General features: G+C 41.3%; 2 protein-coding genes, 2 non-coding genes and 1 pseudogene across 5 annotated transcripts; 2 read left to right on the plus strand and 3 right to left on the minus strand.

Annotated features, from left to right (window-relative positions):
* Positions 1-15467: 15467 nt before the first annotated feature.
* Positions 15468-15539, minus strand: TRNAE-UUC (transfer RNA glutamic acid (anticodon UUC)). The gene has a single exon. It is a non-coding gene; the product is annotated as a tRNA-Glu (tRNA).
* Positions 15540-37876: 22337 nt separating this feature from the next.
* NUFIP1 (nuclear FMR1 interacting protein 1) lies at positions 37877-82033 on the minus strand. 2 transcript variants are annotated; one of them, XM_044381824.3, is made up of 10 exons: positions 81574-82033; positions 79410-79492; positions 77025-77123; positions 76279-76341; positions 75418-75494; positions 63971-64063; positions 56456-56628; positions 48002-48118; positions 41042-41256; positions 37877-39650 (listed from the first exon to the last, which is right to left on the minus strand). In XM_044381824.3, the coding sequence occupies exons 1-10, from the start codon at positions 81980-81982 to the stop codon at positions 39534-39536; spliced, it is 1446 nt and encodes a 481-aa protein (XP_044237759.3). In that variant the 5' UTR covers positions 81983-82033; the 3' UTR covers positions 37877-39533. The 2 variants fall into 2 exon arrangements, with proteins under 2 accessions (XP_044237759.3, XP_026349089.3); XM_026493304.4 differs by having other exon boundaries at positions 39358-39650; positions 41042-41259; positions 81574-82032.
* Positions 82034-82083: 50 nt separating this feature from the next.
* On the plus strand, positions 82084-117692 carry GPALPP1 (GPALPP motifs containing 1). Its single transcript, XM_026493306.4, has 9 exons — positions 82084-82290; positions 92943-93075; positions 93870-93968; positions 96116-96224; positions 100502-100633; positions 101033-101197; positions 106004-106102; positions 113616-113834; positions 114600-117692. Exons 1-8 carry the CDS (start codon positions 82203-82205, stop codon positions 113832-113834), a joined length of 1044 nt encoding a protein of 347 aa, XP_026349091.1. The 5' UTR covers positions 82084-82202; the 3' UTR covers positions 114600-117692.
* On the minus strand, positions 104983-105055 carry TRNAE-CUC (transfer RNA glutamic acid (anticodon CUC)). Its single transcript has one exon. It is a non-coding gene; the product is annotated as a tRNA-Glu (tRNA).
* LOC130543012 (peptidyl-prolyl cis-trans isomerase A-like) lies at positions 106109-108548 on the plus strand (annotated as a pseudogene).
* Positions 117693-144179: the final 26487 nt, after the last annotated feature.

A 144179-nucleotide genomic window follows, 5' to 3' on the forward strand; every position in this document is an offset into this window, starting at 1 on the left:
GTCCCGGGGGAAGGAACAGCAGGTGCCAAGGCTCTGGGGTGGGGACAGCTGGATGTGTTGAGCGGTAAATGCAAGGACTCCTCCCCGCGCCCCCCCCGCCACCGTGACTACCATAAAATGAATGAGGAGGATAAGGCATGAGATGGACTCAGCTCAAGGTCCTTCCAGGCCCACGGAAGTTCACGCACGGAGATGGAAAGGTGTGGCTGGAGGTCAGGAAAAGAGATGAGAAGCTTAATCTTAACTTGTCCTTCCTGAGAAGAGAGGAGCTTAAGAAATCTCTGGAAATCTAGGGGCGCCTGGGTGGCACAGCGTTTAAGCGTCTGCCTTCGGCTCAGGGCGTGATCCTGGCGTTGTGGGATCGAGCCCCACATCGGGCTCCTCCGCTATGAGCCTGCTTCTTCCTCTCCCACTCCCCCTGCTTGTGTTCCCTCTCTCGCTGGCTGTCTCTATCTCTGTTGAATAAATAAATAAAATCTTAAAAAAAAAAAAAAAGAAATCTCTGGAAATCTAGCTTCAGTTGAGCCCAGTCAATGTCCTCCAGAGAGCATTCTCCCTGTGTTCACACCCGCATGAGTGGTGTCTATGGTCATGATGGGAAGTACTGATAACCGACAGTGTCGCTCAGCCTTGGTGTTAAACGTCTCCTCTCCCGCCTTCTCTGCACAAGCAGAAAGTAAAGCTTCTCTACTAAGCCAGAATACTTCATAGAACAACTCATTCTAAAAACAGAGCCTCGAGTCTAAAATAAAATATTCTTGCCTTGAAACCCTTTCTTTCCTGCATTTATGACATTGCAGCCCCCATGGCCTAACCTCAGCCTTGACTGACCCAAAACAGGTTTTGATCAGGCCTCTGGGATGACTGCGATGAGCTCATATGACTCACTTTATATATTTGGGTTTCAGTTTTATCATTGAAATGAACATAAATACTTTAGAGACTAATGTCATCTCATTGGCAAGTAGACTCTAGAATCTACCTTTCCTCTTTTTTGGTAAATCATTAGGTCTTCTGCCTCTGTTTGTGGCATACCTCCCATTCTCCATAATTTCACAGAAACGACTGCTGGTGGGTCTGTGGCTAGTTATTTATTCATTGTCTGGGCAGCCTGAGGGGAAACTATGATGGACAGGATGGCCATAGGCCCCGCCTTTAAGACACTAAGTCTGGTGGGGAACACAGCTACCGAGCCAGTGATTTCCAGAGTAAGCGCCATACTAGAGAGACTCGGGTCCCTGTGGAAACAGCCATCTACAATGGCCAGGCCTGGGCTTGGAGAAATCGACTCTCATACGTCTTAAGAAATTTATTCTATCCTTTGAAGATTGTGTTGCTTCATGATGAATTGAAAAACCTATAGAAGCAATAGTTCTGCTTCCCATCACCTGCCTGCCGCCCGCGATCTCCTGAATCACGCCCCCCCCCCCCATCTGCCCTGAATCTACTTCAGAGCAGTGTGACAGAAAGTGAGGTGGTGTGGTGGAAAGACCCAGCATTTGGCCCAAGATGATCTGGGCTCATATCCCAGCTTTGCCTCTGAGAAGTCCCCACACACTCCGAGGATAATAACCCCACCCCCCCACCCCCCCACCCCCACCCCGCAGGATTATTGTGAGGATGCATGTGATCATTTACATGAAAATGCTTTGCAAACTACAGAGCATTATTCTCCTGTCAGCTGCTATTTCACAAGTCTTAGCATATTCTGGACTTCAGTTTTCCTGACACTAATATACAGATTCCTGCTATTCTTTCGTGACACCCTTCATTACGTGCCCCTCCTTCCATCTTTTGTTTGTGTTCATTTAAAATCCGAGCTATGGCGGCTTTCCCTCTGCACCACGTTTGTGGGCTGCTTCCGCCTTTTCTTTCTTGTGATTTTTTTGTAATGGTACCGATAGGATGTCATTTAAAGGTTCATAACCTTCCCGGGTCCTGTTAGTCACCCTCAAACCCAAACTCCCCAGACATCCCCCCATTCCATTCTACCAACTTAGAAAATCAGAAAACTCCTTTTAAACCAGATCAAAATTGTCTCTCTCAGCCTGATACCAAGGCAGGATCAGCAGACCCCTCAGCTTTTCCGTGAAATCTATCCCATTTGGTCGTGGCCCTAGAAGAACTACGTGAAAGCCTCGGGGACAAGAATTTCGTTGAGAGTCTGACAGGGCAGCTATTTATCGGGGCCTTCTCCTCCCATCCCAAAGTGGTCTTGGGCCTCCCAGACACACCTCCCATAGACCTCATCCAACCCGAGCTGGGCCTCTGTTTGCTGGCCTGCCTCTCTAGACCGCTGCCTCGGCCTCCCAGGCACGTCGAGGCAGGGTGGGAGCCAGGTGGAAGCCAGTTCACCCCAGGTGTAGGAGGCAGGCCATTTTTCCCAGCACCCCCCAAAGGCAGCTCAAGCATCAGCTTCCCTTCTTTGTCCAGGCAGGCCAACCCTGACCCTGGTGTCAACAGCCAGCAGCGGTATCATCCTCTCTGTTTCTGACAATCACAGGGGGGCTTTGCACCGGGTCACTTGGAGTCAAAGCAGGGGAGTCATAATCCTTCCCTCGGGAAGTCCCAGCGATTGCCCGGTAACACGGTGGGCAGAGGCTGGGGCGAGCTGAGGAAGGCAAGCAAGGAGAGGCTGTGGATTAACCCAGAGTTTCAGTTAAACACGTGAAAACTCAAGTCCACAGAGAGGAAATTAACATCACTTACTCCCCCTTCAGTGGAAGAGGTCACCGGGTAACGGCAGCTCTGACTCAACTTCTTCATTGGAAGTGTCTTGCTGCCAACGCCAGTGACCGGGGAAGCCGGTGGGATGGATGAGCAAACTGCAGGCTGTTACCGTGAGCAAAGGGGGCAGCTCGGCGATGCCAGCACGCACACTGCAAAGGACGCAGCTCCTTCCACGCCGTGGGCACCTCAGCCGCGGTCCTCCTCCCGGCGTCCACAGCCTGCCTCTCTGGCCGAGGCAGTGTGGTCCCTGGAAACACACACAAAGAGACAGACGCAAAGGGCATCCCGTTAAAAAGGACACAGCCCTTGAGCACAGAACCGAAGCTGGAGGGGCTGTGGCCGCACCCCAGCTCTCAGCCTCTGACCTCTGCTTTACTAGGCGACAGTACCTTTCTCTGGAGTGACTTACGAGCAATCCCGGGAGAGTGTGCGTGTGTTTTCAAACAAAGACACTGGAGCCCTTCAGTTCCTGCACAGGACCCAGTCTTCTTTCCTTTTTTAGCCTTCTTCAATCAATGTACTCATCTTCCATAGTCCTTCCCAAGTGTCACCGAATCCTCCATGTCAGAAACAACTACTGTTTGCTTGAAACACAGGTTCGTTTATAGGCAGGAATAGGACACATCTTAGAAACGGCAGATCGAGAAGCATTCCAAAAACTAAGCACTGGCAAGAAAACAAAATGTAGCTTTGTATTGTCCAAAACACTCAACCGGGAAATACCATCATTGGCACTTGCTGCAATCAGAGCCATTAATTGATGGACCTCATCTTTCTAATTCTGAGTACTGTTTAAAAATGCGTGCCCTTTAAGTCCCGGCAATTAAAGCCTGGGGTTTCTGTTGTTGTTTTGGTGATGACTGCAGAACTGTTGAAGGATTTCTTGGAGTTGTTTAAGGGTGGCCTTATTTTCTTTTTTCTTTCTCTCTCTCTCTCTCTTTTTTCTTGGGGGGTAGGGGGCCGGCAGTGAGGTGGGGTGGGGTATGGAAATATTGACCCACAAGGATTTACTTAAATCCTCCTTGGTTATAGGCCTCCAAAGACAAAGCCATATCCATGGCAACCACAGGCGACCCAGCAGAAGAGAGAGCGCATGAGACACAGCATAATAGCTCTGTTTACTGATGACTAAGGTCTTGAAAGCACTACTGTACATTCCAACTCCCGGCTCAGGGCAGGACTCCAGGCTGTCCTCATCCTCCAGACCCAGCAATCTATAATCAGAGACACAGAGAGGAAAAGAAGCCCTTTCCCCAGCCCTCAAATATTCCTCCTCTCTGAGAGGGAGGACCGTGCCCCTTCTCACGAGCCTCCAGATAGAAGATCCTGCGGGAAAGGAAATGGCAACCAACCCGAGAAGGAAGCAGAGGTAGGGCAAGTCATGGAGGTGGGGTGGGGGCGCAGCAGTCAGAGCCCTCATGGCCCTGGGGCTTCCCTGCCCAGCGGGGCACGCTCGGAGGCAGTCCCTGTAGGAACAGCCTCGTGCAGAGGCTACCTACAGAGGCAGAGGCACACACAGCAGGCGTGGGCCCTAAAACAGGCCAGTTCACACTGGCTCTTAGTTCACAGCCAAGCATCTTGTGATTTACCCTTTGACCCTCTTCTTGCACCAGCATGCCTAATTCATGTGCCGAGAAAAATCTGGTAAGCACACCAACCCAAGTTAAAGGGCGGTGGGCCCCAAGCACTTCCCCCCATGTCTGACAATGAGCACAAAACAAGAAATCACACAGCTCTCACCGAACTCCTGCACCAGAACAGTCACGCCCGGGGCTAGGCAAGAGCTCTCGGGCCGTAGTCCCACTATCCCTCCGAAAACTGAGTTCGTCAGAGAAAACACCAGCATAGAAAGAACTCTGAGCCAAAGTGCTTTCATTTAAACCCAAGACGCACCGGAACCCTCCACGGGAAGATCCCAGTTGCCCGGATCTGGGAGGAGTGGGAGCAGTGGAAGGCGGGGAGCAGATAGGGAGCAGCAATCCACGGGGCCCCTATTCCCCAGGGCCTCCCAGCAAATGAGAAAGGCCAGCCCGATGGCACTTGAAACTGTAGGAAGCTTCCACCAAGGACAAGAAGAGGGAACAAAGCAGGGCCTTCCTTGGCAGCCACTTGGGGTCTTTATCTGTTTTCTATATTGGGCTTCTACCTACACATTTATTTGATATTTTTTTTTAAGTTTCAGCAGTTAGAGATGGCTGGGTGGCTCAGTTGGTTAGGCATCTGCCTTCAGCTCGGGTCATGATCCCAGGGTCCTGGGATGGAGTTCTGCATCAGGCCCCTTGCTCAGCGGGGAGCCTGCTTCTCCCTCCGCTCTTGCCCCCCACCCCCCGCTTGTGCTCTCTCTATATATAAATAAATAAAATACATAAATAAATAATATATAAGTAATATATATATATAATCTTTAAAAAAATAAAAACAAAATAAAGTTCCAGTAGTTAAAATAGCTTGAAAATCATAGCTCTAGAGACAGGAGAAGGGGGTGGAGAGCAGGAGGAGAGAGAGGCGGCTAAGAATCGGGGAGTGCCTCGTGGGCACCTCATGTGCTTACTCAGCCGTCCTCACGCTGACCTTACCACGTAGGCACTGCGTTTTCTATTGCTTTTCAGAGGAAGAACTAGGATTGAAAGAAAGCACAGAATTTGCCCCTAAGGTCACATATGGGCAGAATCGATTCCCGGTCTGTCGAAGGTGAGGCTCTGCTCCCAGGGCTACTTGATTCCCCCCCCCCCCAGCTTTATTTCTCTGTAAACCTAGTAGCTGTTTGCCTCTGCTTCCAGATGACAAAGGTTACACGGTCTGGGACAGCTTTGCCAAGAAATTCGAAATATTCGGGGTCCCAGTAAAGTCCCAGCAGGCCCCGAGTTGAAGCAGTCACTGGGAGCGAACCTTGGAGGCCAGATTTATTCTAAATTCCGAAAGCTCGAGGCTGTTTCTTGTCAGAGTGCCCCAGGGACTCTTTGTTTTAGATCCCAGGGATCTGAAGATGTTTAGGCTGCTCCATTTTTATCATCACAGAGAGAGAACTTCGTAGAATTGCTAGGAAATAGAGCCAGCTCTCTATGTCCGGGGAATTTTCCACAGTGTCCTTGCCAGAAAGGGAGCCTGAGCTCGAGTTACGGGGTGAAGCGAAAGGGATTTGCCAAGCACTCCATTCAGAGCTGTGTGCCGGGCAACCACTCGCCATGGGGGACCAGCTTTTGTGCTTCCAAAAGGCTCGTGGAAGTAGCCAAGGTCCCCTGACCAGAAATGCTGGCTTTTGCAAAATTTTGGCCGATCGAGAGTCTTGCCGGAAAAGGTCTGGTCTAGCTTCAGCGTCCAGGGCAAGCAGAACCAGTGAAGCAACATTGCCCCGCGGGCAAGGCCTTCTGCTCGGCATCTGGTCGCTGAGGTCATTTCACTCGTCAGCGGCTGGTGGCCCTGGCAGAGGCTGGCACGCGAATCCATGACATGAACTTCAGAAAGAATCCTCCGTTGGCTGCACACTTGATCCCTCAGAACGTCCCCAAGAGTTGCTGCACTTGTTTGACCCAACTCAGCCCCGGGCATTGGGCAAGTCAGTGGTGAGGAAAGGACCTCGAGTGTCTACACTGGAATTCCGCTACAACGCCAGGGACAGACATCTACACCGAGTTATCTAAAAGTCAACAACAACAACAAAACAAAAATAACCCCACACAACCAACACTAGTGTGGCCCCTCCCCCCATCCCACTCCAAATGTGTTCAAGGAAAATACAATGGCTGCTTCCTCAGTCTGGTGGTGGAAAGGCAGAACCCAAGTTTTTCTCTTCCCGGGTCTCTGCACGCGCTCTACCCTCTACTTCCAAGCCCATTACCCTCCACTCACCAACGTCTACCTTTACCTCAGGGTCACGCACCAAGGGATGGTAGCAAACTTGCCATCAGTGCCTTGAATCTACATAATCCCCTGGCTCCTTCTGTTTATCCTTCTTGCTTAACTTCTTTTACCTTTTTTTAAAAACATTTTTTATTTATTTATTTGAGAGAGAGAGCACGAGCAGGGGGAGGGGCACAGGGAGAAGCAGACTCCCCGCTGAGCAGGGAGCGGGACAGGAGACTCCATCAGAGGACCCCAGGATCATGACCTGAGCCGAAGGCAGACGCTTCCCCGACTGAGCCACCCAGGCGCCCTTCTTTTAACTTTTTATTTTGAAATAGTTATAGACTCACCGGAAGTTGTAAAACATTTAGATTTGAATCGTAATTTACCGGAGGGAAGAGCTGTTGCCTTACTTGCTACGTCTCCCTTTCCTAGAAGTCTCTTGACCCTGTGGTGGACACCACCTGGGCAAAGGAGTAATTGGATGGGAGACTGGAAATTTATGAACCCTTGGGGTCTAACTTCCTTGGAAGCAGAATGACTTTCTATGTAGATATGCATATGCATAGACGTGTATTTATATCACGTCCTCAGAAGATCAAGTTTAAAAGGTAGAGAGCTCTTTCTAAATATCCAAGTTTTTCATTATGTTTTTATCATTGCTGAGCCTCATATGGAATGAATCCTGTTTTCCCTTTTTTTTTTTTTTTGTCGTATTTGTAATACCTGACATTGGCCTCTTTACAGCTTGTGAAAGTACCAGCTGTTTCTGCTAACCCTCAAGTAAGAACTCAAACAGAAATTCATTTAGATAAATCTCCCTAGGGCCTTCCACATCCAGCAAAGGAGTAATGGATCAAAACTCAACCTGAAAATCATTTTAAAAGGAAAAAACGACATTGATTTTCATTTGCGACAGAGCAGTAAGGCAAGGCAGCGCCCTGTCAAGAGGAAGTTACCAGAGGAAGAAAATCTAATGAGATCCAAGTTGGGCGCTTAAATAGTCTCTAAACTCTAGAGAAGAGCCGCTCGTGAAGGGTTACCAGATGACTGGTTTACTCAAAGAACCTCACGTACAACTAACCTGGCATTTTCCGTGCAAGGCCTAGGGCACCCAGGTTTTGTTTCTGGTTGAGAAGACAGACTGCCTGCCCCACCCTGGGGGGGGGCATGAGGGGCTGGTATAGCCAGGCCTGGAGCCTTGTCCCTTCGCTGCTGCCGGCTCTGCCCACTGTAGGCATCAGCCCGAGCCCCATGTCTGGAGGGTAAGAACAGCAAGTAAAGGCTGACAGAAGGTTGGACAACTCTGAAATCTCCTTGTGCTGGGGGTGCTGAGAGCCCGAGAAAGGGCCTCTCCTCACACTCCACATAGACTCCCGAGATATATGGATTTATTTCAGGGAAAAAGTTTGTGACTGTAAAAGCAATTATAGACTCATTTCAAAGAAGTGGGAAAGTGTAAAGGGACGAAATCACTTGTAATTCTACCATCCAGAAATAACCGCTGTTAACTTTTTAGTATATTTCTTTGCAGTTTTTATGTATGTGTGTTTACTTCTATAAACATATTAATATGGGATACAAAGTTGGACCCACACTACACATACAGTTTGGGATCCTGCTTTCTTCTGTTTCCTAAAATAATCTTGACTGTAAATAACACCAGCTGTACAATATTCCATCATATGGACATACCATTTGTTCATTCATTCTCCTATTTTTATCATTTTATTGCTTCCCATATTTTTAATGATAGATGAAGCTGTAAAGAAAAATATCCTTGCTCATAAATCTCTCCTCGTTCATAAATCTGTTTCTTTGCTCTTCTCTGATCCTTCCCTCGAAGTTGATTTCTGGAAGTAGAATCACCAGGTGAAAGGAAGAACCATGTTTTGGGCTCTTGCTGTGTCTCGTATGCTAAGCGGCATTGCATGAAATTTGTACAACTCACCTTTCCAGCGTGTCCCACAATCACACACAAAGCGTGTGTAAGAAGCTATTTGCCAACACGAACGTGTCCAACTTACGAAGTAATCAGTGGCACGGGGGTTTTGACGGATGCCTCGCGTAATGTAGCGAGATCAGAGGGGACGGGAACATCTGCAAGTACCCCAGCGCCTCCGCCAGCACAGCTAGTACCTTTGCACAAATTAGGAAAAGTCACACCTTCCTCGAGACACTTTGCTGCCATCTGCCAGGAAGGAAATCATCACCCGAAACATCAAATGTCTGCCGGCTGCCACGGGACCAGAGGCCCGTGGAGCTGCACCGAGCCCGGGTGGTGCTCCTGAGACGTCTGTCACCGGCAGGGTCTCAGCCACGTTCCCCATGCGCACACTCCTGCCTGTCCGCCCTTCCTACCACCCGCCGCCTGCAACAGCCGGGCACCGTTCCGGGAGAAAACCCCGCAGTCTCCTATTCACCTGAAAAATGACAATTGCCCCCTAGGTGTCTGCTAGGTGTCTGGAACACCTGCGATTTCCTGCGCTCTCAGGTTGCTCCATTTCGATGTCCCGGCAGTGCCTCAAATTTGTCAGAGGAGACAAATCTCATTCTCTCTGCCCCACTTCTCTGTCTCACTGGGGATGCTTATCATCTTGGGGTTGTCAACAAATCATTCCTTCCCTTCACACCCCACCGCTGAGCTGTTGCCAGCTTCTGATTATGCCTCCTCTCCTTCCCTCTGCGCGCCACTCTCTCTGCCTCCCTTGAATCCATTAACCCCAATCAGGACATTAACAGGCACAGGTTATGGAAAATTACTCCAGCTTCTGATAACTGTCAGGTTCCCCGTTTCCACCTCCACTCAATGAACACATTTGACACTTAGAAAATCTCCTGCCTTCCTCTCCACTCCCCCACCTCCAGTTGTCTCTATTAGAGCTTTGAATGGAAAACAGCACTAGACCAGGAAGCACCCAGAGGCAAGAAATAAATGGCAGGGGTCACTGCCTTTGGCAAATACAATCGCTAAAGTTATACACAGTGAGAAGGTCAGGGTAGAAGGGGATGCACGCAGACTCCTGCAGATGTTGGCCAACATAGCCAAGATCCACTGGGGGTGGGGGTGCGGGGCTGGGCGAGCTCCCCGAGTCCACTTTCAAATGCTGCCAGATCTGGACACATTCTTTATAAGGCCTCCATTTTCCATATGTAATTCTGCAACTTTGGCTTTTGAGCTTCCAGTGGCATGATAATGCAGGTGATGGTCCTCAAACTAACCTGGGGCTCTGATGAAGCATCAGACACACCCCAAGGGCCCACTGTTTCCATTTTAAAATCAGAGCATGGGGCTATGAGGCAGCCAGCCAAAGAGCATGGGCCTCAGAGAAAATCTGCTATTCCCCACAGCCCTTCCAAACCCCTCTTTTTGGAACTTCCGCTTGGGAAGTCTGGAGAGAAGCTGGGAGGGTGGCCAGAGCCAGCCTGAACTGCTGTCCTGAGCACTTAACCATGTTTTGGCAGTTTGTGGCAATAACCAATCCTCTCTCCTCTGTATCTAGTGAGGAGAAAATTAGAGAGGAAAAAATGATGCATAGTAAAGAATTTGAACTTGCCTGAGAAGAGGTCTGCCCTTTGCCCTCAGCCTCTAGGAAATAGTTTATGTCATACCTGATAGGAGTATCTTTCCTTAGGATAGGTGTTGGACACACCCGATAGTTTTAGGGGGGAGCTGGCCATGTCAGAAAGACCATGTGACTTAGGGTCAGGACTCTGGGTCACTTGTTATCAGTCAACCTAGAGACTGAGTTCAACCACGTGGGTGATCAATCAATCATGCTTACATAATAAAGCCCCAATAAGAACTAAGCTGAGCTTCTCTGGTTGGTAATATTCAGTGCATATTGTCACACACCAATACTGGGAAGGTAATGCATCCTGATTCCATGGAGAGAGAAGGCAATGGAAGTTTGGCATTTGGAATACTCCCAGACTCTGCCCGATGTGTCTCTTCCTTCGAACAATTTCATTCTGTACCCTTACCCTGTAATTAACCATAACCACGAGTACTACAGCTTTCAGTGAGTTCTGTGGGTCCTTCTAACACAGCATCAAACCTGAGGGTGGTTTTGGCAAGCCCCCCAAACTTGCAGTTGGTGTCCAAAGTGAGGGCAGTCTTGGGGACTGTGTCCTCAAACTTTGCAGTTTGGCTAACTCCGGGCAAATGGGCTGAAAGCAAAGTATAATGTGAGTAGGTTAGCCCAAAGGGAAACTTTATTTTATGACGAAGTTGCCACATTCTGAAAATGAGGTTATGAAGCTATCTAGAGAGACCTGTCAAAACATTCTTCTCTTCTTACGAAAGTGTGGTTAGTGCTGACCATGAGCAGAGGACCAGGTCAGAAGATTCTCAAAGGCCCTCAAATCCAGGAGCCTCATCCTGGGGTCGAACTCTTTCCATGCTTAACTGTCCAGAGGTTCCCCATCACATTAAGAATGAAACGCAAGCTTCATACCTGCTGTGTGTGTGCGTGTGTGTGTATGTGTGTGTGCACGTGCGTGTGATTCCACTAAATTGTCAATCTACATCCGGGCTGGCACATAACAGGCACACTATAAATGTTGGCTGAATAAATGAATGGCTCGAATAAAAGGAATATAAAAATGTTTACTTTGCCAGCAAGATTTTATTTCTGGCTTGTCTTTTCATTATTTTTTTTAGTGAGATATAACTCACATACCATAAAATTCAAAACTTTCACAACTGAGAGGTTTTCATACATTCACAAAATGGTGCGACCATCACCGCTATTTAATTTATCTGGCTTACTTTGAATCCCTACTCCTCCTTCCTCTCCACCATGGGATTCTACTGAAGGCTGCCAACCACAATACCCCACGTGCATCAACCATCAGGAGGGCATGGGGCCCAGGCGAGGCCGAATTCCTCCCCAGCACTTTCCAACGGAAACTGAGAAAGGCCTTGCGTCTCAGTTGGGAAGCTGTCCAGAATGAACATGGAAGAACATGGAGCTGGCAGGGCCCAGATCCCTTGCCATGTGGAAGCAGCTGGCTTGTAAGAGATGAGAATATATCTTTCACAGAGAGAGAGAGAAAACACTGGTTCTGGTTGTTCCTGAGGTCAGTCACACTACCCCACTTCCCACAGTTCGGTTACATAAGCCAATGATTCCCTTGGGCCCTAGCTAGTTCCAGTGGCTTTCTGTAACTTGGAGCCTAAGGTGTTCCTCAGGACAATGCAGTCCTTGTCCGGCTCACACCTTCCCTCACACATGTTTATTAAGTATTTACTGTGTGCAGGGTACTGGCCTTGGAGCACATGACCTAGGGACACCATGGCTGGTGTGGGGAGCGCAATGAGAGAGAAACGCGCAGAGCCAAGCATGTCACCTGTCAGTGGGGCGAGGCAGACCTTTGGAGGAAATGACATCTAAGTCAAGACCCGAAGTTAGAGAGGAATAAGTATCAGAAGGCAGGTACACCAGACACTAAGGGGAATCAGAAGAGGTTCCCGGTGGCAAGGAAGGTAGGGGAAGCCCCGAAAAGGACCTGACATTTGAAGTAAGCCTTAAAGGATGGGTAGGACGCAGATATTTAGAGAAAGGGCACAAGAGCATTTCACCGAGGAAGCACGGAGTAAAGACGGATGCAGGACCCAGGAAGAAAGTAACAGGCATCCGGGATGCACGGAGGGAAGAGGAGGACTTCGGCTGCAAAGGTGGACTGGGAGCTCACGGCAGGCGAAGCCCCGCGGGGGTAGGCGCAGGGCTGCGGTGCGTTCAACTGTGAGCTATGACAAGCAAAAGAACCTGCGATGAAGCGATGGGTGAGTTGGGGACAGAGAAACCAGCTTTGCACCTATTCCGACAGTCCACGGAGCAAGACGATCTGACCCAGCAGCAGGGGAAATCGATGCCAACATATGAGGGCACCATTGAAAAGGTGGAAATGATCAGATTTAACGTCGTGATGGGAAGGAGAGGAGAAAGAGGAACCAAACGTGGTAACAATGGGGACGTTCGTGCTAACGGTGGGGGCACCAGCAGCCACTGGCCCCGCCCTGGGCCAAGTCCTTTGCGTGCACGTTCTGATCTCATCTTCACAGTGCCATGGGGCGGGTCCTATTATTACCCCCATTCTAGAATCCAGGAAACTCAGGAACGGATGAAGTCATTTGCGTCAACGCCACCTGAATGACACTTTAAGGAATTGAGCAGAGGCTTGGGAAGGGATGAGGTCATTTTTGCACAGACTGAGTTTAAGTTGCCCATCTGGGGGAAGCCCGGCCTTGAACTTTGGTTTGATGGGTTCTTGCTAGACGGCAACAGCCTACGTTTTCTTCATGAGTACACAACATAGGGCAAAATCCCAGAGTTTCTTAAACCGAGATACATTATCTTGATCGCACCCCCATCCATCGTCCCTGTGACTCTGTGACAGAAGGAAATTAGATTTACCCGATAAGCTTTGTTTTTCACAAAGCTATGTGCGATGATTACCCAGGACCCTGTGGTCTTCGAGGTGTTTGCAAATTGATTTGTTGATGATTTGTTCCAGTGATTTTCCAAGTATTCAGTGTTTTTCCAAGTTATTCAGCTTTACCATGTGGGTGAGTTAAATTTTGTGCTTGCCTTCCCTTTCCTGTATTAATATGAAGTTTTAATGTTGTGATTATTCAAGGTATTTTTTGCATGCAGCATATATCTCTGAGGGGACATACATACAAATCTCTAGGACTATAAATACACGTGTGGATAGGCATACGGCGATCCTCACGCACACTCCCTCAGACTTTATGACCATATGCAAAAATGGAAGCATACTGAGAACCTGTGACTAGTTCAAATACCCCAAATAAAGATCCTCACTGTCTATAAATGTTTATAGGGTACAAAAAAAAACCCCTCAAAATTTGTTATGACTATGTCCATGTAGCTATTCTGTGAACACTGACCAAAAGCCAGATACAACAAAATTTAAAAATTCATCTTTTCTGCCCCCAACCCCTTTCCCTGAAGCCAGGATTTGGAGAGAGTGGTGTCTGGCCAGGACACCGTGCAGAGACTCCATTTTTTTATGGATAAATCGAAACTCTAATACCAAGAATCAGAGGAATAAAATCCCAGACCCATTGATGCATGACTAAAATGAGGGGCCCAATTAAATAACTGCTAAGAACCTTTGCAGCTCAAATAGTCATTGAATATAAAGACTGATTATGAGAATGATTAATGAAAATTATGGCAAAATGTTTTGCAAAAATGCAAGGCTATAAGCATGCCGAATATGACTCAACCATTTCCCCCACAAAGTTAAACTCCTTTATTTTATTAAGCACGTCTTTAGAAGTATCTACTATGCTCTGAGTCTCAAGTATCATAGGCACCTAAAGAAAGCTTTTGTCAAATCTGTGACCCCAAAATCTATTTCATGAAAATGAATTATTCATAGGCCGAGTACGTCTGACAGCCTTCATGAGAATAGAACTCACCTGCTAGATAAAAGCAAATTTTGAACCAAACAAACAAAAAAACACAACTCCTCACCGGCAGCCCTCTCCATCAGCAACACTCCCTCCCCTTACTCATTTCAACCCAGAAGCCCCCGGACTGACTGCATTATCCTTTGTTTCCCTAAACTCTAAATAAACCTGCATTAAATTCTTTATTAAATTCTCTGCTAAGAATTTGTCATCAGTTTCCTATTGGGCCCCTGGCTGGTAGAGGCATAATAATATTATCTAATAACAAAACAAGGATTAAATTGAAAAAGGTACGTAAAGCATTTAGCCTGGTTCATAGCAAGTGCTCAATAAATATTACGTAGTATAATTATGACTGGGCTCTTTATTTTCCTATCAGTTCTGTCCTACTTGAGTCCATAAATGCAGATTACCAGCAAGCCCTTTATTAGGAATTTTGAATAAATGTATATTTTCGCCTAGTAATTTTCTCATGAAGGATGACATTTGGTTTTGCGTCCCTTAGAGTCCCAAAGGACTTTTTATTAAAGGAGAGCAAATTTCAAAGTCACATGGACACCAAGTCTTTTTCACAGTCATTTCTCAGTATTGGTGGCAGTCTGGGAACAGCCGGGGAAGCTTCCAAAAATTCAACACCAGTGGGAAAGGAGTGTGGCTTCTGAACGCCTTGAGGATTTTCCTAATGGCAAATGTTCAGCGTGGTAAGCGAGATAAGATTATAGCAGAGGAAACACTTCTTTGGGTAGCTAACAGTTGGAAGCCGTCTTGTGCCACATCGATGCTAAGATTCCTAATTCTAGTTCAGCATATCATGAGTTCTAGAAGTTTTAAAAACAGAATGTGTCAAATAAATGTTAGGGCTGGAGAAGGAAGTGGTGTTTTTGCCGTTGCCTCGCTCCTCAATCCATAGTTAAAATAACCGAAGTTCCCCCCCCCTCCCCCCCACACAACTGTTCAGGGAGCTCTTCCGACGGCTACCGCCACAGAGCGAACGCTGAGCTACTCTGCCCTTACTAACACGTCTTTTCTGGCAATCTTGCTGTCCTCAATAGAATGGCTTTAAGCAACTTAAAGCCTTATAATGTCCCCAAATGCGTCTTTATTTTTCTTTCAGAGAAGAGCACTTTTTGGTCGTCTGCTCCATATCCGCAGAACAGGGGGCAGCCACATCAGTAGTACTGGCTGGAATATGTGTTCTAGCACCAGACCCATCTTCTTCGCTCGGATTTAATCCCCTCTTTCAAAAGCTAACGTCCTCACTGTCGGAGATACTGCCTCTTCTCCTGCTTCCGCCAGCGGCGCGGGGTTTGGGGAGGGAGGCCCTCATTCCCTTCAGGCCCAAGCTTCCCTGCTGCTCTGAAATTGGGTTATAGGTTTTTCTAAAAACACCAGCCTTCTTCTGGTTGAGAAGGGCCTAAATTGGGTTTATTTTTTCCTAAAAGGTTTGGCGTTCCCACACCGGGAGTCGAACCCGGGCCGCCTGGGTGAAAACCAGGAATCCTAACCGCTAGACCATGTGGGAGACGACGAGCGTGCTTTCAAGCCTAGGTAAATTGAGTCGTTCGCAGCGGCTTCCGCCCGCCACCCCCCCCCCCCCCCCGCCTCCCCGCCTCCCCGCCTCCCCGCCTCCCCGCCTCCCCGGGCCTCTGGCGTCAGACTTGCTTCTGCGCCTGCGGAGATCCTAAGGCGCCCTTAACCCCTTCCGGCCTCCGCTCCGCTCCTTGCCGAGGGTCGCGGTCTTTCCGCCCTCGCGTCCTTTGTGATCTCATCCAGTCTCCTGGTTCTAGACACCACGTCTACACCCGAGTAGACCCCTCGACTGGATGAGTCATTGTTCTTAATTCCGCACAGGAAATCCCGCAGAGTGCAAAGGACTGGTGTTTGAGGGTTAGACTCGGGAACGAGAAAGCGGTGCCGAGTGGAGTCGTCACACCGCCACAGCGAAGGCCAGACGGGAGCGGGCGTCCCAGCCGCGGGGCGGCCGCTCGGAGCCCGCCTCGCCGGGTCTCCGCCCTACGGGGCCTCCGCGTCGGGACTCGCTGCGCGCCGGCGCCCCTGAGGCCGGGCTGTGGCCGCCGGCCGCCCCGCCTCGCTGCTCGCGGGGGGCCCGGCCCCCGTCCGGCCCCGGCAAGTTTCTTTTTCCTCTCCAGAAACAGAAACGGGGGCTGCCTGGAAGCCCGCAGCATTCCAGGTTCTGTTGATTCAACGGCAAACGGCAGGATTTGTGTCCCCCAAAGTAGGCGAGGGTGGTTTGTAAATGTAGCTTATAAACCTGGAGAAAGCCCCCTCCTGCAAGCAGTCTTGGTTGATGGAAATTCTTTGTGGTTTCCAAACTCGTCCTGGGGTTGAAGGAGCATTTCACTGGGACCCGTCTATGCGTTAGCGACCTACTGTTTGGATTAGGCAAGTACAAAGAGTCAGTTATTCGGGATAGCCGGGGTGGGAGAGCTATGGTTCTGCTGTCCTCGTTGTGGCTTAGGCTACACAGAAGTTGTTTTGCTAGCGGCGGACACTTTGGAGCCCAGTGAAAAGTCCACTCCCCACCTGCCAAAGGAACGGTGCAGGTCCCGGCTCCCCCCGCCCCCCGAACTAACGGAGGCTCTCTAAGGCTTCAATTGTGACATTCAGCAGCGAGAGGGAGGAGCGACAAGAGACCCGAACTAGAAACTATTCGGCCTAGCGTTTATTAACAGAGATGAAGCTCCCTCACAGGGAGTGAACAGAACCCAACATCGCTGAAACTTCACGAAGCTCCAGGGAAAAACTAGAACCTACTGACTGCAAACCTACTATGGGTATTAGACACATTCAAATATGTCTGCTCACTTAATCCTCGCATTATACCTATGAGATAGGTCTTATCCCAGTCTTTGGTCGTTCTTCCTGTACTATCTTTGCATCTTTGGACAGTTTCAGTGATTTGTTTTTTAATCAGTGAGAGTGGTCTTCCTTTTGGAGACATCTGGGAGCACTCAAGAAAAGTCTCCAAAACAAACCTCATCAATTACAGAATACCTTACATCCTGTGGTTCTCAATTAAGGACCATGATTTCTCATGTCCCTTTCTGTTCTGTTTTTCCCATTTGATGATAATCTTTTTAAAAAGTATCTTGCAAGTTGTTAAGATAAAAGTTCCCAGTGTAACCGATACATTGAGCAAGCGCCGTCTTTAGGATATAATCGAAATGCAATTTTATTTTTGTCTCTTACTGTCCCAAACTGAAATCTGTTCAGTTTTCCCCTTGCCACTGGGTGAAAGCTTGGGCAGTAATGGAGAGCCCTAGGGGCACTTCAAATAATAAAGCGCAGTGCAGGACAATATGCTTTTCAACAAGTCAGTCTTCGTTTCTAGATAGTTCTGCCCCTCCATCCCAGCTTGAGCATGATTTCAGGCTAGGAAGGCTGGTGTGAGCTGGCTCAGGCTCCCGTCAGCTCACAGGATCCCACCGTGGGCTGCTTCGGTGCCATCACACTGGTAGCCTGTAGCCTGAGATGGCCATGCTGGGAGGGTTACACCACAGAAATAGGCAAATCCTCCAAGGCAGGGCTTTTCACCTCGGGAGCTGGTGTGCCGCTTAGAAAACAGTGGTGCACTGGTTAAATATTTATCCACACAACACCGGGCCAAGGTTTACTGTCAAGGGAACAGGGTGTGATTCACTTCTTACTTCACTTTCTTTGGCCTTCTTTTTGAGACTCCAAGGCCCTCCAAGGTTGGAGTGTAGGGAGGGCAAGAGAATGGGGAAGTGGAAGTTCCTACTGGACTGGTACTGTCAAAAGTTGGCTCGCTGCTTTCTGGGTCTGAATGTGTTCTCAAGCTGACCCTCTTTTTCAGTCATTCTCTGTGGCTTCACCGGAGGCGTCCATGCCGGGGGTCCTTAGACAGTGTCCCAACCAGGAGGCCAGCCGTGTTCTCCCAGCGTGGGTCTTTCACCAGTGGTACCAGGAGCACCAGTGGCCGAGTTTAACTGCCGATTCCCAACCCCACCATGAACTTCCACATGAGAACTTCTGGGAGCTGGGGCCTGGGAGACTGAATTTTAACAAGCACTGGCCCCTGCGATGATTCTGATGCCGGTGGAGTTTGAGAAACACTGAATGACATAACTATAAGTTCCCTAAAACTGTAAGTCTCTAAAAGACCATGATTCCTAAAGCACAGTGTCCATCACTTTCCTTTCCTCCTCAAAAACCTGAAAAACGAATGGCTTGTAGTTGCCTATTGAGTATGTGAAAGGTGAAATGAAATGGGGTCACTTATGCCAAGGGGTTTTAAAATGGAGCCAGGAGGCCATTGAGGAGACGGGCCTGATGCATGTCCTCACTAGTGGAACCACACGCTTTTGAACTGGGCCAAACTGCAAATAGTCGAATGACTGAGCCCCAGCACCCAAAACTTGCTACCATAAAGGAGTTCGCTTAGTGATAGACTTAGCAACCAATTATATTCAGAAAGACTAGCTTCCTGCCACCAGCACCAACCAAAAATTCTTTATAAACAGTACATACAAGCATTCCGTTTTTGCTTTAAAAATCCCCAACTTATGCTCCCTAGTGAGACACGATTTGGGTTGCTACCCAAGTCGGTGTACCCTGAATTGCAATTCTTTGATCCCAAATGAAACACTCTTGCTTAATTATTGCCTCCTGACAATTTTTGGATGAAAGGTAAAAATCTAAATTCCCTGGCCAAGGCTTCCACGCTTTCCATGATCCAGCCGCCCCATACCCTGCTTCATATTATCCTCCAGTGCCCCTCCTCAGAGACCACATTCCAAATCACCCTCTGTGCTCCAGCCCACTGGTCCCACGTGCTTTCCTGCCCTGACCCCTGCCTGTGTACCGCCCTCTCCACTCTTCTTTCCACATCTGACCCCAACTCCAAGGCCAGCTCACCCCCATGAAGCCGCCTTGGGTCCTCCTGGTCACAAGTCACTCCCGTTTCCTCTGAATCCCAAAGAGCAAGCCTTTAAAAAGTGGTAACGTAGGCTAAAATGCCTTGCCACCCTTATTACTTGAGTTATTTAATAGGAAAGTCCATGAATAAAAATTGGCCTCCATAATCCCCCTGGGAACCCAGTCCTGCACTCAATCATTCTACCAAATAGTCGTTCCTTTTAACCAACTTAAATACTTCCCGCTGTACTTCTATGTGAAAGCTGCCCCCTTTTAACCACCAGCATGAACAAAATGTTCCTGGGAGGAGGAGGAAAAAAAACACACATTTTTGAAGTTTAGCCAGACCAGTAAGTGAGCTGCATTTCTTTAGTTCCGCGCACACACACAAGAAAAGCCTCCTTGTTGACACAAGCAACAGCCACTCCTGTTCCCATGCATCTAAGGCCGCCTCATTCGATACTGGGAAAAAGCCCCAAACACATTGTACTTGCTGGGCATCCATATTAGCCAAAGTGCTGGGTGCGATTCAGGCCCCTGCCTGCCAGGCATTTAGGAGTTAGGATGGTTTCTATTTCAGTGGGCCCAGGAGTCACCCTTTCTAAGGGCACTGAAAATAAGCACCAATTAAATTCCCTTCTCCCAGGGAGAGCTCTGGCCAGCACAGACCCAGCCCTCCGCACCAAGTTAACCTCAAAGCTCTTTTGGGTAACAGCACCTGCCCCTGCTGACCAGTTGGGGGAAGTTCATCTTCATGGCGGTCGCTAGGTTCAGGTTCTAAAATTAGATCTGAGCTCAGGAGGCCACTGGGCTGACAGGGTTTCCTCGGGGCTAGTTTAGATTATGTAACTGTGCCCTTCACCTCTACCCCAGATCAAGCAACTCCTATTCAGCCTATGACTCGGGGAAAATACCCTCGAGCTCCTGAAAATGGGTTCGGCACTGTTCTGTGCACACACCCCGTGAAATCAGGAGGCTGGCCCAACTCCCTGCTTCCCTCTCTGTGGTGGTCTGCAAACTCCTGATGGCAGAGTCTGGTTCTTATTTTGTTGTATTCCCAGCTTCTAGCACAGTGCTTGGCACACACAACCATTTACTGAATGAATCAGTCTCCTAAAATATCTTTGTTTCTTTGGGGACCCTCGTATGAAGGTTACTTTTTTCCTTAAATCAACAAATTACAGGAAGAAACTATTCTTCAGTCAGGTAAAAATAATCTGCACGGCATGGTATCTTTCCTGACATATCAGCAGCACTTAGTCAGTGTTGGAGTGGTTGCTTACTTGATTCAGTTATTCATTCGGGAATCAGTTAGTCAATGAGTCCCAGAGGAAGAGTCCTGCTTTTCACGTAGCACGTTAAGTGGCAAGGCAACTAAGGGTCTCAGGGGGCCATAATTTCAATATCTGAGCAACTACAGCGTAGAACGAGAAACCACATCGCCGTCTGCTAATATCCTTCCCCACCTCGCAGATACTCTCTTTTTCCTAATACCTTCCTTTCATCTGCTGCTCACAGAAGACGGGGAGAGCTTTGGCAGACCGTCCTCATACTCACCTGTACGTGTGCTCCTACCAGGGACTAGCCCTGGGGCAGAGAGCGAGCTTTTCTCATTTTTCTGGAGAACCACACTCCAGAGTGGTAATGAATCCAGGTACTCCCTGGCCTGGCATCTAGAAAACGTGCCCAGCATTGTAGTTTCCGGTTCCGCGTGGCAATTGCTCAAATATTGAAATTATGGCCCTCTGAGACCTTCATTAGTTTACTTTGCCACTTAAGTGCTAGGTGGAAATCAGGTTGGACGGGAGGTTAAAACTATTTCTGGTTCATCTCTGAACTTCCCATCAGCAGTTCTGAGTTGAGTGAGCTTTCTAAACTCATTTTCTTCTTTCCCTGTGAGATAATCTGTCTCAATTACCATCAGTAGATCCACAGCCAGGAATTATGTCAAGTTCAATGTTCGTCGTGGCTCCCAGTATATATCTGACAGTGCTTGATATAAAAATAATAGCTATCACATGTAGGATTCACTATGTGCCAGATCGTTCTAAACACTTTAATATATTAACAATTTAATTCTCACAGCGACTTGCTGAGATAGGTACTAATATTACTTCCATTTTATAGATTAGAAAACTGAAACACGGGAAGGTTAAGTAACTTGCTAAAAGTTTTACAACTCATAAACAGTAGAAGAGGAATTCAAGAATTCCAGAATCTGAACTCTTTTTTTTTTTTAAAGATTTTATTTTTTTATTCATGAGAGAGAGAGAGAGAGAGGCAGAGGAAGAAGCAGGCTCCCCGTGGAGCAAGGAGCCCAGTGTGGAACTCAATCCTAGGACCCCAGGATCATGACCTGAGCAGAAGGCAGACACTTAACCAACTGAGCCACCCACACGCCCCAGAATCTGAACTCTTATTATCAGACTGACTCTCAATTATACATAGTGCATGGAATAGGGGGCTGCCATTGGCAATAATAATAATGGTGACAGTGGCTTCAGCAACAATGACAACACATCCTGAGGCCTGACGGCATCTTCGGGGAAGAGTAAAGATATTATGGGCTCTTCTTAAACCAATGGAAATAAACATTTCATGATCTAAGCTTCATAGATGCTGACATTGGCACAGAGACAACACCCCTGGTCCCTTCTCTCTCATCATCTTCCCATTTTCAGACACACTACCTTCACAATTATCCAAAAACAAATTCACAGTCCAGGATGAGAAATCTCATAACTTTTCCCCTAACCTCTATTCAGAATTCTTGTTGATTAATTCGTTGATTCACGCAATCAACAACCCAGACACAAAGACTCATGAGGCATGAGACATTCTGCCCTTCCGAAGCCATGACCTACTTGACATCTGCACGTGGATGACTAAGGAGCACCTCAAACTGAACATGTTTGAAACTGAGCTCGTGAGCATCCGTCCCCCCATCCCCTCAACCTTCTACCATCTTCCCTGTTTCCGTTAATGGCAGTTGCTCCAGCCAAAAATCCTGGAATCACCCTTGATTACATTCTCTCTTTCTCTCTTTTTCTCCATCCGATTCCTCGAGAAATCCTATTGGCTCTATCATGAAAATACATCCCGAATCTGATCACCACTCCCCATTCCCCTGGCCCAAATCCCCACCATCTCTCACCTAGAGCTCTGTAATAGTCTCCCTCCTGCTTCAGCCCACGGGCTCCCCAACCCTTCAGCCTACTGTCAACACTGCAGCCTGAGGGCTTCTGTTAAAGATTTATTTAAGAGAGAGACAGCACAATGGAGGTGGAGGGGATCTCCAGCACACTCTCCATTGAGCACAGAACCTGATGCAGGGCTCGATCTCACAACCCTGAGATCATGACCCTGAAAAATCAAGAGTCAGACGCTTAACTGACTGAGCCACCCAGGCAACCCTGAGTGCTTCTTTTAAAACAAATCAGATCATGTCACTTCTCTCTCTACAACCCTCCAGTGGCTTCCCATCTCAGAGTAGAAGTCGAAATCCCAACAATGACCTACAAGGCTCTACGTAGCAACCACCCCTTCCCGTTAATTAACGCCTCCCCTGGGCCAAGTGCGTTTGGCTCCAGCGACTACTCACCTGTCATCTTCACATCCTCTAGATATGCTGCCACCTCAGGACCTTTGCACTTGTGTGGGGAGGAAAGGGATTTCCGTAGCAGGGGAACACCTTCATAACTTACTCCCTGACCCCCTCAAATCTGTTAGAAATTATCTTCTCAGATCTTCTCTGTCCACCCTATCACGAATTTCAGTAACTTGCCTTTTCCTGCTTTACATTTTCTCATGAGCACCTACTCACACTTGATATACTATGTATTTTATGTGTTTATTTATCTTGCTCATTGTCTGCCTTTCCTACCAGAGTGCAAACACTTCTGCTGTTTTGAGCACTGATAGATCCCCCGCCTTGAGTAAAACTTAGAATTTAGTGGGCATTCAGTAAAAACGTATTGAGCAAATGAACGAATGATGACAGTTACACAGAAGAGTGCACTGAATGGCACTCTGAGTGGTTCGGACAACAAGAAACACCAAGACAATTAAAAGGGAAAAGATCACTTCTTGTAAGGAAGGGCAATCACAGAAATGTCAGAAAGTACGTGGTACCTGAGCTGGGCTTTTAAAAACAAGGAACCTTTGGCCAGGTGCAGGTGGTGGGGAGAGTACAGTGGGGAAGAATGTAACAGGAGCAAAACCCTGGAAGCAAATACACGCAAGACATACTTGCGTGCAGGTGGTGCGCCTGGAACGGACGTTCCCCAGGAAGATAATGCCAAAAAGTTAAGCTGAGGCGGTTGAGGAACCTTCGAATGCAAGCCAAGGAGCTAGGGCTTCCACATGGCGCCTTACTTCCCCCTTGATTTGTCCACACCACAATCGTAGTTGGCTCGGCAACCACGGCGTGTCAAATACGTGATGTGACGATAGGGCGTAAGGAACGTGGCTGTCAGGATTTCTTCTCAGATAGCCGTTATTTATTGCACTCTTCATGGAACCTGTGTTACCTATTAACTGACTGTCAGAAAAGCAGCGCCAGCCCAAACATCTAGGGGTTTTAGCAATGCACATATTAGAGTTATAAAAAGAAAACTCAAGAACAAACTGGAATTCTTCTTCCAGTCGATAGATTATGATTTTCCTGTACTACCATTAGGCATATATGGCTGAGACTCAGCAAATTAGAAAGCAGGCTCAGTAAGTATTGCCCCAAATCTCGAAGCAAATGTGATTTTCAGAGGAAGGCATTCAGTAGAACATATAATTAACTCCCACGCAGCAGATAGACAGTTCCCAACTATTAGCCATGTTGAACCCACAGTATCTTTCTTTGGAGCCACTCTTAGCATAGTAAAACTTTTATAAAGAGGACTGGGATGTGCTGCTAAGTGCAGGGTAAGTCAACTACGGATTACTGGTCCAAGAGGAGTTGAATTTCCCCTTAGCAGTCCTTGAAAATTAAAAAGCTACTCAGACCACATCAGAACGGCACCGTCCTCCCATTCGGTTCCGTTAGAGCCCGTATTCTTGCCGCCCTACGTAAGAGGAGACACTCAACAGCCTTCCCCAGTGACCCTCAAAACGCAGACTCCCATCGGCGTGGCTGTTAATCTGTTTCTATTATTTCTCTGGGCAAAATGCCGCGCAAAGGACGAACGATCTGGTGAAAGTAGAAACCGAAGCGCCAAGCGGGAAGCTAAGCAGCACATGCGTCCGAACCAGCGGCAGCCGACCTCCTGCGGAAATAGAGGCAGACCGACCCGATGAGAAAAGCAAAGGCTCAGCCTCCGTCGCTTGCATTTTGACAGAGATTCAAAGGCAGGCAGAGGATGGGGAAAGTTGTACAGTGAAGCAGAGGGAAGGCTGCAGGGCTGCCCTCGTTGGTGGCTGCTGGCGCGGGGAAGCTGGAGTCAGGCTCCCTAGAAGCGGGTCCGTGTGACTGGGTGGGGCAGTGCCTATTTCGCTTTCTCTGATGGGTCCTTAGCTGGAAGTGGAGATGAAATAGGGAAGCTGTCAGTTATTAATCAAATCCTGGCCACTTGGGGCTGATGGTGACGGAGGTTAGTGTTTAGCTTCCTGGGTTGTTACTAGAGCTAGCAGTCGGACTTCCTCCGAGCCTGACCTGCGGCAGGCTGCCTGCCTGGGGGTCTTACTGCAGAGCGTGCGTGGTTTTCCCCCGCGGGCTGCTGCACGGTGTGGGTCAGCGATCGGTCTGTACACTAGGTCTCTGATTTCCAAGAGGCTTAGTAGCTCCAGCAGTTTCAAAGCACTTCTTCAAGCCAAGATACATAATCCGGCTGCTCCTCCTTCACTCCTTCCTTCTGCTTTGCAGACTGGACCCCCCCCCCCCGCCCCGCCCCACTCCGCCAAGGCCCAGAAGCATGGACTCTTCCCTCCGTTCTGCCAGAACCGTCCCTCCTACCTTGCATCAGCAAGAGCTCTCCTTTACGCCCAAAACCTCTTGGAAATCACCTGATGACAGGTGGTTCCAGTTCCCTTTCTTGCTGAAGTGTTCACATGTCATTTACTTGTTCACCGGCACTCGTACCTATTACATGTTGTTAACATAGACAGCAGTGACCGTGTCCTTTTTTCCAAGACTGTCCACGGCCTGGGATAATGCCACACCCGGAGAGGTGTGTGGTAAACGAATGGCTCTGATGGTTGATGACCTTTGCCTTACGAAAGTGGGGAGCAATTCCAGTCCACCAGTCAGGGCAGGTTCTGGTAACCTGTTTAACTGCAGGGGGCGTCTTTCTCTCCTGAGGCCCTTGTTAAATTTAGAAACAGAGCAAAGGCATTTCAGAAGTGTGTACATCCTCTTTGTGTAGAGGAAGAAGTTTCCCAGCTCTGTTTGAGAAATAATCATTTTAGTGTGTGTGTGTGTGTGTGTGTGTGTGTGTGTCTTATCCAGCTACTGATTCAAGTCTCACTTTTGATAACTGTTAAACTAAAAGTCATAAGACAATTATAACGAAATAGGCCTCTCCACATTCATAATCTGAACAACAAAATAAACTGGGTAGGTATAATAAGGGCTGATAGCCAGCACCCTGTTACAACAATGCCCATTACCCAGATCCAGATGGCTGTCTGGAACCATCTGACCTCACCATTAGCCACCATGGAAGTCTGACGTGGCATGAGCTTTTGTCCCGTTTCTGGTACCAGACTCTAAATGAATTCCATTTAATTAAAAAAAACGGAGTTTGAAAAAAATGCCTATTATTAAACTTTCAGATACTGACATAAGTCAGTCACTGCCATTTTATTTTATTTTATTTTATTTTATTTTATTTTATTTTATTTTAAAGATTTTATTTATTCGACAGAGATAGAGGCAGCCAGCGAGAGAGGGAACACAAGCAGGGGGAGTGGGAGAGGAAGAAGCAGGCTCATAGCGGAGGAGCCTGATGTGGGGCTCGATCCGAGAACGTTGGGATCACGCCCTGAGCCGAAGGCAGATGCTCAACTGCTGTGCCACCCAGGCGCCCCAGTCACTGCCATTTTAAAACAGCAAAAATACATAGACTAGTGCCCTCTATTGAGATATTTGTCCAATTTATCTGGGTCCAAATTCTGACTTCAAAAAGAATGGTCAGGAGGGCCATTATTTATAAATGCCAAATCTTAAAACTGTAAAACTGCTCTGTTGATTATATAAGTTCTTTGCTCTCTGTTGTCTTTGTCTCCTCTGAAATCCTCCCTTGGATACAGAAACCTCCCTGGAACTCAGCCAAGACCAGAAAGAATACAAATAATAAATACAACTTCTCGTTTGCATTATGCTTTACAGCTTATAAATCAGCTCATATACAATGAAGTCATGTGGACCACAAATTATGGGTGAAATATAATCAAACATCTGTGGCGTTCTCTCTCTTAAAAAGGTATCGGTCATTAGCAGGGTGTGGGCAGACATGGGAATTTGCACCAGCTCTACGACAAGCTCATAAAACTGTATGCAATCTAATAAAGTTGCCAGCGGGCCTATCTCTCTGGATCCTATGAACATGTTTCTTCCTGCCTCCATCCAGCATACCCCACAAAATGGGCCAGGTAATTGCCCATGGTACCAAGCAATAATACAGGATGTCCAAGTCGCTGTCCATGACCACTCCCTTCCCTGATCTAAAGAAAGTATGAAGTTCAAGGTCATGCTGTGATGAGGGAACAGAAGGCAAGCTGAGGACAAAGCATAAGCGGACACCCTGCAACCTCCCCCCACCCCACCCCCCACTCCTGGGTGGGACAGGTGTGACATTCTTCCAGGAATCTCCCAACTGTCTCAATGTTAATGCCTTGCTGGAGGGGAAAACAACCTTAACTTGACAATGGCAAGGCCTGTATCTTGTAGGTCCTCTTTAGCATATGAAAGAAAGTTCTTTTGAAATCTCCCTTTTTCCTTACCTCTCCCAACCCCATGCTATGTAATCAGCCACCCCTCACAACCCCGGTGCAGCAGCTCTTTCTGCCCACGGGTCCTGTCCCCGTGCTTTAATAAACCACCATTTTGCACCAAAGACCTCTCAAGAATTCTTTCTTGGTCGTCAGCTCCGGACTCCACCCCACTGAACCTCACCTATATTCCAAAACCACAGCAGCTGGAGACTCTTCAGGCAATTGCCCAACTGCCCCTGGGTAATAAACTATTTCCTTCACCCATTTTCTAACCTCTAGTCAAACGGGCTTTTAAAAATCCTGTGCCTGGGTACCTGGGTGGCTCAGTCAGTTAAGCATCGGACTCTTGGATTTGGCTCAGGTCCTGATCTCAAGGCTCTGGGATCAACCCCTGCTTCAGGCTCCGCGCTCAGCAGGAGTCCCCTCGGATATTCTCTCCTTCTATCCCTTCCCCACCACCTCTCTCTCCCAAATACATAAATCTTTTTAAAAATAAATAAAAATTAAAATCCTGTGCTGGTTATTTCTATCCTCTTTTCTGTGATACTCTACTCTGTGATGGCCAGTAACGAAAGCATTCATCTCTGTAAAATGAACACACTTTCCAGATGTTACCCATTGTAAGATTCTGCTGTATGGAGAGGGCAGTCATGTTTGCAAGTTGTTAAAAATTACCTTACTCTCCTTTGGTACCATCCACCCCAATCCCCAAAATGACCTTAGAGATCTAGTTTGAGCATAAAATTGCTTTCTGCTGTTTTTGATAAAAGAATAACAGAGTGTCTTCTAGAAACCCACAGGTAGGAATGCAGCCAATTTTGGCATGCCCACCCTGCCCTTGCTGCTGTTTGTATATGTGACCTCATTCATACAACTGCTATGTGCCAGGCATGGTGTTTGTGGCTGGACCACAATAGGAAACACAAACTGATCCACCTTTTTATAGCGTAAGTCCCAGGGCTTACAGTCTAGCAGAGACAAACCAAGTTGTCACACAAATAAATACACAAATGCAACTGTGGTGATGCTGGGAAGGGCAGGTACATGGTGCTGAGTGTGTAAAGAAGGACCTGACCTACTTAGGGAGGTCAGGAAAGGCTTTCTGAAGAAGTGATTGCTGAGCAGAGATCTAGGTTTAAGCAAGCAATAACAAGACATTGGGGAAAGGGAAGAGCTTTCCAGGTATGGAGAAGAGAAAAAGCCTCCTGGCAGAAGGGAAGCATGGCAAGGCACTAGGGCTGGAGCACCAGGGCTAGAGAGCAGATTAGGGGACCTGCCCAAGATCACAATAAAACCAGGGTCAAGGCACAGGGATTTCTGCCCAGATCTGCACAACTCCTCAGCTATTTTCGTTCCCCTGCCAAGCCACCCTAACCAGCAAACATCATCTTCTTTCCACTCAAAACTTTGCTTAGGGATAGAGGTCCATCAATTAATGCTCACTCCCAAGGAAGAAAATCACCAAGTAGAACATGAAAAAGAAAAGCAAAGGCTTGAGCCAAACAAACCCGAGACCTTGCCACAGAATTCAGTTTGTTGTTTCCTTGTTCAGTGCGACCAGTCTGGGACTGGGAAGTCCTGGGGAAGATCTATGTCAGTAGCACTCAAAAGTGTGGTCCCCAGACCAGCAAAAGTAGCAGCAGCATCTCCTGGGAACTTAATACAATTGCAAATTCTCAGGCCCAACCAGAGACCTATGAGTCAGAAACTTGGGAGGAGGGGGACCCAGCAGTCTGTATTTTAACCAGCAAGACGCCCTGCGGGGGCTTCTCCTGCACACACAATGGTCTACATCCGTGCTTCCCAAACCTGTCAGACCACGTTCATCACCTCACCCGGGGAACTTGTTAAAATATTCCTGGACTACATCCTAATACCTACCAAACCAGACTCTCAGGGTAGGAACTTACATTCAGATGATCAGCCTGGTTTGGGGGCCACTGACTGATACCAACTAATAGTGACTGACATGGTGAACAATTAATTTTCAAATGCCATTTTTCCTTGCTAGGTAATTAAGGGTAATGAATACCACAGGCTCTGTAAGTCTGACTCAGTACGTAATTTGATGGATACCTTCTTTCTTATTTTGATGGGTTTTTTTTTAAAGATTTTATTTATTTATTCGACAGAGATAGAGACAGCCAGCGAGAGAGGGAACACAAGCAGGGGGAGTGGGAGAGGAAGAAGCAGGCTCATAGCGGAGGAGCCTGATGTGGGGCTCGATCCCAGAACGCCAGGATCACGCCCTGAGCCGAAGGCAGGCGCTTAACGGCTGTGCCACCCAGGCGCCCCTTGATGGTTTTTGATGACTGTCTCCTGTCTCAGTTTCCTAGCATCACACCCACCAAGCACCCTATGAGACCTAGTAAGTGCCTACCAAATTCAAACCTTGCGATTTTAGCTGTGGTCTAAAAACCTGCTCTTGAAAATGTCCCCAAGATTCAAAATATCCAAAGGAAAGCACCCAGCCTTGGAATACAAATATGCATCTAATTCAGAACTTTTTCTTTTTCCTGCTTCTGCAAGGAAGTAGATGTTCTATCACAATGATTCAGCACTGTTTTAAATACATATACACAAATAAATATGGGGGGAATTGAGCCAGTATTATGTCTAAAAACAAAAACCAGAAAATACTTTCAGAGCTGAAAGAACTGATATTATCATAGATTCATTTTGAGCAATAACATTTTCAAGAATTTTCCCATTTTAGAATTCTTCCATATTCTGGAATTTATGCAGCTCATCACCAAATAATACTGACCATCTACTGTAGGTAATTTTACGTGTTCTCAGACAAGGTAATCATATATGACTTTCTTCCCTCAAGATATAAGAAGGCCACAGTCCAGTGAAAAAGCACACACACACACACAAAAAAAAAAGCCCCAATCATTCGTTATCTTCAGATAGTTTAGTGGTTAGAGCCAGCAATCTTTGATTGTGTAAAATCAAAATTTGGGAAGTGGCTACTGCTACCACTCCAATAAGATACGGAAACAATTTTGGTTGTTTTTTAAACATGGAAAAGAGCATGGGAAGAAAATGCAGCCTTGATTAAACAACTGCCCCATAGGATATTAAAAAGAAACCGCTGTGAAATTGCATAATAATAACAGATTGTTTCTTATTATATGGTATCATCTTCAAAAAAAGAAAAACAGAAACCCTTCTACAGAGCACAAAACCTAGAAGGCAGTATCAAGAAGGTAAACCATTTTCCCTGTAAAAATAGGGGCGCCTGGGTGGCACAGCGGTTGGGCGTCTGCCTTCAGCTCAGGGCGTGATCCCGGCATTCCGGGCGTGATCCCGGCATTCCTCCGCTGGGAGCCTGCTTCTTCCTCTCCCACTCTCCCCGCTTGTGTTCCCTCTCTCGCTGGCTGTCTCTCTCTCTGTCGAATAAATAAATAAAATCTTTAAAAAAATAAAAAATAAAGGGATTAGAACAGCAAAAAAGTTTAAGTTCCTCTTCTACAGTTTTATAGAATAAGGAATTTAAAAAGTAGCAGATCCCTAACTCATGCTATATGCAAAATAGATTAAAGATCAAAATATAATATCACAAAAGCATTAGAAGAAAAAATATATATATTTTAGGATGACACAAAGCCGCAAGCCATCGAAGAAAAAGTAATAGAATGAACTTCCCCCCAAATAAAAATACTAGCAAGAGACTGCAACATTTAACAAAAGATTGAGATCCATAACAAAGGATGTGTACAAATCAGAAAGAAAAAAACAAGTAACGAACAGGAAAATAAAGAATTAGAACACACAATTCACAATGTAATGGCCAAAAAAAAAAACCAAACCCAAACAGGAAAAATGGTTGGCTTCACTAGTGATGTAGGAAAGACATTAGGGTTCAAAGCAGACAGCCAAGAAAGAATTCTTGAGATGTCTTTGGTGCAAAAAGGTGGTTTTATTAAAGCGCAAGGACAGGACCCGTGGGCAGAAAGAGCTGCACGGGATCATGAGGAGTGGTCCATCATATACTTTCAAGTTGGGAGTGGATTAGGGATAGTGTTAAGTCTCTGAGGAATTTTGGAAGCAAGGTTTCCAGGACCTTGAGGGGGCTAGCTATTGTTGGGAAAAGGTCATTTATTACTAATAATACCTTAGTCATGAGACCCTTCAGATGTGTATCGGTGAGCCATAGCTTGGGGGGCGATTGCGAACACGTATCTTGGGGGCGGGGGTTAGGGATAAAGGATAAATTTCTAAAGGAATTTTTATATGTTAAAATAGACTTACAGGATTGGGGGGGGGGGGGCGTGTCGGGTGAGGACTGCCTTTTGCCCTTAGCAAAGGATTAACATTGAGGCAGTTGAGTCCCTAGAGGAATGTCACTCTGCCTGTTTCAAGGACTTGTCAATGGGCTGTAGGTAGTAAGAAAATTTAATGGTTTTTCTTTTGCCTTTATTTCCCATATCAGCTAGTGTCAGGAAAATGCAAAAAAAAGAAAAAAAAAAAAAAAGATGCCATTCTCTCATCTGCCAGAATAACAAAATCACTATATTTGCTGTTTTGGGATGTTCTTATCCCTCGAAAAGGATGTCTAAATATCACGTGTGTTCCATGTGAAAGGTCCAACACTGAGCACCTCCTACTGTTCTGGACTGGCCCCCGTTGACAGGACCGACTCCCAGGGTAGGGGTATTCAAAGGAAAGGCACACCTCCCCAACCCAGGCCACGTGGGATACGGAAGGGGAAGCCTGGGCACCACTAGTCCTTCTCTTAGAGCCTCGCATCCTCTTCAGGCCCCTGAACAGAAAGCAGACACACTGAACTCTGAGGAAATGTTTAAAAAATTTTTTAACTTTTAAGTCCTTGAGTCTTACAACATTCTGGCACATCTCTTGCATCAGCAAAACCAGTAAAAAGATTTGTGATACACTGGTCAGAGCATGGATAAAAAGAAACTCTCGTGAACTTGTCAAAGAATAATTTTCGAAAGTTAGAAACAACACAGTAAACACAGGCCAAAAGATTTCTTTAACTTATTACCAAAGGATCCCAAAGGATGATAAAAGACGATACTGGAAGAGAATGCAGGAGTAACATTACAAAGTCAAATGATTAATGTCCTACAAGGCTAAACAACTATGACCTCCTTTCTACTAGAGAAAATGAATAGGTCACTCCACCAAATAAAAATCATTTGCAGCTTATCAAGTTAACACCAGGCCTTATAGAGTCTGGGCCCTAATCAATCCGTCAAACAAAAAGGGTCAGTTAGCCATTAGGTGGGTTTGGTTAGATAGCGCTCTACTACTGTGACTTCCCAAACATTTTGGTCTTAGGACTCCTTCGCAGTCTTAAAAATTATTGAGATCTCCAAGAGCTTTTGTTTATGTGGGTTATATTTATTCATATACATAGCATTAGAAATTAAAACAAAATTTAAGCATATTAATGCACTTAAAAACAACACACCATTTTAACATAAGTAACATTTTTTTTAAATCTCTATATTCTAACACAAAAAATATTAGTGAGCGGAGCGGCATCATTTTAAAGCTTTCCAGATCACCGGCATTTCAAAATAATAATTTATTGATGACATTAATTCAATAATTACAAGGTTACAAAGACTGTAACAGGCATAACCAAAGATAGCTAGTAAAAATACTGAGAACAACCTGAGTTCAGCTCTAAAAACTCCTGTATGTTTATCATCAGCCTACCAATTTAGAAAACTCTAGACAACACAAGAATAACCAAGGATGCTTCCCATTAGCTGTCATAGTGATGACAGCATCATATATCATACAGCTTTTGGAAAACTCTATCCATTCACAGAAGAATGAGAGTGAAAAAGGCAAATAATGTCCTAGAATTGTGAAAATAGTTTGAATTTCACAGACCCCCTGAAAGGTCCTGGGCCACACTTCGAGAACCACTGCTCTCATGTGACACTGAAAGGGCATACAGGAATCTATTTTCTTATTTCAAGTTTGGTATGTTTTCTAAACATATTTTTAATAAGAATGTAATTTGGTATACAGCCTTTTAAAGGCCATTTGACCTTTGAGCTCAAGACTCCTACAGAAATATTCATAGATAAAAACACACATAGAGTGTGTATCACTGTAAATTCAGCAGTGTTCACTGTAGTCTCATTAACATTAGAGAAAAACTGGAAACAAATTTCCCCATAGGGGAATGATTTAAAAAGTGAAAGCATATATATGCATACATGCATATATTTACATATATACATAAATATTCATGACATACTGTCAAGTGAAAAATTTGCAAAGCAATATCTATGACAATTTTTCTATTTAAAAACAAAATTTATATAAGCATATTTAGATATTTGTAAATATATGTATCTTAAAAGTCTGGAATACGCATCAAACTTAACAGTGGTATCTCTGGGTAATATGATAGGAGTATAGGGCCAAACCTCACTTTTTATTTTATACACTACTGGATTATTTGAATTTTTACAATGAGCATATTACTCTTGTCATAAAACAACAACAACAAAATGAAAGACAAGGTAACTGAGAGACACAGTGGCTAAATGCAAAGTGATATCCTGAACCAAATCATCAAAAACGACACGATGGAAGACTGGAGAAGCCCAAATATAGCCTCTATTTTAGCTTTACAAATTAAATAAAAACATAAAAATAACCAGAAAAACATGCAGATGCTATATGCTTGCAAAGACTTGACCCAGGAAACGGTGGTACTGCCCTCCGCTAACCGGATAAAGACTGCCGCAAACCACAATATGGAAACCCTCACACAACCTATGAGAAGTTCCTAAATGAAGACATTGTAGGTTGTCCTGGGGGTGCACAAAGACACATTCAAGTCGACTGGGACAAAAGATCAACAGAAGACCCAGAAAGTGTTCCAAACAGGAGCCACGGTGTGTCACAGGGTGCGCTGCACGGCAGGGCACAGTCTAGGGCAACAGCGATCAAGAATGGAAATGTCAATTCAGGTATGTTCTGAATATCTGTCTTCTTTACTACTCCATGTACTCACATTTACCTCCTCTCCCAGTTTTGAAATGATCGTTTCCTATGCTGCTCCCATCGTTTCCTATGCTGCTCCCAAGAAGCCCCCAGCTACGCCAAGAGGAGACTGTTCTGGAACAAGTCTGCCATCTGAAGCTCTTGCTTCCACCATAGTCAAAGTGGCTTCTCCTCTCCCGGAGTGACCACTCGGTCCATTTCAGCCTTGTGTATCAGGCAAATAGTGAGTGGACAAAGGAAGTCAATAGGGCAACTCTTAAATGCTTGTTAAAAATGCTGACTGACACACACACACACACACACACACACACACACACACACACACACCCGCCCTGGCCTCTTCCTTCAGCAGGACTTCCCTATCTTCTTCTCCCCTCACAACAGTAGCAGCGGTGAGCTCTACTGTGCTTGGCACTGCCGTTTTCGCATTTAAATGAAGATACATAGTTCATTTCGGAATGTAAATGTCTCCTTTTTCATGGAAAAGAGGAAGGTGGCAATAGTAGTAAATACAATAAACAAGTTGAGCAAATTTTAAATATGTCCAAAATATACTTCTCCAATCTGACACTTGTGATATATAAACAAGGTACAAAATGAAATACACAGAAGGATTTCAACTGTGTTATCTTAACGAGTTAGAGAAACTTCATTTGTCTGATTGGACAGTTGAGGGTCTTAAGGAATTCCTAATTTTAAAGATATGGTGGGGATTTTTTTTTAAGTTCTTACCGTCTAGAGATACACACTGAAATACGTAGGAATAAAATAAGACACCTGGGCATTTGCTTCAAAATAATCTCAGGTGGGATGGGGTGGGGAGGGACAGGTGAGGTGTGGATGAAAATAAGACTGGCCACAAAGTATTGAAGCTGCATGAAAGTTTTGAAAAGGGGTGTCATTACATTACTCTCTCTACTTTTACATATGTTTGAAATTTTCCAAAATGAAATGCTTTTTAAAAAAAACCATAAAAAGGAGATGGGGCGCCTGGGTGGCTCAGTCAGTTATGCGTCTGCCTTCAGCTCAGGTCAAGATCCCAGGGTCCTGGAATCGAGCCCCAGGTCAGGCTCCCTGCTCAGCAGGGAGTCTGCTTCTCCCACTCCCCCTGTTCCTGCTCTCTCTCTCACTCACTCACTCTCATGGGTGCACGCTCTCTAATAAAATCTTTTTTAAAAAAGCCATAAAAAGGAGAAAATTTTTTTAAAGAGGCTTACTCTAAAACTGAGGAATATGATGAATGAAGAAATTAAAAGTCTAGATTAAAACAGTGGACTACCCCTCTCCTTATGCTCCAAATTCCTTGAAATGATTTTTTTTTTAAGACCTGGAGATTTACAACAGGGAAGGAGTACAAAATAAAGGGTAATATTGGTGTGCCAGTGGTTTTGAGAAACTCTTAAGTTCCTCACAGTGGTTCTTAAAATGTGGTCCTCCAGACAAACCTCATCCGCATCACCTGTAAACTTGTTAGAAATGCAAATTCACAGGCTACATACTAACCTCCTTTATTATAATCTTTAGGGGTAGGACCCTACAATCTGGATTTAACAAGCCTTCCAGGTGATTCTGATGTCTGCTGAAGTTGGGGAACCACTGTAAAGCTGATCAGAATGACAAAAAACAAGAGTGGATGGGGGCGCCTGGGTGGCACAGCGGTTAAGCGTCTGCCTTCGGCTCAGGGCGTGATCCCGGCGTTATGGGATCGAGCCCCACATCAGGCTCTTCTGCTATGAGCCTGCTTCTTCCTCTCCCACTCCCCCTGCTTGTGTTCCCTCTCTCGCTGGCTGTCTCTATCTCTGTCGAATAAATAAATAAAATCTTTAAAAAAAAAAAAAAAAAAACAAGAGTGGAGAGCCTCAGTCCAAACCAGCCCATGAGACAACAATCGAAAAGGTAAAAGCAATCCCAAGGATACCCTAAGCTGAGTCAACAAGTGACAGAAAAGTGGGGGTCTCCAGCCACGACTGTCAAGTCCTAAACTTGCCCATTTCCAAAACTAAGTGGTTGGTGGGAGTGGGAGAGTTCTGCCCTGGAGAGAAGAGCTCTATCCTCAGAATAAAGCCCTCTGTATTTTGGCAAACAGAGGCACAGTGACTGTCCAGTGATGGGGCTGAGGATGGGACAAGAGCCTAAATCTCCCGCCCACTCCCCATCCACGTATTCTAAAAAGTCTGCGTGAACAAGCCCCCTTTTCTCAGTCAAGGTAAAGTCTTCTGGAGAAAAGAAGGCTCATACCAATGTGGGGAAAATCCACACCCACCTACCAGTACATTAATCAAGTGAATCTCTTTCATATGTAAGAATGATCCTTTAAAAGACAACACATAGTGGTAAAGATAATTAGTAAATTGAACAAATTAAAACAGTTGGCAATAGAGAACACAAGTAATTGAAAGAATAGAAAATAATGTGAAGATTCCAATTGATACCCCAGAAATGTAAGGGTACCACATCTATGAAAAAAGCAGTTAGACCAAGAAAGCAATCTTGAATATTTAAAAACAAATTACTAAACTTAAAATGAAATAGAAATGCTAAAATACTAATGTAATGGACATGCCTGAAGAGGGAATCAGTGATCTGGACAATAACAGCTGAAGAAGTCTTCCAGAATGGAGCAAAAAGACCAAGACAAAATATAAATGTCCAGCAACAGAGGATCGCAAGAGGTCCCACATTCACTCAATAAGAGTTCCAGAAAAATGAAACCAATAAAATGGAAAGTCATTAAAGAAATCATTTTAGAAATTGCCCTTCATCCAAGAATAGTACAATTCTTCAGAGTGAAAGGACCATGGGGTATGACGAATGTCCCACATACCTAGACAATAATGGTGAAAATTTTAGGACTCAAAGCATAAAAGGAAAATCCTCAAAGTTTTTCAATGACAGAAAAAATAGGTTTTTATCAATAAATAAAAAAAGAAGATGAAAGAATCAGATTGGTATCTGGTTTTTAAATCAACAATACTGGACGCTAGCAAACCATCATGTTAGGGCTTCAAAATTCTGAAGGGAAAGGATTTCGAATCTAACACCCTAAACTCAATTTTTAAAAAATTCAAGTGAAGGATTCAACCTGATGGATTAATTGATGATCTGCTGCAAGAAACCAAAAAGCTAACCTTGGGATGAAAGAAAAAGCCGTGAGAAGGAACCAGTAGAATTTACAGTTGTCTAAATAACTATGCATACTGTTAAAACGCACACAAACACACACAGCAGGATCACAGAGATTAATCTGAAACAAATCCCACATGACGACACCAGGAGAAGAGGTCCGGGTGGGGAAGAGCAAGAATCCTAAGGGAGAAGAGTGGAAGATAACAGCCACTGTATCTGCAAACGCAGAGAGAAGAATCACCACTAAAGGAAGAGCAGTAGGTTTAATTCTTTCCAAAGCACTGGAAAGAAAAACTAAGAGAAAAAACAATACTCAATCATGTCGCTGAAATGCTGAAGATACAAAATAAAATGGCAGGGATGGTCCAAACATTTCAATAATTTCAATTAATATAAATGGATTAAATTCCCCAGAGACTATTAGATGAAAGCCCAAAAAGCTGTTTTGACTACATTAATTGGGGGAAATAGGTCAATGCAGAGAGTATTGAGGACAGAGAGTATGGAGGACAAACAAGAGTACTTCCCAGTTATAAAAGGCACAACTCAACCAAGAGTCATCATATGATGCTTTCTTTCACATTCAGAAATCAATTCATTACATGAACAGTAAAACAGGAATGCAAACTGTATGAACAATTAACAAGCTAAACCCAAAAAACCTCATATCCAAGAAAAGGCACCCCTCTCCCTGAAAACACTCACAGAATATTTACAAATATTGACTGCGTGTTCCACAAAGGGGAAACCACATGGGCTGTATTCTAGGTGCTTAAAAATTTTAAACACACTTGAAGAATTCCTGCGTTAAATATATAAAGGCAACTGAAGCTGAAATTACCCACTAGAAATAAACAGCGACGGTGACAGAGCTCAAGACTGCCAGACAGAGCCAAGGCAGGTCTCAGAACAGCATTTTCAGTCTTAAATATATTTATTAGAAAGCAAGAGAAACTGAAAATAAAACTTTTTGCACAATACACTTTAAAGCAGTGATTGTGAACATTCCTGGAGTTATAAGGGTCTGTGAAAGCAGCCTAGGAGTCTGAATTCATTTATGTATTTAAAGCCAATGGGATTTGTATGCCAACCTGTGATAAAACTGCAGACTAAATCATACCTTAGAATATCAACCCAGTTTGTAACACTGGTTACTTTATCCTGATGAGATGAATTGGCTTAAGAGTCATCATTAGGAATAATACAAAAATTAAAGTGAATTCCTTGAAGTCAGGCAAGGCCTCATTCATTTTTATATTTTCAATTCATGCATACTGCCGGCATGTAAGTAAGCACTCAACAGTGTTATATAAACTGAATTAAGTAATGTGCTGGACAGATAATTTTCTAAAACATGGGATTCACTGCAGGAGGAGAATGAAACAGAATAAGTCTATATGGTGGTTACGAAGTTGGGAAACACCGACTTAAGTATCAATTTGATCTCAGGTCTGTAATATCACAGTGTTACATGCCAGGTATTCCAGGATTCTGGATAGGATCTTACAAATATATAGGAGCAAGAAGTTTTTCTTCAGGGCCACCATCAGCTTTCTTGCCTTTTTCTTGCAGGCAAGATTCATGGACTTCAATAATCACAATGTCAGATAAAGTCAATTTTTCCACAACAGACTAGTTTTTTTAAAAACCCCGTCAAAAGCGGAGGGCTCCAGCTCTAGCTAGCACAAGTGACTAGAATGTAATATCAAAATCTCTGGTATTAAAGGACCCAAACAGATTATTTAAAACATTTTTTAAAGGGTTCAAATAATAGGCTCATACGATGAATTTTAATTACATCTTAAAACTGGTTTTAAGGTTTTACATTATTTCACAAACTACTGTTTTGGCTATGAATTAGATGGACCTCGTCAAGTACCATGCTTTACATAGTTTTCAACAGAGAAATTAAAAAGGTCCAATTCTGATCCATACTCAAAAGAAGCACTCCCAGTGAATCTAAACACACACAGAGGCCTTATCTATATTAATATTCCAAATTCAGTATCTGAACTACTTAAGTAGTGCCAATAGATGAATTTCAAAATGCCCTTTGAACTAAACACAGAAATCTTAAATTTTAAGACTTTGAGTGTATTAATTTAATATGTTTTATTTTTTAAATAATCCCCCTTGCTACAGTTAAAGAATGATTCTTCCTCTCCTGCATTAAAAACAAAATGACTATACTTCTCTCCCTGACCTACCGTTTTGCTTAGCTGAATTAAACATTTTTAAAGCTTTTTTCTTTACTACTAAACCAGTATCTTCGATTCTTAACTGTCCCCAGAGCAGACTTCCTTACCTGACAGCAATACATACAAATAAATATAAATAAAAAATAGAATTCTGCCAGCAAATATTATGCACAACCCCAACAATACAGACACAGTCTTAAAAATCAGTTACGTATTTATTTGCATAGATTCAAAGGAAAGAATTAAAAATCCAACATAATATCCCATGAGGTCTACGATTTAATTACTAATCCAGTTTTGTTTTTGTTTTTAAAGGTTTTCCTCCCCTAACTTTAGGATGGGACTATGTCACATGATGCTGAAACATCAGATACCTATACATCTTTAGTTTTTGCAGAATTAGTATTAAGCCCAAAAAAGTCCTTTTTGATGATGTATCGAACACACTGCAAAATCACATTTCTTTCATGTCGAATGTCCGGAGCTAAAAGCTAAAAAATAATAAATAAAATGATTAGCTGGTAAATAAAATATATCCAAGAAACACAATCTAAAATATTATATGTGTCTTCCCCATATAAATAACACAGAACAATAAAGATATATATTTATACTTATTATAATTTATAATATAATACATATTTAAATATATATATATTTTTAATTATTTTGTCAAAAAATAATACAAGAACATTTCCTTTTAACTTATACTAAGACTATCTAGTTTTTTAAATAGCACAAATGTTCACATCTGGGGTCCTCTCTAGGAGTATCTAACAAAGGACAGGAAATACAGGTTTAAAAGTCTACAATTCTTTAATCTACAAATCATGTCAAGGAGGACCCTCCTAAACCCAAACTTACAAACAGTACAGAAACTGATAAGCAGATAGAGTAAATACAGTAATGATGAAACCAGCAGTACAAAATCCCAACATTCCTGGATTTTCGCAACTTTTCATTTTTGTGCTTATTGTAATTGAAGGAAATCTAAAAATCCCTGGTATTTAGAAGAAATCCATAACCAAGGAATCATATGTGATTTGCCAAAAAGGACAAGATCATTCGATTTATTTTCTGATGTCATTAGTGTAGTTTAGAAACATCACAATGGAATGAACAGTGAAGAGATGACTTAATTTACCACTTACAAGGTATTCTGAAAATTCAATTTACTTTATATAAGCACTGAAATTTACAAAAGAGAGAGTCCCATTTCCGATCAATTTAAACAAGAAGTAACTGTGTCTACATGTAACACCTCAAAGAGTGTGGCCACAGAACAATTTAGCTATAGCATAAACACTCAGGTGACAGGGCAAAAACAACTTCCACACGTTGTCAATAGTTCTACAACTCTAGTAAAAATTTCAGAATATTTTCTAATACTTTTAGCATGAAAGAACTGGCATCTTTGAACAGCTTCATGTCCATGACTTAGAATCAAAAGATGTGCTACTTTCTCTTTTAAAAATCTGAATAGATTTTTCAGCACATCATTCTAAGAATAAAGTCAATAATGCACAAAATAAACACATAACAACCTTTCTCCCTTCCGTCTGCCTTTGTATTTAGTTGTGATTTCAATGGAAACTTTAAAAATGTCACTACACCTCAATACATATTTCCTTACCAATTAGTTAAATCTATAGATTCTTTTATTTTAAGCAGTTTTGAAAAGTGTAACTACTCCACGTTTGCTGAACAGCAGCTGTATTCCAAATGCAGCTTCAAAATTAAGATACACAAATGAGTCTGCAAGGAGCAAATGTCTTTGGTAAACTTTAAAAACACACATGCATGAACCCATGCAGAAACCCAGTGGCTCTACCTTCATCATCTGAGAAGAACACAGATTAGAATGTAAAGAAAAATCATTTACCATTTCCAGGAGATATGGATGGCGTGTCCTTGGTTCAAATAACGATTGATAGTTGTGATAATCTTTTTTCCTCTTAGGGTTTGTCTTTTTAAAACTCTTCTTTCGGCTCTCGTACTTTCTAACAGTCACTTTAACACTCGGACTTGGTCTCCTCGGAGTATTGCTCGGAAGAACCTCATCTGCCACCAGAATGTCTGCTTCAGTCTTAATGGGAGCTTCTATGTGTAATGAAAAACAAATACAAAGATAACAACAAAGACCAGGTAAACTTCCAAAATAACCAAAAGAGCCATAATACTTCCCCCCAGCAGCCATAATATTGGCCACTTACTAATAAAAACTAGGCATTTTCAATGTAGTACGGTATTTTTCAAATCGGAAATATAACTGCCAAGAACTGAAGAGATTACCATAAAGAGTTAAAGAAAGCGATCTCTATGAAGGAAACAATACCAGATAGAAACTTGGATCCACACAAAGGAATGAAGAGTGTCAGAAATGTCAATATGTGGATAAATACAAAAGATATTTTTTTTAATTTAAAATAGGTTTTAAAGATAACTGACTATTCTATGCAAAAATAGTAATAATGTATGTGGAATTTATAACATCTGTAGAAAACCTAGTAACAACAGCACAGAGGAGGGGAAGAGGAGAGTGTAAGTATATTGCTATAAAATTCTTAAATCCTATATGAAGTGAGATAATATTACTGAAAGTATACTGTGATAAGTTGAAGCTGCATACTATATACTCTAGATAGACCAACTCCTAAAAAGTAAAACAAAGAGGTTCAATGAATAAGCCCATATTTGCACTGCCCTAATAAGGCAGCATAAATCCAAAGGAAGGAAAACAGAACAAAAGGTGAGATAAAAAGAAACAAGCCATATCAATAATTACAATATATATAAATAGTTTAAACATCCCACTTAAAAGGGTGAGTAGTCAGACTGGGGTGGGGTGGTGGGGAACAACAAGACCAACTACATAATGTCTACAAGAAACCAACTTTATTTATTTTTTTTTTTGAGATTTTATTTATTTATTCGACAGGACAGAGACAGCCAGTGAGAGAGGGAACACAAGCAGGGGGAGTGGGAGAGGAAGAAGCAGGCTCCCAGCAGAGGAGCCTGATGTGGGGCTCGATCCCATAACGCCAGGATCACGCCCTGAGCCGAAGGCAGACGCTTAACCACTGTGCCACCCAGGCGCCCCAAGAAACCAACTTTAAATTATAGGCAGTTCTTGCTTTCACAAACAGAACTGAAATTAAATCTCAGTTACCCAGGAAGTACAAAGCAAGGGCTGCCTGTGACCAGTCACAGGTTAAAAGTAAAAGGGGAAAGAAAAGACCATGCAAACACCAATCATAAAAAAGTTGGACTGGCTATAACAGTATCAGACAAAGGAGACTTCAGAACAGGGACTATAATCAGGGACAAAGGACAGTTCATAATGGTAAAGAAATCAATTCAGCAAGAAGGCAAAACAATAACACCTAATAACAGAGTTTCACTATACAAGTAGCAAAAGCTCACAGAGCTGAAACAAGAAATAGACAAGTCCATTATTACGGTTGGAAACTTAACACTCCGCTCTCAGTAACTGAAGAACAATTAAACAGAAAATGAGCAGGGATATAGAAGACCTAAGTACAACTAACAACTCAAATTGACAAACACTGAACCCAATATACATTTTGTCAAGTTCACATGAGCATTCACTTGGTTAGGCTAGAAAACAAGTCTCAATAAACTGGAAAAACAAAAACACTCTGAAAGTGTACAAAGTATGTTCTCTGACCGTAACAGAATTAAAGTTAAGTTATTAACAGAAAACTATCTAGAAAACCTCAAAATCTCTGGAAACTAAACAACATATATCTAAATAACCCATGTATTAAAGAGCAAATCACAAGAGACATTAGAAAATATTTTTAAAACAATAAAAACGGGGGGCGCCTGGGTGGCACAGCGGTTAAAGCGTCTGCCTTCGGCTCAGGGCGTGATCCTGGAGTTCCGGGATCGAGCCCCACATCAGGCTCCTCTGCTATGAGCCTGCTTCTTCCTCTCCCACTCCCCCTGCTTGTGTTCCCTCTCTCGCTGGCTGTCTCTATCTCTGTCAAATAAATAAATAAAATCTTTTAAAAAAATAAATAAATAAATAAATAAAATAAAACAATAAAAACGAAAACATAACATAAATTTGTAGGATGCAGCTAAAGCAATGCATGGAGGCAAATTAATAGCTTTGAATACTTTTATTAGAAATGAAGGAAAAAAAGAGAAAAAAATTAAAATAAAAAAAAAATGAAAAAGAGTCTAAAATCAATTATCTGAACTTCCACTATATGAGATAGAGAGTGAGAAGGGAAGAAATAACAGAGTGAAAATCAATGAATTAGAAATAGCTAATAGAGAAAAAGCAATAAACCCAGAAGTTGGTTCACTCTAAAGAGATTAATAAAATTAATAAACTGCTAGCAAGAGTGATCAAGAAAAAAGGAAAAAATACCATTTAATAATATGAAGAATCAAAAAGAGGACATCACTATAGATCTTACAGATATCACAAGAAAATGTTGTGAGCAACCATATGCCAATAAATTTGACAAATTAGATGAAACAAATTTTTTTGAAAAACACAAATTACCAAAGCTGAACAAGAAAAAATAGAAAACCTCAACAGTCCTATATCTATTAAGGAAATTTAATTCATAACTTAAAATCTACCCCCCCTAAAATGCCAGGTACAGATGACTCCACTATTGAATTCTACAAACAAGAAAAAATGGCAGCAACCCTACACAAACCCTTAAAAAAGAGGAGGAAGAAACAGATCCCAACTCATATCAAATCCAGAGAAAAGTAATCCATTACAGGAAAAGAAAAAGACAAACCAATAATCCTTCGTGAACATGGAGGTAAAAATCTTTAATAAATTATTAGCAAATCAAATCCAGCAATGTATTAAAAAGGTAATACACCATGACTAAGTAGATTTTATTCCAAGAATACAAGATTGGTTTGATACTTGATAATCAATCTATGTATTTCACCATATTAACAGAATGAAGAAGAAAAACCATATGATTAGTTGAAAACTCACAAGTTTTAAGGATCCCCTCCTCTCATCCCTAAAATGGTTATTCTGTATATTCTGACAAGCTGATATGATATAAAGACTTCAATTCTAGAAGCTGGGAGACTGGGTTCAACTGCCTGGACAAGAGTGTAGGAGTCTAATCATATCCCTCAAAACCTGTACACCCAACTGTTACATAGCACCAAATGTGTTAATTATGTTTGAAGGGAAGTACAGGGTAAGTGTCAGAAGCACAAACCCTGGTCCCAAACTGTTCAAGCTCTAGTTCCATCACATACTACTTGTGATCTTGGGGCAAGCTACTTATCTCTGCCTAAATATCCCCATAAATAATGGCACCTGCTTCATGAGGTTATTGCAATAATTAAATGAGTAAAGCACATAAAACGGCCTGACACAGAATAAGCACTATACAAGAATTTGCTATGACGGGGCACCTGGGTGGCTCAGTTGGTTAAGCACCGAACTCTTGATTTTAGCTCAGGTCATGATCTCGGGGCTGTGAGACTGAGTCCCCATGCCAGGCTCTGCGCTGAGCATGGAGCCTGCTTGAGATCCTTTCTCCCCCTCCACCCCACCTGAGTGCACATGCGCATGCATGCTATCTTAAAAAAAAAAATTGCTATGATGGCAGTGGTTTGATGTGCCCTCAAAGTGATGGAAAAAAGAAAAACAATTATAGAAATGGAACCATAAAAGAATGGAGCAAAGAATTCAAAGTGGTTTGTAGAGTTCAAAACTATGGGAATAATAACAAAAGACAAAAAGAAAAACCAAGGTACTACTTTTTGTTATTTCCTTCCCCTTCAAGTATTGATCTTCTGGGCACCTGAGTGGCTCAGTCAGTTAAGCCTCTACCTTCCACTCAGGTCATGATCCTGGAGTCCTGGATCAAGCCCTGAGACAGTCTCCCTGCTCAGTGGGGAGTCTGCTTCTCCCTCTGCCCCTCCCCCTCCTCATTGTTTCTCTCTTTCTCTCAGATAAATAAATAAAATCTTAAAAAAAAAAAAAAAAGTATTGATCTTCCAATCCAGGAATACAAAAGTCAAATGAATCAGAGCTTCCATTGTCAATTTTCTGCTAAGGAATAAGGAACTGGGGCCATTTATATTTTTCTTGAGGCTCGCAACATTTCCCAGCTTAGTATCATATTTTAATGCAATATTTACCAATCCAAATGAATTTAAAATATAACCACTGAATTTTTTCAAACCTATAAATCACACTTCTTGATTTGTGGCCTTTAAAACTGAGTTTTCAACTTGGAGGACCCCGAGTCATAGCCCAAACCAGTTGAAAAAAACAGTTTTGGAGAGCTACAAAACTGCGCTTAACTTCTAACATGGCAAAACAAAAAACAAAAAACGAACATGCAAAATCTGGAACAGATATCAAACTAACCCATCTGGAAGTATTACTCACTGAAATTTTCCTTCCTATGTGTATCTTAATGATTTTGACGTCCCCAGAGCCAAGCAGAGCCTCTTGTTTAACAGCTTCAGTCTTTCTTGAGGGGCCCCTTCCTTGTTTAAAACTCTTTCTGGAAAAGCACTAGCCATGTTTAGATCCTTGATACACCTTTGTATTAATTCCTAAGTTGAGAAAGATTGTAACTATGATAACACAAGTGTTAAAATCTGTGAGGCATCAAACTGCTCCTCTCCATTTAGAATCCACTTAAATAAGCAGCCTTCTAGAAGCTACTTCATGGTTCAGAGAAAGCCCGCTTTATTTCTTTGGTTTATTTTTTCCAAAGTCCCTATGTGTCAATACCCTATCCTATAGCCCAGAATTTACAATGGAAGTTGGAAACTTGCTAGTGACCTGGATGGCTTAATAAAGCTGAATTCAAAATACATACAATAATTCTTAAGCATTAGGAATGTAAAGCAAGGGCTTTTTCCTTCAGGCAGGGGATTTTAGACAATTTGTAAAAATAAATTCATATAAGATAAAATTTATCTTTTAAAAGATAATATCTATAAGAAAAGGCTATGCATTTCTGTGCAGGAAGACAGAAAATATAACACAGAGAACGACTGTAATGAAAGGCAATACAGTTGGCTTTTTTTAGATTTTTAAGTCCCTAAACCTAGGCTTTACATCAGCTCTCCCACATACTAGCTTTGTAAACTTGTCTTCTTTAAGCTTAAGGTTCTACAAATGAAGGAGTGGGACCTCAAAGATCCCTCCCGGTTTCCTTTCTTCCTTCTAATTTAAAAATGGTGGCAGCCTCAAAATGAAGACCTGAGGGGGCGCCTGGGTGGCTCAGTTGGTTAAACATCTGCCTTCAGCTCAGGTCATGATCCCAGGGTCCTGGCATCGAGTCCCGCATGCGCTCCTTGCTCAGCAGGGAGCCTGCGTCTCCCTCTGCCTGCCTCTCCCCCTGCTTGTGTGCAAGCAAATAAAGACATGAGAATGAAAGTATTAAATGCTTTATCTTAACAGAGAGAGAGAGAGAGAGGAGAGCACTAGTGCAGCTTGTTTTTATAACATTCAGTAATCTGGTAATAGCTTTCATTGCTATCACCTGTCATAAATACAAGTGATAAGCAGGAAATGTAATATGTGTTTAAAGAATAACTCCATCTTCATATCAGTGTACTGGAAACAAGAGTAAAGAAATAAATACTGTTTTTCTTAAAATCAAAATAAAAACAAGAAGAGGTAACCATCTGTTAAGAAATACTCTGATAAAACCAAAGTAGTTTATATTTCAAAATTCAAGTAGCTTTTAACCAGCTACCATAGTAAACCATGGTTCATTAAAAAAGAAGAAAAAAAACCCTATGTTACAGATACATCTAAACGTTATCCTTCATATTAAATCCCAACTCTTTCTCCTTCAACATCTTCCAACTATACAGTGATTATCTCTAGCTTAAACATTAAAAGTGCCGCTATCTTCATCCAATTACACTCATATCTTCCCTTCTTTCTACACACTCACTTGTAGACCCTGTACTCTTATCTTCAGTTCAGCTCCTACCGTGATTACACATCTTGTCCAGAGACACAGACACATGAATTCTCTCACGGTTGGTAAAGCCCAAATAAATTTACCATGCAGAGCCAGGTTTCCACAACAGAAAGGCACAGACTTATTCACTCAACATATGCTAATTATTTATATGAACCTTAGGTTTAGAATTGCCACGCTACAACAGATCAGTAACATACTCACAACTTTTAGGTGACCCCCCAAAAATATGCTAGATTAAGCTGGTTTGTTGTCATCTTTAAAGGTTAGACAGGTATCCTGTACATCACTGATTTCTCAGAAAGAACCCTGAAAGAATTCCATTTCATCCAGTCTTTAAAACACACAGGCTAATTCGACACAAGTATAGGGTTACTGTGTTCTCCAAATGAGGTAATTTATGTAAATGTGCCCCATAAAAAACAATGCTCTATATACATGTAAGGAATTGTCATCCACGTTGTCACAAGGACCTCTCTTCACCTAACAAAGGTGCTGTAAACATGTTACGACAAGGGCTCTTGAGAGTAGAAAAAAGAAATTAACTTTCTTTGCACTTTCTTTGCTCTGTCTTTTAGAATTTTCTTTGATTCCATTAATGGAATATTCTCTCCTGCTCTTCCTATTCTGTCATTATGTTATTTTGGCCTTTTTCTCCCAGACTAGCAACACATTTACTCGTTTCTCAAGTTTTCCTTTATCCCATGCTAACATCAAACGAAAAATGTGAAGATTAAATAAAGATGTGCCTGACACATCTCGTCCTCAGAAAGACACACATGAAGGGACGCTACTGATGCACAGTGCACATCAAATTCCAACAGCAACCGAACGAAACCCACCCGCCTGTAACAAAGGAGGCCATGACTTACCTTCCGGCTCGCTCTCTGACCCCGACAGACTGCCATAGCTGCTCATGAGTGAGCACAGGGCTGGCGTCACTTCCTTGGGTATGACAGTCCCTTGTGGTTTCTCCTCTTTATCAGACTCTGAAACAGAGCAGGAAAGAAGTAAAACCGTATACCAAACGCATCCACCAGCATAAAAAGGAAAGCTGACAGCCCCCCCCTTCACATGCTAGTAAAAAGAAAGTCATTTCTGATCATTTGCTTAATCTGCCCCCAAAACAGAATTCAGGAAACCCGAACATTTTCCCTTGGTTTAAACCTTCATGGTCGGAGAATCTACTTGCCCCAGAGAGAAGACAGAAGGCCAATGGAAGCTGTAGCACAGCTCAATTACTTACCATGCTCCACAGGTTATGGAATTTGGGCCTTCTCTAAATTAATTATACAGTCTTCGCTACTAATTTATTTTACTTTATTTAGGCTATTGTGCTATTAATTAATTTTATTAAGGTAGAAGGAAGGCCAAGGCCAGAAATTCATTTAACTTCACTGGATTAGGATAATTGACTATAAAAATTAGATTTAGGAATAATATAAAAATATCTACTTTTTTTGTTTTTTATTTTATTTTATTTATTTGAGAGAGAGAGATTGAGAGACCGAATGGGAGGAGGGGCAGAGGGAGAAGCAGACTTCCTGCGGAGCAGGGAACCGACGTGGGACTCCATCTGGGATCATGACCTGAGCCGAAGGCAGACGCTTAACCAACTGAGCCACCCAGGCGCCCTACCCTTTTTGTTTTTAAGACTGGTTTCGAGGGCACAAATAATAGTTAAACCATTCTATATATAAAGGCATAGTCAAAGACTAATGCTGAAATGAATTCACCTAAAGTTTTTAATATTTAGAACTTCTAAGAACTTAAGTAAACAAGCCAAGCCAGAGAATTTGGCCAATACCAAAGAGCCTGCCAAAGGTAGTGTTTGATCAGAGCCCAGTGAGCCTAATTGTAGCCTCAGGACACCACCTGTTACATTGGTTTTGGCAGCTCTAAAAATGTATTAAATCTAGTCTAAACAACCAATAAAAAATAAAGCCTCACTGAAGAATGAAGACAGGAAGTAACCTGTCTATGTAATGTACCAGCTCAATCCACAAGCAATATGAAACGTTTCAAGACAGCATTTAACGTTCACCAAGTCAGTCCAGGGGAAAACAAAACATGCCAGTAGGAATGGGGGTATACTTCCGTATGAATATGGAACTACCATCTGCTGGTGGATGAAGTTAAATACCCTCTCCTCCACCCATCCACGCTACCCAGCACCACACCCTCTGAAAACTGCTCCTTATCAATTTTAAGCTAACTTATTATCTTTTCTCATGAATTAATAAGGGGAAAGAAAAATAATGCAGTTCTACATACAAATTACTAGTGGACTAAACAGAAGTCTACGACAATATTAATATGGAGACTGTTCATCTCACTGTTTGAATGATGACAAGCCAAACTATTATTTCCTTCTAAGACCCAAAGAGAGGTACTGAAAAGCACAGTACAGTTGACTGTAATGCTCTTTAAAAGTATGAGCTTGTTTAATTCTTAGGAGGTATCATTTTCACTATTAATTACAGATGATGAAACCAAAATTCAGAGAATCTGAGTAACTTTTCCTTCAGGTAACAAAAGTAGACAACAGTTGGCTCAAAGTTAAATCTGGGCTACCTGACTCCAAATCCCAAGTCTTAACTAATGGGCTAGAATCTCTCCTACAGATACATAAAGTCCTTTTATTAACATGAAGCCATCCTACCAAACTGTCTCTATGGTCAATAATAATGCTATTAAGTGTCTTCCTCCAGCTATGGTTCCATTTCTCTGTTCCCTGTTAGAGCAAAACTCTAAACAACTATCTGATGCACTTTGATGTGAACAAGTACAAGCGACAGGAGGGAAAGGGCTTGACTTTGTTCAGTACTGTATCCTAAGAGCCTAGAACAGTACGTAAGTACTGAACAAATATTTGAAGAACAAACTGTTGCATGAATGAGTAAAGACGAGTTCAGAAAAGGCTAACTGGTACAAGACGATAGGGCTATGAAGAGCTAGAGCCATAACAGAAACCTAGTTCTGACTGGATACAGAGCTCATCTTTCTTTCTTTCTTCTCTTTCTTTCTTTCTTTCTTTCTTTCTTTCTTTCTTTCCTTTAATAACGTGACTCCATTTTTATTTTTAAAAATCACATACATGTAATAAGAAAAATATTAAAAGGATATACAACAAATGTGAGCAGTGGCTGTCTCTGTAAGTGGAGGTTTTTTAAAATGCTCTTCAGTTTCTTCTGTTTTTATAATCAGAATATAACAGAAAAACATAGGGAAATAAACCCTGGAGGAAAGTGTTTCCTTACAATTCAATTCAAGAAGTGGAGGGCAAGGCTTGAATAGGCCTACATATCGCCTCTTTTCCCGCCTTCCCCTTTTTTAAAACCTTGTATTTGAAACAATCTTAGATTTACACAAATGTTGCAAAGGTAGTACAGAGAACTTCCATATACCCTGCCATCTAGCTTCGCCCTTACATAAGCATGGCACAGCATAGCAACCAATTTAACACCGGTGTAATACTACCAAAACTACAGACTATATTGTGATTTCACTAGTTTTACCACTAATACCCTTTTCTTGCTTCAGGATCTAAGCCATCATATCACATTATACATTTAGTCATCATGACTTCTTATGTGTGTCTTCTCCAAATCTGTGACAATCTGTCAGTATTTCCTTGTCTTTAATGAACTTGACACTTTTGAAGACTACTGGTCAGTTACTGTAGAATGGCCCTTAGCTAAGGTCTATCTGATGTTTTATGATGATTACACAGAGGCTATGGATTTTAGGTAGTGCCCTTCTCGTTGCATCATACCAGGAGTCCATGACATCAACATGACTTATTACTAGTGGTGGTAACCTTGAGCTCTTGGTGGTCTGCCTGGTTTCTTTGCTATAAAGTTATGATTTTTCTCTTTCATTATTCTTTTTTTTTTTTTTTTTTTTTAAGGATTCATTAAGGCTAGCCCACATTCAAGGGGAAGGGAATTAAGCTCCCCCCTCCCCTCTTAGAGTAAGGAATATCAAAGAAATTTAGACATGTTAAAACCACCATAGTAAGTAATATTTAAGGGGAGATATTTTGAAACTACATAAATACCCTGTTTTAAAGTTTTGCCACTAATTTTACCATTCGTCAGTAGGTCTTGCCTGAAACAATTATTACTGTGGTGTTTTAATGATGACTTTTTGTTTCCTTCATTTCTTCTACATTTATTAATTAGAATTTTTCTGAAAGATCTGTCCCTCCCTCCCCATTTCTTATTTGTATCAGTATGGACTCATGGGTATTTATTTTATTCTTTGGGTTATAATCTATTATTATTTATTTTGTGGCTTGAATTGTTCCAACTTTGGCTATCTGGAGCATTTTCCAGTTGGTCCCTATATCCTTCTGACATGCCCACAATCCTGATGGATTTTTGAGCACTTTCTAACCTTCTGGCGCTATTAAGATGCTCTACGTTCACTTTGTTATTTTCTCTGTCCCAGCTCTACAATCAATCATTTCTCCAAAAGGCCCTGGTTTCTTCAACTGGAGAACCACAAACTGGATGCCTGGCATACTCATTACCAGGACTGTCACAAAGTTCACTATACTGGAATGTCTCCCCATGGGTAGGAGTTAGGAGTTCACACAAATGAACAATTGCCCCCTTAGGTCGTCCTCCCTCAGTTATGTTTCAGGAATCCATGACACGTAATAACACTTTGAAAAGAGGTATCGTCCTTTTGGCCCTATCAAAACATCCTCTATAGTGACTTTTCATCTGAAAAAAGGGGGGGCTGTTCCCAAAGTCCCTTGGATCTACCAGCAGTTTGAATATAGGCATTTTCAGCAGTTGGAAAGATTACGTTGAAGGCACTTACTGGCTGGCAAAATAATACTGAAGAAAATTCACTCACTTTTTAACAAAAACAGACAAAACACCTCTCTAAACTAAAAATGCCAGTATAAAGACAGGAGTAATGAAGATGATAAAATCAAACTTTAAAATGATTACAAAATACCAGCTCAAATAATTACTCTTACTGCTAAAGCCCTAGCAATACTTCTCTTAGAGTAAATCTCTCCTCTCTATCTCATACATACCCATCATGTGCCCTCTGACCAAATATATATATATATATATTAATCTAAAATTTATCACTGGACTATGAATTTCTTGAAGTTTCAGAGAAACTTCTCTGAATTACAATGGTGGACAAGCAGAATGTAGGACCTCAAGTAAATCCCTGCTGAAATGAGAAGAAAAAAAACCCAAAAAAACAAAAAACGCCCTTTGTAAATCTTGTGTAAGTATAAACACTAGTTGTAAAAGCTTCCTGTCTGGATTCTTTCTACAGCTTATTTCTTTACTTGTCTCTCCCCCCCTTCATCCCCTTACTATTTCTTATTGCCTTTATGAAGTGAAACACAATTACATACTTTAGCCCCAAGAAGACCTATAGATTAAGTACCCTAAAGAAAACGCAATATGTTGAAAAAGTCACCGTAAAAAATGGAAACCTTGCTTTATGGTTTCCAACTCTCAAAAACAAACATTAACAATGAGCATTCCTGACAGCTGATGGGCTAGCTTATATTCTTATTTTAACATCTACATTTAAACACCAGAAGCCCACCAAGCTTAATGTCAGTGCATACACTGATGTCCCCCCATGTTCTATGACAATAGCGATATTTAAACTATAATGAATGAATACCAAATTGGATCTTTTTCATTTTGTGAATGCGAAGGCACTTCAGTCACTGATGGTTGATGCACCTTACTGACCAGCTCTTCGCTTTCTAGCTCAGACAACACTCATTAAAACCACAGGTCAGGAAAGTCATAAAACATGTTGTATATACATTTAAACAAAAGCCACAAAATAAATGTGGTCCTAACTGATGAAATATCAAAAAAAGATTTAAAACAACAACAACACCTAGAGGACACTAGTTAGCAGAACATACAAGGAACTAAAAAATAAATAAATAAAAAACGGCACCATTAAGGACATCTAGTGAAAACAGGCCATATTCAAAACTGATTAATTTGCAGACTCAAATTACAGGCTTTCCCTTTGAAACAATATCAATCCCCAGTTTAAAGCACCTGCACAATGAATGAAAGTTCACATACTACCAATTATCACAAAAAATACTGATTTTCTAAGCATGATATGAAACAGATCTGTGAAGATCCTTAAGAACTGTTGTTTAAAATGTGAATGCTGCTATCCAGATAAGGTTCTGAGCCAAAAAAAGGAAAAAAAAAATACAAGGCATCAGGACATCTTCATTTTAAAAGTGAAATTAGTGATGAAAAGTATTAACTGCCACCTGAGAGCATGAATAGGGCCACATCACTGCAAACCTGCCCTGCCAACAACAACCTGAATAATGGGCACAACAACTGATCTTAAGGTTGAGAGAAGCAAGAGAGAAGAGAGAAGCAAGAGAGGCCCAGAGAGAAGCAAGCTGCTTCCAAACAAGTGTCACACTGACAGATCAGAAAGCAGACATGCTGGGACTATCCGGGCATGTGAAAAAATGGCACATGTCATTTTCTGTAACTATACTTGCAGTGAAAAGCTGAAGAACCAACGGTCTAAACATCAATTTGGAAAATGTAAACGTCCAGAAGAAATCCCAGGTAAAGGATAACATATATTTAAACGAAATCTTTCCTACAAAATTAAGTTACCTTAACTTGATCATTGGTTTTTCCTTAAAGAATAATATTATAAATGTATAACTTAATTGTAAGATTTTTATATTCAAATCTTACATAATCATCTTTGACCCTCAGCATAAGTAAAGGTTTCCACATTTATACCAAACAAAATTACTTGAGGCCTTTCATACAATTGCTCTTAGGAATCTGACTAAACACCTTCTACCATGAGGATGAAAGATACTACTGTTTCTCTCATCTAAAGCATCTGCTGAAGACCTAGATGCAGGCTTAAATAGAGCAAAATACATAAGCATCTTTTTGTTGGTATTTCACCAGATTACCACACACTGAAATATTTCTTTAAAAATGAGAAAACAGGGGGCGCCTGGGTGGCACAGCGGTTGAGCGTCTGCCTTCGGCTCAGGGCGTGATCCCGGCATTATGGGATCGAGTCCCACATCAGGCTCCTCCGCTGTGGGCCTGCTTCTTCCTCTCCCACTCCCCCTGCTTGTGTTCCCTCTCCCGCTGGCTGTCTCTCTCTCTCTGTCGAATAAATAAATAAAATCTTTAAAAAAAAAAAAAATGAGAAAACAGGGGCCCCTGGGTGGCTCAGTCAGTTAAACGTCAGCCTTTGGCTCAGGTCATGATCTCGGGATCCTGGGATCAAGCCCCACTTCAGGCTCTCTACTCAGCAGGGAGTCTGCTTCTCCCTCTCACTCTCCCTCTGTGCTCTCCCCCCTCTCTCTTATATAAATAAATAAAATCTTTAAAAAAAATAAAAAATAAAAATGAGAAAACAGAGGGCGGCCTGGCTGGCTCAGTCCATAGAGCATGCAACTCTCAATCTCAGGGTCTTGAGTTCAAGCCCCACGTTGGGTGTAGAGATTACTTAAAAAAAAAAAAAAAAGAGCGAGAGAGAAAGAAAACAGAATTACCCATCTACCAAAGCTAACAGAATGAAGACTATTCAACATTAGAGTCCCTTGAATGTTCATTTAGAGAACTGCATGAAGTGAAGAATTACATAATTTTCAGATTAGTAATTTACTAATTATAACAGTAGTTTTTGTATTTGTGTTTCAAGTATTTTAATGACATGAAAGTTTTTATTTGGATACAGAGGGTTTTTATCATCAAGGTCACTCACTGTAAATCTGAAGAACTGTGTGGACTCTTACAACTTTTGAAGGAAAAAAATCAGTGCCCAAGAGTAAACTCAGAGCTGGCCCCAAATGTTATCTGCCTTTTCCTTGCTAACGGCAAGGATAAAAAGATGCCTTTCCTAAACTCTCTCCCACATCTCCAACTATCCTAGGCTCATACAATATTTTTTAGATAAATTCAGACTTCACATTTAGAAGAAGCGTAGTGTCTAGTAGAACAGACTCTTAAATTCAAAGTCTGGCACCGCTGCCAACTAACAGCGGGGCTGAGGTAAATTACGTACCCTGTGCTCCTCAGTTCTAACATGCAAGTAGCAGCACATGCTCATTGAAAGAGGTCTGGGATGAGGAAAAGAGTTCGCATGTAGAAAGCAGGTAGAGCACCCTAGGTACCTTACTCAGTAAGTGTTAGTGGGTGTTAAAATAATTACTATTATTCTAACTAAATGATATCTTACACTCCCTTATGCCACAATCCTTTCCAACCTAATTCAGTTAGTTATCCCAATTTCTTGCCATCCGTAAGTTTAATAATTTGCCATGTGCTTATCATAGAAGCCACTGTCTTCTAAGCTAAACAGAGCGTGCTAGCATCAGCCCACTCACTAATACCACTCCTTTGCGGAAGAGAAAACACATACAATAAGATAAAGCCTCATGATGTTATTGGAAGGGAGGGGGTAGAAATATTTACATCTACATTTTCACTTTTCAGAAGGGGAAATGGAGCCTCAGAGGCTGGATGATATCTCTGTGTGGTCAGCAGCATTCTGGTCCTTTAATTTTTCAACTTATTAAGCAAGAGTAAGGGAATTCAAAGCTAATAGCAATATATTCTATGCGCTGAGGGAGAACAGTATCAAATACAATGAAATAATATTATTTACCCAAAGAGAGCATATTCATGCTCAGCAGCATAAATAATACTGGCTTCCACTGAAATTACGCACCTCATAAGTGGGGAGAAACAAACAAAATTGAGCAAATTTGAATCTACAGCATTAATACATTCAAAATAATCTTTTTTTTTTTTAAGATTTATTTATTTTAGAGAGAGAGTCAGAGCGCAGGGGGAAAGGGGGTGGCAGAGGGAGAGAGACAGAGAGAATCCCAAGCAGACTCTCCTCTGAGAGCAGAGCCCCATGTGGAGCTCCTTCTCATAACCCTGAGATCATGACCTGAGCCAAAAATCAAAAGTCGGACACTTATCCTACTGAGTCACCCAGGTGCCCCCATACAGACCAATCTTAAGAACATTTCCAAGATCACACCATACTATGAAAATTATCCAATAGATATCATCTTTCTTTCACATCCTGCCTGCCTCATGCACCCACTCCCCAAGATTCAGAAAAGATGTCCAGAATTAGGGTTTTGACAAAACACTCCTACTACAAATAAAAACAAAAGCATCGTTCTATTTTTTTTTTTTTATACATATTTGCCATTAAATTCTCCACAAACGACGCTGTGAAGAATCAACTCCAGCATCATGGTCGACAGGCTTACAAACGCACCACTTCCCTGTTCAGCTTACCAGAGTCAGTGTTTGCCAGAACACCCAGAGGGTCTGCATTTGCTTCAGGTGCACCTTCAGGCTTCGAATCACAGGCTGCTTGGTGTCCAACACGGTCATTTTTCCATTTGTGATGCCTGCCCGGGCTTCTGATCTTTGCCATCTGTGAATGTCTGGACATCCCCTTCATCTTGCTGCAGTGAGAAAAATGCAATTCTATATATAAAAGGCGCTGATCTCTCAAGAAAAATCTAAAGGAGAGTACTGAATGCAAAAGAAACAGCTGCCCTATCAGTCATGTGGAGCCCGGGACACTAAAGAAATCCGAATAAATAAACTCAATGGCTTCCAAAGACAGGGAACTTTATGGTAGATCTTGAAAAGAATAACATACCACGGTATACTACACTTTATTAATTCTGAGGTGCATATTTCCTCCCATATTTTAACCCCTCCGCAAATGGCCTATGTAGTATGATCAACAGTGGTCAATAGGCAGAATTCTTTCATTCCGATTGTACATAAAATAAAAGTGTTTTTTAGATTTTAAAGTGTGTTAACTCTTGTCTATTCATTTTCCAGGAGTCTTGAAAGTTTCTGACGCATTTACAAGTATGCTGCCTTGTTTGACCTTCATGACAACTCTTTGAAAGTAGATTAGACAGGCATTATTCTCTTCACTTTACAGGATAAACTTAAAGATCAGAAACTGAGCACAATTTCACAGCTACCTCAAATCAAGTGCCCTCTCAACAACTATAATTACTTCTCTTTGAAGGAAAACAAATGCTTGTTTGAGCATATTCTAAGATAAACCGTGTAGGAAAAAATTTTCCAAAAAAGGTTCATTATACATTCGCAACAGACAACAATACAAGGTATCCTTTGGTAGGGCTGAGTTTTCACAAAAATACATGTTTTTTCTAATTTGTCATTTGTTGGCAGAATTCTTTTTTTTTTTTTTTCATTAATAATGGAGGCTGCAGTTAGGAATACAGAAATTAGGAATCTGGGTTCAAATTCTAATTTTGCCACTTACTAGCTGTGCCTCTTGGACAATATTGATATCCCTGTGTCTGTTTACTCCCTCATTTGTTGAAAGGGAATCGTAGAGACATAGAATTAATATAAAGTGCCACATTGAGCCCTTAATAAATGGTAGTTATTAGAACAATTTCTAAATAATTTTCTAAACCAACATATTTGGTTAATATTTCTGCAATCCAAAAGTTCTTAATCCTTTTAGGGTCACCATAATCCTTACCGAGTCTCATTCCAAAAAATCATATATATACTCCAAATTTTGCAGAAAACCATGGACCAATTTCCAATGTGCAACCACCGAAGTCAGGCCTCAAATATACATTTATCATCACAGGTAAAACAGGTAGTTTTGGCCTCAGGCCCAATGGCCCCATGAGAATAATGAAGAGATGCTACTTTCCTTAGGCTCTGATTCACAGGTGCCTTCCCTGTATCCTGCTCCAATAGCACCTGACTACAGATGGCTTTTAAATGATCATCTTAAGGTATTCACATTCGTGAATGAGTTAGAATGACTTGTTTTTTATAAGATTTTTTAAAAAGATTTTATTTATTTATTTGAGAGAGAGAGGGAAAGAGAAAGAGAGAAAGAGAAAGAGAAAGAGAGAGAAAGAGAGAGACAGAACAAATGGGGGAGAGGGGCAGAGGGAGAGGAAGAAGCAGAAGCAGGCTCCCTGCTGAGCAGGGAGTCTGATGTGGGACTCGATCCCAGGACCCTGGAATCATGACCTGAGCCAAAGGCTGACACTAAACTGACTGAACCACCCAGGGGCCCTAAGATTTTGGTTTTTTTTTAAGTTATCTCCACACTCAACATGAGGCTAGATACAACCCCAAGATCAAGTCTCATGCTCTACCAACTAAGCCAGCCAGGTGCCTCTGGAATGACCTTTACCTGATCAGACCAATAGGACTTCACTGAAAGTGGTACATCTGGTATTTGCACTACCCCCACCTTTGAGGGAGTAGTTCCTTTACACTGTTGATTGACAATAATTTAAAAGGAAAAGTTTATTTAGTCAACACTCAAAAATACTTATACACAAAGATAATGTAAGTAAAGATGTAGATACACATGAAGTAGAGATTAAGGAATAATTATAACTAAAAAGCTAATAGAAAAGAAATAAAACATTAAAAAAATATTTAATTAATTCAAAAGAAGGCAAGGGGGGGGTGCCTGACTGGCTCAGTCGGTTAAGTGTTCAACTCTTGATCTCCACTCAGGTCTTGATCTCAGGGTCTTATTGATCTCAGAGTCATGAGTTCAAGCCCCTTGTTGGGGCTGGGTGTGGAGCCTACTTAAAACAACAACAAAAAACAAACAAACAAAAGAAGGAAGGAAATAAAGAAAAAAACAGGTCATATTAAAAAAGAACAAATAGAACAATGGTAGACTAAAACCCAACTATATTAGTAATTACTTTAAATGTAATTAAAAGATACAGACTGTTGGCCGAGATAATAAAAAATAAGACCAAATTATATATTCTCTAAGAAATACACTTTTAAGTATACAGATACAAAAGTTTAAAAGGAAAGGGTTGAAAACACTATCGTTTCCCCACTACACCAAATTGCCATCAGCCATAAGTCAGGTGACTGTTTGCCAGAGGATCTGTCCTATTTACCTATCTTTGGACAACACCACACTACCTCCATCTCTTTCTTAGCTGTCTAGATCCTTCGGGTTTTCATATAAATTTTAAAGCTTGTCAATACTAACTCCCCCTTCCACCACCCTACAAAACAAAACAAAATTTGCTGGGATTTTGATTGGGATAAATTTGGAGAGAAAATCATATAGAGTCTTCTAATCCATGAACATTATGTATATTCCTCCATTTATTTAGGGCTTTATTTTTAAGCAACATTTTAGTTTTTAGTATAGAGGTCTTACAAGACTTTTGTTAGACGTATTCCTAGGTATTTAATATTTTGATGCTATCACAAATAGTATCTTCTAATTTTCATTTTCTAATTATTGTTAGCATGTAGACATATAACTGCTTTTTTAAAATACTGATTTTATATGTATTCAGCACACTTGCTAAATTCACTATTAACTGTAATTATAGATTTGTTTGGATTTTTTTTACAGACACAATCACATCAACTTTTTTTTTTTAAGATTTTATTTATTTATTCGACAGAGATAGAGACAGCCAGCGAGAGAGGGAACACAAGCAGGGGGAGTGGGAGAGAAAGAAGCAGGCTCATAGCAGAAGAGCCTGATGTGGGGCTCAATCCCACAACGCCGGGATCACGCCCTGAGCCGAAGGCAGACGCTTAACTGCTGTGCCACCCAGGCGCCCCCAATCACATCAACTTTTAACAAATGACAGTTACTTCTTCCTTTTCAAATTTTGTATGTCCTTTTTTTTTTTTTTTTTTGCTTTATTATACTGTCCAAGACCTCCACTATGATGTTGAATAAAAGAGGTAATAGTGGCCATCTCTGTCTTGTTCTCAATCTCGGGGGAAAAAAAAATCAATATTTCACTACTAAGTATAATCTGGCTATAGGCTGTTTGTAGATATCCTTTATTAGATTGAGGGAATTACTTTTATTCCTAGTTTATCAAAAGTTTTTTTCATAACCAGATATTGAGTTTTATCAAAAATTTTTTGTTATTTATTAAGATAATCGTATCATTTTATTCTATTTTGTTCATGTGATGAATAACATTTGATTTTCAAATACCAAACTAACCTTGCTCCTGAAATAAATCCCACTTAGTAATGATGTATATCATTTTTTCCTACTTCCAGATTGATTTGCTAACATTTTGTTTAAGACTTTTGTGTCTCTGCTCAACAGATATTTGCTTCTGATTTTCCTTTATTATAATGTCAAGTTTTGTTATCAAGACTATACTGGACTCTTAAAATGAGTTGGAAGGACACCTGGGTGGCTCAGTAAAATTAAGCTTCCAAATCTTGATTTCAGCTCAGGTCATGATCTTGGGGTTGTGAAATCAAGCCCCCTGTCAGGCTCTGCATTGGGTGTTCAGCCTGCTTGAGGTTCTCTCTCTCCCACTGTCCCCATCCCCCACTCTTGCTCTTTCTCTCAAAAAAAAAAAATTTTTTAAATGAGTTGGAAAGTGTTCCCTTATTTTTAATTTGCTGGAAAAATTTTTGTAAGACTGGTATTTATTCTATAAATGTTTGGAATTTTTTGTAAAAAGGTTTTTAATTATGGATTTCATTTTGCTAACAAATACAAAATTATTCTGTTTTTTTTGAGTCAGTCTTAAAAATTTACATTTTAAATGTACTGCTTAAAATAAATAAATAAGTAAATAAATGCTTAATTTCTAAGCACTAGAGTTTTTTTAGCTATCTTTTCGTTATTGATTTTTAGCTTATCTTACGTTGGTCAAAATAAAACTTTTGAATTGTTTCAATCCTTTGGAAATTATTCATATTTGTTCTATGATCTGTTTGATACCATGTATATTCTTTGCATAAACAAAAAGTTGTTGGGAATATAAATATTCTAGATTAGACTAGTTGTATTCAAATCTTCTAAATCCTACAGCTCATTTTCTAATAAATACAGGGAAAGGTGTGTTAAAAATCTTCAAGTCTGGGGCACCTGGGTGGCACAGCGGTTAGGCGTCTGCCTTCGGCTCAGGGCGTGATCCCGGCGTTCTGGGATCGAGCCCCACATCAGGCTCCTCCGCTATGAGCCTGCTTCTTCCTCTCCCACTCCCCCTGCTTGTGTTCCCTCTCTCGCTGGCTGTCTCTGTCTCTGTCAAATAAATAAATAAATAAAATCTTTAAAAAAAAAAAAAAAGAAAAAAAGAAAATCTTTAAAAAAAAAAATCTTCAAGTCTGTGAATTCATCTAGTTCTCCTTTGAGGCAGTCAATAATTTTTGCTTTATGTTTTTTAAAGTTATGTTACTAGTCGCATATAGATTTATGGATTATTCTGTCTTCCTGTTGCTTCCTGTTCCTTTTAATATTATAAAATATCCATACATATCTCTAGTAACACTTCTTTCTTTAACACCTACTTTGTGTGATAATAATACTATTGTTATCAGGTTACTTTTGGTTGGTGTTTGCATAGTATAGCAAAATTGGTGCTGGATCAACCACAATTCATATGAGGGGAGTAGAAAAGAATCCCAATCCTTATGCTATGTATAAAAATTAATTCAAGATACAAACATGAATAGTAAAGAAATAAATCCAAAAGAAAACATAGAAGAATAGCTTCATGACCTTGCTGTAAGAAAAGATTTCTTAAGCGGAACACAAACAACACTGGTCATGAATTGGACTTCATGAAAATTAAGAACTTTATTATCAAAAGACACCATTAGGGACTTCTGTTTATGGCCAAAATAAAGTAACAGGGACTAGATTTATTCTCCCACTTCAAACAACCAAAAATCTAGGCAAAACACAGAAGTGTACGAGAAACGGTTAACTATGTAGGTATCGCAGCCTTCAGCCAGGCTAGATTAGCCATCAGCTAACCAACGCCCAGCTGTGACTGAGCCTTGTCAAGATCAGCAGATATGTCTAACTGAACTCCAAATGACCCCGGTTGTTTGAACAATTAATACTTACTACTATATGGGGGGAAAAAGGACACCCATTAAGACAGTAAAAAGGCAAATCACAAATTGTGAGGGTGTACTTGCAATATATCTACTCTACTCAAGAAAGGATTTGTGTCTAAGTAAATAACTCCTACCAATCAAGAGAAGCAACCCAATTAAAAACTGGTCAAAAACTTGACGAGGAAATACCAAAATGGCTGATAAGCATATAAAAAGTTTTCCACCATCATTAGTCAAGAGGGAAATGGGGGGACATGAGGAAAAGGTGTAACCAAGCATGAACCAAAGACAGAGCAATCAGATGCATGAGCAGGAATGTAAACTGGTACAACCATTATGGAAAATTGTTTGGCTTTATCTATTAAAACTAAACATACAGGTGCCCAATGATTCAGCATATATATATGACCAGTGAAAATGAGAACTTAGGTCCCCAAAAGACATGTAAAAGAATGTTCACTGCAGCCTATATTCATAATAACCCAAACTGGAAACAACCCAAATATCCAAAAGTAGAATGGATATTCTCACAAATGAGTAATACACAACAATAAGAATGAACAGTTTAGAGCTACACACAATATGGGTTAATACTACAAAACAATTCCACACCACAGAAATCACACACCAAAGAATATACATCATATGATACTACTTATATAAGGTTCCAAGAGCACGTAAAATAACTCTATGATTACAGAAATCAGAAAAGAGGTTATCATTGTGGGGAGACAATGAACTAGGGAAAGCGTAAGGAAAATTTATGAGGTGAAGATGTTCTGAATATTATTAATCTGTGTGGAGGTTACATGGGTGTGTAGGTATGTGTATGTGTATAAATTTGAGTCGTACATTTGAGATTTGTGTCTTTTATTTATATTAAAAATAAACTTCAGTTAAAAAATAAAATGGAAAAAATTCTGAAAAAAATTCTATGAAGGTAAGGGGTTGGGGAAAATAGGGTGTCTCATACATTGCTGGTGGGAGAGTTAACTATGATAGATACTTGGCAATCAGCCATTAATACTACAAATACACATGTATCTGGGGTGCCCAGGAGGCTCAGTCAGTTAAGCTTCTGACTCTTGACTGAAGCTCAGGTCATGGTCTCGGGGTCATGGGATTGAGTCTCAAATCAGGCTCTGTGTCAACAGGAAGTCTGCTCAGGATTCTCTTCCTCTCCCCCTCCCTCTGCCCCTCTCTGCCATGCTCTCTCCATTGCTCTCTCTAACAAATAAATCTTAAAAAACAACAAAAAACAAAAAATAAAAAACAAAAACAAATACACATATTATCTTCTGACTCAGCAAATCCACTTCTAGGAATCCATCCTCAGGAATACCTGCATATGTGTAAAATGTATGTACAGGACAATAATGGCAAATTTTTATTAGTAAAAGACTGGTAAGAACTTAAGTATCTGACAATAGGAAATTGGCTTAAAAAAAAAACCCTGTGGGACACCTAAGGATTCTACACATCCTTGAAGAATAGTTATGCATTAATATCTCCAAGTATATCACTTGGCTAAAAAAAGCAAAGTGTAGAATAGTGTCAAAAAGGAAAAAAAGAAAAGACTATTATCTCACGTGCTATATACAAATGAAGTATCTCTGGAAGGATAAAATGGGTTGTCTCTGGGAAGGAGAACCATTTAGTTAGGAGACAAAGACAAAAGACTTATTGTTAATAAATAATATAAATAACAAATCTTTTTGAAAACCACATGAATATAGGGTACTACTTATTTAAAAATATAATTTAAAGAAATTCTGAAGTAAAAAAGTTATAAAAGAAGAGACTTCAGAATTAAGAGTGTAGAAATTTTAAGATTTTGGTACACGCTCTTGTTTATTATTTGTAAGTATACTTGTTTGAAATAAGCATGGAGAATGCAAGCAGTTTTAAGGAACTTACCCATACTGTGTTGTTGTCAAAACTGCTCCTCTCTTTTCCTTTTCAAGTTTTAACTTTTTCTTTCTTTCGATATTGGCCAGAGTTGGGTAGTTTCTAAGAAACAATAAAAGTCAATTATAAAAGGGCTTTTAGAGTACAAATTTAATTATGCAATCAAGCAATTACTGCATTTAGCAATTTTTGTTTAATTAATGACCAATACAATAAATCATTTTAAATCTTTAATTCTTTCTAGAATTTTTTTTAAGGGAAATAAGTAGCCTATGCCAATGCTACTCAAAATGTAAACCAGCTGTCAGTCTACAAACTTTGCTACCAGTCTATGTGCAGGTTAAGGAGCTTACACTAGAAACTGAATTAAATATCATAAAATGTGCTCAAACTGATACAGTTCATTTACTTGCCATGTACCCATAAATGCTATTTTAAAAAAGTAAGTCTATGCAACTACTTATGCAAATACATACTAGGTACACCCAAAGCTACCAAAATGAGGAAGAAAAAGGTCTCAAAAAAGGTAGTCTGGTAGAAGGATGAGAAAAAGCACACAAATAACTAAAACAAAGGTCAAAACATAATAAAAATACCCCAAAGAGTAAAAACACGAGGTGGGAGGAAAAGATCATATCTAGCTGGAGAAATCCAGAAATCCAGAAAGATGAAAGAAGCTGGTCTTACATGGTGTTGATAAATAGAAATTAGGTGGAAAAGCTTCAGTGTTCTAAGTAGAGCAAACAATGCAAACAAGCCAAGGCCTCAGAAGGTGTCAAGATATCCAGGGAATGGCAAGTGGTTCGTTATGTATGGTTACAAGCAAGGGAGGCCACGGCCATTAAATAATGTGCCTTGAACACCAGATTAGAAATTTTATATTTAATTCAGTGGCAATGGGGAGCCACTGAAAATTAAGAACAGGGAGAGATATGTACAAGGCAGTGATTAAGATTAAATCTGACGACAGCATGCAAGGTGAATTGCTCTGACAAAGCTTTCTTTCTTCTTCGGCCCAGTTGTGCGGAGATGCGAGCACCAAACTCTGGTGGTGAAGGGAACGGATCCTAGGAGTATAAGAAAGTACGAAGGGAGGGGAAACATAGACAGCCCGCTACCACTCAGCTTGGCTAGTCATCAGAGTAAATTTTAAGAAATACCAACAAATTGCATTCTGCCGTTGTTTCTAGGACATTGTCCCCCCGCTTCTTTTTTTCTTTTTTTTAACATCTGCATCACTGACTTGAATGGCATAGACAATATGAAACCTTTAGGTTGGCCACACTGGAAGATAAGCATGGAAATGACATTGAGTAAGTGGTGAAATAATTAGAAAAAAAGGCAATGAATTTCAATGAGGACAGTGCCAAGCATTCCAGCCAAGATCTATCCAGCCAAGAAAAGTAAACTCCATAAATAAAAGATGATGAATGTACAAGCTATAAATAAACATAAGAGGGAAAGATCAAGGTCATAGGAGATAAAAATCTGACAGCCAGTCAGCACCATATGACTGGACTTCTGGAAAGCAAACATCATCTAAGGTTATGTGAAATGGAGTCTGGCACACGTCCAAGTGTGAAATCTTCCTCTCGCAGAACTCAAAAGTGGTCAGAAACTCTCAGGGCACTGTGTCCAGCTTTGTGCTTCTAAACTGAAAAGGAATGTTAAGGAAAAATAAAACTTGGATGGGATTCAGAAGAGACTCAAAGATGATTAACAGGCTGAAAACTAAAACCTCTGAGGAAAGATGAAAGGAACTGGAACTATTTGCAGCCTCTAAAAGAGGAAGAGAAGTGACAATAAATGCTCTTACAGAAAGGATGGTAGCCAGCTGGTCTCAATCTGAAGACAGAAATATGCAGAAGCAGAAATGGTGAGAAAAACAGTGATGACTTTCACAGGCCCCACGCTGTCTAGGCATATAACTCACAGCTACTCAACACCCTTCACGTCTCCGAAACGCACTTATTCTTACTACTAGGGTCTCTTCAACATTTTTCTTCTGAGTATTGCAGACCCTTAACGTATTGAGCCATATGCTGAACAATAAAGATTTCGTACTACAGTGTACCGTGTACAAGCGAGCAGATGCTACCTAAGTGCTTCCCAATGGAAAAAATGTAAACGTTTGTTATGGCAAGTGGATTTTTCGTGAGGTCTAAGAAAGAATTCCTTAAACAAGATATTAAGGATGCTGTGCAAACTCCTTTGGTGGAAGTCTTTTAAAACAGCTCACTTTCTCTTTCTGGCAGATCAAAGTATCACTTCCTGAAAGTTACGGGATCTTTCAATAGCCCTTGCAAAGCTAGAAGATGCCACTTTTCAGTGCTTAAAGTAAAACCCTCTTCCAAAATGTATACCATTCTTATTTACACAGAACCTAGAGACTAAAAACTAGGAAAAACAAAGGCACTAGAAAGCAAATGATCCAAAAAAAAAAAAAAGGAAACCAGAAACACAAAACCATGTTACACATACAAAAAAAAAAAAAATCAGAAAGCCCCCTCCAGCAACATAATACTGAAATACAAGAATAAGGAGAAGTCTGGAGCTTTGATACATGAAAAACCAAAACACAGTTAAGATTCCTAAAGTACACTTGAAATAAATCCAAAGACTGTTAAGAAAAAAATCATATACTGTCTGAGGTTACACAATTACAAAATACAGACAAAACTTAGTCTGGTGTCTCCTGTTAGAGAATACCCGGGTATGATGAACTTACAAAGCATGTGACAAGTGCTATTTTCAGAGTTGGTTTCTCTGCTTTTACCTGCTAAAATCACTTTTTCACTATACTTCCACCTTTCCCCAATACTCCACGAGGAAATGGCCCTGAAACCATATGTCCTTTCTCTTTCTCCTCCTTTCATGTCTTCCCTACCCTTTGCCCTCCCCTTGCCTAAGCCTTAAGTATGCAGTGACAATCCTTAAGCACTGCAATCGATAAAATGGGCAAAACTGTGCCACCTGTGATCCTAGAACCATCATTTTGGTTACATTATACTCTGACTCTTTGCCGCTCAAATCACCACCCACTTACCGACTTTTCCCCTAAACCTATTCTCTATAATAACACAATCCCTCTTTATTGGCATTGACCCACAACTGTTTCAACACAAGCCATACCACTGTATTTTTATTTCAAAGTCTTTCTGAACTTCAAAAAGACATAGCATGTTTTAGAAGCCGACCCCCCTCTGTTGGAATTCTGAAAGAAATGGAGATACAGTTTAAAAGGATCCCCTCAGCACCACAGTAACTACTGAAACGAAGATCACAAAACTACTCCACCTAGTGGACCCACAATCTACTGTAAACTATGTTTCAGTGTTTCTAGCCAACTTCTGCTGTTTTCTATAATGCCCAATCACACAGCATTTGTACCTCACAGGTCAGGAATTAAGAAAGAATCACTTCTGGCGGGGTGAGGTGGGGTAAGGGGCGGGTTGAAAGCTGTTAGTAGAAAGACTTAAAGTTTTTAATTAAACACAGTGGGCATCCCTGGATTTGGATAGATAAAGGAATAAGAGCAAAGATGTGCCTCCTTTAAAGACAAAGAACAACATACCAAGCAAATCTTTAGCATTTTCTTCCAACTCTAAAATTCTTGCTATATGAAAGTCTTTTACAAGGTTTTCTAACACAGCAATTACATAAAGATCTTATCTTTCCTGCATGTTAAAGAATACAGTGCCTTCCTCAGAGAGAATGTGGCCCTCAAAAGAAAATTCAAGACAGAAGGACTATCCTGCCACATCAACATGAAATTTATTCTTTTCAGGCCTTCAAATGACATTTTTTAAAAATTGAGAATGATAGAAATTTAGAAAGTAAATATATTTTTATAATAAGTTTTTTAAAAACTGCTAGTGGAGAAAATGTTAATGTATTCTTGAGAAATCTATCAAATGTGCCAAAAGAGAAATGTTTCCCATACTTTTTATTAATAAAGTACATTTATAGAAATAATGTATGAGCATGTTATAGCAAAAGAACTTCAGAAACAAGATATGGAATAACCTCAGATGAATTAGCAAGTGCCAAGCGATAATTTCAGAACACTGTATTAACAAGGCCACATCACAGGTACGAATGAACTTCATCCCAAATTGTCATCCTCACCCAATTTCCTCATTCTCTTTAAACATCTCTAAATTTCACAAATCTGTAATTTCATTTATTCACTTCAAAGGTTTTGCCCATTCCTCTTCCAAGACATTTCTGTCCACTATCATAGTATACCTTCAGTCTACATTCTAGAAACTAGAACTACACTCTATCCTATTCCCTGTGCCCTCACCTATCTTACATAAAAATCATCAGTTAGCATATTAAACACTTGTTCAATTTTATCCTTTATTCAAGATAGACCTGCTTCCAAAAACCACTTACAAGTTTTGAAATACAATGAGCTTTAAACTTCGCCACCAACCACTGACGCAAACACTACTACCTGCCTGTTCTCTCCTCTTCCTTAACAATTTCATCTGTGGATGTTCTACCGACTCTGTTGTCACCAAGGTGGTCAAGCAACCCACTTGTAGCCAATGAGAGCTACGTAGAAGTCTCCTAGTTGGATCTAAAAAATAAAGCTATTGTTGTCCCAGTGAAAAGAGGAAAATTCAGCTTTGTGTGCCTTTTGCCTTTTTCTCATCATCCTACCTGGAATGAAGGCATAATACATGGATATGCAGGAACCTTCTAGTGGACATGAAGATGAAAGCTACCTACTAAGAAGCAACAAGCAAGAAAATGTGCCTGATGGTACCGCTAAGTGGCAACAGTAGCCCTGGACTTTTTTTCTACCCAGGAAAAATAGCCCTCTTTGTGCTAAGCTAGGGTAGTAAGGTCGCTGTTCCATTTGCTGAAACAGGATCCTAACCGATGTAAGCACCACTGTATTCTAGCCATCCTCTTTCAGCTGAACGCTGTCCAAGCCCTACTAGGCACATCTTGATTTAAAAACTTGCCTCCTAAAAGCAGTTTCTTATAAAATTAACCATATGCTTCTTATAAAGTTATACTTATTATATGACAAAACAATCCCACTTCCAGGTATTTACCCAAATAAAAAAAAAAAAAGAATATAAACAAAACAAAAACCTGTATCATCAATGTTTACAAAGACTTCACTCATACTCGCCAAATATGGGTAACATCCCAAACGTCCCTCAATTGGGAAATAAATGAACAAACTGTGGTACATCCATATAATGGAACAGAATAGCAACAGAAAGGAACAAACTACTGCTACATAAATGAATCTCGAATGCACTACGCTAAGTCAAAGAGTCAGACTCAAAAAGCCACACACTGAATGATTCCAGTTACATCATGTTCTGCAAAGATAGGAATATAGGAGCAGGAAAAAGATCAGTGGTTGTCAGGGATTAGAGCTGGGGGTAGAAGTTGACCACAAAGGGCATGAGGGAATTTTGGGGGTTTAATGAACAGTCCTATACCTTGATTGTGGCAGCGATTACATGACAATATACATCTGCTGAAACTACATATTAAAAAGGATGAATTTCACTGTATGTACAACATACCTTAAAATAAATGGGGAGGATGGGTGGATGGGCACTATACCTCCTACAAGAGGTCTTGCAAAACAAATTTGGAAGCCCTGCCTTCCAAAGATTCCAAGTACCCCCTGACCAGACATTATTATACCTGCATGGCTAAAATTAAACCTTCAGTTGTCTGTGGTCTCATGGCCATCTCACATATATTTATCTTATATCTCATATTAGAGTAAGAGTCTTAAAGGCAAGACGAGTAGACACTCGTGTCTACTCCTATATGTTTTTGGTGACCTCAGCCATATATAATAAAACCCTTGCCTTTTCAAATACCAAATGTTTACCTCTAATTTTTAAGCTAAACGATTGTCAAGAAGTTAGCCAAAGGTATCATAATGTATATTAACATAAGGTATCATAACAAACATATCATAATTTACATTAACATAATATAAATTCAAAGGCTACTAAGATTTCTCGCTAACATTAGAAAATCAAACTAGCCTTCTACCAGAGCCTTTACACTTGCTACCTAAGCGGGTTTTTGTCTTCAAATGTTAATATACCTTAAGTTTCTCTAGCCAGTGGAAATTTTTTCCTTTAAAGCACTTTTTACACAAAACCACAAGAGGGCATAGTTCATATTCACATAGGGAAAGCTACTCTAGAAAGTAATGCATTCAAACACAGATCAATTTGGTTTGTCCAGTGATGGTCTGTCCTATATGGTAAGAATTTAATGTTCAAAACCACAGCAGTTTAAGTACCATTAGCTATTATTACTGATTTCCAACCACAATTATTAGCCAGATCAACACACTTTTACCCAATTTCTCTAAAAAAAAACAGGTGAGATGCCTGGGTGGCTCAGTCGGTTAAGCATCTGCCCTCGGCTCAGTTGATGATCCCAGGAGTCCCGCATTGGGCTCCATGCTCAGCAGGAAGCCTGCTTCTCCCTCTGCCTGACGCTCCCCCTGCCTGTGTGCGCTGGCACTCCCTCTCTCTGACAAATAAATAAATAAAATCTTTTAAATAAATAAATGAATAAACAAACTGGGTAGGGAGGTGAGGACAGAAAGGGATGACAGAAGAAGGTAAAGGGAGTATGGGATGGGAGGTCTCAACTAGTGCCATACCAGGCAGAGGTGACAGTGAGAGCTGGATAGAATGGAGGTTATAATAAAGAGGAGTATGCCCAAGGGCACCTGGCTGGCTCAGTCGGTAGAGCATGTGACTCTTGATCAAGGTTTTGAGTTCAAGCCCCACACTGGGTGTAGAGATTACTTAAAAATTAAAACAAAAACAAAAACTAAAAAAACTTATAGAAAGATGAGTATGCCCAGCTTTAAGATTTCCAGGCAAAAAGTCCAGAATATTAGATCCAGACTGTGATCAGGAAAGGGAGTGGCTAAAATTGCATGGAGGTGAAGGACAGCAGAAATCTGAATATAAGCTATGAGTCTCAAAAAGTCAGGGGAATTCAAAGTATACACCCTGCTGTGGGAGCATCTGATATGCCAATGGCAGGTGGCAAAGGCAACTGCAATCCACTACAACCCATCTTGTTACGAATCACTGGGGAGGGTGTTAGAACTGCAGACAGCTGTGTAGACAGATGGCAGGAAATTCAAAGAAGGGTGAAGGAGCAATCATCTGCGTCCACATCAAGAAGGCCCTACATGTCATAAAATCAAATAGTCACTTTTTGTTCTTGTTTTATTTCACCTTTCCACAACAAACTACACTATTACTACTAACCACATCTTCCTTCTTGAAATCCTGCCCTCTAATGGCTTCCATGACATCTCATATTCCTAAGTTTTCTTCTACCTCTCCAGCTCTCACTTGGCAGTCTTACTGGTTTTTACTCTCTTAGGCCGTCTTCTCCTTTTACTCTATCCTCTCTCTCTGGGGGGAATGTGTTTACATTTATAACTTCATGATTTAAAAATATATATCTCCAGCCCAGTCTGGTCCAAGACCCAATGTCTATGCAACATCTTCAAATAAATATCTCAGAATGTCCTCATGCTCAACAATGTCCAAAATCAATACATCCAAACCCTCTTCCAGGATTTACTGTTCACAGGGGCTCATATCAGGAACCCGAAAGTCTCCGCAAAACCTCTTTCCTCTTCAACCTCTTATCATTCAATCCCCAAATAGTGCCCACTTACCTCCCAAATGTTTTATATCCACCTAGTTCTTTCTGTCCGTATCACTGCCATCTATTAAAAACTTCTATCATCTCTTACCTATACTCAAGTTCCTTGAACATGCCAATCCATCTGGATACTACTCCCTGCCTCCCCTCATCTTTTCCTAGTTAGATCTGAGTTCAGCTCAACCTCCCTTTGCCAAGGAACACTGCACTCCTCCAGACTACATGCTGAGAAGGAGGGAAGGACTGTGAGAGAGTGAAATAGCTAGACTTGTAGAACAGAGTCATTGAAAATGGTGACCATTATTAATAGTGTCTAATTTTCCCAGAGCTCATGATTCAATTTATACAGCCACTAGAGATAAGAGAACCAAGGCTGGCAAATCAGAAACTCATCTCAGACGTTTCCTACTGACTTAAGTGAACTCAAAACTTGTAAGATTCAACAACTAAGTTTAGTTAACTTCCTAGCTGCTTTATAATCTATGCTGTCTTGCAGCCATTGTCATCCTCCTCAAAAGAATTAAACACTTATAAAAGGGCCTGGCACCAATGAGCTGCACTAACTTCCAACTGATCAAAGTCAGAGCTAAGTAGCAAGGGGAACAGGTTAGTGTTTTAGCAGTTACGTCACTTCCATCCCATCTAGCAGGATACAATCTTCGACCCTGTCAGCATCCGCTCTTCGAACACTATCAGACAGGAAATGGAGTTAATTCTTCTTGTTTTAATATTCCCCTGTGTAAAATAATAAAAAGATATAACCTATTGATAAAAACAAAGAAGCAAAGCAAAAACAAAACAAAGCAAAATAACCATATACTTAGGGAGCTGTGAGGAGAAAAAATTGTATCTATAAAGAAGCCAGCTAAAGGGAGCAAGGTGCTTCGATAGGCCATGCTTCAGAATTCTTCCCTAAGTCAAACCACGTCATGGTCCTAACTACTCTAAGTTTGACCATGCAACTGGAGAAGCTCCCTTTGTGCTGAGACTGGGTCTTCCTACCCTGCGCCACTTCACAGAAATTCAATCAACAAATCTCCACATGCTAAATTCCAGGCACAGTGCAAAGTGCAGCAGAACCAAAGATGTGCCAGACTCGGGATAACTATGCTATAATGTAACAGACGCTACTGCGGTGTGCTCACAAGCTACATTGTCCCAAATGAGGGAGTCAATAGTGCCTTAGCGGAGGCGGTCCCTGGATTGGCAGCCAGTCCACCCGCTGATACAACAACTCTGTAACTAAGGAAAATGTTTAGATCAGCTGACATCTTTTTCCTACCAAGATTTTCTCTCAATAAAAAAAGTAATGTATCAATTGACATTCTGATACAAGTTCCTTATCTCATCACAGACTAGCACTCTGGCAGCACTGAGCTAAAGAAAATGAAAATGAAGAAGAGTGATAAACCAGGTGACATTTGAGACAGATCTTCCAAGATCATAAGATTCTGCCAAGGAGGGGCGCCTGGGTGGCACAGAGGTTGAGCGTCTGCCTTCGGCTCAGGGCGTGATCCCGGCGTTACGGGATCGAGCCCCACGTCAGGCTCCTCCACTATGAGCCTGCTTCTTCCTCTCCCACTCCCCCTGCTTGTGTTCCCTCTCTGGCTGGCTGTCTCTATCTCTGTCAAATAAAAATAAAAAATAAAAAAAATAAAAAGATTCTGCCAAGGAGATAAAGAGAAAAAGGCATTCTAGTATACTCTACTCCGGGTGGCCTAAACTCCTTCATTTGTTAGCCTTAGATGTGACTGAAATCTATTAAATCCACCAAGTCCACGCTGACTGGCTAGACCTACTTGCCTAAAAACTAAATTCTTCTGATTGTGCCTTCACCCTCATCCATCTCTGCACACAGTGCTCATAACTCATACTTACATGCACATTGACTAAATTCTGTGTGTTCTCAGCTGGTTCTAAAACTTTTTGTTACAGAATTACCTCCATAGCTTTCAAGGGCAGTCACTAACTTTTTCACCTAACAGTATAACATCTGCCACAACACTACACATGTAAGTAGATTTAAACTAAAAACTTAAGATACCATAGATGGACCTAGAGGGAATTATGGTAAGTGGAGTAAGCCAGAAAGAGAAAGACAAATACCATATGATCTCACTTATATGTGGAATCTGAAAAATAAAACAAATTAAATAATAAACGAAAAGCAGAGTCAAACCTATAGACACAGAGAACAAACTCATGGTTGCTAGAGGGGAGGGGGGTGGAGGGATGGGAAAATGGTTGAAGGGGAGTGGGAGACACAGGCTTCCAGGTATGGAATGACTAAGTCACAGGGATAAAAGGCACAGCATAGGGATACAGTCAATGGTATTATAATAGTGTTGTGACAGAAGGCAGCTACACTTGGGATGAGCACGGCATAACGTATATACTTACTGAATTACTACACTGCATACCCGAAACCAATATGACATTGTGTGCCAACTATACTCAAATATTAAAAAAAACAAAAACACGTATTTTAAGAGGTTTAAAAGGGAGACAGTGAGTGCTAAATAAAAGCATTAAGATACCCTAAGGTGTATTTCATTGGTACATTTACTCACAACCTCACATTGTGCCCATGGCACATATTAACAAACTAATAAAACATGCCATGTCATGTTTCATTGTTTCTTAGGCATCTGATCAAGCTTATCTCACTCACATATCCAAGACTTCGAGGATGATGATGGTGGTAATAAATACCCATAATTTTACTAACATCCTCTTTCTATAAAGTCAGTGCGGTCTCAAATTATTCGTTACACATTAAAATGTTGAATTTAAAAATAAACTAAAAAATTAAGTTGAACAAAGCAAAAATTTGACCTGCCCGTCAAAAGAGTTTTAAGTATCTTTCTTGACCTCAGAAGATAACTGTCCCCTTTTTCATCTCAGGCTCTCCTCATTTTTAATTCCACAAAAACACCATCCGACTTAAAAATGCATCTGATCATTCTCATAGTTCTGCCTAGTTTCGGCTGCTGGATGAGCTGTCATATTTCCTCTGAGAAGACAGTAGAAGTGTCCTACTGGGATTTTTCATGAGTCTATTCTAGCTAGACATCTATTAAACTTTCTTCCCTAATAAGCATAAAGACACAAGTCACATGGCAAGGCTCAAATTTCTTAGACACTACTCACAGGAAAGAATTCCTGGTCTTTTTTTAATTAAGGATAAACCCATGTATCATTGCTCTACTTCCTCTAACTAGCATACTACAGTCATTCAACAGATTTTTGTTGGGGGGGAAAAAAATCAAAAGAAAAACACAGCAAAGTATTTTTTTAATAGGAGCACCCACTCATTACTGCCTGAGCACTGAACATCTAACATAGGTGGCATGTACTAGCTTCCCTCAAAGAGTAGAGTACGGTCCCATTATGACATTATTTACAAAGAGCTCCTATTAGGTCTTCTCAAAACTTATTCAATAACCACCTCGTATAATATAGCTCACAGCCCCATTCCCTAGTACCATCATTATAGTGGAATTCAACGAATCGAAACTACCCTAATAAAAATTGTCAGCTTATTTTTAAACCATCAAGTAACAATCTCAAATTCACTATACACCAACTCTGAAGAACAGCAAAATTAGGACTAGTCATTTTCAGAGGAATATTTGCAATGTTAAAAAACGCCGTATTTCCTTTTTCAAATTACTCATTAGGGCCAGGATGGGCATTATTTGGAAGTACTCAGCCTTGCCACAGTACAAGAAAGTCATTTCACTAGTTCTGAACTCTTGACTCACTTCCTTCTTTCTTCCCTCCATCTTGCAATCTCCTCTGGAGTGTCTAACTTGATCTTCTTCATACCAGGAGCATGCATCTAGGGAGAAAAAGCCTGCTGAACATCAGGAAGCATATCGTATGTGTTGGTTTTTGTTTTTGTTTTTAACTTTTTGTTTTTTAAAGTAGGCTCCATGTCCACATGGGGCTTGAACTCACAACCCTGAGATCAAGAGTCACATGCTATTCCGACTGAACCAGCCAGGCGCCCTCATATTGTATGTTTCTGACTAAATTGCCAGTATCATGGAGGATAATGGAGACTCTGTACTCGACATTAAATTTACTAGCAGAGACAATTTTAAAACAAAGTAAGCGGGTTTTACCTATCCGTTATTATGACTTCTCCCTTAAAGGAAAAGGAGTGATTTTTGTGTGCTTAGATTAGTGCTACTGATAAAGAAAAAAGGAGTAACATAACTTTGATTACAAAGTAGGTATGTGACCATTTCTCAACTGACATCAAATACCCAAATGAATGACCTCCCAAGCAAAACTGATTAAGGCAGCTAAAGAAATACTGAATACACAGAATGATTTGAAGCAGCACAGTGGAGTAAAACAAGTATAGAATTTATGGTCAAGAAACTCAAGTGCAAGAATCAGTTCTAAGGTCCTGGGCAAGTCATTTTTTTTTCATCTATTAACTGTGGCCAATATTTATCTACTTCACACAGTGGTTTGTGAGGATAAAATTGAATAATACAAAGTACTCCATGAATGTTACTTATTATTAGGCTAGGTAAATGAAGAGCTGTGAGATAACAAATCGATGAAATAAAAAAAGCATGAATTAAAAAAAAAAAACCCACCCAAGAACTTACATTTCTCCAATGAAACTGGACAATCTTCTCATGTGCACTAAAAGAACAATCTACTTCAGGACACTGCAAAAGTTTGGAAAAAAAAGACCATTCAATGTTTTCCATACTAAATTTACCCTACCACTACATATTCAGACATAATCTGGTTGAATTTCATAGTTATCCCATTTATGTGGTGTCATCATTCCATACTTGTGTCAATAGCGAAACAAACAGCACTCCAAAACAGGATTGTATTTAAAGAGGAATGACATTCTCAAAGCATATTGAACAGTAATATATATCACTTACTTCTCTACTTAGTAAATGCATGACATCGGCAACGCTATCAAATTGCCTTAATTCCTAAAGTTGAAGGGGCGTTCCTAATAACTGAAAAGAACCTTTCCAAATTAAGAACATTCTGATTAAATATTTTTTAAAAGTACTTAATGCGGTCCAGACCATCCTTAGAGAGTGATGGGCCATGGCAAATTACAGTGTGATTAATCGGTCAAGGGCAGCCTTAAAGAGGAAAAAACACAAAAAGGTGCATAGAGGAACTGGAGGTGAGGCCCAGCACTCTTACAAAGCAAGAGGTGCACACACACAGCTGTCAGACCTCCCTTCTTTGCTGCCATCTTGCCTCTTCCTGAAGCAGTGGGCTCCCCACCCCCAAACCATAAATTTAAGCAAAAAAGCTCAGAATTTCTACCAAATATACCCATTTTGTTAAATAAATTTCAGGGCAACCAAGAAAAACCTACTTTAGTATGTTCGGACATGTGTTTATCATACTTTTCTTGATTTTTAAAACCACGATCACAGGTATCACAAAAACAATGAAAAACTGGTTCTTTTCTTTTCTGCAAACAAAAACAGAGAGGCATTAGGCTTTTGATAAAAAATGTTTAATCAATAATAAAAATATAACTATCCGTCCAGTGTTATATACTTTGATTTTTCATATAACCCCTGTATGTGGGAGAAACTTCTGAATACATTTCTAATGAAGAGATAATTCTGTTATCCCTTATTTTATTTTTAAAAAATACATTAGGAAAAGCAGGCATGATAGAGAAATTTCAAATCTGAAAAGAGCTAATATAATCTGTGAGTAGATTTCAAATTGGTAATCTAATTAAGAGTACAGCATATGTCAAAATGATCTAATAATCAATATTGATGGTAAAAACAGCATTTCAACTTTTAGGGAAAAAAACTATATCAAATTTTTTTAAACCCCAAAAAGGAAAAAAAGAATCATTTAGTAAAGGTCTGTTATTTGCTCCAAATTTGCTATTTTTACGCTTAAACATAAAACAAAAAAGATTACTACAATGATAAGACTATATAGGAAATGCTATCCCATTGTTTAATGTTGGGATTATGTTAATAAATACATTATACATACACAATATTTTCTTAGTATTAGCTACAGTTTCCATGCCAAAATGAAGGATACTAAATTTCATGCTGCAGACTTTATGCAACTCATTCTAAAATAATGACATTACTTTTTTTAAAGATTTTAAGTAATCTCTACACCCAATGTGGGGCTCAAACTTACAACCCCAAGATCAAGAGTCACAGGCTCTACCAACTGAGCCACCCAGGCACCCTGATATTTATACACCTTAAAACAGGCCAGATTTATAAGATTCATCAGAATAAAAGAAGCCTGGGACCTGGGTGGTTCAGTTGGTTAAGCAACCAGGACTCTTGATTTCGGCTCAGGTTATGATCTCAGGGTCTTGAGACAGAGCCCCAGTCTGTTCAGTGCTCAGTGGGGAGTCAGCTTGAGATTTTCTCTTCCTCTGCCCCTTCCCCCTGTGCACATATGTGTATGAGCTCTCTCTCTCTCCCCCCTACTTTCTAAAATAAATAAATAAATCTTAAAAAAAAAAAAAGGAATAAAGGAAGCCTATTTTAAGATTTGGTTTCTGGGGCGCCTGGGTGACACAGCGGTTAAGCGTCTGCCTTCAGCTCAGGGCGTGATCCCAGCGTTATGGGATTGAGCCCCACATCAGGCTCCTCTGCTATGAGCCTGCTTCTTCCTCTCCCACTCCCCCTGCTTGTGTTCCCTCATTCGCTGGCTGTCTCTATCCTGTCGAATAAGTAAATAAAATCTTTAAAAAAAAAAAAAAAAAAAAGATTTGGTTTCTGAAGCATAATCAAGAGTTGACCCTGATTTAAAAAAATAACTTTTTTTCATAAAAATGATAAATATCCACTACTGAAGAGAACTGAAGCATTACAATGAATTAAGATAAACAAATAATAAATAACAATAACACACAAAAAAGCCCTGTCTGAACAATTTCAGACATTACTTCAGGCACAGCAGATAAACTAATTATAAACTATTTTAAATTAACATTAAATTTTAATTGAATTTGACACAAGAAAAACTGCTGCAAATGCTTTTTTTCATCACAGAAATATTTGTTCCTAAAAGATCCGTGTCAAAAAGAAAAAGTACATAAAAAATAAAAGGTTTGAGTCATTGTAATTTGTTCTTAACTCCATGCTTTCAATTTTACAAGAGAAAAAGTTTGGACTTCTGTTCTTCTCCCTATATTCCATCCTTCCTGTCTCAATTTGCTAATGTACATGTACACATATATACATATACATATTTTTTAGTTCACCAAGGTTTAATAACATTTACATTTACTAGTAATCATAATTCTCAATCATATTTATTCATGAAAATATACTGAAATGGATTGAATGTTTTCTTTTCTTTTTTTTTTTAAATTTATTTGAAAGAGAGTGAGTGACAGAGAGAGCACAAGCAGGGGGAGCAGCAGGCAGAGGGAGAAGCAGGCTCCCCTGCTGAGCAGGGAGCCCAACGCGGGGCTTGATCCCAGGACTCTGGGATCACAACCTGCGCCAAAGGTAGTCGCTTAACCAACTGAGCCACCCAGGTGCCCCTGAATGTTTTCTTTTTCTACAATTTCTCCGTTTATTTCTCAAAAAGATTTCGCTTAAAGTTTTTACTTAAAGCTAAGATCCTTAAAGATCCTATTATCGCAAGGCCTGTGTCAATAATGGATGCAAAACATCGAGACCGTTATGATAGAAACACAAGGCATGACACAGTGACACAGGGACCCAAGTGTCACATTCAAGAATATCTTTAAAAATACCTTTTTTTTCTGTTTCCTACTGGGAGGGAAGTTGACATCAGTGAACTTTCGATCATATTTTCGTGGAAAATAAGGATGTTTAACTAAAAAACAAAAAGAAATCCATAAATATTTGCAACTACACAATTTTTAAATTTTTATTTGCCCTAACATGTCAAAAATACTTGAGTAAAAACTACCTCTTCTAAGAAGAAAAGTAGTTCAAACAAATTAACAAAGATTAAGACTAGTCTACCAAATAAATATTTTTCAAATGAATTCATAATTGGTAAGATTAAATGTCCATACATGCTTTAGGTGTCAAAGTAAAAAAAGGAACAGCCACTTTAACCTGATGAAATTTCTTGTAGTTTTTTCAAACATTAGAAATGTAAACAGTGAAATCCCAATATAGTGCTTTCAGCATCAATTTTACACAGAACCTTGTGATCTATATTTTCTCTCAAATTCTTTCCTTTCTTAGTGCCATGACCCCACTCTGAAACCCTTATCTTTCACCTAGATTACTATGACAGCCTCCCCCATTGTCTTCCAGTTCCTGAGCCCTCTCTTTCAACAGACCCTGCATATTGACACCACAAAAATAATCCTCCACTGGTCACAATCCTGCTGGAAAAATCTACGAATGGCTTCACAGAGTCCTTCAATGAGATCTCAGTTTATTTTCTCATCCTACTCTTCCCCCCCGTACCCTCCACTTACTTTGCTTCAATCATACGAGAACAGCACAATTCTCAAAACTCACCTTGTACTCACACCACTTTGCCCCTACCTAAATGGTATTTCTTCTTAAATCCTAAACATCTCCCAAAACACTTCTTCCAAAAGCTTTCCCCAACTTCCTCTACACTCTGAAACCACCTTTCATATGCCTCCATCACCAGTTATGCTGTGCTGATTGACATTTATAAACCCATCTGATCTGACTTAGAACTGTCTTAGGCACATTCCTATTCCCGGCATTTGGCACACAGTAAACACTGATTTGAATTCAAGTTGATGTAAATTAAATCTTATGCAGAGTTGGAGAATGGTTTCAAGTGAACAATCTCGTGGCTTTAAATATGATCTACATGCTGATGACACCCAAATTCACAGCTCCAGCCACAAATCTCCCCTGGAGAGTACGAACTAACAGCCTATTCAGTATCTCTATTTTACATAAACATATTCCAAACTCTACTCCTCGTCTTCCTTCCAAATCTGTTCCACTCCCATCTTTCTGCTTGTTTGGCAAAAAACTTTAAGTTATTCTTGTCTCAGCTTTACCTCACACCTTATATCCGATTGTTCAGCAAATCAGGTTGGCCCTACCCTACCTTCTAAATAGATCTAAAATCCAACACTTCTCATTATGTCCTGGGCTCCACCCTGGTGGAAGTCCCCAATATCTCTCGCTTGGATAACTGCAATAGCTTCTTAATTCGTTTCCCTTTAAATCAACTCCCATCAGTAGCCACATTAATCCTTCTAAAATATAAATCAAATCATGTCACTCCTCTGCATTACCCTTATCACAGGAGTAAAAAGTCAAAGTTCCATCATCTACAAGGCCCCAGCAGGTCTGCCCTCTTCCCCAGTCTTCTACAATTCTACCCCAGACTCCACCCTCTCTAGCCACACTGGCTCGGGTTCTGATCTATAGCTCCTGCCTCAAGGTCTTTGCACTTGCAGTTGATTCTGCTTGCATCCCTATTTCCCCAGATATATCCACAGCTCTGATCCCTCACCTCCCTGAGGTCTTTGCCAGAATGTCACTTTCTTTATGACTGACACTGACATTTAAAACTGCACTATCTATCATTCTTCTTTGCTTTATCTCTCTCCATAAAACTCATTGCCTTGTAATACACGCTGCTTTATTCTGTCTTCCTCCACCAGCAAATAAATGTAAAGCTCCACAAAGATAGGGATTTTTGTATGTTTCGTTCACTGCTATATTCCTAGTTCCTTGTGCATCGTTGGAATCAATAAATAACTGCTGAACTGACTGAACAGACGGGGGGGGGGAACATTACTGTCCGACAAACTGTGAGACATTACTGAACAGACTCCAAGAGTGCAAGGCAGAATCAGAAGGAGAGAGAGGAAAAAGGGGAAAGTGGGAGAGGGAAAAGGGGAGAAGAAAAGTAAAGGGGTGGTAAGGAGAGGAGTAATAGCCTACCTGGAGCGTTCTGATGCCCAGGAAAGACACCAGGAGACTGTCTCCAGTACCATGATGTCGAAGCCTGGAAATTCCAAGAAGGCTGGCCGTTGAGGTGAGGCTGAGAATCAAGGGGGGACTGGGCGTCGAAGGGAGGCTGCGACCCGGGAAGAATCTGGGTGTCGAAGGGAGGAGGTGCCTCAGGGAGAGCCTGGGCCTCCTGGGGGGGCTGCTCCTCCGAGGAAGGCTGCGACCCTGCTACGGGAGGCGACGATGAAGGTGGCGGCGGCGGCGGCGGCGGCAGCATTGCCCAGAGCATCCAGTTGTCCCGCAGCGAAGCAGTGTCGCTCAGAGGCCCCAACGTGGGGGTCAGCTCAGATGGTGGAAACCACCCCGCAGAAGTCACGAAATCACTAGCCGGCTCAGCCATGCCTCCCGCCAGGTAGGGAACCCAGCATGCGAATGTGGAACAAGCCTTAGGCGTCACTTCCGTTCTCGCGAATTACACGACTCTGCCAACCACGGGCTGCTACGTCATTGGTAGGCGCCGGGAAAGCTTCCTGCATTTGCGACGGATCCCGGGCTGCCTTAGGGTAGACCTGTCTCTGCGTGGTTAGAGTTGTACGCCTGATCAGTGTCCGCTACCTCGGATGGCGAGGGATCTGATCGGGCCGGCTCTGCCGCCCGGCTTCAAGGCCCGCGAGACAGCGGAAGACGAGGAGCGAGACCCCAGCCCTGGTAAGCGGCTGCGTGTACGCTGGCCGCCAGGCCCGCCTGCCCCTTCTCTGGCCCGGCCCCACTCTTTGAATAGAGGTCCAAGGCCTGAAAAGGCGGAGCGGTGGCAAGTGGGCGCGGGCGACCCGAGCTAACTTTGCTTTTTTAGCCGTAGCGGGCAGGGGAGGGGGCTGGTCATCATTACAACGATAATGTAGTCTCATTTAGCGCTGAATGGGCTAAACGATCGATACACCTTCAGTCATTTAATCCTCCTTGCAACTGTATAAGGTAAAGGTTCTTATTTGCATGTTACAAACACGAACACTGAGGCCCAGGCTGTTGCCCAGATCACAGAGCGGGTAAACGGTGGAGCCCGATTTAGAACACAGCCGGTGCTCCTAACCTCTGTGCCATATTGCCTTCTGACGTACAACGCTCTTGGCTCTTGCAGAAGATGCTTTGCTCCCTAGCCCCCGACCTGCCTTCCTAGCCTCTCTTTCTGTCGTTGTATCTAACACACACACAGCCCAGTGCTGACACCAGTCCGGGTTTCTGCGCCGTTCCTCAATTCTCTGGGCTCTTTTTGGCCTCACTCCACTTCTTGACATACCCTACAAACTCCTGCCCCATTCTCCAGGCCCAACTTCAATGGCAGTGAAGGCTTCAGTGAAGCATTTCCAGTTTCTCCCAAGAATTGTCCCGCCTTCCTTTTTCCCCCACGGGGTTTTCTTCTACGTAATTACGTAGCATATTTAATACACTTTTTAAAAATAACCTGTGACATATCCGCCTCACCATTGCAGTATGATCTTCGCGATTTAACGCAGAGTGGGCACTTCGTATTTACCAAATAAATGCTTCCTATCTATCTCCGTTAATGTTTGCTCTAATTTGTAGACTGGGATTGACACCAAAGTTGGAAAAGAGTAAAGCTGGAAAACTAACCCTCTCATTTCTTTTCTTTCTTTCTTTCTTTCTTAAAAGATTTTATTTATTTGAGAAAGAGTAGAGAGTGAGTGAGAGGGAGAGAGAGCATAAGCTGGGGGGGAGAGGGAGAATCAGACTCCCCGCTGAGCAGAGCTCCATCCCAGGATCCCAGGACCCTGAGATCATGACCCGATCAATGGGAAGGCAGCCGCTTAAGGCACTGAGCCACCCAGGCGCCTCTACCCTTCTGATTTCTTAATCTAATTTTCATTCTTTGACTAAACCAGGTTGGCGGCGGCAGCGGCAGAGCCATGTCTTCAACCTAGAGATTTTCTTCCAGATCTCCTTTCTGTTATAACGGCTAACAAGTCATGTTTTTATTTTTAGCAAGGAAGGATCCGTTCAACTAAAGTTGAGGAAAAGTGGGGTTAACCAGGTTTTTAGTTGGGTTTCTACATGTATGTTGTTTTTGGTTCACCATTTTCCCTGATTTTAAACCAAAGCCGGATTTGCAGGTAAATAACCACTGTCTCCCAAATAGGTACTTTTATTATGATTGGCTTCCATCATTCTGCAGATTTATTTCAGGTACTCCTTTCTCCATCCACTCTCTAATGTTTGTTTATTTTGTGTATTCCTTCTCTTCTCACCCCCACCCTCAGCACTTAACACTGTGTGTGTATGTACCCCCCTCTATCTTGACCAAGTTTTCCCCCTGCCTGGCACAAGAAAGATCTTTGGTAGCTATTTTTTGGCCACTTCTTCACCAAGCACAATCTCTTGCACACAGCATATCATTTTTAACACATAAAATCCCCCCTACTATAATTCCATTCCCTTCGTAACCTCCTAGATGGGTGATCCTAAAACTGTTGCCAAAAAAAAGTCTTGAGATATTTTTTATCTCATTATTCTTCTGTCTGGTTTCTTAAGGAGTTTATCAGTACCAGTACCCTTGAAATACACTTGGTCTCACCATAGAAGTTCCCTTGGTGCCATCTTCCAGTTGCTACCTGCCTCCCCATCCCTCTTTCAACCAAAGGGTAACTACTGTCTTGACTTATCATAGATTGGTTTTGTGTGCTTTATGTAAATGGAAAAATACATTATGAACTCTTTTGTAACTGGCTTCGTATTTTGGCATAACATTATTTTGTGAGATTCATCATGTTGATGAACTATTGTGGGTGTTACTCCAGATTGTTTATTGTCACGGCTGTCTAGCAGTCTATTGTGTGAGTGTTCTGCAGCTTCCTTACCCATTTTACTCTTGATGGACTTTTGAGTCATTTACCTTTTTGGCTGTTAATAAAGTCCCGCTATGCCTTATAGTACATGTCTTTTAGTGAACACATGTTGCATTCCTTTTGAAATTTTTGGATCACTGGATATGCATCTATTCAGCTTTAGTGGATACTGCCAAACAGTTTCCAAAGTAGTACCGATTTACACTCCCACCAGCCTGGATGAGAATTCTCATGATTGCATATTCTCATTTAGTTGTTTCTGTCTTTTTAATCTGATGGTTTGTAGCAGTATCTCATGGTAGTTTTAATTTGTAGTTCTCTGATAACAGATGAAGTTCACTACCTTTTCAGTTGTTTTTTTTTTTTTTTGAAATGCGGATGAGTGTCAGTCTTTTGTTCATTTTTCCACTGATCTGTCTGCCTTTCCTTACTGACCTATTGAGTGAGTTCTTTATATAGTTTTGACAAGTCATTTTTCAGTTATATGTGTTGGAAATATCTTCTCTAATTCTCTGGCTTGTCTTTTCACTCTCTCAGTATGTTTTGAGGAACAGAGGTTTTTAGTTTTAACATAGTCTGATTTTTAGATTTTTTTTTCTTTTATGGTTATAGCTTTTTGTAACCTATTTGAGTAGTCTTTGCCTCCTCTAAGGTGATAGAGTTGTTCTCCTTCATTTTATCCTACAAGCGTTACTGTTTTAACTTTCACATTTATATTTGCGGTTTATCAGGAATTGATATTTGTGTATGGTGTGAGGTAGGGGTGAAGATTTATTTTTTTCCTCACTGATATCCAGTTGATCCATCACCCTCCCTTCTCCACCATACTGTAATATCACCTTCTTTATAAATCATGTGACAGTATATGTGCACCTAGTTTTTTCTTTTTCATTCTGATAAAATATACATAACATTTACCATGCTAACCATTTTTAAGTGTATCATTCATCATTAAGTACATTCACATTGTGCAACCATCACCACTATCCATTTCCAGAACACTTTTCCTCTTGCAAAACTGAAACTCTGTACCCATTAAACAGTGAGTCCCCATTCCCACATCCCCCAGCCCCTGGCAATCACCATTCTACTTTCTGTCTCCATGAATTTAACTACTCTAGGTCTCTCATATAAGTGGAATCATACAGGGGCGCCTGGGTGGCCCAGTTAATTAAAAGTCTGCTTTGGCTCAGGTCATGATCCTGGGTCCTGGTATTAAGCCCTGTCTCAGGCTCCTGCTTCTCCTTCTGCCCCTTCTCACTGGCGCATGCGCGCTCTCTCTCAGATAAATAAATAAATAAATAAATAAATAAATATCTTTAAAAAAATAAGTGGAATCATACAGTATCTATCTTTTTGTGACTGGCTTATTTCACCTACCATAATGTCTTCAGGGTTCATCAGTGTCGTAGCATGCGCCAGAATTTCCCACAGGTGGGAATTCTTAAACCCAGTCGGGTATCTCTCCTTTGTTCCTCATACTCAGCTACCTCCCTGAAAGAGATCACTGACAGAATTCGGAGGAGGGAGTGAGCACACAGTTCTGGGATGGAACAAATCAACTTTGTTCAAATACTCTAGAATATCGAATGCTGGGAAATGTCTCCTCAGATCATGTCATTAGAAAAACTTGAGGTGGACATGTTTTCTCAAGACCAGTCCATATACTGCAGATGCTGCTTTGTGGAAGCTAAGGGGAGCCTTGACTATTTTGACTTCAACTCCAGACGACTCATGTGCAATGACCTTCACCTCCACTAATTTTAGCTGTATTTGTAATCACACACTGGACTCTTCTGTCTCTGAAAACTTAAATTCATATTTCATTCAGAGCAAGAGCCCCTTATTCAGCCATCATTCTCACTCAGTTATTCCCGTTATACTTGTTTTTTTAATTTGTTTTATAACCTCATTAAACTATGCAGTCTCTGCCCTCTGTCCTTTTTGGCCTCCTTCTTTTAATCACTTCTGCCCCTGCTTAGACTTCACGATCCATCATTCACTCTCTTGAAGAATTTTCAACTGCCTTACCCATTCGGGATTCTGTTAAACCCATCCGGCAACCGGCAAAAACCCAGCTCTGGATGAATCCAAATGTTGACCTCTCATGAGCCTACGTCCAGCCTTCCCAGTGCTGCTAGAAAAAAACCTCAGACTTCCAAAGGCTCATGTTACCAAAAATCACAGGCTCCTCCCCAGTTGGGTTCTCAGCTCTGCCCAACAATCCTCAGAGGCTTCCTCATGCAGCTCTCTTTCCCCATTATCAACCATGGTTTTTTAAAAGCCTCTTTTTCTTTCTGAAACTATCTCCCTCTACTTTGCTGAAGGAATAAATGCCATCTTAAAAGAACTTCCTCAATTTTCTGTCACTATGCCTAAGACTTTCCTGAATCTATGCCCTGCGTTTTTGTCTTCCCTTTTATTATAGTAGAAAAGGTACACTACCTTCTTCTAAGGCTAGTCCTGCCATTTTTACTCTGAATCCCTTCCCTTATTTGTTCTCAGAGCTCCCTGCCCGTAACATTTGACCAAAGCATTCCAGTTTTTCCCATCTTTATGAAAACTCTGCTCTACATCCCCCTGTAGCTAGTATTCTTTCTCTCTGGATCCTCTCCATTTTCTCCTTACCCACTGTGTTGTAGCTTCATAACCCACTACATTCTGGCTTCTGTTCTGGGCAGTCAACTGAGAATGCTGTCACTAATTCCACTGTGAAAATAGATGAAGACCACCCACCAATTGTTCTTCAGCACATTTTGCTAAATCAAGGCACTCTTTTTAATCCTGACCTTGTTTGACCTCACAGCAACATTTAACCCCATAGATCCTTCCTTTCTTTACATTCTTGGTTCCAGCCCCCTGATCACATTTTAGTTTTCCTAAATGTGGTAGGCCCTTACGCTTCCAGTTCTTTGGAGATGTTTTTGCCTCTGCCTGGACTGCCCTCCTTCCAATCCTCACCCCTTTTGTCCAGCCAAGTCACTTGAATCCTTCAGCCCCACCCCAACCATCACGTTCTCTAGGAAACATTCTCTGACATAACTGTCTATTCCCTAAAAAAGACTGAGTTGGGTTCTCCTTACTGATATTTCCATGCCTAATCTTGTCACAGAATCAGCTGTCTTTTCCTATAAAGGACCAAATAGTAAACATTTTAGGCTTTGCAGGTTAACGGGCAAAATCAAGATTACTGTGAAGTATGTATACAATAAGAGAAAACAAATTTTTGTAAATTTTTGTTGAAATTCAGAACATAAAGGAGTACAATTTTATTGTAGTATATAAGTCTCCTAATGAGAAGAATGGGATTGCTTTTGGTGGGAATAATGTTTTGTTTAATTGAGGTTCTAGGTTAGTGTTCCCTACCATCAGAGTCCATTACTGATCTGTAATGAGGGTTGTTTTTTGAGAGAGAGAGAGAGAGGTCATGTGTACATGGGGTTGGAAGGGTAGGCAGAGGGAGAGGGAGAGAGAGAATCCCAAGCAGGCTCCAAGCCCAGTGTGGGCCCGATGCAGGGCTTAGTCTCATAATCCTGCAATCATGACCCAAGCAGAAATCAAGAGTCAGATGTTTAATCAAATGAGCCACCCAGGTGCCCCTGTAATGAGGTTTTATATACTGTCCTGAGTACATTATTTTTCTCTGCATAATTTTGTGTTATAGATATTACAAGGGAAAAATAATGAAATATAAGGCATAACTCCTATTCTCATTGAATGTATTATCTGTTTGTAAAATTACCATTGCAGTGGGAGAGCTGCCTTAATAATTATAGTATAGCATTACTGTTTTAGGACAGAGATGAACTAGTTCATTACAAGTGCCTAAAATAATTTTGAGGCAGTTTATACTGTTCTAAAGAAGGGTACCAATAAAAAAAAGTGAAGCCAGATGTGTCCTTAATTTTATTAGAAAGTCTATAGTGTGGCTTATACCAACTTGTATTTTCAGAATTCTTTCTCCTTTTTAGGTCACTGTCTCTTAGTATTCTGTTACTTTGTTATATAATAGTTATTACTTTTGATACAACCCAAGTGGAATCTCACTCTTATTACATTATTTTTCCTGTGATCATTTTTTAAAAATAAGGCTTTGCATTCTTTTCAGATGAGTTTTATCTTCATCTGTTTATTCTCTTTTTTATATAATACCTCACTTGTTTCTTTAAAAATTTAAGGCAAATTTATCTGTTGGTTATAATACCAAGGACAACACATATTTAGACCGTTTAGTCTTTTAATCATTTGAACTGTATATAAGAATAGTAAAATCTCTTCTTTTTTTCTTTTAAGATTTTATTTTTTAAGTAATCTCTACACCCAACTTGGGGCTTGAACCTACAACCCTGAGATCAAGAAACACAAGCTCAATGGACTGAGTCAGCCAGGCACCCCGTAAAATCCCTTCTTGATCCAAACCAATCCAAAATTAGCCAGTTAACGTCAAATTGACAAATTACATTCGTAGTACTCTCATATAAGAAAAGTTGGAAGCGAAAGAGAAAAAAGTCTCCTCTTTAATATGTAGAATGAAGAGGAAGATGTAAGAGCCAATCATTATCAAAGGGAAGTGTAATCCTCCAGTCTACTTCATGGTAAAGCTCATCCTCCAGTCTTCTTCATGGTGACCTCTAGAATTTTGAAGAAGGGGTATTTATGGAAGGTGGTATCCTCCCCTTCTTGCTATAGTCTAAAAGGTGTTTTCTCTAGGAATTAATATACATAAAGAGATAATTAGAAATTAGTAAAGACATTATTCATTAAGGCTACAAATCAGATATGATCTCCACATATAGTTGGGGAAACTCACATACTAACTTCAGTCATTCTTTTTTTTGTTGTTGTTAAAGATTTTATTTATTTATTTGACAGAGAGAGACAGCCAGCGAGAGAGGGAACACAAGCAGGGGGAGTGGGAGAGGAAGAAGCAGGCTCCCAGCGGAAGAGCCTGATGTGGGGCTGGATCCCAGAACGCTGGGATCACGCCCTGAGCGGAAGGCAGACGCTTAACGACTGCGCCACCCAGGCGTCCCTAACTTCAGTCATTCTTGAACAGGAGTTGGAGATATGGATCCTATCCCTTAATTCTTAATGTTTTCTTCTTTTTGTTTCTTGATTGTTCTTTTCTAGGCATACTGTATTACTAGTTGAGCATGTTCTAAAATTCCTACCTTTATTTAATGACATGTAGAAGAATATTGAAAAAAATGCATCAAATTTTTTAAGATAAAAATTTGGATTTTTAAGTCAACTTATTGTATACTATTTGTTCTATAAAAATACATCAAGAGGGGATAGGAAAAAATGTTCAGAAATAGACCAAATGTTCCAAAACTGGCCCTAACGTTTTCCCCTCAGCTTTATACCCGTATACCCAAGTACCACTGGTAGTGCCACTGACATGTTTAGTGGTCATGTTAAACTTAAAATGTGAAAAGCAAACTCTTGGGGCACCTGGCTGGCTCAGCCAGAAGAGCTTGCGGCTCTCGATGTTGGAGTCATGAGTTCAAATCCCATGTTGCGTGCAGAGGTTACTTAAATAAATAAACTTTTAAAAAAAATTAAAAAAAAAAATGTGGAAAACAAACTCTTGACTCTTCCGCCAAATCTTCTTCCCTCTTAGGCTTCCCCATATTAGAGAATAGCATTACCGTCCTCCTGGCTAGCCAGTCAGGCCAGAAACCTAAGACATCCTTAAGTCCTTTTTTTTTTTTCCTTCGTTTTTTTCCTCACTTCCTTCATCCAGACCATTAACAAGTTCTCTTTGCCCTTCCTTCAAATTATGTTGGAAATCAAACCATTTCTTGCCAGCTTTCTAACTCCTCTACCTTACTCCCGATCCCCCAGTCTATTGTCCATAAGCAGACAGGTATTTAAAAAAAAAAAAAAAGTAATTCAGATTATGTCTGTCCAGACTTAAAACCTCTCAGTGACTGCCTATTATTAAAATCCAAACTCCTTACCAGATCTCATATTAGTATGTTTTAAGTGCTTACTGTATGCCAACTACTATGTTAGATGCTGTGCATGTGTTAACTGACGTAATCTTCACAACAGCCTCGTGAGATTGGAAATATTATTAACCTCATTTTACAGATCAAGAGTATAACACGGGATGGTTAAATAACATCGAGGGGCGCCTGGGTGGCTCAGTCAGTTGAGCGGCCAGCTCTTGGTTTCAGCTCAGGTCATGATCTCAGGGTTGTGAGATCAAGCCCCGTGTCAGACTGCCACTCAATGAGGGGCAGGGACTGTCTGCTTGAGATTCTCCCTCTCCCCTCCCCCCAGTTGCATGTGCGTGCTCGCTCTCTCTCTCTTTTTCTGTCTCTCTCAAATAAATAAATAAATAAATCTGTAATAAATAAATAACACCCAGATCACACAGCTAGTTAGCAGCTAAGCTGGAATGCAAAGCCAGGGTCTGACTCCAAATCATACAGTCTGGCCCCTTTAAACTATCCCAACTTCATCTTGTCATTTTGCTAACTTGGCTTTAGCTAGGCAAGTCTTTTTGTCCTTCAAGCATATCAAGCTTGTTTCCTCCATAGGACTTTTGCACTCGCTATTTCTCCATCTAGAATGTTCTTTCCTCAGATTTTTGGGTGGCTACTGTCATCTCATCATTGAAGTCTCCATTTAAATGTTGTTTTCTCTGAGAGGCCTTCCCTAACCTCTGTCTTTAAAATTACTTTTCCACATATTCACAGTCACCCTTTGCTTCCTTTTTAAGTTTGTTTTTGTAGAAGTATTTACTTAGTATTTGTTGGATGGATAGATGTTGAGTCTTTGTTGAATGTTGTCTAGTATAGTGATTAAGGGTATAGGCTCTGAAATCAGACTCCTGGGCTCATATCCCAACTCCCCTGTTTAATTGTGTGAAGTTGGGCAAGTTGCTTTCTGCTTCAGTTTCCTCATCTGAAAGATAAAAGTAATAATACTTCCCTAATAGAATTGTTGTTAGAATTTAAAAGTTTATGGTTAATGCATGTGAATCTTTTTTTTTTTAACTCACGACCCTGAGATCAAGACCAGAGCTGAGATCAAGAATCAGACACTTAATAATGATATACTATATGGTGACTAACATAACATAAAAAAAAAAATCAGGTTTCAGGGCGCATGGGTGGCTCAGTCAGTTAAGCGTCTGCCTTCAGCTCAGGTCATAATCCCAGGGTCCTGGAATCAAGTCCTGCATCAGGCTCCTTGCTTAGCAGGGAGCCTGCTTCTCCCCCTGCTGTTCCCCGTTTGTGCTCTCTCTCTCTCTCTTTCTTTGACAAACAAATAAATAAAATCTTGAAAAAAAAAAAAGAATCAGAAACTTAACCAGCTGAGCAACCCAAGTTCCCCTGCATGTGAATCTCTTAAAACAGGGCATAGAAGGGGTGCCTGGCTGGCTGAGTCAGTGTAACGTACAACTCTTGATTTCAGGGTTGTGGGTTCAAGCCCTACGTTGGGTGTAGAGCTTACTTTTTTAAAAACATGCATAGCGTTATCAGAACTCAAGACATGTTATTTCTCTTTTATTTGTTATTTTCAGGTTTTTGCTGTTATTAATATTGAATGAATCGCATACCAGGGAAGCTCTTTGGAAAATCATATTTTCAGGCCCTACTCCAGGCCAGCTGAATCAGAATCTCTGTCGAAAAGGCCCAGGAATCTCTTTTAAAACGTATTTTGGCAGTTGTGATAAACACCCAGGCTTGGGAGCTGTGGCAATAGAGTTTTTAGCATCACCGCTCAGGTTCAGCGTAGACAGGTGTGACACCGTGACATTATGCAGGGGCATTATGCAGTAATTTGTAATTTTGCTAAGTTGTAAAGGGACAGCAAGTCATTGTGGTGAGTGGGTCCAGAAGACTCCCACCCACCGCCCTGGCATCCCTGTCCTGGTACAGCCTCATTCTCTTCTCTGTGTCTCTATAGTAAGCAGTGAAGCTTAGAGTGTGACTCTAATTTTTGTTTCTGCTTGAAAAATCATCTCAAAAAGAAAACGGAGAAGTACGATGATGTCAGTAAAGATACTGTTTAAAGTGGTGGTTCTTCATCAGAAACCAGAATGGATAGTTTTGATTATTGATATGTTAGAGTATGGAATGGCAAATTCGTTGCTTGGTTAGCACCGTGGCATGAATATTGTCGACCAAATGCTGTCTGTAAGAACAGAAATTCATGAAACTATCTTGGCAGTTGCACCAACCAAAATTGCAACCAGTGCAGAAATTGTAAGATGTCAGGGAAGTTACATGCCATTGTTAGAGTTACAAGTTTGGGTGTTAATTTTTTTGTGAATCTCATACTACAAAAGACACGATTTCTGCCTTTCTGGAGTTAGAAAGACAAGACCACTGCACACAAAACAGGAACAAGTGAGATTAAAGTTCGTAATAAGTGATAGCCAGCGAGTGCTGTGAATTTCGAAAAGAAAATATAAAATGTCAGCGAGGCGATTCATTGAAACAGTTGGGGCTAGTGAGGACTTACGCAAGACATTTTCTTTAGTTGCAGGACCAGCTCTGCCTCCTAATTATAAAAGCAGTAGCTCAGAGTCCTCAGACAGCGATGAGGACAGCAGTTCGTTGTATGAAGAAGAAAATCAAGAATCTGAAGAAGATGACACCGGTCCAGCAGCAAGGTCAGTCACTTACATTAAATGATAAACCAAGCTTCACACCTAGTATACGTTGGCTGGAACAGGCAGCTAGTCAGGGGACACCATACCTGTATTTTTACAGCACAAGAAGAAAGCCTTTCACACGCTATTGCCTTATGAACTATACCTTTGAGAAAGAAACTTATCCTAGTAGCAGATAGCTGTGCAGGTACCTAGGATTTCAATTAAATTCTTATAGAAAGGATTTTTCCTGAAGGTATTACTGAAGTGACTATTCTAAATAAGCCATAGCATTTCTTTGAAAAATTATTTATGCAGTGGATGGTTTTTGCTTAAGTAAATGAATGATTTCCCTCTATCTTACCATAGGTGCATGAAAAAAAGAAGTGGAATCTTTGTTTAGTATGGGGTAGCAAGGTTTTTTTGATACATTTTAAAGATTCTGAGACAGAAGTAGCTACTTAGAACCCTGCCTGAATGAGATTAATATCGAGAGTCATGCTTTTTGCTCAAAAATATTCAGCATGTAGACTGTTCAAAACCTCAGCAAATGGAATCTTTAATTAACACTGGAGAAAATTTAGGAAACTGATTAAGTATTCCTGCCATAGAGAATTAACCAATCTCTAGTCTAGGCCAAAAATAAATTCCAAGGAAAGGTTAGTGTAAGATCTGTGATATCCATTTGTTCTTATTGGGCAAGATTAATTGATTGTTTCAGTAGTTCTACAGCTAGTTGGAGTTAGTGCTTCTTTTAAAACTTAAAATTTCTCTGTGAAAAAAAATTGCATAAAGTTGCGCTACTGTGTTTTTAGAAAACAGAGGAGAAATCAAGATGACGATGATGATGATGAAGGGTTTTTTGGACCAGCTCTTCCTCCTGGATTTAAAAAGCAGGATGATTCTCCTCCAAGGTGATAATGTGTGATAGTTCAAGCCTGTCTTTTCTCAATATTTCCATTAGTGTTAGTTAATTCACTGAAGAGTTGTCCGAATGTTGTTTACCTTACAGATTTATCTAACATTTGAAATGCATAGGGAAAAATCGTTGTTTCCTATAACAAAAATTATTTAATTGCGTATAAATACTTTTGTAGTTTATAAAAAAACTTCCACATCTCTTCGTTGATGCTCACGAGAGTGTTTTGTAGTAGATTGACTGGAACATTATCCTTCTTCCCCCCTTTTTTTAAATAGATAAGATTGCATACGTAGTGAGTATCCTGTCTGGCCTGGGGCTGGAATCCTGGTATTTGATGCTTTCTTAGTCATTGGGTGATAGAAGAAACAATTCCTGTATGCCACGTTAAACAATTTGACTAACTTCTCTGTACCTCAAATTTCCCATCTGAAAAATAAAATAACAAGTGCCTTTCAAAATTGTTGTGATGATTGCGATTTCATATTTACGTACATACACACGTGTGTGTGTATGTCTCTTACGTGATGCCTGGCCCCAAGTAAGTATATAGTAAGTAGTGGTTCCTGTCTTCTTCTCAGAATTGTAAAATTTTTAAATGCTGAATATGAAATTGCGCACCAAATTGTTTATACTTCAGAACACTATCACTAATACGCAAGAGCAACTAGAAAAGGCTACTGTACATTTTACATTCAAACTTTGTAATCACATTCATCAGCTCCAATTTTCATATTACTTTGATCCTTTTAGAATTAACAGGGATAGACTCTCTACTGATTTTGTATGGCCCCTAAGTCAAGGATAATCTGTAAGGGGTCATTTAAAAAAAAGACGGGCATGCCTAAGAGCCCCATAGATGGCCTTCAAAGCCTAAAATGTCCTATCTGGCATTTTAGAGAAAATTTGCTGACCACTGGGACAGAACATTCCTTTCAAGAAAACACATTATTAGATGTGCAGCAATTTCTTCGTTGAGAGTTATGTTTTGGTGATTGAATGGCCAGGCTCAGAACCGAGACCAGCCGACTCTCGGTAGTGTTTTCCCTCTGCCAGGAAGCTTGTCTGTGAGGCTGTAGTTGAACGCAATGCAACCTAGAAAATTCAGCTTAGGACTTTGGTGGTTGGTAATCCTGGCACAGCAACACCTCTGGGGAAAACATTGGTATGAAAAAAAGGATAAAGGAACCTGAGAGCACGAAAGAGAGGAGAAAATATCTTGTCTCTGTTATTTTTTTCCCCTGACGTAAGGCTTTCTCCTCTTAAGACCCAGATTTTAGGCACTTCGCCCATTTGGACTGATGTCCGTTCTCTCAGAAATGTGGCAGTGGGGCAGCTTGAAAGAAAATGAACTTTGGCATCAAGGAGACCAAGGTTCAAACTCTAGCTTGGCCACTTACTAGTTTCTGATGTCCTCGGGCGTGATTCTGCTCACCTGGAAAATGGAGTGACTTATACCAGCCAGGGTTGTTTGAAGGAAACAGGTTCTCTGGTTGACACGCGGTTAGCACAGCACCTTTTCCCTTGTCTGCAGATCTCACATGACTTATGTTCATTCTCGTAGACCTCCATATCATTATTGGATCATTAGTGAGGACAGTGTTTCAATTTTTATGCTACCGTGGCACGCATAACCATAAATTGCCAACATCTGTTGTATGCACGTGCTGTTTACGTTCTTAGAACTCAATTTCTGCTTAAGGAGTTCTGACTATAATTAGATTGCCCCTAAAGAACGTGTCGGTGAACAGTAACTATCAAAAGTGAAAGCCAAGGCACAAAATAGAAAAAGATATTCACAGGCTTTAATTCTTAGTAAGGACTTTTAAAAAATTGTTATTTTTATTTAATGTAGTTCTTTGAGGAAGTGGGTATACACCACTGCCACAAAGATTTGAGAATTACTGGTTTAGTATCTTAGCATTGACTAACAAATAGAAAGTAAAGATGAGAAAATTAGATTTTTTTTTGAAGATACTACTAAGTGGAAAAATACTGTTATGAAATAAAAATATATATTAAATAAAATTCTCATTTTCAACATTTGTTATTATTTGCCTTTTTATTATATTTGTGAACTTTTATTCACAAAACTGCTTTTTAAAGTCAGGGAGAATGTTAAAGGTACATTTTATCTTTCAGGCCTATAATAGGTCCTGCACTACCTCCTGGGTTTATTAAATCTACACAAAAAAGTGACAAAGGCAGAGATGATCCAGGACAACAAGTATCATCCTATTTCAACTCTGAGGTTTGGAAACTTTTTAATTAAAGATTTAGATGTAGCGGGGCACCTGGGTGGCTCAGTTGTTAAGCGTCTGCCTTCGGCTCAGGGCGTGATCCTGGCGTTATGGGATCGAGCCCCATATCAGGCTCCTCCGCTATGAGCCTGCTTCTTCCTCTCCCGCTCCCCCTGCTTGTGTTCCCTCTCTCGCTGGCCGTCTCTCTGTTGGATGAATAAATAAAATCTTTTAAAAAAAAAAAGATTTAGATGTAGCAAACTCAAGACTTTACCAAGTAATAACTGTAATCCTTTGGCTCAAATGTAACCACTATGCAGTCCTATTCACATTAACCTAGGTTGGTAAGGTGGATAGATGAAATCAAAAGCTTGTTCCAGAACTGAGATGTTACAAAAATAACAAGGCAGTTACATGATGACAAGGATGTTACCTATTCATGTTTCTCATCTTTGAAGGGAAGCTTTAATGATGAAAAGTTTAAGGAATCGTTGTGATTTGACCTGAAAAAGAGAAAGCCGAGGAATTTGTTGACTATGATCTTTGCCTCGAAATCAGCTCTTGCCTGTACTAGGCTCTGCTGCCCGTATATAACGAAGCTGGAAGTTAAGTGATGTTATGAGAAGATAGGTCAAATGATTTTAGAGTCAAGTATGAAAGCTGTTTCCTTGTTAGTGGCCTGGTCCTTAACAATAGCTGAGATTTGTAGAGTACTTTATAACTTGTAATGCTTTTTCCCCATTTATGGATGGCTATTATTTTTATCTTCCCTGCGACCGTATGAAATAAATGTGATCTGCCATCTTATAGATGCTAAAAACCAAAGAAATTAGGTAATTTACCCAAGATCACGGTTTGTACTTATCAAAGCCACGGCTTAAACCCAGTTCTTTTTTTTTTTTTTTTAAGATTTATTTTTTTAAATAATCTCTACACTCAACTCAGGCTTGAATCCACAACCCCCAAATTAAGAGGCACTTGCTGTACCGACTGAACCAGCCAGGCACCCCTTAAACCCAGTTCGTAAGACTTTGGATCACCTGTTCGGTCTGTTGGTCTACGGTAGCTTCCTGTACGTTCCTCTCTCCCGAGAAGTCAGCAGTTACACTGAGGTTGTTACTAAGGAAAATATAGTGCAGTGGTTAAGACCATGAACTTCAGAGTCGTGTACTCATTCCTTCAGCAGATGTTTATAGAGCGCCTACAATGGATCAGAATAGTCACAGAAATGAGTCTGTCAACAAGTCCTGTTGTTCCTCCCTTCAGAAGATACCCACGATCTCAACCGTTTCTGCTTCACCCTGGTCTAAGTCAACATCATATTTCACCCGTTTTATTGGTCTTAATACTTTAGTCCTTGTTTTTCTGCTACCTCTTCTCAATACAGTGGCTAGAGTGGCCCAGATAAAATGAAGTCAGATCGTGTCACCCACACTCAAAACTATCAGATTGCTCCTCCTGTTCTCAGCAAGCCAAGCTGGGGGTGCCGGGCTGGCTCAGTCAGTAGAACACGCAGCTCTTGATCTCAGGGCCGTAGGTTTGAGCCCCACCTTGGGTGTAGAGATTACTTTTTTAAAAAATGGAAAATAAAAAAAATAGAAGACCAAAGCCCTTCTACACTCCGGTCTCCTTTAGCTGCCTGATTTTCTCTTACTTTAATCTGACCACACTGTGCTCCTTGCTGTACCTTCTCACATATGCCGGCCAGGCTCCTACCCCTGAGTGTTGATACCTGTAAGTCTCTCCAGGATGGTCTTCCCCTAGCTGTCTATGTGGCTTGCCTCCCAGAACTTCAGGTTTGGCTAGAATGTCACCTTACTGAGGTCGTTTCGACCTCCTAATTCAAAATTGCTAACTCCTCTTCCCCTTACCCCTCCTTCCCTCCTTTAATTTTCTCCAGAGCATCTATCACCACCTCAGATTCCATTTCTTTTACTGCTTCTTTTTGTTTATTGTTGACCTGTCCCCACTAGAATGTGAGTCCGTTGAGGACAGAGATTTTTGTCTCCTCTCTAGTGGACATTCAGAAGTATTTGTTGAATGAATGAATAAGTTAGACATAGTCCCAGCTAATCACACCTGCGGTGTCGTGGGGAACACAGACATTAAACAAACATCTGACGTTATGAGTGATTCAGAAGGTGAGACAAAATATAGTGGAACCATGACAGACGATTCTAAGCTAATCTGAAGAAATGAGAAAAAGTCTTTGTCTCAGAAAATGTCTAAAGATTGATGAGTTGGAGATATCTCAGCAAAGATGTCAGGAAAGATTGTTCCAGAAAGTACAGATAGCTTCTTTGAAGGCAAAAGAGTGTGGGGAGGGAGAGATAGGGTTTAAGAATTCCAGTGTAGTTGGAGCGGAGAGACAGGGAGAGAGAAGGCAGGAGCTGCTCGAGCTTCGAATCCTGGGTGAGCTTAGTTTCTTGTCGGTATCCTGCGGGTTGTTATCCTTATTTTAGAGGGCTGTTGCAAGGATTAAGTCAGAACAATAGGTATTCAACTTATAATAGCTCTCATCATTGTCATTATTCTTACCATCTTCACTACTGATGCCACGAGAGTATCTTTGAGAAGTTTAGTCTCAGTACAAGGAATCCTTCTACCAGGGTTGCTAAATACAAGAATAAATTACCTGGCCTCCTGAGTGCTTCCCCGCTGCTTGCCGGTGCGGCCGTGGCTGTGGCTCACGTGGCCCCAAAGTTTCCGGGTCTCCCTCAGTCTGGTTGGCATGTCGGCAGCCCAGACAGAAAAGCTAAAGTTCATTGTATCTTTTATATTTCCTCATTTTGTGTCACCAAGTATTATTTTGTAAGGGCTATAAATATGTTTAAGATAATATCTTTGACGTCAAAGAGCTTACCGTATAGAGATGAGCTATAAACACTCTAAGGTTAAACATTAGCAGTTGAAATTAAAAAAAAAAAAAATAGAGGGGATTCTCTTGTGTAAGCAGAAAACATACTGGCCTTGATCTTAGAATATTTTCATCTTAGAGGGGAGGGGGGTGGGGGAATGGGATAGGCTGGTGATGGGTAGTAAGGAGGGCACGTATTGCATGGTGCACTGGGTGTTATACACAACTAATGAATCATTGAGCCTTACATCAGAAACCGGGGATGTACTGTAAGGTGACTAACATAATATAATAATAATAAAAAAAAAAAGACAAAAAAAAAAAAAGAATATTTTCATCTTAAATACCAGTTTTATAACCTGGAGCAAGTTGTTTAACCTTCCTAAATCTACTTCTCCAAACCTAGTTTTCCTAGGTTAGGAAGAGAGAACTGGAATAATAATGCCTTTTCATGGTTTCGTTATTGATGCATCATATACCAAAGTCCATAGTTAGAGAAAATGAGTGTATGTGTGTGCGTGTGAGTGATTTGGCGTAAGCCGAGAGATAATATGTAACTAATGATTTGTGCCAATAGCAATTGTTTTAAGGGTGCAGAGAAGAAACTGCAAATAGATAGTTACCACTGAGTAGCTAGTGGGGCCAAGGTAAACAACACAAATGAACTTGATCCTGAAAGTTTGAAAAAATATGAGCAAGAAGCTGCCCCTGTCAGAGCTGGAGGACAAAGGTCTTACTGTTGTTCATCTTAACCTGTCTCCTCCTGGAGGACAAGGACTGCTTGAAGCCCTAGAGTATGTAACCTTTAACATGGAGTCTTACATACAAACCCTTTATTCAAATGATTTATGGAGAACAAATTGAATTCACTTATTACAATACTGTTATGTCTTTAGGGTAAAGGGGGTGCTTTGGGAACGAAGGTAATTCACTTGGGCCAGTATTTGTGGACTGTTGCACAGCATTTGTATTTCTGTGCACTGTGCTGGGTCACAAAGGCTCGTACAGCGTCCAAGAACGTCTTACTTGTGTTTGCCTTATTTTGAAAAGCTTTTTCTGTACCAGGAATGAAAATAGTTTCAGCTTGTGTCATCTCTGACCAACTAGTAATAATTAGCTGGACTATTACTTTGAGAGGAGTTGTGAGGCCACCTCTGTGTCCGTCAGGAAGAAAGCTGAAATAATTTAATGAGGTCTGCCATGGGCATGGGAGGGTGGGACAATCCATATTCTGTGTATGTGTCATCTCTGGACTTTAGGAAGGCGGGGGGAAATCCTCATTGCTCAGTGATTAGCTAGCAACGCATTGTTTGCATTTTTGTTTTAGTGTCTCTAGGTAATCCGTTTTGGTGAAATTTTAAGTAATTTAGGATCATTTTCTATAACCTGTGGCTCTGTTGCTGGTTTAAAGGTAATGTCTTATTTCAAAAGGAAACAGATAGCAGTGAAGATGAGGACATTGTTGGACCAATGCCTGCAAAAGGACCAGTTAACTATAGCGTCACAACCGAGTTTGAAAAAAGGGCCCAGCGAATGAAAGAAAAACTGACCAAAGGAGACAATGTAAGTTTTTAAAGAGACTGTACTCTGGGAGATAGGCTAAATGGATTAAAAATCTAAATTTTAAAAATAGACATGAAAGAAAATACATGCACATATGTATATAAAGAAAATTTAGGAGCAAGTTAACCCAGAAGCTGGAAAAGACGGGCAAATTTGCCTATCTAAAAGTTTCTGTATGGCAAAAGATAACAAAGTCAAAAAATTAATAAATTAGATGGAGGTATTTGTAACATATATGACAAAATATCAATCCTTTATATTAAATTCTTTCTCTTAAAGTGTGTTTTTTAACCTTAAAGCCTCAATTGAAAAACATGGCCACTTCTAGAGTATTTTACACACACACACTGTCCAGGCTACCCTTTTTTTTTTTTTTTGGACTTTTTATTTCTCTTAAAGGATTCATCTAAACCAATGACAAGAGAATCATGGATGACTGAGCTGCCTCCAGAAATGAAAGACTTTGGTCTTGGGCCCAGAACTTTTAAGAGAAGAGCCGATGACAAATCTGGAGATCGATCAGTCTGGACAGACACTCCAGCGGACAGGGAGAAGAAAGCCAAGGTGAGAGGGTTTGTTTGTTCATGTATTTCTGCCCACATTCGCTCTTATTTTGAAAAGTTATAAGGCATAATTATTTCAGGGTACTATTTTTAAAATTATGATTCCAAAGGGAAAATAATAGAGTTCCCCCTGAACGAAAATAAGGAAAGTGACACCAATTGCTTACTATGTCCCAGTGAACTGTCTCATTTAAATCCCAAGAAAACCTGGAGATACGGACTTATTGACTTCATTTGATAGCAAGAGAAACGAACTTTTATGAGGTCAGCTTTTCTGGAATTAGAGGGCTGGTAGTAATGAACAGTAATTCTGTTCTAGACCTTTCTGTAACAGCAGGGGAGGCAACAAAAGAGGTGGTGTGGAAGTGAGCCGCACACTTTGAATGACTAGTGTTGGAGTGCCTGTCTGCTCTTTCTTAACTGGTGTTTTATAAAAATAATATGTTGGCATTTTTATAATTTAGCCTTTAAGATTATTTCAGAAAAAGACATTCCCTTGTTTACATGGATTTATTCATGCCGACATTTAGTTGTGCTTTTCTCTGTCCTTCCGTTCCTCATTATAGGTGAATAGCTGTCTAGCCTAGAGCCAGATATGCAGGGAGTCTTCTTCAGACAACAGTATCACAGAACAGGGAGCAAATGGAAATTAGACAACACAGTGATTTTAGGCCCTGTGATTGAGTTCTTAAATCCTTTTCTTTTAGGTACTGAAAGTGTTTTACTCAGTTTTACAGGGAACTCATAAAGGGATTATTAATACTCCTTAAATTGTATGCTAAACTATATTAAACATATAGTACTACAGACTTCTATTTATGGCATAAACTATATAGTATCAGTATCGGAGAGCTATTCATTTTTGAGGTAATCCCAGTAGTTTATTTTTTATTTTGTGTCCCTTGCCTTGGGAGACATATTTAGAAGAAGTTGCTAGGGCCGATGTCAAAGAAGTGACTGCTTGTGTTCTCTTCTAGGATTTTTATGGTTTCAGGTCTCACATTTAGGTCTTGAATCCATTTTGAATTTACTTTTGTGTGTGGTGTGAGAAAGTGGTCCAGTTTCATTCTTTTGCATGTTGCTCTCCAGTTTTCCCAGCACCATTTGTTGAAGAAACATTCTTTTTCCCATCGGATATTCTTTCCTGCTTTGTCGAAGATTAATTGACCATATACTTGTGGGTTCACTTCTGGGCTTTCTATTCTATTCCATTGACCTATGTGTCTATTTTTGTGCCAGAACCATCCTATTTTGATAACTGCAGCTTTGTAATAGAGCTTGAAGTCCGGAATTGTGATGCCTCCAGCTTTGTTTTTCTGTTTTAAGGTTGCTTTGGCTATTTGGGGTCTTTTGTCCTTCCATACAAATTTTAGAATTGCTTGTAGTAGGTGTGTGAAAAATGCTGTTGGTATTTTGATAGGATTGCATTAAATGTATAGATTCCTTTGGGTAGTATAGACATTTTAACAATATTTGTTCTGCCAGTCCATGAGCCTGGAATGTCCTTCCATTTCTTTGTGTCATCTTGAGTTTCTTTCATCAGTGTTTTACAGTTTCCAGAGTACAGGTCTTTCACCTCTTTAGTTAGGTTTATTACCAGGTATCTTACTGTTTTGGGTACGTTTGTAAATGGGATCAATTCCTTAACTTCTCTTTCTCGTGCTTCATTGTTGCTGTTGCGTACAAATGCAGCAGATTCCTGCACGTAGATTTTGTTCTTTGTGACTTTACTGAAGTTGTTTATCAGTTGAGCAGTTTTTTGGTGGAGTCTTTTGGGTTTTCTGTATAGAGGATCATGTTATCTGCAAATAGTGAAAGTTTTACTCCTTCCTTGCTGATTCGGATGCCTTTTATTTCTTTTTGTTGTCTGGTTGCCGCGGCTGGGACTTCCAGTACTATGTTAAATAAAAGTGGTGACAGCGGACGTCCCTGTGGTGTTCCTGACCTTAGGGGGAAAGCTGTCAGTTTTTCCCCATTTAGGATGATCTTAGCAGTGGTCTTTTCATATATGGCCTTTATTATGTTGAGGTATGTTCCCTCTAAACCTCCTTTGCTGAGGATTTTTATCATGAATGGATGTTGTACTTTGTCAAATGCTTTTTCCACATCTACTGAAATGATCATATGGTTCTTATCCTTTCTTTTATTACTGTGATGTCTCACATTGATTAATTTGCGAATGTTGAACCACCCTTGCACCCCAAGAATAAATCCCACTTGATCATAGTGAATGATTTTTTTAATGTATTGTTGGATTCAGTTTGCAAGTATTTTATTGAGAATTTCTGCATCTTTGTTCACCAGGGATATTGGCCTGTAGTTTCTCTTTTTTTATTTTTTATTTTATTTTAAGTGGGCTTCATGCCCAGCGCAGAGTCCAGCACAGGGCTTGAACTCATGACCCTGAGATAAGACCTGAGCTGAGATCAAGAGTCCGTTGCTTTACTGACTGAGCCACCCAGGCGCCCCTGTAGTTCTCTTTTTTAGTGGTATCTTTAACTGGTTTTAGTATCAGGGTAATGCTGGCCTCGTAGAATGAATTTGGAAGTTTCCTTTTCTATTTTTTGAGAATAGGTATTAACTCTTCTTTAAATGTTTGGTAGAATTCTCTGTGAAGCCAGGGCACCTGGGTGGCGCAGTCGTTAAGCATCTGCCTTCGGCTCAGGGTGTGGTCCCGGCGTTGTGGGATCAAGCCCCATATCAGGCTCCTTCGCTGGGAGCCTGCTTCTTCCTCTCCCACGCCCCCTGCTTGTGTTCCCTCTCTCGCTGGCTGTCTCTCTCTCTCTGTCAAATAAATAAATAAAATCTTAAAAAAAAAAAAAGAATTCTCTGTGAAGCCATCTGGTCCTGAACTTTTGTTTGTTGGGAGTTTCTGATTACTGATCAAATTTCTTTGCTGGTTATCAGTCTGTTCAACTTTTCTATTTCTTCCTGTTTCAGTTTTAGTAATTTATATGTTTCTAGGAGTTTATCCATTTCATAATATTCTCTTATGATTGTTTGTATTTCTGGGGTGTTGGTTGTTATTTCTCCTCTCTCATGATTTTATTTATTTAGGTCCTTTCTGTTTTCTTTTTGATAAGTGTGGCTAGAGGTTTATTAATTTTTTTTTTTTTTTTTTTGAAGAACCAGCTCCTGGTTTCATTGATCTGTTCTACTGTTTTTTAGTTTCTATCATTAATTTCTGCTCTAATCTTCACTATTCCTGCTGGCTTTAGGCTTCACTTTTTGTTCTTTTTCTAGCTCCTTTAGGTGTAAGATTAGGTGGTTTATTTGAGACTTTTCTTGCTTCTTAAGGTAGACCTGTATTGCCATACACTTCCCTATGAGGACTGCTTTTGCTGCATTCCCAAGGTTTTGGACCATTGTGTTTTCATTTTCATTTGTTTCTGTGTATTTTTTATTTCTTCTACTCATCTTTCTTTTTTAATATTTGATTTCCCAGCACAATCTCCCATGCTACTAAGTTCTCACATTCACTTAGCCAACATGGCCTGAAATAAGTAAGATTGCTCTTTAGAAGGAGCAAGTGGTCAGTACAAATTGACTGACATCTGTTATGTCCTCGCCTCCCAGTCTTCGCTAGATCTATTAACTCTTCATATGAAATGCTCATGTTTTTATCTCTATCTTACCATCACATCATTTTTCCCCTAATACTTATAAATGAAGCTTCTGTTTTCTAGGAAGATTTTTATGAGAAAATAAGAGCTGAGCTATTCCTATGTTTTTAACAGTACTTTATTAAATACAGCGTTTTGTACAATTTTTTTTAAGTAGGCTGCACGCCCAATGTGGGGCTTGAACTCACAGCCCTAAGATTGAGAGTCACATGCTCTGCCGACTGAGCCAGCCAGGCGCCCCTGTTTTGTACATTATTAAGATAAAAATTGTAGATGACCTCCTTGGTTTTCTTAAGCAGATAACAACGACAATATAAAAATATGCTTTGAGAACAGTGGTTTTTGATCGTCTTTATGTGGGATTTCATCATTCCTGGTTGGAACTATGTTCTCTAGAATCTTTTTTTTTTTCTAATTAAAATTTATTGGAAATTTACCTCAGTACTTCATCTTGTGTACGCACTATTGTTAATTTTTTTTTTTAAGTTCAAATTCCGTCGTCAGTATATTTTGTGTGTTAACCTTGTATCCTGCGGCTTTGCTGTAGTGTACTTGCTTATTAGTTCCAGGAGTATTTTTGTAGATGCTTTGGAGTTTTCTATATAAACAATCATGTCATCTGTGAATAAAGATAGCTTTATTATTTCTTTGTCAAACATTTTAAACCTTTTCTTTGTCTTAATTTTTTTTCCCTCAAGATTGATCTTACTGGTTTTAAAAACAAATAATTTAGAATTTCTTTTTTTTTTTTTTTAAGATTTTATTTTTACGTATTCTCTATACCCAATGCAGGGCTCGAACTTACAACCCCGAGATCAAGAGTCACATGCTTTACCAACTGAGCCAGCCAGCCACCCCTGTAGGATTTCTTTTAAAGCCTAATTTTCTCTCCTACATCTCATCGTTTGTCAAACTCCTTTGTGAGTTTGATAAAAAAAGGAGTTTGATAAATAAGTGATTTCTTCCAGTTAGTTGATTGGATAGGTTTTTCCTTGTTCTCAAGAAAATCATAGAGTAGAACACGAACTGATCCCTTATCAATTCTATGTATAATCCTAGTGGGAAAAGATTCAACAATCTTAGTTTAGTCTCTTATTACTCAATCTGAGTCAAAATAATAGTATCTCTTTTTCAGTATTTCTTAACTAATGGTTCAGTAATGTGTACCTGTGTTCATTCTTCAGGAAACACAAGAAGCAAGAAAGTCGTTCAGTAAGAAGGAGGAAGAACATGTATTGTCAGGAAGGGAAAAGAGATTGGCTGAGCAGGTATCCTCATACAATGTAAGTAAGAATAAAATATATAAGCTTTTCTTTTTTCTTTTTTTTTTTTAAACAGAATGGTCATAAGTTTTGTTGTTGTTTTTTAAAGATTTATTTATTTGAGAGACAGAGAGCATGCATGAGTGGGGGAGGGGCAGAAAGAGAGGGAGAGAGAAAATCCCAAGCAGACCGTCCACTGAGCACCGAACCTGGCTTGGGGCTCCATCCTACGACTCTGAGATCACAACCTGAGCTGAAACCAAGAGTCAGACGTTTAACCGACTGTGCCACCCAGGCACCCTAATCTTTTTTTTTTTAACCGACTGTGCCACCCAGGCACCCTAATCTTTTTTTTTTTAATCCTTCAATGTTCTTCTCATATTTTTTCCTTTCTTGTTTCTCTTTCTTTTTGTATGTCTTCCTTTTTACCTTGGTCCTTTTCTGTACATCTGCCCTGAGAAATACTCCACTCTGTTGTGTTATGTATATTTACGTAAATTTCCTTTTTATAGGATTTTTTAATGTATCCCTGTAATATTTTCAATTTGTGTTTTACTTAAGTCATATATGAGAAATTTAATTTGTAGAGCTTAGTAACAGATGAACAGAAAGCAAGAGCCCTGGCCTCTGACCTTGCAGCCCCTGCCCTCCCCCACCCACCCAGAGCCACCTGCACCGCCCAGCCATGGTCAGTCACACCTCCTTCTTTGATGTCACCATGGACTGGGAGCCCTCGGGCCGCATTACCTTGGAACTGTTTGCAGACCAGGTTCCAAAGACAGCAGAGAACTTTCATGATCTGAGCCCTGGGAAGAAAGAATTTGGTGATAAAGGTTCCCGAATTTACAGGATCATTCTGGCACAAGTGCCAGGGTGGGGACTTCACATGCCGTACTGGCACTGGCAGCAAGTCCATCCATGAGGAGAAATTTGCTGATGAGAATTTCATTCTGAAGTACCTGGGTCTTGCCATCTTGCCCATGGCAAATGCTGGACCCAACACAGACGCTTCCCAAGTTTTCATGGGCACCTCCAAGACTGAGTGGTTGGATGGCAGGCAGGTAGTCTGTGGCAAGGTGAGAGAGGGCAGGAATATTGTGCAAGCTATGGAGCAGTTTGGGTCCAGGAGTGGCAAGACCAGCAAGATCATCATTGCTGACTGTAGACAAAGCTAATAAATTTGACTTGTATTTTACCTTAACTACCAGACCAGTCCTTCTGTAGCTCAGGAGAGCACCCCTTCACCCCATCTGCTCAAAACATCCGATAATCTTTGTGCTCTCACTGCAGTGCCGTGGGTTCCATATTTTTCTGGCTCCCCTCCCAAGTCCAGCTGGATTGCAGAGTTAAGTTTATGATTATGACATAAAAACTAAACAACAGCAAAAGAAAGCAAGAGCCCTACTAACTCCTAGAGATCCTCAGTTTATATTTTAAATTATAAGCAGATTTGGAATGTTCGATGTGAAGATTTAAATATGGGAGAAAACATGGTTTTTAAGATACAGTTCAATCTAAATTTATAAACGTAAACAGTACTCATTTGACATTTTGTTATTTCATTATATTCTCTTACTTTGAAAACAAAAAACAAACTGGTGAGTGGTCCAGCTAAATGTAAATCATTAAACCCTTTGACCCCTGCAGTGTTCAGGTGTTTAAGGAAAATTACCTCTGTTCCCAATGTATTAGTTAATGAAAAGTTCTGTAAACATTAAAAATATAGTTAGCATGATAATTGAACATATGTAGACCAGTACACAAACAGTGAAGCATACAGGAAACATTTTTGGAAACTGATCAAAAACTCAACCCACATGGAACATTCATGAAAACTAAGCAGCTTAAGAGTCAAATCTCAACAAAATTGAAAGAATTACTATCATTAAAACCATATTCTCTGACCTCAAGGAATTTAAGTTGAATTCAGAATAATTTAAAAGCCTCGTATAACTGGAAATGAGAAAAATTCAGAATTTAAATTTTACATGAAGGACAACATGATAAGATGTGAATAACACAAAAATATGACATATCAAAAATGTGGGCAGTACACTATCAGGTGGTACTTACAGGCAAAATTACAGCCATAGCGAGTTCTGTTCGAAAGAAGACTAGCTGAACATCAATAAGCTGGGCCTCTTTCCAAATAGGCATTTGCTGTAGTAAACATACACCTACCCCGTGACCCTACAGTTTCACCCTGGGGCATCTACTTACGGCAAATGAAAACCTCTCGACACAAAGACTTGAATATGCTTTATTCTTAATGTCCTCAGAAAGACTTCTACAAGAAACTCTACCTCTGAAACTAGTAATACACTATATGTTAATTAATTGAATTTAAATTTAAGAAATGGTTTGCACATAGAAAAAAAGACTTCTACAAGCATGGTCATAGAAGCTTTATTCATAATAGCAACATTCTGTGGACGGCTCAGGTGTTCATCAATAAGAGAAAGAAAAACTATACAGTGAAATACTACTCAGCAATAGAAAGGAACAAATTACAAATCAGTGGAACAACTTGGATGAGTCTCGAAGTCATTACGCTGAGTACAAGGAAGTACGTACTGCACATTCCGTTTATGTGATGCTCTACATTAAGCAGAATGAATCTGTGGTTGAAAAAAATCAGAATACTGGTTGTTGAAGTGGGGCATGGGCATTGACTAGGAAGGGGCAAAGTGTTCTCGGTGATAGAAATGTTCCACTTTTTTTTTTTTAAAGATTTTATTTATTTATCCGACAGAGGTAGAGACAGCCAGCGAGAGAGGGAACACAAGCAGGGGGAGCGGGAGAGGAAGAAGCAGGCTCATAGCGGAGGAGCCTGATGTGGAGCTCGATCCCACAACGCCGGGATCACGCCCTGAGCCGAAGGCAGACGCTTAACCGCTGTGCCACTCAGGCGCCCCAGAAATGTTCCACATTTTGATAAGATTTTGGACTGGAAAACTCAGTGAATGTACACTTAAGATTTGTACATTTCATTGTATGTGAATTTACCTTAAAGGAAAAAATTGTGGGTAAATACTGAATTCTAGCTAATGAAGTGAATGCTGAAGTGCTTTAGGGATGTGTGTAATGACGCCTGCCGTTTACTTTAATGCATCAAAGGGCATCTGGGTGGCGCGGTTGGGTAAGCATCCAACTCTTGATTTCGGCTCAGGTCGTGATCTCAAGGTCCTGAGATGAAGCCCCAAGTTGGGTTCCATGCTCGGCATGGAGCCTGCTTAAGATTCTCTCTGTGCCCCTCCCCCAGCTCCCCTCGCACGCTCTCTCTCTCTCTCTCTCAAATAAAAAAAAATAAAATTTAAAAATGTACCAAAAAGATTAGGGTTGTAATTTTTTTTTTAAGATTTTATTTATTTATTTGACAGAGAGACAGCCAGCGAGAGAGGGAACACAAGCAGGGGAGTGGGAGAGGAAGAAGCAGGCTCATAGCGGAGGAGCCTGATGTGGGGCTCGATCCCAGAACGCCAGGATCACGCCCTGAGCGGAGGGCAGACGCTTAACGACTGCACCACCCAGGCACCCCTAGGGTTGTAATCTTAAGCTGAAATTTTAGTTATTCACAATATATACTTTTCAAAATAGTAATAGTCTTAAGACCACCCTCTAACTCTTGGTTTTGATAAAATCAAACACTCTTTAAAGTATTACCATGAAGACAAAATAAAAACCAAAGAACTAGATCCTTAGCATGAATTTTCAAAAGCAGCCAAAAAATTATTTCATTCAAAATAAATTGTACTGGCTTTTATAAATTGTTACAAAACAAAATTTTGTTAAATGATTAAATTTGGTAAATCAACAAATTGGTCATTTAGCAAATTGCTCTGTACATGAATTGTCCTCAGGGTGATTTTTAGTGAACTGTTTCTGGTTGTTTTCATTTTTCTTTTTTTTTATAGCTGCAGCATTGGTTTGCTCACGGGTGCCACAATGTGCAAGTTATGCGGAGACAGACAGTATCCCTGAAGCTGCAGATAAAACAGTTCATTTATCATAACAGATTTGAGCTCTTGAATCATTTGAATTGCTTGTAGTAGTGCAGTGGTTTGATGTATTCCTCTCTTTACTGATGTTTAATTCACTAATATAGGGGATCAGTACATTGAAACCTGCCATCTTTATTTCTCCATTATTGTTTGCTTTTGTTACCTTTTGTGCGGTTTTTTTGTTTTTTGGGTTTTTTTCAAAGAGAGAGATGGGGTAACAGAGGGAGAGAAAGAGCAAGTTGACACGGTGCTCAGTCTCATGACCCTGAGATCATGACCTGAGCCGAAATGAAGAGTCGGACACTTAGCCACTGGGCCACCCAGGCGCCCATCCTTTTGCGCAGTTTTGATCATCTGTATCAGTCCTGTTCCTCAGCGGCTTCTTCTTTCTCACCTCTCCACGCATCTCCTCCAAACCTTGTGCTCTGTTTTCTCCAGCGCCTCCTTAGATCTTCAGGACTTCCCCCTTCCAACTCTTGATAGCCTGTCTGCCTTCATCCTTATGACCCCATTAGTGAGGTATTTCCTCATTCATGAGAAAGGGAGGGAAACTGTAGAGAAATGGTGCTGAAAGATTAAGGTTTTCTAGTATGGCGTTCTTACATTTATACATTCATACATAATTCTGTTACATTATAGCTCCTCACCCTGCAGTTACCCCTGCTCCTCATGTCCTTTGTGCCGCCTTCTCTCTCCTCTCTGCTAATACCCAGTCACCAGAAAGCATCATCTCCATAGCAGGTTCCACAGCTGGTGGGTGATTTTTAAAAGCACAGGTTTCTGAGACTCACAGTTGGCAATTTGGATTCACGAAATCTACGATGGGGCTCAGGAGTCTGTATTTCTTGTCAGTCCGTCAGGAGTGGAGACCAGCAGTCTTTCAGTGTTTTTGCTTGGTATCCCAGAAAAGAAACCTTTATCCTTGACATCTAAAAATTTTATTGTAAGTTTCAGTAGTTATCAAAAATGTATTTTATAGGGTATTACTCTGTTAAATGTTTCAAATGGAATCCAAGTGCCCTAGCAATTCAGTATCAGTTATTATCCATTAAAAAATATACCTAAACAAGCACTTCCTTAACATTTGGAAATTTTATTTCATCCCATTGTCTCCTTGAATTCATAATTTTATCTCTCTTCTGCCACAGAATTTTATCATAATAGAAGTCTCTTTTACACTTGAAAATCTTTTACGATTATATTGACAAGTGTCTCTCCCTCTGCCCTTCCCCACCTCACACTCACTCTTTTTTTTTTAAGATTTTATTTATTTATTTGACAGAGAGAGACATCGAAAGAGGGAACACAAGCGGGGGGGTGGGAGAGGGAGAAGCAGGCTTTCCGCTGAGCAGGAAGCCCGATGCGGGGCTCGATCCCAGAACCCTGGGATCATGACCTGAGCCGAAGGCAGATGCTTAATGGCTAAGCCGCCTAGGCGCCCCCCTCGCGTGCACTCTTGCTCTCTCTCTCTCTCTCTAAAATAAATAAGTAAATCTTAAAAAAAAAAAAAAAAAAAGAATTGGAAAGCTCTTGACTTGCAAATCAATTTGTTTCTAAAAGATTTTACCAAGATTTATGAAATGAGTGAGAGGGATTTGGAAAATGGAAATAATGGCAATTCAAATAAATACTTAATATAATATCTTTTGTACATTCTGCTAAAACATGGAGCTCCAGATTGAGCTTATTCAGTTGATGGGGAGTAACTACCACATAACCTAATTGATAAAGTCAGATCCACCAAGTAAGACTTACTTTCTGTCAGAAAATCTCGCTTCATTTTTCCATTCAAGTAGATGTGTTAATAATTATTCCAGTGACAGTTCTGAATTCTAACGCAGATAGGTAGGCATGGTAGTTCGTCTCCTGGATGAAAGAGGATGCTCCCATTTTCAGCGCTTCTTACCAGTGCCTTGTTACGTCACTTTCACTAAGCTCTACTTCTTTGCTTGCGAACACATTCTTTAACAGGGTAGGGCCTTCAAGAGAGGTGGTTGCTAAGCAAAAATTACCCCTTCTTCCACTGCCAGTCTGTCTGAGCACAGAACATTTGAACAAAAACCAAAACACCAATTTCTGAGGGACACCCCACACACTTACAAGAAATATGTTTAAGACACAGAAGAAGAGGGCGCCTGGGTGCTTCAGTCCATTAAGCATCCGACTCTTGATTTTCACTGAGTTCACAATCTCTGGGTCATGAGATCGAGCCCCACTTCAGGCTCCCCAGTAGGTGGGGAGTCTGCTTGAGATTCTCTCCCTCTACCCCTCCCCCTGCTCTCACTCGCTCTCTCTTTCTCTCTCAAATAAATATTTTTTTAAAAAATATCCTCCCCCTTGCCCTCCCACTCCTACTCTCTAAATAAATAAATAAAAGTCTTCCCCCCCCCCCAAAAAAAAGACACAGAAGAACACAAAGCCTTCCTAGGTTTACAGTACCTCAGTTAGAAGAAGTTTCCTCATCCCAGTATTCCACATTTTTTGTTTCAAACCATGGAGACTTGCTCTCCTAGCCGATATTCTTACAGTAAGATTCTGAGAGGCCTCTCCTTTGTTATGTGGCAAAGGGCTATAATAAAAAGCGAGAGATCAAGATAACAAGATGCGTTATGGAGCAAATCAGTTTTAAGTGAGGGTACGTGAAGAAGTTGAGCCTTGTGGGTGGATAACCTTAAAATTATCCATGCCTTCATACCACATGGACCCCACTCTCCGTAGTCCGCAGGCCCACATCTGCCCCCTTTTGAAGGCTGCTGGTCTGTCTTGCCTGCAACGACTGCAGCATTCCACTTCCTGTTTCTTCAGTCCAGGGCCATTCTTTCTTATACTTCAATCAATACTGAAAGGTCTAGAATGAATCTCTAGTTGATGAAACCAATGGCCTTTGCTCAGACCTCATCCTACTAGGTATATTTGAAACTGTGAGCACGTGTCCCAGCTAAGAAAGAAAATGAGGGATGTAGGAGAAAGAATAGAAAACTGAAAGGAACAAGAATCTCTCAGCAAATGGAATATGCCAGTATATCCTGAACGGGCCTTGAATTTTGTCACTCCTGTGCCATTATTTTTCGGGTTTGCGCTTGTTTCTGCTTCAGCCTGGCCGTGCCCTTCCCTTCCTCTCCACCCATTCAGGCTTCACAGACTAGCGCAGCCATGACACTTTACCCAGGCTTCTCAGTGACGATATAATTGCTCTTCCTTTCTCACTCATGTTCTTGGCTTGGACTCTAATTGTGACACACCGCACATGGTTATTTCAAAATTTATTTCCTCTCTGTCTTGCTTTTTTTTCATTACTATTATGTAATGGTAGTTATAGATATCTTCATTTTGGTTTCATTGAGTTTGCCTCCAGTATACATTTTCTTCATAGATCGTGTCTTGGATTTGGCAAAACCTGATAGGGTTTGTAAAGTGTTCATCATTTCCTTAATGTTCATCATTACCACTTAATCATTTTGCTTCATGATCATATTCTGTCCATAATCTATACAAACAAAGATTTTCATTTCTACTCTCTTGCTCTCCCCCAGGAATCAAAAAGATCGGAATCTCTTATGGACATTCATCATAAAAAATTAAAGAATAAGGCTGCTGAGGAGAAAAATAAGCCCCAAGAAAGAATACCATTTGACCGTGATAAAGATCTCAAGGTTAATCGGTTTGACGAAGCTCAGAAAAAAGCTCTGATAAAGAAGTCTAGAGAACTAAACACCAGATTTTCCCACGGCAAAGGCAGTATGTTTTTATAAGTAAGTATTTCAGTGAGGTATATTTTCAAACTGATAAATTTGAACTTCTCTAAGTACTCTGTTATCCATAAATAATTGTGTGTAAAAACCTATTTGCTTTTATAATAAAGTAGATTATAAACCTGAAAATCTTTTTTGATAAGTCAGTCATGATTTTTTGAATATTCAGCCCTGTGGGATAAAAAATGTAGTTTACTGGAAAAGTAGCCTTGTCTTCAGGCATTTCCTATTAAAGACACTAAAGTTAAAGTTTAGTTTATAAGAAATGGCAGAGGGAAGAGTGGTTTGAAGCTTGGTTAAATATGCGTGCTTTTTTGAAAAGAATGGAGAAAGGAGATGTGTTTATAATCTCTGTGTTAAACAAGATCACAGTTAGAAGACGTCCTTTGCTTTGAAAGCTTCTCTGTAAGTTAAGGTTCAGAATCATTATATCCTTCATCCACAGCCCAGTCTGACAAGGGTTCCTAAAGGTGAGTAAGGAATTACGTAAAAGATGAGGTTGCTTCTTAAAATCTTTATCATTTTTAATTGTGTGAAACCTACATCAATATTAAAATGTGGCTTTAAAGGAAAATACAGGGGTGCCTGGCTGGCTTAGTCATTGGAGCATGCGACTTTTGTTCTCGGGGTTGTGAGTTCGAGCCCCACGTTGGGGTGTAGAGATTACTTAAAAATAAAATCTAAAATAATTAAAAATAAAAAAATTAAGGAAAATATAGTTAAAGTCAAATATTTTCCAACTTACTGAACTTTCTTATTCCTCAGGGGGATTTCCCTGTGCAATGAAGAAAAGTTGAAGAATACTCTTTTATCTGTCTGTCCACCTTTATCCCTTTGTTTTGAGTTTCTTAAGATTAGAGATGACTTTAGTGTTAAAAACCATACAAACTTACCTTGTGCTGTATGTCCTGTAAGTCCTGTGGAAACCTGAAGTCAGTATTTCTTATGTGGAATAGAATTTTTTGTGTCTTTGGCTTCTGAGGAAGTGTGGGCTTTTCTTCAGATAATTATTTTGAGGATCTCCTATCTATTCCCTAATTTTTGTGGTGTCTCACAAGCATCCTGAAAGATCTGGTCAGGACTAGCCACCGAGTCTCCACCAGAGCTTAGACCTCCTCATCAAATGTTACTCACCTGCCCTGGAGTAAGCGAGTCGGGTCCTTGCAGTAAATCCACGGATTTGAAATTGTTTGGGTTTTCCCTCCAAACTGCAGCCCGTGAATACACATTTACAAAGAGAGGGCTCGGAGGTTTCGTCTGTTTTGTTCACATTTTGCTTGTTTGGGCAATTGGGGCTTTTTATTTGTTGTTTGGGCTTTTGTTTTTGTTTTTTAAGGGTTGGTGGTTGGTTTTTAAATCAGAAAGAAGGGCCTCTGCATTATCTCATGTGCTAAGGAAAAACTATTTTGATTTTTCCAACTTTCATAAGGATTTCTAGGGGAGGCAATCTGAGGGACAAAATCTGCCATTAAGCATTGGCAGTGTGAAGTCTAAGACTTGGTCTCCATGGTCCCACCTAAGCTTTCTAAGTCTTTAAACTTGGCTTTGCGATGATCTTATCTTACCCATTTATATTTAATAGATTTTAGCTAATTTATTGGGGACTGATCCTTTACATCAATCATGAAACGCCTTTTTAAAAAATCAAGTTCATAATCCCTGAGTACAAAAATCTAAATGGAAACTCTAATCATAACCACCCTAATGAGAGTATGTAAGTTTGTAACGCTTGAAGCACCATCTGTTAAGATGTTAAATAGAATATTCTAAATAGTTAAAGCCTAAATTCAAATTCTCTAAGTTATGTTTTCTTACAGAGCCATCCTAATTGTTCACTACTTCTGTGTTCTAGTTTCGACAAAGCATGAGAGGTTTTGTTTTTTGTTTTCTGTGGGAAAAAAAGAACACAAAATGAGAGACTAGGCGGGAAGTGTGAGCTTTTAATGGAAAAACATTCTGATTCCTACTTCATTTAGGCTTTATGACAATTGAGTGAACTGTTCAGATTATGGCACAAATTATTCTTTGCTTTTATGAGATCAGCATAAACAGTAGCCTAGTCAAGGAGCGTAGCTCTTAAAAAGATGAATTCTTCTCCTAAGCAAACTGAAAAAGCTTGTCTAAGCAGAATTGAACAGAGCTGCCGTTTGCCTAAGATGTCATTTTTAGTGAGTAATATTTTCTGTACACAAAACTTTGTGCAAAAGCATCCATTGCTCTTATTTAATTTTGTTGTAATTTTTCCCCAGTGAAAAATCATCCTTGCATAAATTCCTAACATATACTTTTGGGAAACTTGATTTTTTTTGAAGTAAAAATGTCACCTTTGGTTACTTATTTTTCTTTGTTTTCTTCATCTTAAGGGGATAGGATACTTCCGTATCACGTATTTACTGTGTTTCCCCTCGCCTTGAAGCGTCTTTGTCCCAGCAAAAGCGAGAAACACCTCTTCTTTCTGCTTTCCATGAGTTACCACCTTACCGCTTCATGCCACCCCAGGCCAGTGTTAATCAAATGTCAGGCCAGACCAGAAGTTTTTATTCTCCCCAGAGAGACTACGCCCAATATAACACCATTGATAATAAAAGAACAGAGTTGCTGTTTCCACAGAATGGAAAGGTGCTCATGTCAGCCCCTCCCCTTTTCCAAAATGGTAAAAAACCTACTTAAATCAGGTCTCCATCCATCTGGCAGAAAATTGGCATCGTTGACATTTTCTAATAAGAACTTTGTAACTTCCTATACTTCTTGGCTAAGTTTTATAGAACTGTGACCTCCTTCGAAACTTAAAAATGAAGAAAACAGAGCAACACTCAGTTCAAAAGGTGCAGCCAGTACTTTAACTTTATTTTCTATCGAAGGTGACATCTAAGTTCGTTGTACCTGAAATTACATGACTTTTCCCACCTCTATAAATTGTCATCTCAGATTGATCGAGTTACTTCCACAAGTAACCACATTACTGATAAAAAAAAAATGGTGGTTTTTGCAAGTAAGGGAATTGGGAGTGGGGACAGAGGTGAGAGATGATGGCTTCACCCATTCATTATCAGATAAATTAAAGCCTTTTTATGTTGGGCAAAATATTGTAAATTAAGCCCTGCTCTTAAAAAGAAAAAAAAAAAAGCCATGGTCTTACTAAGAGCTTTTAATCGTATTTGGATATAGCAACCATGTGACATTTAATTTATCGCTTGAGCTTTTAAAATAGTTCTTCGAATTAATGACTTTTTTTAGAAGTGAGGTTGAGATTGACATGGTACCAAAGCTTACATGCTCCAGAATAGATGAATAGTTATTCTATAAATTATTTGGTCCCCAAACATAGTGGCACATTTATTTCTTATATAGGGTGGATAATGTTAATATTATTACTCAGAAACATATGATCATGGGAGATAGGTTGTTAAACTCTCTACAAGAGCCCTGTCATGTCTCTTTTGTACTTCTTCCATGGTAGTGATAAGTATTGTTAGAAAAAACAATTCTCTGTTGAGTTATGTACCTAAGAGGAAGAATTAACATGGAGGGAAGTGGTTAGAGATAGTGCCTATGTAACATCAGTGCCAATTCTTTCTATTTCATGATATTAATTCATTTTACTTTGGCTTTTGATGCTCTCATGAGATTTAAGTCTGCAGTTACAGAGGTCATACATTTCCTATTATAGGAGAGGTATATTTTTTTGCAGCTTAAAAAATTGTTTAACTGTGACTCTAGTTTGTAAAATATTATGAAGAGCTATACACTGCCCCTTTAAAACTTTTCATTTTGAACTTTACAGGAAAAGACTGTTTTTAGAAAAGAATTCCTGATGTATAATTTTTTATGTGTAAATAAAGTTTCATCTCTATCTGAGAAGTTGTGGTCTTTTATTTTTCTTCTGTTTTAATATAATTAACTCCTCTGAAGCAGGCAATATTGGCAAAGAGAATATTCTACTAAAATATATTCTAGCCAACCGGATTATTTTAGGAAGAAAACTCACTTGCCCGGTTTTCATTATCCCAATATAACTACAAACAGTAACTGTTTCTTTAGATACGCAAGACAAATTGGAAATGCTGTTAAGAGCACCATGGCCCAGGAGAGGCTAGAACTGGTTTATAACCAAGATTCCATTGTTCTATGTATCATAAGGTTTTATAACAGTTGGTGGGTGTTTTCAGGGGTGTTTGATTATCAGCTTTTTTTTTTTCCTTTCTCTACTTCCCAAATTCTTTCAGAAATCATGTATTCTTTTATAATTTGATGTGGGGAGGTTATCCCCCCTTTTAATAAAGTCCTAATTTTTTATTATATACGGTTAGTTGAGGATGAGAAACTTTTTTAGGTAAAATGATAAGGAAAGTCTTTTGAAGAGACATCATTTAAGCTGAAACCTAAAAAAATGAAAAAGATGTTAGCGGTGTGAACAGTGACTGACCACACATGCAAAGGCCTTGAAGCATTAGTTCTGAAGTGTTTGAAGAGCTGCACCAGTGTGAGTGGTTTATAAGAAATATGGGGGCTCAGGGTTGGTCCTTGTTCCTGACGCTAGGAACCCCATATAAGGGCATCTGATCCAGTTTTAGAAGGTGAAAGGAAGCCTCTCAGAGGAGAGTATACTTTAGCCAAGTCATAAACGTCACACAGGAGTTAGCTAGATGGGTCCTACTACCAAAGATCTACCCCACTAGCCTTCTAGAATTTCCCAACCATGTCTGAATTCACCCTTTAGGCCCTTGCTGTGAATACAGCATGTACTCCACTAATGTCATCAGCAGAAAATTGAACTTCTGCCCGTACCTGTCACCAAAACTAATTATTTTAAGTAGAGCTGGGGTCGTTTTCCTATTTTTCAAAATTTGTTATATTGTTCATTTCCTCCTCATAGGCCTAATTATTAAAGATTATATACATTATTTTTAAGAGCTAAATAGCACCAGATGAATGCAACAGATATCAATTGAAGTAATTAATCTTTAGAATTCCAGGATATGGAAGAATATTTTCATCTATCTTTTTCTTAATTCGTGATCTTTAAACCACCATCAGAATCACCTGAGATTGATTAAATGCAGATTTCCAGGCCCACCCCTCTTGAATGGGAATCTTTGAAGTGAGAGTCAAGGAATCTCTGTTTTTAACAATTTCCCAGGTCATTCTTTGTAAACTCAAGTTTGAGAATCACTGCACTTAGTATCTGATGATCTGATGTTGTCTAGCCACAATCACCAGTGCCAGCAATAACTTGCATTATGAAGAGTAGATTGTCATTTCTCTTGAGTGAATTGATGCCTAAAAGGCTTTATTCTTCAGACATTCTTACCAGCCAGCTACTACAGGGCTCAAGATTCTACTGTCAATGATAATTTGCTTTCATTAGACTGTCTTCTCTCAGGCTCCTTTTAAAATAGAAGAGTCTTGGGATGCCTGGGTGGCTCAGTCAGTTAAGCTCAGGTCATGATCCCTGGGTCCTGGAATCGAGTCCCACGTCGGGCTCCTTGCTTAGCAGGGAGGCTGCTTCTCCCTCTGCCTTTCACTCCCCATGCTTGTGCGCTCGCTCGCTCTCTCTGATGAATAAATAAAATCTTTTAAAAAAATAAAGTGGAAGAGTCTTTAGGAGGAGTAGTTAGGTTATAAGATCCTTGTCCCTGGCTGGTGGGTTCCATGAGATCACTGAATACCCTGGAAATGCAGAACACTGAAAGGGCCAGGGGCGCAATGAACACTAATGATGAGCTCCAGAGGTGGTCTCTGCCTTATGACTTTCCCTTAGCAAAATTCATCAGTGTTACCAAAATGCTTTGAGGTCTTAACTGTGCCTTGACAGCTAATTATTTTAACTAAAGAACTTTGAAAGCAAGTGAGTTTACTTTTAGATATCATTTTCTGCATTTGCTAATGAAAGAAAGATGACAACAGATAAAAGAATGTCAAAAAGAAACAAACGGGCATGATTGTGTTAAGGCTGAAAAATTTTAAAAAATTCAAGACCTATGCTAAAATATTAAAAAGAACTGCAAAGCTCATTCCAAGTCTCTCTGATAACCATCTTTCTGCTGTCCAACCCTTCCATTTGGTTTCCTTAGGATGGGGTGATATTGGCCAAACAGGCCATATGATAAAGTATTTAGTCCTAAAGTTTTCTCTTCATATAGTCAATGCTCTGAGATAAAAACAGGTGTGCTCCTCTTATCCCTTGGCACAATAGCCCTCACTAACATAGAGGAGTTAGTTACACTATGCTAATTAAGAGTATACACATTGGAAGGAGCAGGCTGGAATGGAATCCAGGCCCTGCCACTAGCCACGTAGACTTGAGAAATTTCCTTAATCTATTTCACCCATAATTTGTCTTAAAATGAGACCAGTAATACCTCACGGGCCGTTATGAGGATTACAGAGATGACAAATGTAAACAATTAGCACAAAATCAACAATAAATTGTTATCATTGTAGACCCCTGGATGATAAGCCCATTCAGACTTTTGTAGACATGTCCACTCATTTCTTATAATCTCAGAGTAGTTCTATATTTGTGAGGGCTCTGGGCAGCAAGTGATAGAAACCTAACTCAAACTGGCTTAAGCAAAAAAAAATAAAATTTATCCCCTCATGTAATGAAAAGTCCAGAAGGTAGCTCTGGTTTTAGGTACAGCTGGATCTGAATGCCCCAACTATGCCATCAGGATTCTGTCCCTGTCCCTCAGTCTGCTGTCCTTTGTCTGGACTTCATGGTTAGGTGGGCTTCCTAGTTGGTGACAAGTGTGGATAGCAGCCCCTCTAAAGCGACATCCTACCCCCTTAGCAACCCAATGAAAAGAAAGCTTCTTCCCATTAAATCCAGCCAAAACCCAAGGGCTAATGCTAATTAACTCCAAGGACAAGTTTTGGTCATCTGTTCATCCCTGAATCCATCATGGTCAGGAGACACAGCACCTGGTAACCCAGGCTGGTTCACATCCCCTTCCTGTGGAGCTAAACCCTACCCAACCACATGGACTTCAAAGTTGGGAGGGTAGTTTCCTAAAAGAAAATGAAAGTGCTGTACCTGGAAACAAAGTAACATGCTACAAAGGCAAAAACAGCTGATGCTTGCGTTAGCCCCCACCCCAGTTTTCATTCTCACCAATTTTCTAATGAGAATACCAGTATTCTGTTTACCAAAATGGGATATCACCCACCTGCCTGTCAGTTCTCCCCAGGTTATCACTATTACTACCTGGGCACTGTGAGTCTCCTTTCCCTTAGGTACCTTCTGGTCCAGGTCTCGGGAAGACGAGTCTGCATGTGGGGAGGTGTAGGGAGGGAACGTGCATACACTGAAGTGCTTTACAGATACGCGAGCCGGGTCAGGATCCTCCCAGTAAGACAGTCCTGCTTGTCTCCTCCTTCTTGGCTTCCATCAAATCTTCGACATCAAGAAGCATGCTGAGCACAAAGCAGATGAGAAATGAAGCCATCACAGTGTATTCAGCACATTCCGCTGCAACGTTCAAATCACAATACAATCTGCTGCAATGTATGAATCACAATACAATTCAAAATGATTTATTTAGCCTTTCTTTTTACAAACAAGACAAGAAAAAGGAAAGGGAAATGACAAATGATGAAAAATTGCCAGCTTCAATCCAATCAATAACAAGGAAGCTTGCCTGACCTTGCCAATTAATCATGTGTCTTGGATAGCAGGTGTTCGATGTCTGAGGCAGCTCTTGAGAGGGGAGAGCCAGAGAGAGCCACAAACCCCAGGTCGTAAAACTAGGTGGCAGCAAGAAGAGAGTTGGGAGAGTCTCAAATTCTGTCCTGAGCACCTGGAGGTCTAGGTCTGGAGAAGTGCCAAGGGCAGTAGGCTGCATAGTAGCCCTCAAAGCCGTGTCCACCCAGAGCATCACAATGTAACTTGTTTGGAGTAAGGGTCTTTGCAGATGTAACTAAACTCAGGATCTCAAGAGGAGATCATCCTGGATTGAGGGTGGGCCTTACATCCAACAACTGGTACCCTTAATAGAGAAAGTTCTATTTGCCATAAGCTACCAGAAGCTGGAAGAGGGGAGGGACGATTCTCCCCCTGGAGCCTTCAGAGGAAGCATGGCTCTGCTGACACCTTGATTTTGGACTTGTGACCTCCACAGCTGTGAAAGATAAATTCTGTTGTTTTAAGTTGCCAAGTTGTGGCGGTTTTTTTGCAGCAGCCCTCAGAAACTAATACCAAGAGAGCAACTATATTCACCTTCGCTTTTTCAAGCCCAAGATGGAGGCCTCGTGTTAGCTACTTCTAGCTGGCCATTGGCATTGACTTAGGGCACTGATGGGCCACTAGATTCGTCAGGTACTCTGCTGGTTCCTAGTGCCTGTGCCATAATGTTTCTCTCAAAGAAACGAGGTATTTTTGCCTCAAGAAAGGAATATATTCTTGGCAGGTAAAAACTTGAAAATGAACACTACTGTCGGTAAAAAGCCTGACAGAAAGTAGTGAGAAATGGATGTTTTGAAGTGTTGCCAAGTGGAAGGAGTTCTTTAATAAATGGTTCTTTAAAATTAGCCATCAAATATGTTCCCATAGTGCCACCGGCCTTCTATACACTGCAATTAGACAATTTGTGAATGTGTCTTCCTAAAGATAGTAAGGCGAGGGCTTTAGGGGCGCCTGGGTGGTTCAGTCGGTCAAGCGTCTGCCTTTGGCTCAGGTCACGATCCCGGGATCCTAGGATTGAGCCCCACTTCAGGCCCCTGCTCAGTGGGGAGTCTGCTTCTCCCTCTGCCCCTCCCCCCCACTTATGCTCTCTCTTTCTATCTGCACTCTCTCTCTCCAAAAAATAAAATCCTAAAAAAAAAAAAATAAGGTGCGTTTTTTTTCTTACATAGGTAACTTTTTAAATGAGCTTTGTTTGTGCTGCCCCAAGCAATTGCACTTCCATGTGAGCAGTAATCACATTAATTTAGGCATTAATAATACAAATTATATTTACTAGAGCATGAGCTTTGAATTCTTAGTTATAATGCAAAAAAAGGGTTCAGGAGTCATTCAGACCAACGCAGTGTGTAGCTATAGCCAAATAATAATAATAATAATAATCTTTATAAAGCTAATAGATTATTACATTAGAGAGAAAAGAAATACAAGGGGAAAAAAGTGGTGCTACGTTTGGACAAGCCTATGATGTGTCTACCTAGAAAACTGTTTCTTGTATTAATTTCTATACCTCAAGAAAAGACATAACAGGAGGGGTGCCTGGGTGGCTCAGTTGGTTAAGCATCTGCCTTTGGCTCAGATCATGATCTCAGGGTCCTGGGATGAGTCCTACATCGGGCTCCTTGCTCAGCAGGGAGCCTGCTTTTTCCCTCTGCCTGTCGCTCCCCCTGCTTGTGCGTGGGCTCTCTCTCTTTCTGACAACTAAACAAAATCTTAAAAAATAAATAAATGTAATAAAATGAAACCATAAACGTACTGGAAGAAAATGTGAGAGAACTTTATTTCATAATCTCAGAACGGGCAAGGATTGCCAGAAGATAATGTAACATCTAGAAGTCCTAAAATAAAGCATTGAAAAACTGGATGATATTAAAAAATATTCTGCATAGAAAGCCATCAAAAAACAAATGAATATTTGCAACTCACATCATAGGCAAAAGTGTAATTTCCTTAGCATTTGAATAACTGATAAAAGTCAATAAGAAATTCAACAACAACAAGGGGTACCTGGGTGGCTCAGTTGGTTAAGCACCCGATTCTTGATCTCAGCTCAGATCTTGATCTCAGGTTTGTGAGTTCAAGCCCGAGTTGGGCTCTATGTGGCGTATGGAGCCCACTTAAAAAAAAAAAAAAAAATTCAAGAACAAAAAAATCAACAACCCAACAGATAAATGGGCAAAGAGTATGAGCACAATTCATAGAAGCAAAATAGTATAAGAGTAAATATATGGGGGCGCCTGGGTGGCACAGCGGTTAAGCGTCTGCCTTCGGCTCAGGGCGTGATCCCGGCATTATGGGATCGAGCCCCACATCAGGCCCCTCCGCTATGAGCCTGCTTCTTCCTCTCCCACTCCCCCTGCTTGTGTTCCCTCTCTCGCTGGCTGTCTCTATCTCTGTCGAATAAATAAATAAAATCTTTAAAAAAAGAAAAAAGAGTAAATATATGAAGAGAAATTCAGGGGCACCTGGGTAGCTCAGTTGTTAAGTGCCTGCCTTCAGCTCAGGTCATGATCCGGGCAGCCTGAAATCGAGCCCCAGGGCGGGCTCCCTGCTCAGCGGGGAGCCTGCTTCTCCCTCTCCCTAGCTCCCCCTACTTGTGTTCCCTCTCTCGCTGTCTCTCTCTGTCAAATAAGTAAAATCTTTAAAAAAAAAAAGAAAAGAAAAGAAAAAGAAACTCAACCTTGCTCATAAAAAGAACATGCAAATTAAAACTACAATAAGAAATCAATTAATAGGTTAGGAAAAGTAACAAATGTTAAAACACTGTTGGCAAGGGTGGTAGGAAATGTGTTCTTCACATTGGTAGGACTATTAACTGGTGTGGCCTTTTTGGTGATTTATGAATATTCATAAAAATTCCATACAACAAATTTCACTGCTAAGAATTTAGCTTACAAGTATACTCGCACAAGTATGAAATGACATGTCATTTAAAATTGAGCATTGTCATAGCAAGAGATTAATGCCCATCTTAGGGGACTGGTTATGAGGAAATGGCAATACTGCTATTTAAAAGAATGAGTCAGTGGTATATACCCTGACATGGGACCATCCTCAAGACACATTAAGTGAAGGGGGCACCTGGGGGGCTCAGTCAGTTAAGCGTCTGACTCTTGATTTCTGCTCAGGTCATGATCTCAGGGTCTTGAGATTGAGCCCCGGGTGGAGGCCCCCCCCACTCCGTGGAGCCGCATGTAGAGCCCCATGCTCAGCGGGGCGTCTGCTTCTCTCCCTCTCTTTCTCCCTCCGTCCCTTGGCCTCGTGCATGTGCAGGCACGCGCACTCTCTCTCTAAAATAAATAAATCAATAAATCTTTTTTTTTTTTAAGTTCTTTCCAAAAAAAAAGTTTACATCCCCAGGCAGACTGCTTTTTTTAATTCCAAAGCCTCTGCTTGCTGGACACCTCCGCTTGATGCTCCGTAGGCCCTTCAAACACAGGACCAAGCAGCATGCATTATTGGCTTTAAATCGAAATATGCCTGTAGAAGCAAAGACTGTCCGTGGGAGAAAACGCGAGACCTGTGGGTGTGGCTGCTGGGCTCTGACCGCTCCTAGACTGCCTCTTTCTGTGAGCAGGCCCACCGTCAGCGAAGTCACCCGATCCAGAGCACCAGAGTCATTCTCGAACTTAGTTGTGAACACAACGGCATAATAACAATCCTTGTAATCCGTACATTTGATTGTGTTGCTTCCCTCCTTAACATCTTTCAATGACTCCATGGCGTTCAGATTAAAGGGCCTTCTCCTCTGACTCGCTCCAAAGCCTTGCCTGCTGCAGCGGCGGGGGGCGGGGGGGTCCCTCCCTCCCAGCCTCTGTGTGTACCTCTCGGCTCACACGCGCACCCCACCTTCTGCCCCGTGAGCAACCTGGTCCTTCCGAGAGGTGCCTACCATCTGTGCCCATAAATGTCAGCCAGCTGGGCTGTGTTGGATTCAGTCTGCCACTGACACCCTCTTCTCAGGTGTTCCCACCAGCACCGTCTCTGTTCCTGCTTCTGATGCAGAGAAGCAAGCAGACGGACCCAGGTAAAGATGGGTATTCCTGAGTAGTATACTCTGGTTTTGTTGTAACGGAATCCCCTGCTTGATGAAATAATTGTCTTGATTTCATCTTTCAACTTTGAGGGACTGGTTCTTTGAACATCCAGCTCAAAAAAGCCTTCTCCTTTCAAAGCTTACACTGCTTCCCCGGCGGGTGGGTCCCACCCTCTGTCATCGTCCCATTGGCTCCTATGACTATTAGCACTTGTTTCGTCCCTTCCCCACACCCGGACCGTGAACTCTGTGAAGGCAATACCCTCTTCTTTATGAGTACTATTTCTAGAGCCTCACTGAAATGTGATGGATACCCCAGTACAGTTTGTGGGAGGGCAGGAAAGAAGGATGGATACATTAATCCATGAAGAAAGACTAGTTTTGCTTCCAAATTCTAGCAGGAAAACCTCGGTGTGGGGTTTGTTTTCCTGGAGGGTGAAGTAGAGCTGGAAATGTAGGAGATGCCACAAGGAGGCACTAGAATTCCACCTGGGCTCCCTCTGCCAAGAAAAGCCAGATCCAAGGAAAATGTCTGCACCTGGGCTGGTGCCTTGTCACAGATGCCTGGTGGAGCCAAAAGGGCCAAGAGACATGATTCGAAACGAGGACTGTGGGGGGAATTAACACAAGGAGGCTACAGCGCCGCTATGGCAAAGAGATAGATGGTCCCCCTAAAGGGACTAACATGGAACATGGAAGAATTCCCCCCACCTCGGGACGACATCCCCCCTGCCCCTGGGAACGAGATCCAGACCATATATTGCTCCCCGACCCGTTTTCCTCCTCTGCTAATTAAGCAAAACACCGAGGCTCGTAATATGGGGAGATCTTTCCACTGCCAAAGTAGGTCCCCACGGAATCCTTTCTTCCTCATTCAAAGATCGATGACAATTGTCATGAATATTATTACCACCTCCCCCTTCCCTTCCCAAGAGGTCACTGAAACTTTCACCTCAGACCTTCGAACCCTGGATTTCTGTGTAGGCTGGCAAGAGAGGACGAAAATCCTTTGAAATTTCAAATACATATATCTAACTCCTGCGAGGGACTGGGAAATGTAACCATGGAAACCAGAGCATGCCTGTAACCATGGAGACCCATTTAAACCAGCTGGGCCTTTACCGCCTAGAAGCTTACGGGGCTTGGCTGTTAGGATAGTTAATAAGGTCGAGTGATTTCAATTGTTTAGGTGAGAATTTTACAGCCATTTTAAGCAATTTCTAGGTACCGCTAACACTTGAAAATGTTAAAGAAAAAGCCTTTTAAAAGGACTTCCTCTGTTAGACTAATTTCTAAAGGATCCTCCAAATCTCTTCCCCACCCTCTTATCACACCTGCAGAGCCTCACTTAATCAGACATTCATTCGGTAAACACATGCTAATCACTGTAGTGTGCTGGGCACTCTGCTGGATCCTACCATACATGTTTCCCAGATAATATACATTATCTGTTCCATTAGCTTTAATGCTGAGCCAAGTCCTCGAATAAAAGGGCTATTTATCAAAAGGCTTCTTTACCAGAATTCATCAGAATTTGGCTTTGTGTTTCCAGTAAGCGAGATGTGAACTAGTCTTTTGTCATTTTGAAGGAAACTTCCCCTAGTCGATGTCCTAGAAGAGCTTCACAGAGCCAGATTGTTGTTTATCCACGGGTTTTGTTCTTTTCCCTGCTCGCGCTGTAACCCCATCACTGCCCCGCAACCACGACTTCAAAAGCCGGGTGACAGTCTGGGTTGTGAGCTGCTTCCGGGGGTGTTTGTACCCCGTTGTGGTTGAAAGATGGAGCGCCGGAGTCGAATCACTGGTTCCTGCTGTGACCAGCATGAGCCCCTAGCAAGTCCCTGGCATTCTCGAAAGCTCAAGTTTCCTCCTGTGTAAAAGGGAAACAAAGCCTAACCCTTTAGGTTATTTGCGGCTCACTTCACACAGGCCGGGCACATCCACGCTGCTCCAGTTTCATCTCCTGCTCTTACCTGCAGCACCCCCCCAACACTCAGCAAACTCTCAAACTTTCCTGTTCTTCAGTCCCTTCTCTTTTACTCAACAGCTGGTCCAAATCTTTACAACCTCCAATCGCACAGCGGAGAGTGACGGTGGAGACGACACCAGCGAGGACAGGTGTTCCACGCGGCCTGCGGTAAGCCGGGCACTGCTCCGAGCCCTCCCCGTCCTGTAACTCATCTCATTCTTACCACAATCCATGGCGGATTCTCATCCTCTCCGTTGTACCGATGAGGAAACTGAGGCACATGGGGTTGGGGTGAATTTCTCAGGGTCATAAGCTAGGGAAGGGCAGGAAGAGAAAGTGAGCCCCAGCCGCGCCTTCCGGGTCTGGCCTGTCGGCCATCATGCGGCAGTCGGCCTCCCTCGAACAACTGTGTCCTGTCCCGGCTCCCTGGGAAGAGAGTCCACGGGCCCGGACCCCCTCAAATGGCTCCTGTTCAACCCCTGCACTTGCCACACTAACCAACACCTTGCTCGGCACCTGCCTCGAAGCCTTCCTCGGGGTTTCTGAGGAAAGGATCAACTTTCCTCCAATCCTCCCCCCACCCCCATGTCAGGTTCCTTGCTCCCCCAACTCTTCCCTTTTTTCTGATCTTCAGTCCTTCCTCTCATTTGGACTTTCCTCTCAGCACGTCAGTAGGTACAAGTCTCTCCTATTTTATTAAAAAAAAAAAGGGGGGGGACTCTCTCTGCTTTTCATCCGCTTTCTTCTTTTCACAGCCAGACTCCTGGAGAATTTTCCACCTCTACCTTTAGGCTTCCTGACTCAACGCTCTACTTCAACTGTTGTCCCCATGGCCCCTCCAAATTCTAAAATAAATGACCTCGTGCCTTCCTCTCTTCTCTCCTTCCTTCCTTCCTTCCTTCCTTCCTTCCTCCCTCCCTCCCTCCCTCCCTCCCAATACCTTTCTCCTCCCCCTCCTCCTCTTCCTCCTCCTTCTCTCTCTTTCCCTCTTACTCATTCTCCCTCTCTCTCTCCCTCTCTCAACTTCTCCTCCCATCTCCACTCCTTCTTCCTTGTCTCCCCATCTGTCCCTAAATAAATAAATAATAAAATAAAATAAAATAAAATAAAATAAAATAAAATAAAAGGCCTTGTTAAGGTACCGGTCCTGCCCCTCTTTGTAGCATTTAACTCCACTGATCACACTCTCCCCTTTACTACGTTCACCTTGGCCTGACCGCCTGGTCTCCCGCTCTCTAGCTCTTCCTCCTCCGTGTCCTCCGCTGGCCCCTCCCTCGCTGCCTGTTCCTTACATCTGCGTGTCCCTGGAGGTCCTTAACCTGGGTCTCCTCTCTCTAGGGACAGTCAGTGTCGTGTCTGTATGTTTAGTCACAACTTTCTCCTGCGGGTCAGAGCAGTAGATGAAAATGAAAATTAACTGTTATGACCTAGAGGGTCCGCAGACTCCTCCTCCCCTTCAGCTCACCACCGCCCTCCACCCAGAAGCCCATCACCAAACCGGAAGTCATCCTCCAGTCTTTGCCTCTCACCCAGCTCACCGGGACCCCTTACATGTATATCTTAAATATCTCTTCTTCCTGCTCCTCATCCCATCCCTTGCACCACTGCCTTGGGCCAGGCCCTCATCCTCGTCCTTTCCTGCAATATTAAAATCACCTCCTTACTTTATGCCTCAACCTCTATCAGCAAGGTCTTTCTAAAATACATACCAATCCACCGCTCAAAAGTGCTCAAAAGATCCTCAATGCCAACTAAAGAAAACAAATTCCTTTGAATAACAAGAGGGGCCCTTCACCACCTGACCCTGGCCTCTCTCTGGCCTCCTCAGCTGCCTCTCTACCTCCCTAACCACTGCCTCTCTAGCTCCACGGCTGCAATACCGAACTCCAAATGTGATAATGGCCCCAAGCATTTCGTGCACACTTCCTTAGCTTGGCACATTCCATCCCTTCTTTCTAGAACTGCTGTCTCAACTTGTTCATCACCACCATCGACATCAGAAAACACATACCAAATGCTACCAATAACTGAACAAAAAGAGTTGACCAGCTGGCAGCATAGAGCCACGGGGATGTATTAGTACAGATACCCACACATATGACATAAACGCAGCGGCACGCAGACATCACCAACACCACGTGACGGGCTGTTCTAGGTGGTTTGTAGGGTCTCCTCAAATACTGACATTCTGTGAGCAAAGGCATGAAACCAAGACATCCACTCAAACCAACCGCCATCTGAGTGCCTATTATGTGCAAGCTAGTTCACTCAATGCTATAATAAATGGGTAAGAATAGACACTTACCAGTATTTAGATCAAAGATAAATATAATTAGGGGCGCCTGGGTGGCACAGCGGTTAAGCATCTGCCTTCGGCTCAGGGCGTGATCCCGGCGTTGTGGGATCGAGCCCCACATCAGGCTCCTCTGCTATGAGCCTGCTTCTTCCTCTTCCACTCCCCCTGCTTGTGTTCCCTCTCTCGCTGGCTGTCTCTATCTCTGTCGAATAAATAAATAAAATCTTTAAAAAAAAAAAAAGATAAATATAATTAAAAGCCATTTGGATGTGAGATTGGGGTGGTTAAATCGGGAAAGACAAAGGAGAGAGCTCATTCAATTGGTTCAGCTAACCCTTGTTAGGGCCCAGCTCTGCGTCAGGCGCTGGGGCATAACCATGAAACCATGCACTCACTGTCCTTAGTGTGTCATGGCCTGGCGAGGCAGACAGACAGACAACCATCAAATGCAAAAGGCAGGAGGGGAAATGCTGTGATCAATTCTGCCTGTGGGGAGAACACAGGATGGAGCGCAGACCTCAATAAATTTCCCAGTCGTGGCATTTGGTATGGCTCTTGAAGGGCTAATGATTTTTTTTCAAGTGGGGAAGGGAGAGTTCCACAGCAAGAGAACAGAACGAACAGAAGAAGCACACCGAGTTCGCAGCGGAGGCACCTTGGAAACCATTGATTTTCGCCAGACGCGCACAGCCGCCACCGAGCCACTTGCTCGGAGCTGCACAGGCTCCTCCGGGGCCCGAGCGCAGTGACATGTAGTCCGGGGTGGCTGGGGCACACGGTGCTGGTTGGGAAGTGGGGAAATACAGCACGGTCACAAAAAGCTAACACACATTTCTCGGATATGCAGAAGGAAAAATAATTTTTAATGTAATCTATCACTGATCAAGTGTTCCTTCTCTGGCCTACCCACACCTTTGCCAAGAACAGAAGTAACTAGACAGTGAATACAGTCGTTTCACAATCCGTGTAGGTCACACGTGTGTCTCGGAGAGCTCACCTTGCCCTCTGCTTCTCTTCCAGAGAGTGCTGAGGGTTATGGGTTTTACAACCTCATGATGTCCAGAAAGAGGTGGGGCGCTAAGAAGCTATGACAGCACCCGCTTCCCCTGGGGTGCTGCCTACTAACCTGGCATTGGAGGCTGAACGTCCGTGGTTACTTGGGGCTAACTTGGCTGGACCCAGACAGCCAGCAGCACTCCTGGACCCCGAGCCCTCATGGGGCCCGCCACACGCTGAGGTCCGCGACTCCCTGTCGCCCCTCACTTGGGCACTCTTCCCTGCACAGGACTTTACAGTAGAACACCTTCACCACATCTTGAGTCCCTCAGCGGAACCCTCCATTTTACCTGCGCCCCTGCGCCATCCTGGAATCAAGGACACGCCTGGCCATGACACCTCAGAGACTCCCTCTGCCTAACCGAGATGAGATGGTTGCTCCCAGGAGCAATTCGAAATATTTAAAAGCCCTCGAAGAGATACCAGCACACCCTTGTTCATAGCGGCATTTTTCACTCTAGCCAAGACGTGGAAGTGACCCAAGCGTCCATGGCTGGATGAATGAATAAAGAAAATATAACCTATACATACAATGGCACGTTATTCAGCCTTTAAAAGGAAGGAAATCCTGCCCCGTGCTTCAAAATGAATGAACCTTTAGGGTATCACGCTGAGTGAAACAAGCCAAGTGCAAAAGGACAAATACTATATGATTCTACTTATATGAGGAATCTAGAGTAGTCAGAATCATAGAACTAGAAAGGGGCTACAGGGAGGGAGGAAAGGAGGAGTTTCGTTAAATAAATAGGGAGTTTCAGATTTGCAGGACTAGTAAGTTCTGGAGATCTGCCTTACAACAATGTGAGTACATAATACTGAACTGCACTTAAAAATGTTAAGATGCTCAATTTATGTTACATGGGGTTTTTTTAACCACAATTTTAAAAAAACTAAAAATAAATAAACCCAAAATATTTTAAAAGCCCGTAGAACATAAGCATAGCACCATCCACGTGGACCCTGGTCCTTACGAACCCGGTCAGACAACCAGAACAGGCTGCGAACCCCCAGAATGGCTCGAGTAGTGCAGACTGGCACAGGAGCACCCACTAAGAAGGCCTCCGTCCCCCCAACTTACCTACATTCTGTCCCCTGTCCAAGCACATAATCGCCCACTGTGTTCTCCTATCTCTTGCTCCTCTGTTCTTCTCTCCACAACTTCTCATGCCTAAGAAGGCTTTTATTTCATTTACCACTCATAGATTTTATTTATTTATTTATTTATTTATTTATTTATTTATTTACTTACTTACTTATTTATTTACTTACTTATTTGACACAGAGAGAGAGAGAGCGCACACAAGTGAGGGGAGCAGCAGGCAGAGGGAGAAGCAGACTCCCCGCTGAGCAAGGAGCCTGATGTGGGACTTGATTCCAGGACCCTGAGATCATAACCTGACCTGAAGGCAGACACTTAACCAACTGAGCCACCCAGGCTCCCACCACTCAGATTTTAGGTGCAAGGAATGGAACCGACTCTGGCACAGCCAAGGGACAAAGGAGCTCATGAAAAGACAACGGATAGGGGCGCCTGGGTGGCACAGCGGTTAAGCGTCTGCCTTCGGCTCAGGGCGTGATCCCGGCGTTCTGGGATCGAGCCCCACGTCAGGCTCCTCCACTATGAGCCTGCTTCTTCCTCTCCCACTCCCCCTGCTTGTGTTCCCTCTCTCGCTGGCTGTCTCTATCTCTGTCAAATAAATAAATAAAATCTTAAAAAAAAAAAAAAAGAAAAGAAAAGATAACGGATAGCCTGCAGGAGACCCAGGAGGGCCAGAACCAGGCACCGAGGCTCTGCAGCCAGGAACACTGCTCACAATAAGGCCTTAGAAACACTGTTGTTGCTATGGACACTGGACCCCACAAGTTCCTCCACTGACAACACTGGACACTGGGCACAGCCAAGGTCACTGTCATCAACCAACACCAGAATAGGTTCTGGGCTACACCTGCTTCTTCCAAATACCAGCTTTCAAATCAAAGTCAGGGTAGATGTATCTGACTGGCTTGTACCTCGCTTATTTTCAAGGGAAGCTAGGACAGCAAGTATCTGGTATTTTTTTGATTCTTTTTTTTTTTTAATATTTTATTTATTTATTTGAGAGAGAGGGAGAGCACGAGCAGGGAGGAGAGGGAGAAGCAGGCTCCCCGTGAGCAAGGAGCCCGACGACCCTGATGATCCCAGGACCCTGGGGTCATGGCCTAAGTTGAAGGCAGACGCTTAACTGACTGAGCCACCCAGGCGCTCCTGGTATTTTCTAGTTCTATAGTAAGCACAGGCTCTGCTCAAATAGAGAAAAGGGCTTCAAAGCTGGTATGGTCAGTCTGACTAGCATGCTCTAGACTTCCCCTCACGTCTTATTTTCCTGCTACGTGGTATTATTTGCCTGGCTGTCCTGGAAATTAGGGATAGGATTAGGCCAGGCTTAGCAACTAAAAATGAAGATGCCCAGATAAATTTGAATTTCGGATAAACAGCAAATAATTTCTTAGTGTAAGTATGTCCCATGCAATATTGGGAACATACTTGTATTTCTACCAAACATATTTAAAAAGTTTTCATCATTTATCTACAATTCAAACGTAACAGGGCATCCCGCATTTTATCTAGCAACCCTCCTTAGGGCTATCTTTTCTATATGACACCACACTTTCCTACACTATACCAGGGCCTGGGTCCTGGACTCACTAAAGATACTCACATGCAAAATCCATATTCAAGACAAGAGCCTCACTGCCGAATTCTGGCTCTAAATGCCCCAAATTGGAAATTACCCAGTCTTCCTCTTTGCTTTCCTCCCATAACAGGATTTCATCTCCTCCAAATCAGATAGATGCCTAGAACCAACTAAGGGGAAGATTATGTCCTTGGGAAAGCGAAGGAGAGAAGCACATTAATATTCTAAAAACAATTACCCAGTGGCAACGAGGAAAAGTAGAGTAAGCAGAGCAGAAAGATTTCATGAATTTTTTATACTGGGCTCTCTCGAATTCTAGGACCTCGAGTTTACTATGACTCACACTTAACAGGGCTTTAATTGGGGTGAAACTATAAAGTAATGAAACGGATTTTCATGTGCTGTGTATGGAAATGAGTCTCTGAGTCAACGATTACTGTAGCTCTCACCTCCCACGTGGCAAGGTGGACCCATTACCCAACTGCCAATGTGTTCCTTTGATGTGAAAAGGCAAATGATTTTCAAAGCCACCCCATTTCAATGTATTATAGAAAATTATAGGACTATTTTGTAAAGTTACTTAAAATCGTAAATAACACAAACAAGGCACACTTTGTTGACCTCTTCTAAGGAAACACACACAAAGACTTTACTCATTTGCTCAGGTCTTACATAAGGAATAGCTAGACTTTCCCAAACCAATGTCAGCTTTCTCAGGGCTGCCAGCTGGATCACAGTGGGATGGTTCCAAGCCACGGAAAATAAATGGTGTCTCTGAGAGCTGATGTGCATGCTAGAATATATTTCACTAGCCAGCCTCGGGCCCTCGGGAGGAGAACTGATTTATGTATTTGCTTAAATTAAACCTTCTTTCAATTCCTTGAACATGCTCGTCCCTCCCATTTCGGGGCCTCAGTGCACACGGTTCCCTCCTCCTAGAACTCTCTTCCTTGTTTCATCTAGTGAACTCCCTTGGACCTCTGTTCAAAATCATTGCCTCAGGAAAAAGTCAATTCTCTGACTCCCCCAGACAGGATCAGGACCCCTCTTTATACTTTCAGAGGTCACTCTACCCTTTTATCACAGTTTATTAGGATACAGTTCTGAAATTTTGGGGTTAATGTCTTATCTCCCTATCTCCCTGAGTAATGAAAGTTTTAGCGGGACACAAACCAGCCAGACCCATATTTCCCAGTGTCCCTTGCAGCTAGGTGTGGCTATAGGACTAGCAGTTAGTCAATGGGAAGAGTTCACCTTCTGAGTGTAGCCTTTTGAAGGAAAGGAGCACACCCTCCTGTTTCCTTTTTCTTCCTCTAGCAGGCTGGAAGGCAAATACAATGGTGAATGGCCTTCGCCTTTGCAGGGATGAAGGGATGAAAAGAACTTGAGTGTCCATCACCACAGAGCCATCTTGTCCTGCCATTAACCAAGCCTTTCAGAGATGATGGCTCAGAGCTGCAGAACGGCTCTGAACCCTTACCTGAAAAGGAAACAATTTAGCTTTTTCTACATAATTTTTAACTTAATTTTTTTCCATGCCACGTATAATTTTACATAAATGCAAATCGTATGTGCTTTTATTATTTTGGTGCAATGCTTTTTCTTTTCTACTTGATTTCCTCTTCCTTTCCTCTTCTTCGTCCTCCCCTCCGACACCAGACATTCCCCCACCAACCCACACACAAGCCGGATCACCTACCAACTGTGCATTCTCCAGATTTTCTCCTCCATGCTCACAAACTTGGGTATAGAGATTTGGAGGGCTTTTTGTCTCTTTTTTTGCTTTACAAAAGTGGGATCACATTATATACGTTTTCTGCATCTTTCTCTTCTCACTCAACAGTACCTCATGGAAATCTCTCCAACTCAACTGGTTTAGATTTAATTCAGTCTCTTTAATGCCTGAGTAATAACTTATGGTGTTGTGTACTATAAATTATTCAGCCATGGGCTTTCTTTCCAGCTTTTTGTCACAACAAGTAATGCTGCAATGGCATCCATGCACATGTGTCTTCTTGAACGTGTGGTTTTGTCTCTGTGGGATATTCCCAGGTACAGGCTTTCAAAAGATAGACGAATTTTTAATTTTAATAAATGTTATTTTCAGTTTCAATTGCTTGCTTCCCTCGAGCCAGCCTTTTTCCTCCTCCACTCCCTACAGTTCTCCTCTTTCCCCACTTCCCCGTTATATCCTCCCTGTCTTTTATTTTCCGTAATTAGAAAGTTGACATGTTTATTTTAGGTCTAATCTAATAGGCTAAGATGTAAGCTATTTGTGCTAATCTATGAAAATACAATAAATATTATTTTAAGAATCATCATCATATTAAAATCTCAACAGGAAGAAGCCCTCTTCGGCAAGGGACTAAGTGATTAAGAAAGTGCTTATACTCTCCCTCTGCCCCTCCCCCAACACGTCCTCTCTCTCTGTCTCTGTCTCTGTCTCTGTCTCTCTCTCAAATACATAAATAAAATCTTTTTTTTAAAAAAGCACCTGGGTGGCTCAGCCAGTTAAGGATCTGACTTCATCTCAGGTCATGATCTAAGGTCCTGGAATCAAGCCCCACATAGGGCTCCCTGCTCAGTGGAAAGTCTGCTTGTCCCTCACTCTCTGCCCGTCCCCCTGCTCATGCTTTCTCTCTCTCTCAAATAAATGGGGCTTTTAAAAGTTAAAAAAAAAAAAGAGTGTAGCTAAAGGTATGTAATGTGATACTTATTTTTCCTCTTTCTATATTTAATCAAGATACATGTTCACAAATGCCCAAGCACTATGGCAACTAAATATTATCAGTAGCAAATTATGCAATATCCTGCCAGTGTTTCTTAGGATATTCATTATATGTGGTATTGCTTTCCTGAGGCATACCTTGTCCCCCAAATCCCACTCCCAGGACGATTTATTTATTCGACAAATATTTATGGAATTACTGCTACATGCTAGGCACTGTGCTGAATGATGGGCATAGAGCAGTGAATAAGATGGACAAGATCCCACTCTTACAGAGCTTCTCTTCTAGCTAAAGAGAAAGGTATTAAACAATTAATTACATATGCGTTTGCATAATATTTTTTTAAGTTTTTATTTATTCATTTAAGTAATCTCTACACCCAGCGTAGGGCTCAAACGCACAACCCCAAGATCAAGAGTCACATGCTCTTCCAACTGGACCAGCCAGGTGCCACCCCCCGGATAATATTTTTATTGTGATCAAATATATAGAACATAAAAATTAGTTAAGCCACTATGTTGTGTGTCTTATTAAAGTTGCCTATATCCAATGAACGCAGATTTAAACATTTTCAAGTGTACAGTTCAGTGGCAGTAAGTACACCCACATGGGTGTGCAACCATCAACACCTTCCATCTCCATAACTCTTTCCATCTTGCAAAACTGTAACTCTGTACCCATTAACCACGAACTCCCCATTCTCCCCCAGCCCCTGGCAACCACCAATCTGCTTTTTGTCTCTATGTATTGGACGACAGTCATGTAAGTGGATCATACAGTATGTCTTTTCATGACTGGCTTCTTTCCCTTATCATAGTGTTGTCAAGGTTCATCCATGTTGGAGAAGGTGACAGAATTTCCTTTCTTTTTAAGGCTTATCATATGTGCAGACCATACTGTGTTTACCTAGTCATTAGTGGACGCTGGGCTGCCTCCACCTTTGGATATTTTTAAACTTTTTATTTTCTTTTCTTTTAACAATGTTGAAGCTGGTAAAGACTGGCAAATTATTTCTCCCACATAACTTTCACTATGCATTCCCAGACAGAGTAAATATGTGTTTGAACTACTATTTTAAAAATATTAACCAAAATAAATAAAATCTTTAAAATTAAAAAAAAAAAAAAAGGGATACCTGGGTGGTTCAGTAGGTTAGGCGTCTGCCTTCGGCTCAGGTCATGATCCCGGGGTCCTGAGATCAAGTTCCATATCAGGCTCCCTGCTCAGTGGGGATCCTGCTTCTCCCTCTCCCTCTGCACCTCCCCCTGCTCCTTCTTGCTCCCTCTCCCTCACTCTCTCTCAAATAAGTAAATAAGAAAGTCTTTTTTAAAAAAAATATAGCTGCGGTGTCCAAAACTCCATGTGGATGTTATCGTTTTCTAGGAGTTTTATATTTAGAATTCTCTAGACATTTTAAGATGCCATCTTGATCTTTGCAGCTTATCTTCCGAACATCTGAGCATTCTTCACGTAACACAGACATACCAGCTCACGTGCGTTTTCCCTATAGCAGTATTCATATTCAACCCTAACATTCTATCCCTTATCATACAAAGCCATCGTGTTGAGAAACAAATAAAGGAAAAATTTCTTCCCACAGCATTAATTACTCCATTTTTAAGCAGACACAAACACGTTTCCTCCTTGGATTTGAAACAGCTACTATGGCTGCCAGCTGGGACTCCCGGAGGCTTTAAGAGCGTTAATCACCATGCGAAAGCTTTGTTCTTTTAAGACTAAATGAAAGGCACACTCAGATATTTTCCCCCTGGAAAAAAAAGCACAAAATTTGGTGACTAATTTCTCATATATTCACCAGCAATTTTTTTCCAGTTACTATAATTTCAGTAAATTTCTATTGAAATATAGCCAAATTATGATTGAACTATTTAGTCTAAATCTATTTTCTAGCTCCAAACTCATATCCAATTATCTACTACATCTCCCCTTAAATATCTCATGGGCATCTAAAAGGAAAAAAAAATTTCATCTCGACTCAGGATTCTGACACCAAATGTGTGGGGTTTTTTCCACACCAAGAAATTTTTTAAAAAGATTTATTTATTTATTTATTTTAGAGAGAGAGCGAGAGAGCAGGGGAAGGGGCAGAGCCAGAGAGAATCCTGAAGCAGACTCCCCACTGAGCACAGAGCCTGATGCGGGGCTCGATCCTAGGACCCTGAGATCATGACCTGAGGTGAAACTAAAAGTCAGATGCTCAACTGACTGTGCCACCCAGGAGCCCCATGCCACCTGTATTTCTTCTCTGGCTCGATGACTTGCTAGAATGACTCACAGGACTGGGAAACATGTTACTCCCCAGTACTGGTTCGTTATGGAGGGATACACTCAGGAACAGCCACCCGGAAGAGAGGCATAGGACACAGATTGGGGCAGGAGTGGGTGTGTGAGAGCTTCCGTGTCCTCTCTGGGAATGCCACCCCCTCAGCATCTCCGTGTATTCGCCAACTCAGAAGTTCTCCAAATCCTGTTGTTAGGTTTTTATGGAGCCTTCGTTACATCGGCATGACTGATGAATTCATTGGCCATTGGGGATTAAGTCAATCTCCAGCCCTTCTCCTTCTTCTTGGGGTAAGGGGAGACTTAAAAGTTCCAACCCTATGGCAACCAGCCTCCATCCTCTAAGAGTTACCTCATCAGCATAAAATCAGGTGTGGTTGAAAGGGGCTTCTTATGAATAATAACCTCCTTGTACCCTATCACTCAGGAAGTTACAAGGGTTTTAGAAGCTCTGTCCCAGGAACTGGGAGCAGACGCCAAACACATATTTCTTTTTATGTCACAACATCTCAAAGTAATCATGTCCAAAACTGAACATTCTTTTTTTCTGTTATTGTTATTATGTTTTTACGTAGTCTCCATGCCCAACATGGGGCTTGCATTCACGACCCTAAGATCAAAAGTCACACATTCTACCAACTGAGCCAGCCCAAAACTGAAGATTCTTACTTTCTCCCCAAATTAATAAATATTGTCAATATCCACCCACCCACCCAATATCTTGCGGACTCTGGGAGGCATTTACACCTGCTGTCCTCCTCGCCTAGAAAGCTTCTCCCTACTCAATCCCGGATTGGCTCCCACTCAATCCTTCAGACTTCAGCTCAAATGTCACCGTGTCCAAGAAGTCTTCCCTGACCCTTTCCCAGTCTAAATGATATTCTCTCCTGTGCCCTACACTTCTTGATAGTGCGTATCACAGTTTTTATTCATGTTTGATGATGGCTGGTGTCCTGTCTGGCTCCCTAGCTAGTGTGAAGGTGTCAAGAAACTACAGTCCGTGCAGCCACAGACAGCACAGGACTGTGGGCATCTCTGTCCTTCTGCAGCTGCTCCTGCTGCCGGGGACGAGAACTCTCAGGTCCACAGCCTCTGCTCTCCCACGAAGGCTAGCAGAACGGTGGCCAAGGTTTACAAACATGAAATGTGGGGATGTGGGGGCGAATTCAGAGAGCTAAAGGGGACCGAAAATCTTAAAGGAAAAAGAGGCCTATCTCCTTCAATAAGATAGCGGTTAAGTAAATGATGGCATAGGCATGTAATCACAAACACAAATATAGTACGTTGTTATAGTTCATGGTACATTAAGTAAGTCATTCAAAAAAATAGAATGCCGGGGCACCTGGGTGGCACAGCGGTTAAGCGTCTGCCTTCGGCTCAGGGCGTGATCCCGGCGTTCTGGGATCGAGCCCCACATCAGGCTCCTCTGCTATGAGCCTGCTTCTCCCTCTCCCACTCCCCCTGCTTGTGTTCCCTCTCTCACTGGCTGTCTCTATCTCTGTCAAATAAATAAATAAAATCTTAAAAAAAAAAATAGAATGCCATCCTAATTTTTAGTAATCAATATATGCATAGAAAAATGTCCACAAGGACACGCATATCATTAATAATCTTGATGTATTGGGACTGAGGATTAAATCTCTTTTTTAGGGTGCACAGTTTATAAAATTTTGACAATAATGATCATTTTGTAATAAGAAAATTTCTTCTAGAGGCGCCTGGGTGGCTCAGTCGGTTAAGCATCTGCCTTTGGCTCAGGTCACGATCCCAGGGTCCTGTGATGGAGCCCGGCACCTGGCTTCCAGCAGGGATCTGCTTGTTCCCTCTCCCTCTGCCCCTGTGCCTGCTCATTCTCTCTCTTTCTCTCAAATAAATAAAATATTTTAAAAAAAGAAAAAGAAATTACTTCTAAAAATAAAAAGATGCACAAATTTTAAAAAAAGAAAGAAAAAACTACGATCCCGACTCTTCCTATGAGTGCCTGACACAGTGTCTGCTGCCCAGTGGCCACCCCGTGTTCGTTGGAGAAATGAGCGAATTGTCTCTGTGTTTTTTAAAGTAAACTCCCCAGAAATTGTTCTCCTAGATGATAACATATGTTTCCTCATGGAATGGTTGTGCAGTCAAATACGTTTGATAAATAACTGAGTTAAAGGTAAGCAGGTTTCAGGGCACCTGGGTGGCTCAGTCAGTTAAGCGTCTGCCTTCAGCTCAGGTCATGATCTTGGGGTCTTGTGATCAAGCCCCCACACTGGGCTCCCTGCTCAAGGGGGAGTCTGCTTCTCCTCTCTCTCCCCTTCCCTTGAGCTCCTGCTATCTCTCTCTCTCTCTCTGCACTCTCTCTCCAATAAATAAATAAAATCTAAAAAAAAAAAAAAAAAAAAAAAGTCAGCAGGTTTCCGTACTGCAGGATTTCTCAGAGCCTACAATTTGCTATGCAACACTCCGAATATAGTACTTCAGAGGGGAGATGAGTATGAGGTTTCTCTCACAACTTAAATTGTAGAACTCTTATTTCACAAACTGTCTTTCAAGATGAGTGTTCTCTGGACCGTATCAGGGGAAAATCTAGCAAACAGTAATTTAACTTAACAAATATTCTTTTTTAAAAGCATAGAACTCTAAGCTCATAAATGAAGTTTGTTTTAAGTTGCTAAGTTTGTGGTAATTTGTTACACAGCAATAAGAAAACTACTACATGCATTTGTTTTTTTAATTCTTTTTATTTAATTTTTTAAAAGATTTTATTTATTTATTTATTTGAAAGAGAGAGAGAGAGCATGAGTGGGGGGAGGGGCAGAAGGAGAGGGAGAAGCAGACTCCCCACTGAGCAGGGAGCCTGATGCAGGACTTGATCCCAGAACCCCGGGATCATGACCTGAGCCCAAGGCAGACGCTTAACTGACTGAGCCACCCAGGCGCCCTACTACGTGCATTTAAAGGGACTAATAATAACACAAGAAGGTTTTCATGCCAGAAATGCTGCTGAATCCCATGTGGAGCCACGTCTGTCTCCACGTCAAGATGCTCTATGTGCAGATAAAGGGCGCCTGGGTGGCACATTCAGCTGAGTGTCCAGCTCTTGGTTTCAGCTCAGGTCATGACCTCACAATATCAGGATCGTGATATCAAGCCCCGTGTCGGCTCTACGCCCAGCTAGGGAGCTTGGAGTCGGCTTGGGATGCTCTCTCCCTCACTCTCTGCCCCTCGCCTTCGTTCACACACTCACTCTCTTTCTCTCTCTCAAATAAATAAATAAATAAAATCTTTTTTTAAAAAACTATTGTATGTGCAGATAATGTGGAAGATTCTGCAAGAGTCTGCATTATTGCATAGTAAAGAGCTCAGGTTTTGAAATCTAAGTAACCAGATTTAAATCATGATTTCACCTCTTCTAAGTTGTTTGATATTCCATAAATTAGATAACATCTAGGGATATTGAGAAAAGTAAATGAAGTGTACACACCTGGTCGAATGGCCAAAATCTGGAACACGGACAACACCAAGCGCTGGCAAGGATTTGCAGCCACAAGAACTCTCGTTCACTGCTGGAGGAAACGCAAAATGGTACAGCCACTTTGGAAGACAGTTTGGAGGCTTCTTACAGAACTAAACATATTTCACCATACAAATCCAGAAATTGCATTTCCTGGTATCTACCCAAAGCAGTTGAAAACTTATGTCCACACGAAAACTTGTGCATGGATATTTATAACAACTTTATTTATATTGCCAAGACTGAGAAGCAACCAAGACGTCCTTCGGTAGGTAAACGGGCAAATAAATTGTGGTGCGTCCAGATAATGGAATACTGGTCAGCCCTAAAAATACCTGGGCTATCAAGCCATGAAAAGACATGGAGGAACCTTAAATACATACCACTCAGTGAAAGAAGGCAATCTGAAAAGGCTGCAGACTGTAGGATCCCAGCCATACGACACTCTGGAAAAGGCAACATTGTGGAGACAGTAAAAAGCTCAGTGGTTGCCAGAGTCGAGAGCGAGGGGAGTGAGGAACATACACAGCAGAGGGGATTTTTATGGCAATTAAACTACTCTGCCCTGTGTCTTATAATGATAGATATATGTCATTATACCTTTGTCTAAACCCATAGAAAGTGCAACAGATGGAAGCAAGGTGGACATCTTCGGTTTCATCCCGATTCTTGGGGACGCAGGTCTACTTTTGTCCTGCTGAGAAATGACAAAGAACGTTAATATTTAGTGGTTTAGTGGAAGAAGTGGAGTCCGTGACAGTACCTGACTAGAAATAAACAGGTAGAGGAAAAGTAGTAAAAAAATTTTTTTGTTTAACTTTGGAAAAAGAGAGAATTTTAAGAGGGAGCAATGACAGTGTCTGATGCTGCGCTCAGTACACCTAATGTGTCCATTGCGTTTGAAATTGCAGCACTACTTTCAGTAAGAAGAAATCACAAGGAAATTAGAAACTACTTTGAGATGAATGAAAAGGAAAACAAATTCGAGCTTGCATATTTGCTGCGAGGGAAATTAATAGCTCTAAACGCCTTTCAGAAAGAAGAAACCTTATTAAGAAACTTATTAAGCTAAGCTTTCACCTTATAACATTGGAAAAAGAAAGGCAAATTAAACCCAACACAAGCAGAGAAAGGAAGTAATCAGAAGTAGAACAAAAATTAATTAAATAGAGAAGAAAAAAACAATAGAGAAAACCAATGAACTCAAAAATTGGTTCTTTGCAAAGATCAACATAGTTTCAAATCTTTAGCGAGGGTGGCCAAGGGAAAAGAAAAGAGATTCAAAGTACTAGAATTGGAAATGAAAGGGGGATATTATGGAGTGCCTGGCTGGCTCAGTCTGTAGAACATGTGCCTCTTGATCTCGGGATTGTGAGTTCAAGCCCCACGTTGGGTGTAGAATTTACTTAAAATAAATAAATAAAAATAAAGACTGACATGTTTAAAATTTAAAAAAAGAAGAAGAAAAAGATGAAAGGATTGGAGGAGAATACTATGAGTGGCTATATGTCAACAAATTAGATAACTTAGAAGAGATGGGCAAATTCCTAGAAACACAGAAACTATCAAAGACTCAAGAAGAACTAGCAGTGAGGCTAAAAGCCTGAGGGGTCCCTGGGCAGTGAGGAAGGGCAGCTGTGCCCAGACTATTCTTTGAAGAAGTCTGGCTGGCTATGAAGGGAAAGAGAGAGATGTGGTTACTAGTGAGGGTGTGGTTAAGGTTTCTTTTCTTTTCTTTTCTTTTTTCGTTTCTTTTCTTTTCTCCTCTTTTCTCTTTTCTTTTTTTCCTGGTTCTGTTTTCAGGATACAGAGACTTTCTTTTTCCTTTTTTTTTTTAAAGCAGGCTCCACGCCCAATGTGGGTCTTGAACTCACGACCCAGAGCTCAAGAGTCACATACTCTACTGACTGAGCCAGCCAGGCGCCCTAAGATGCAAAAACTTGACCACAGTTGAACAATAAGGGACCAATGGAGATGAGAGGTTGAGGACATAAGAGGAGAGAGAAGAACAGGGGGTGTCAGGAGATGGGATGTTATCCAGAAGGAGGAAGTCAGTGCCATGCCTTCCCTCAGCCACAGGGACCACGCCATGGGAAGATAAATGGC

This window comes from Ursus arctos, unplaced genomic scaffold (assembly GCF_023065955.2).
Source record: "Ursus arctos isolate Adak ecotype North America unplaced genomic scaffold, UrsArc2.0 scaffold_10, whole genome shotgun sequence".
NCBI lineage: Eukaryota > Metazoa > Chordata > Mammalia > Carnivora > Ursidae > Ursus > Ursus arctos.

Excerpts from the sequence above, each read along its gene's own strand:
- GPALPP1 (XM_026493306.4), top strand. The coding sequence starts at position 82,203 with ATGGCGAGGGATCTGATCGGGCCGGCTCTGCCGCCCGGCTTCAAGGCC. Across the intron at positions 96,225-100,501 it reads CATCCTATTTCAACTCTGAG|GAAACAGATAGCAGTGAAGA; the intron begins GTTTGGAAACTT and ends TTATTTCAAAAG. Across the intron at positions 106,103-113,615 it reads AGCAGGTATCCTCATACAAT|GAATCAAAAAGATCGGAATC; the intron begins GTAAGTAAGAAT and ends GCTCTCCCCCAG.
- NUFIP1 (XM_026493304.4), bottom strand. The coding sequence starts at position 81,982 with ATGGCTGAGCCGGCTAGTGATTTCGTGACTTCTGCGGGGTGGTTTCCA. Across the intron at positions 77,124-79,409 it reads GTAGGAAACAGAAAAAAAAG|AAAAGAAAAGAACCAGTTTT; the intron begins GTATTTTTAAAG and ends TTTTGTTTGCAG. Across the intron at positions 56,629-63,970 it reads TTGACAACAACACAGTATGG|CAAGATGAAGGGGATGTCCA; the intron begins GTAAGTTCCTTA and ends TTCTCACTGCAG.